This window comes from Dipteris shenzhenensis, chromosome 3 (assembly GCF_047967505.1).
Source record: "Dipteris shenzhenensis isolate YYH24624 ecotype China chromosome 3, Dip_SZ_1.0, whole genome shotgun sequence".
NCBI classification, from domain to species: Eukaryota; Viridiplantae; Streptophyta; class Polypodiopsida; order Gleicheniales; family Dipteridaceae; genus Dipteris; species Dipteris shenzhenensis.
Window position 1 is genome coordinate 16,404,523 of NC_141598.1, and position 144,179 is coordinate 16,548,701.

The following is a 144,179-nucleotide window of genomic DNA, read 5'->3' on the forward strand; positions in this document are numbered from 1 at the left end:
TATGTGTTCCTCCTGAAATGGATTTTATTGAGATATCCATGCAGAGTTGATCCTTTTCAGAATATGTAGCTACTTGTTCCTCCTGAAATGGATTTTATTGAGCTATCCATGCTTCTTTCTCTACTCTTAATACTTTTTCAATTCACTTTCATGAGTTTTCTTAACCTATTATAGCTCCCTTAAGTTCATATGATGCTCCTCATTTTTTTTTTGTAGCTCACAAATATATTTTTCCTAGGCTAACGGCTCACTTTGGAATTTCATCCTTTGAGACTCTGATTCTTTCCTTTTTCCTATGCAAGCCCATCCAATTCTTTAATCTAGTTCTGGGCTGTAGAGCTTAGAGATGGATGGTACTCAGATTCTACATTATGTCTGGAGTGAACATTTGCATGATAAGAAGATCACTCAAAATATGTAGCATCAAGGGCCCCTTCATCCCATTCATCATTGAAAATCCAAACAAGATTTTGTGGATGCCTAAACCTAAACCAGGAACTAGATCCCCATTGAATGGGGGCTCCTACTTTACTCTACATTTGACTCATAGTAGGCAAGTAACATATCCTTGGCTACCTTGGGTTGATATTTCCACTTTGTAGGATTTGAAAGAATTGGAGGAGCGATGTTGGGGGGTAGTCTTTGCTCAACAAGTATGGTAAGAATAGGCAAAAGGCATGGCATGACAAGAATCTCTAACATATTGAATTCTAAGTGCATGATTTCACATTAGGGGAGGAATGGGGTCTCAAACGGGCATCCAATTAGTGTTTCCTAATTTCAAGGGATTAGGGAGGGATTTGAGGTGTACCAATGAGAGTGCTCCAAGGTGTGGGACAATGGTACCTTGAGGTGGAGGTGGACAAGATTGCAAAGAGCCCCTATTGGTTGTTCCCCTTATAGTAGGGACCACCCAAACCATCCTCCCCCCCACCCCTTAACCCATGCCTAACCCTCCTTCCATGTGCACCTTCCCCAAATCAGCCCCAAATGATATTCAAGAGGGGGTGGGCCCTCTTAGGCAAGTTTTGATTCCCCCCCCCTCTCTAGGTGGTTTGCCCTCTTTGTCTGGTCCATTGTTTTGGTCCAATATATTTCTCCCTCCATTTTTCGAATATGAGGTTTCCCTCTCTTGTAGCTGCCCTCTGCCCCCTCTTGCTCTGGGCCCTCCTTTTTTGCTCATTTTCAATGGAGGCATGAAATCAGCAATAGAGTGCCGTCGGCCACTCACGGGCGGCCTTGTGACATCTCTTGGTCATAGCTCTGCGCCTAACAAGGGCTACAGTAACCCCTGTCGGTTGGGGCTCCGACTCTAAACAGGGATTGCACCACCACAACTTTAAGACATGCATTGTAGCATTATTTTCTCAAGGACATTGTAATGGTACAAGGACAAGATTGCAAAGCATGTGGGCATGGCCATGAAGTTCACATTTGGATCCAAATGGGCAAGGTTATCTTGGTTTTTAACTTCTTGTTTTTAGAATATACATATGCATAGAACAAAAACTATGTGGTCCTACAAGCGTGTAGATGAAAATGCTCTTGAAGATTTAATTGCGATGAATTGGGGAACCATGCCAGGTGAACAAAATGGTGATATGTTTCAATGCCATGCATGTAAGGACAATGCAGTTATTAGATACCATATATCACGCCAAATGCTGTATTCAACTTTTCAGTACCAGTATTGAAAGAAAACAAATAGTCGGTGGCTTCCCCTTGACTCTAATGATGAAGACAATATGGGGGTAAGTTTGTCTATTTATGTTTATCAGGTAGATTTCAAGAATGTGAATGTCACATCGCAATGGACTCTAAGGGATGTGTGAGAACACCTATTGGTCATGGAGATGGCATGTCAGAGTCCTTCAACTTTACCTTAAATGGTGAAAATATCGGCCGATGTGTAAAGAAGTGCATGCATAGTTCCAATTTCATTCCTCCCGCAACTTTGAAGATTGTCTAGTGCAATAATAATTTCTTTGCCAAATCCTAGTTCTTATTTCAAAAAATGGACATTCAAATTGAGGTGTTATTTCTTTTGATGTTATTTTCCTGTGCATTCATGTTAAATTTTTTCTTAAAAATTTGGGGATTTTATGATTTGTTTTAATTTTTAGGATTTTAATATATATAAAGGGGTAATAGCCATTTTTACATTAAATTCTCCTTTCACTTTTAGAGAGCCATAGAAACTCCCACCCTCAAAACTATCTCTTGCTCAATCGTAATCTGCCATGGATTAGAAAGAGCTATTTGTTGTGTTTGATAGGACCTTAGATGTCCTAGGCACATATCTATGAGCCAAGGATGACTTCATAGATCTCATCAACTACATGCAAGAGAATTTCACTAATTTTGCATATACACTTGACAAGTCTTTGAAGAGATGGGTTCCGATAGATTACATAAAATATCTATTCTTAGACAAACTCAAGTTTGTGAAGTGCTTGGCCCACTTTTGTGATAATCTTATAGAGGAAGTGAATGACCTCCTGGAAGCAGGGATCACGAGAAATACAAACACTAAATTCCTTTCATGGGAGATGACATTCATCTTTCTTCTCCAAGAAGGAAATTTAGTGGAAGAAGCCTCATCATCCAACCCCCCCTACCAGAACTGTTGATATCCTTGTCCTTAGACTAGACTCTGACCTATACATGAAAGAGAGTCTTGACCATGCAAGAGCAGAGATGGAAGTAGCTGAAGCATTGGGCCTACTCCAAGAGCCCCTAGCAAGTGTAGAGCAAGAATCTACATTAGAGACCGCTGATCCAGCATCAAACTTATGGTCCTTGTCCCCCCTCATCATTGATGGAGAAGAGTGTGTTCCTTCATGACATAGAGGTTCTTTTTGGACTACAAGAAGATGAGGCACTCGGAGTCCTATCTAGGCTCGATGTTGACACAAGTGTCAAAGATCCTAGGTTTTTACATTCCGAAGACCAGACAATGGAAGACTTTCTCACGATGCTGGTTTCATTGAGGGATGCAAACATGTCGATATATGATACATAGGCCTCTCATGTAGAAGCTTCCACCTCCAAGATAAAACATGAGAAAGCTTCCACCTCTCAGATGGAACATCACATAGCACTTGGATCCATCAACATTGCACGAGAGGAATGGATAGAAGCCGACGACGCTATAGTGGTAAGTTAGAACAATGTTTTGTCTTTTGATGGTCTTCAGCAGGTATAATTTGTTTTATTGTTCTTCTAATGTTTGTTGGATTGTTGCAGGAAGCATTTGAGGTCAATGAATTCTCATCTCGAGGGGGGAATGTTAGCAACATAATTGGGCGAGATCATTCTTCAGCTCATTACCTTGGTGAAGTGGCACAATACCTCATGGTCTTCCATAATAAATTTTCTGCTCGATGGCCTACAGAGCTGCTGAAATGGCATTGTCACACGCTATCGGGTACTCCAACATCACTCAAAATGCTGACAAGGCCATTTTGGTACACTGCCTAGCTATTGTCAATGCATTTGCATCAAATATTCATAGCAGGGCATTGATGGCAACAACTATGTCGCTGGTAGTAGGACAGGATGATGTTAATGCTATTACCACTAGGTTTACATCTATGAGTCCACTTAGGATTCAAAGACCCCTATTCTCAATGTAATAGAACTAGCTAAGAAGAAAGATAACCTATGAGGCCTCTTGTAATACATTCTCAAATATAAACTTATATTTCAATGGATACATGCCTTTAATGGGTACATGTCTTTTTTATTTGTTTTTAGTCATCGCTGCTCTCAATGAATTTACAATATTTGTTCCATTGTATTTTTTAAAAGTCATTGATGTTATGGTTTAACATATTTGTTCTATCATTTTAATTGTGTAAAATTGCTGCATTTCTAGCCAATTTAGTATGCTCTTCACCAATTCGGGGTATTCTGATGATCATTTTTGTCAAATCTAGGTGGAATTTCACCATGCCGTAGAAGGCAAAAGTGTTCGGGATGTCGCAAGGATCCCAGAATGCCCAAAACCCGCCATGGTGCAAATTTTGTGTCGTGGTGGGTTTTGGGCATTCTGGGATCCTTACAACATCCCAGACACTTTTGCCTTCTGCAGCACGGTGAAATTCCACCTTGATCTGATAGAAAATGACATTTTAACCATGAAAACACATATTCAACTTGTCAAGATGTAATTAAATGATGTATAATCCCAACATCTTTCATGTCAAAGACTATATATTAATTTTTATTTCATTTCTTTGTTTGTCACTTTTTAGTGTAAATTCAAGGCCAATTTAATGTTGTTGGACAGTTCTAAGCACTACTATAATCAGTTTTGTCAAATCCTAGAGGAATTTAACCGTGGCGTAGAAAACAAAAGTTTTTGGGACGCTGCAAGGTCCAAAAAGCCCAAAACCCGCCATGGCATAAATTTGGGCATTTAAATGGGCCTCCCGAAATGCCCAAATTCATGCCGTGGTGGGTTTTTGGCTTTCTGGGCTCCTTGCGGTGTCCCGAACACTTTTATCTTCTGCACCACAGTGGTGAAATTCCTCCAAGATTTGACAGAATGCATTATGAACATTGAAATCAATAGTAAAGTGCATCATAAACAAGGAGAGGTTACTCAATAATGCGATAATGTACAAAATCAAGATACATTTTATTAAAAAATATCACCCTTTGGGCCCCAGATACAACATTGTGCCTTCAAGGGTAGGGGGATAGTCCAAGTCCTAAGGGTGGGCTCCATGATATTCTATGGTTTCAAGCTTGGGTCCATCTGTAGTGGCTTTGCCAGAGCCATGTCCTTGTCCATGTCCATGATGCACTTTGCATGGATGGCTCACAAGTTGGCATCCTCGAACAATGTGGTGGTAACTTGCTTCATCATCGGCAAGCTCACACCATTGGTAAATGGTTAACAAATGGGTCATGGTAGAGATTGTATGGGCATGCAACACATGGTCCTGATGCTTAAGTGATAAGTGCCACAACGTGTTGGCTTGTGCAAGTAGCTATTAGATAATCTAAGCCCCCAGAGAAGCCACTTTTAGTCCACCTCATGTCCAAAATGAAGTTTATGTGAATGAATTGCAGTGTCTTGGCCCACTCTACCTTACATTCAAACTGTGTCCTGGTGCACTCCACCGCATATCCAAACTAGCATTTTTTGAGTGAATTGCAATGAATTTTAAATGAACTAAAGTTTCTACAAGTGAACTATAGTGTCCTTGCCCACTAACCTCACATCCCATCTGTCCTCACCCTCCTCGTCCTCGCCCTCCTCGTCCTCGCCCTCCTCCCCCAGCTATCCTCACCCTCCTTTCCCTCTCCTCACATCTCATCATCGAGTGGATTATAGTGTCCTCGCCCATTGACCTCACGCTGCAATGGAACTCTGCTTGCCTGCCAACCTCATGTCCCAAGTGAGCTACAATATTCAAGATTAGGGAGCATGGTAGAGGTACCTGGTGTGCAAAAATGTGCTTGAGGGTTTCAGGTGTGTTAAAGCAACCTTCTCCTAAGCTTGTGGCCCAATTTTGTTGCCCAATTCTATTGGATCTAGGTCTCATTTCAACTATCCTTGTTGAAGTAAATAAATTATAAATGCCACTATGCTTTAACACCTCTGTGGATTGCATTGGGGATGGCTAGTGCTTAAGCAATTGAAACTCCAATGTGGGAATCTTGACTTGTACCCAAACATCAACTTAGTGATCAAAGGACCATATCGCAAGAATCCCAACTATAATAAGGGCTGTGCAAGAATTATTGGGAAAATGGAGCAAGCAAATTGATCAACCTATTCGAATTAGGGACAGTGAATTGTCATCATTTCCAAAAGGTAGGCAAGAAAACTTCTTGTCTATGAAGATTGTAATATCCTCTTTCCTCTAATAATAGGGTGCTAGAGACAATAGTTGGTCATTCTCTATGCTCATGCATGTATGGCTATAGTGCGAAAAACTAGGTCAGTGTTAGAGAGCAATCTTACTTCTATGCTTATAGAATGATGCCTTTTGGTTTTCGTAATGCAACAATTACATTTCAATGCCTAGTCACAAACTTTTTGGGAGAATATTGGAAAGCCCTTGAGAACTTTTTAGATGAATTCTCTATTTCAACTACAAGAATCCCTCACACCTTAACCATTCAATGTAGACAAATCACTTATAGAAGTTGAGAGAAGTTTTTGATCATTCCAATGAGGCTCGCTTGTGTTTGACAAGTGCTTCTTTTTTGTGTTTAGAGTTCTCTTGGACATGAAGCATGCGGTGAGTTGAACGGTCTGCGCTACAAAAATTGTTACTAGGAGAAACTCTCATGTGCTGAGTTGTACGCCACCTGTCACTTTCTCTCTCTCAGTCCTCTTCCACGTGCCCCCTTCCTCCCTTCTACTTCCCCCCCTACGGTCCCAACATTTATAACATTTCTTTTCCTCACGATGGGTTACATTAGGCCCAGTTTCACACTATGTTGGCAGCGGACTGCCTCCAAGTTTTGCAGAAGAAGGCCACCTCCTTCGGTTTGGTGGCTGAGAAGATGGGTGTAGACCCCTCGGTGTAGGTTCAATACCCAATAAATTTCTTTCGCGATTCAAAAATCCATTGCTTGGGTGGCCTTCTTACACCGGACAACTTTTTCCCCTTTGAGCATCTGGGCTCGCAACTTTGATTGGTCAAAGTGACACAACGCCCCTTCAGCTTTCTTTTTTGAGGCCATCCACCGGACTATTAGTTAAAATCGTTAGTTGAGCTTGTCGGTCATTTTGCCCGTGTGGCTTCATGTAGAAGTCCTATGAGGAATGGAAATGGGAAATGCATGAGGGAGTCATTTCCATCACATCAAATGACATAAGTCCAAAATGATATACATCAGTAGATGCAACATAAAGTACCTCCTATAAAAAGAAAAAAAAGTTTAATGTTAGACTTAAGTCTCTCCCTCCATGGGAGAAGCTAGGCGCACTTTGTAGTTTCTTCCGGGTAAGTCATGCAAGTCAAGAGAGGATGCAAATACCGAATGAAGAACTGGGCTTCGGCATCATAGAGTGGGTTAACATCCAAGCATCGGACATATCTCTGATGAGCTCAGGTATATTGAGAAGCAATAGTGCATCTTCACAATTTTTGTGATTGTTTCCTTGTTCGATTAACAGTGCATTAATAATAAGTCACAATTGGCTTTGAGCTTGCTTATGAAAGATCTTGCTCGAAGCTGAGATTTCAACTTCTATACAAGTGTGAATACTTGGTGTTTTATATTTGACGATATAGATGTAGAGCTAAGACGAATAGAAGATGGCGATCATGAAGATCTGATGGGAATCAGTGCACAAGATAATCCGCAACATTTTGTAAGGGTAACATAGGAAAATGGTGGGCTTTCATTCAATACCTTGCCATCCTAAAAAATCAGTCCATAACAATGCACTCTAAGCCAACTGCCAAGCAAGAAAGATTGGTTAAAAGTTCCTTGGTCTACTGCTATTAGAGCATTTAGAACGACTTCTTGAATGTTCTTGCCTCCAATGCTACTGAGAACCACAACATTACACTGGTGCACTCACACCTAAGCCACCAACCCTTCGGTAGGAATCTCAAGCACTGGATGCGGCTTTTGTTTGGCTTTCTACTTGCTACGTAAACAAATAAGAGGGAAATATTTTGAAGCAAATTGATTAATTAATCTGAATGCTATTAATTAATATGAATCACATGTCCTAATATCAATTAACCTAAGCTATCTAAGCTTTAATATATTATCTCAGAGTGCTCGCCCTCCCTCCCGCCCTCCCTCCTCCTCATATACTCACTTAAGGAGGCATTGCGAGGCTTCTAGACATTCTTGATTTTGGACATTCTTATGTTAATTGGGTCTAACCCAAAATTTCTCCATCACGGCCTTAGTTTAATCGTTCGCTTCACTCACTTCTAATTAATTGAATTTCCTTTTTTCAATGTCGTGGGCACCCACTCAGAGCATTCTATTTCTCTTATAAGTTGAAGCTTCCCACAACACAGATCTTGTACAAATTTTTGCGAGAACAGTAGAGACCCGATTCTTCAGAGGTCATGAAAGTATCGCAAGAGCATCAAAAACAGATGATAGTGTAGAGGATAGCCAAAGCATTGCAGGCGCCCTGCAAAAGTAGCTCGCTCAGAATCGGAACTAAGCAAAGGCAGCATTGAAAGCCATTAGGGGATGGAATAGGTTTAGATCGGAATATGGGAGGAGGAGGACGGGGAGGCAAGAAGGACAGAGTTGCATAGATATTTAGGAGCAACCTAAACAATATTTTATCATGGCAGATCGTTGTGATGAAGTGAATGCAAAATTTCAATGGATCTGTGAACCTAGAGACTTTTCTTGTTGCTACAAATTCTCCCATGAATTCTTGGTCAATGAAAACGAGTTGCTCTCTAGCTTCATTTATGATGAGAAGCGTTTGTATGTATGCTTTTTGCTTTTTTGCATTTAAAAAGCATAGATATTTGAATAAAACCTTCATAATTGAAATTAATTAAAATTAATCTAAGGGCTTATATTTGTAACATGTGGCCCAAGGAGATGGAAGAAAACAAAAAGGTCTCTTTAGGCTGCCTACCATAAAGATTTGGCCTTTCACTAGGCTGTGCCTCTCCTCAGCTTCCACTGCCACTAAAGATCTCCCTGCTACTAGGGACCTGTAAACACAAGTAGCAGTGATTTTTCTTGGCACTTTACCTCCATTTGTCCATTGGTTGACCTCCAAATTAATAGAGCTAATGCAATTTGACGGCCATGATTTTGGGACTAATCTAAATACACGTCAGCCACTAAAAGGGCTTCATGAGCATTCAAGGAAAATTTCTCACGAATGAAATCAATAGTCTTTCATTTCCCTCTAAGACTTATAGCATCCAAGACTCGTTGTTCTTAGCACACCACCCCTTCTTTTGATAGCTTTTAGCCCTCACAAGATCAACCCTTTCCCATGAAATGCCATCCTTTGATACTTCCTGGCTTCATCAAATGTTTTTCCCTAGGCTGGCATCACCCCTTAGGCCCTCCCTTCTAAGAAAGTAGGGTCCAAACTCTTTACAAGCTGAATTTGGACTAAACACTTTATTCAACAAATTGGACTTTCTCGCTTTGTTTGGACTTTTTTTCTGAACTGGTCACCTCTGCTCAATATCACTTAGTAGACTCATAAATTGGGTTTTTTGGGAACACTAGATTTGTAAGTTCCACATAATAAACCTAAAAATTCCCCAAGGTCATAAGTGGTTACCTCTACTCGATACATCATGGGTAAATTTGCAAAAAAATGGATCAGCCCCTCACAAATATGGTGACCTCTACTCGATACATCATGGGTAAATTTGCAAAAACATGGATCAGCCCCTCACAAATATGGTCTAATAAAACTTAAAATGTTATGACCTCCACTCAATATGAAATATATGGAAAGAGTTAGTTGAATTAAATACATAGGGGGTGTATAGATACACCATTTGATTGTATTGAAAAATGCCAAATTAAATATATAGGGGGTGTATAGATACACCATTGGATCGAATACCATTTGTATAGATATACCATTTTTCAAGAATAAGACATACAATATATTATCCTATGCTTCTAAATCTCATTCAGAGTCATCAGATTCTGGTATTGCATTTTGACTTGATGGGTTAAGCCTAACCAAATGATGTTCAATATGTGCAAGGCTAGGATCAAGAATTGTGATACATTTTTCAACAGCCATGCTTCTTTTTATAACTTCGAGTCCTTGATTTCCAACAATGAATAATGCTACTCACTTCCAACTCTGTCATGCCCTCTTTATTTGGAATCCATTCACATTTCTTTTGAAATCAACCCTCATATAGTTGTTTCACTGCGTATTTTTTGGGGAGACTAATTAGGGGTTTGGTTCATACCATAAAGCTGTGAATGTAATAGGCATTCCCTTCAGATACCTTGCTTTATGAGCAGCCTTTTCCACCCAAATTGGGCCACCTTGTTCATCTAACTCTAAATCTACATCAGATGCCCAAACAGCAACAAACATACCCTCTTCAATCTCATCAGATGGTACAAACTCTGGTAAGGGTTTATCCCCCTTTCCAACGTGGATCTCGGTGCCATAGCTTCTTCTGGCCAAAAAGATTCAGAGTATTCAATGCTCATTAAATTTTCTTATTTTTGTAAAGATTTGACAAGTGCCTCATTGACTTGATTATCTCCCCATTCTTTATTGCCTGCTCAGGATATTTTTCAATCATACTTTGAAGATGTTTAATAAAGGCATCCAAGCCTTTCATTTCATCTACGTTAAGTGCTTTGTTCTTTGCAATAAAAAATCTTGTTTCCTCCAATGGAGTTATTCTCTTTAATAAAGCATATGGCTCATTCCATAAATGATCTCCATCCACTGAGTAGTGCTTCCATTGCGTCATTGGAATATCGTGATGCATGCTAAATCGGAAATAGTGTGGATTTGTGTGCCCTATTAATGCATCATCTTCCCCTTTTAAATGTGGCTCTTTGGAATGCCCTCTAATCTACCATTCTCTCCAAGATAGCCACTTCTGATTCCTCCTTTTGAGAGCCTCCAATTTTTTTCCCAATTCGAGACATCTTGTCCTCCAATGTTAGAACATCCCTTTACTGTAACTCGCCAAAGATAACACTAAATATTTGATTTATGTCTTCATGTGTATGACTGACAAGAAGAAAAACAACTTCCACTTCTTTAAATATTTTCAAACCAACCAACATAGAGCATAAACCAAATATATATCTATTCTTGTTTTCTCTCCAGTGGTTATCAGCCTGTATACATGTTAGAACATGAAGTCAAAGTGAGTGTTTCTAGTATGTTTTATTGAGTTCTAGAGTAGTACTAGACTACTTTATATCCTAGTGTGCCACATGTCACTATGGGACTTATCCCATATACATATGATACCTAGAGTTTGTTTGCCTATTTTATAAATGCATTGTACTTGTCTAGTCTTGTCATATCAGTCAACATCAAGCTTTATCTACATGTGAGTATTTTGGTTATTGTTGCCTTGCACTTGTACTTTCTTTCCATTTTCATTCTGCTCTCCATCTTTCCATTCCATTCCTAGTGTTAGAGTGATGCTCCCCTCTCCACATGTCTCTTCATGTTGTATCAGAGCCTCCATTTGTAGGCTTTCCCTTTCTCCATAGCTCATTCTTGAGGATGAGGAAGGCCTGCAAATGGAAGGCTACTCTCTCCTCCATGATTGAGCTCCCCTTCCCTCCACCTGAGCCTCTCCGAGTGAAGATGATGCATTAGAGAGGAAGATTTGAGCTCTCCACCAACATTTGGCTTCACTGACATTGAAGATGGAGACTTGAAGATGACTTCTTCACCACCATTGGAGCTGCTGTTGCTCACGCTTCTACCCTTGCTATCAGCCTCGGGATTCTAGCCAGCCAAATCTACTGATTCCACCTCAGTTCTAGCTGCTCCTATCCTTGGGATTGTTGCCTCTACCCACACTGCCCTGCCCGCTACCTCCTCTCCGCACACTGCTTCTCCTCTATGCATTGCTACTTCTCCTACCCGCTACCTCTTGCCCACGTTGCCTCATGCTCGTGTTGCATCTGCTGTCCATGTACCGGCCCTCGGGATTGATGCTTCTCCTGCCCTTGAAATCTGTGCCATTTGTACTGTGTGACTTGCTTTCTCGCACGACGTCCGCTGCCTTGCTCTTGCATCGAATCCAGCTACACCACTGCCTAGTAAGGGGATTCATTTTGGAATGCACCACTGATCTGCAAGAGCCCAAAATCTACAAAAACCCTACAATTTGCCTTGATTTTTTGCCCTATTTTTGGGAAAAATCTAGGGATTTTCTGATCTGAGGGTTCCTAACTGTTGAAGTAACACTTTGCTACCAAAAATTTTGAAAAGCCCCAAAATTTTCAAAACCCTAATTTTTTGCTAAACCCATTTTTTGCAAATTTAGGGCTTTTCTAATTTCTGTATCCCTTTAGCTCTATTGAAGCCCCCAGCATGTAAATCATTTGGGGATTTCCAAATTCATGTAAATTTATCACTATTTTGCCCATTCACTTGGGAATTTTGCCTCATTTGGGCATAAGTGCTCAAATTTGAGCCTCCACCCCGAGATTCCTTATTTGATCGGTTCTTGAGGTACTTCGCATTGATCGACTTTCTGATTGCTCATGGTACCGCCTATACATTGACTTTTGGGTGACTCTCACTTTGACATGTTGAGAGTCATGCGGTGATCGCTCCGCGAGTTGTTCCCATGAGCTTCATCGACATCTTTAGGGGGCATTCTTCCCATATATTAGGAAGAATGTGCACACTTGCGTGCAACAACTATGCGGAGGACATCTCTTAAACAAAGAGAATTTTTATTTATGCTATAGCTTGATGTATTTTGGGGTCCTCTGCCTTGGGTAGTCCCCCTAAAACGATATGTATTGAGTTTGGATTTCATTGAGTCTATAAAAGTACTCAGCCTTCGATAGTCCTCCTAAATTGATGTTATTTCACTTCTTGAGTTGTGTGTTACTTCTTACCCAATTTAACGTCATGAAGCCAGAGGGGATGTACTGTGGGAGCCATGTATTGGCTTTGATAGGATCTCATTTTGCTCCAGTTTTCTAGACCATTGATTTGTTCATGCATCCATGCTTGATGAGCCTTTGAGCCATGCTTGATGAGCCTATGAGTCATTTGTACCATGCTCACTAGTCTTTGAGCCATGCTCACTTGCCTCTGAGATTGTATACTAAACCATGTCTAGTTCTGACTAGGAGGTTAGTAGTCCGTCATTGTCATGTTCTATGCTTGGTTCCATTCCAGTAGTCTCTCACCTTGCCTTCATGGGGGGATTTCAGAACATGAAGTCAAAGTGAGTGTTTATAGTGTGTTTTATTGAGTTCTAGAGTAGTACTAGACTACTTTATATCCTAGTGTGACACATGTCACTATGGGACTTATCCCATATACATATGACACCTAGAGTGTGCGTGCCTATTCTATAAAGGCATTGTTCTTGTCTAGTCTTGTCATATCAGTCAACATCAAGCTTTATCTATATCTACATGTGAGTATTTTGGTTATTGTTGCCTTGCACTTGTACTTTCTTTCCAGTTTCATTATGCTTTCCATCTTTCCATTCCGTTCCTAGTGTTAGAGTGATGCTCCCCTCTCCACATGTCCCTTCAATATGCAAGGTGCAAGGTAAACATCCACGTGCATCTGTAACCTTCCGTATTGCTTTCATGATGGATGTTGCCACTTGGTTACTATCGTGTTCATGCAAGAAATCAATCCATACATCGCAAAAGAGTCAAAATCCATGTACTTATATTAACTCCACATGCAAGTTGTATGAAAATACCAGGAATGCTAAAATGCCATTTGCAGGCAATGTCACTCTCCGTCCAATGAAGTTTGTGAGGAGTTTGTGAGACTTCTAGAAGATGATCCTCAATTGAAGGAAGTCACATTTCAAAAGCGTGGAGATTTTCTCAAAGCCTTCAAAGAGTTTAAAGATAGTGACTTTGCTTGTGAAGCTGATCGCTACCAAAGTAGATATGGTAATGACATCAAGAAGAGATATATGCTCACAAAGAACAGGTTCCTTTGATAGATGCAGGTTTGAGTCCATTGATGGGAAACACTTTTGCAAAGCTTGTAGAATCGCTCTTGAAGAGGGCCAAAAAGGAAACTTGAATCACATTGAGTATCTACAAAAGTTTCAATGGGTCATCTGTTACATATGCTTATTTAATGATGACTCAAAATATATTCTCGAATCCGAAAGGTTGAATCTGGTTCCATTGACTATTAGGAAAAACTCAACTCTCTTCGAGATCCTAACAAAGGCAACGGAGTTATGGATCAACCACAAACAGTAAAGGGAAGGAGACCTACCGCTGAATACAATATGAAGCGGACTCATTTTTACAGATGCTTGAAGGGCCTAGTGAATGATACACAGTTAGGTGTGTAGGACTTTACTTGCATAGTGTTCCATGAGGAGTCAATATTTTAGATATCATTGTATGTTTGTAAAGCATATGAAGTAGGAAATATATCCTACGAGGCACCAGATCATGTGGTAGCTTTAAGAAAAACAACAATAAAGAAACTCTCTATTGTTTGGTGGAGACCATTATGGTACATGTCCCAGATGAAATAACGAAGGATGTATGTCAATAGTTGCTTGATGGTGACTGCTTCTTTGGGAAGAAGAGAAAGCATAGTCACTTGGATGAAGTAGTCACCAGAATGGTCAGAAGCGAAGTTGCTTTATCGGTTGTAATGTTTTTATTGAATTCAGATCAAGAGTTGGCTGGCAAAGGTGGCTGTAATTTTTTTATTGAATTTAGATCAAGAGTTGGCTTGCAAAGTTGGCTGTTATGTTTTTATTGAATTTAGATCAATAGTTGGCTAGCAAAGTTGCTAATGTGCATAAGCATAAAGTCCTTGGTCTTGGTCAAATGATTGACAAGTTGTGGACCAAAAAGTGGGTGTGTTCATTAGATGCGGATGGCACTCCAACAAAGGATGCAAGAAGAAAGATGCCAAAGATTCTAGAAAAAGAGTATGCAGAGATTAAGAAGAATACCTTGGTGCTAAGCTTGCAAAGTACTATAGCAGCAGCTGGTTCAACCTTCAGCTTCTCCTATAACATCCTCTTATCAAAGGAGGATACAAAATCTATACGCGTCAATGGCATTGATACAGAGCGCTTCATGGAAATGAGTGGTGATGCTTGGGATAAGCCATGCGTGTTTATCGTGGATGAGTTGCAAGACTTTGGAGTGGCGGGGATAGTTGACCTTGTAAAGTTTATCATACACAGCCCTTTGGAAGACAAGAAAAGATCAGTGCTGGGCATGTTCATGTCAAAAGCACAAAGGGATTCCATCTTTGCTAGTTTGACATCCTTTGGATATCCACTTATAAAAATCTTTCATGGTGCAGTGTTGCGCTATGACTTGATCATGCTAGAAGGCAGAGGTATTCAAGTCTTGAATCCATACTTGATTTGCTTCTTCAATAGGCATGGCAGTCCTTTAATTCAACTTTATGTAAACCCTATGGAGTTTTATTACAAAGAGGAAGAAAAGCATAACCTAGATGCATCAATGGTGGACTATTGAAAGCCAAAGCACCCTAAATTGATAGATAAGATGGTATCCCACCTATTGAATGATGGATGGATGGTAGCATTGTATCGAATGAGATAAAGTTCTAAGGTGACTTAGACACTGATGACTCTAGTGCAAGTAATGAGAAGGTGGATAGCTCTTCATCTAGTGGGGATCACATCCTTGAACTACGCACGAAGAGGAATCTTGACTGATTTTGTATTAGAGAGAGCAAAGGAGGTTCCACTTGTCATACGAGAGGGCCAGAGGCAAGAAGTAGTGCACTATGTTGAAGGCAAAGGGAAGGCTACAGAAGTGGAAAGTGTAGAGAAATTAAAACCCCGTAAGCGATCCAAAGTCTTAGATGAAGGCCAGGGAAGTGGAGCAACTGGGATATTAAGCAAAGAGACTAAAATTGAAAGCGGGAAGAGTGGCGAGGATCCCAACCCTCCAGGTCAAGAAAATGGAGCAAGTGGGATACTAAGCAAAGAGCCTAAGCCTGAAAGCTTAAAGAGTGGCGAGGATCCTAATCCTCCAGAGAAGACTGGTGAGGACCCTAATCCTCCAGAGCACCTAGAGCAGCCTATTAGTCAGGACCCTAGTAGTCAAGGGCTTGTGCTTGGTACTCAAGAGAAAGAGCTTTAAATATTCAATGTAAAAGAGATTTTGGAATAAAATAATGTATTTTGTATTAGTCAGGACTTTCTAGAAAGGGCCTATGCTTGGTACTAAGAGCAAGAGCTTTAAATATTCAATGTAAAAGAAATTTTGGAATTAAATAATGTATTTTGTATTAGTCACTTTGGTCGATGATGTGATTATTAGGAAATATTAAATGTGTGATGAGCAAAATATATTTGTAACCTTTCAATTCCAAGTATTGATTCCCAATGCTCCAATCACTAAAAGTAGAGCATTCACTTCCAAGTATCTATTGCCAATGCCTCCAAGTATCTATTCCCAATGCTTCACTCACTGAAAGTAGAGAATTCTTAATGCTCCATTCACTAAAAGTAGAGCATACACTTTCAAGTATCGATTCCCAATGCTCCATTGACTTTATTCTGAACCTTTCTCTTTACACTCACCCATCCTCATCTCCTCTAAGCGAATACACTTGGGTGCTCACTAACTCTCTCATTCTCTCTCTATTTATTCTCTCCACTTCACTGCCTCCAAATTGAGGTAGTGAAGTATTCCTCCATCCTAGTCCTTTGCAAACACTTTCTTCTTCCATCTCCCTGCCCATGGATGTATAACATATCATAGAAGATGTGGATTCAGGAATTAATAGTTTTAAAGAATGGATTGCTGATCAATCAGTAAAGAGAGAGGCCAAAATTCGCCAAGGCTCTCCATTGACACAGATGGAGAGAGGGGAATTTGATGCACAGAGGCGCGCAGAGAGGGAGGAGACTCTAAAGATAGCAGATAGCGAAAGACTTTTATGAAATATTATAAAATCACGACAAGATCTGTTAGACTTCTTAAGTAACCTTCGTTATCGCAGCTCTTGGTATGGGCAATTTAATGCAGATGCTGAAGAAACCTCACAAAGAAATTATCAAGAAACAATCTGTGACTGCTTGAATTTCTTTCTTCATTGTAATTATATCGAGGATACAAACGTGGAGTCAGTGGAAGAGTTGATTGCTGAGTAGATAAAGGAGACTAATGATGAAATCTTCTAGTCTTCATAAGATATCGACGTCCTCGTGACATGCTACTGTATAGAAGGCGCGCCATCTCTTGATAGTTCTTCTTGTATCAGTTGCGTGTGTCGCAGCTTCACCTTAGAAACTCATAGTTCATCTATGTGATGAGTTTATTATTTTACACAATCCGTCATGACCTGTGTGGTCTCAGCCTGTGTGGCACCATATCTCAACCTGTGTGGTCTCGACCTGTGTGGCAATATATCTCGACCTTTGTGGTCTCGACCTATGTGGCATAATATCTCACCTGTGTGGTCTCGGCTTGTGTGGCATTATATCTCGACCTTTGTGGTCTTGGCTTGTGTGGTCTATAATAGTATAGTTGATTATATTTTTTTGTATTCTCTGCAACAAGCCTAGTGGGGCTGAGCAGATCATATTAGAATTTTTATATCTCAACCTTTGTGGTCTCGGCCTGTGTGGTTTGTAATAGTATAGTTCATAATATTATTTTGTATTGTTTTCATTTAGCCTAGTGGGGCTGAGCAAATCATATTAGAATTTCAAGTATATTTTGTTTTGAGTGGCAAATTCTTATCATGTGTGGCTCTTATGGTAGGGTGTATTTCTACACCAAGACGGTATATATGTAGTTGGTATTTTCATTAAAAACTGCATTAGGAGTGTATTTGGGATTTTGGTCTTTTCTTTACTCCAGTTTTGAAATTGGACTTTGAACAAGTCCTTTTTTTTTAAATATAGTGTTACTAGCAATAGCCTCTAAGTCATATACTTTCAGCGGGAACCATGAAGAAAGCTTGTCATACCATGATAAATCCCTCAAATGTCTACCTACACACCTATCAAAGGGGCCTTGTACTCCAATAGAAGATTTTCAAATCCTCCCATGAAATATAATGAAATCTTAATTTATCCTCTTCCTCTAACTAGAGAAATATACAAAATCGTTTTGCCTAGTAGGCTCTTCTTGAGGTTCCATACTGAGGCAATATAAGTTGTGGCTTATGATAATACACATACAATAACCAAGGTCGTGCCATCCCCATAACTTTTCCTTCAAACTTTTTATAAACCAATAGAAATGCCACCTTAGTGTAATGCCTAGGCCTAATGGGGAACGCAAGTATCTAACCATAAAACCTTTGGCAATCCACCTAATCAGAAGATTAGCCACCTAGCTTTGTGGCAACTTCTCTAGGCTATATAGCAAACACAAAGCCTTATAAAACTTGGCTAAAATGCCAAAAAAAATCCACCTTGTAATCTTATATTCTCCCAACATCACCATCGTGTCATCAGCAGCAACAGAAAGCTATGATATAAACCGATTGCTTGAGGGCAAGGCCACACCCTTGATTGTACCATCAACATGACCCTTTTTCAACAACCCATGCATAGGAGTAGTACATGTTGAAAACAATGGTGGAGCAAGTGGAGTCCCTTGTCTTATCAATCTATTGAGCTTGAATTGTCCTACTATCAGTCCATTAAGGCATATATGTTTTGACTATGCGAGTAAACCAAATCCCAAGTAGTGAGCACATCGCATATAAAATCCCACCTAATGTGGTCATAATCAGGGAGTCCAGAACATCGCATATAAAATCCCACCTAATGTGGTCATAATCAGGTAGTCCAGCACATCGCATATAAATTCCCACCGAATGTGGTCATAATCACTGTAAAAAACAAAGCCCATTTTAAAGGATAGCCTTCTTCCCCATGGAGCAAGCAAGCACACTGCAAGGCAGATATTACACTTAGTATATTTTCTATCAGAAGAGAAGTTGTAAGGAAGCCATGCGATCAGAAAAGTTTCTTGCTCGCATGCAGGCAACTTCCAACTTCTCTTCTCATCAATCTCCTTAATCGTTAATTGTTAGCTCTACGCTTAACATCAACCTCAAGAATCTCCTCTCCCAAAGCTACAAGAAACCCCGTCTCCTTCGACCTAGAGCTCAGTCGCTAGAGGTTCTCGGTTGTAATTAGGCATGAATACTTGAATCCGAGTTGTATCCGAATCAAGAAACTAGACCAACTTCATATTATATCAACTTTTACATTAGTAGTAGCACATCCATTGTATACCACACACGGGCACCATGGACGTCGTCTCAGCCTCAAGAAGTATCGGTACATGGATCCTTCTTCTCTGTGCTACCACTTTGGCTCTCTCTCTGGCCTACGTATCTTGGAAACTCTTGCCGTACCGGCGTGCCTTCAGCAGAAACGCCCCCGAGATCGCTGCTTTGACAAAGCAAGCTGCCAGCGCTCCTATGACCTGGCTCTCCCACGACATCGCTCCACGGATCCTACCACATTTCTTCTTATGGTCACAGAGATTTGGTGATGCTTTCTTCCTAGGACTCCAATCTGATTTTGTTGTTAGTATCGCACTCTAACAGTATTTGACTGCATTTCTGCATTTCTTCTTATGGTCACAGAGATTTGGTGATGCTTTCTTCCTAGGACTCCAATCTGATTTTGTTGTTAGTATCGCACTCTAACAGTATTTGACTGCATTTCTGTAGGCAACCCATTTTTCTTTTGGTTCGGCCCGGAAGCCAGCGTATTTGTGACGGAGCCTGAGGAAGCACGGGAAGTCCTATCGAACAAATTTGGGCACTACTCGAAGCCCAAACCTAGCCCTGAAATAATCGAGTTGATCGGCGAGGGTCTAGTGTCTCTTGCAGCAGAGAAATGGGCTGCACATCGTCGAATTATCAGCCCCGCCTTCTTTTCGGCGAAGCTCAAGGTGCATTTCTAGAAATGAATTGCCGTAACACTAACGCTTTCTCACGATTTGGCGTTCGTACTGTGAGACCAAATCGTATTGGATTCTCGGATGATTTCGTGATACAGTTCTTTTACACAGGCTATGACGCCCACAATTGCAGCATGCGCGGTCTCTATTATGGAAAAATGGGGATCTGAGATCGACAAAGAGGCGTCAAAATGTAAGGAAATTGAAGTTTTGGGAGAGTTTACAAATTTGACCGCCGAAATTATTGCACACACGGCCTTCGGGAGCAGTTTAGCAGATCAGGGTAAGCGATTGTTCGAGATACAACATGAACAGCAGGTTCTTCTTGGCAAGGGCACTCATAATTATTATCTCCAGATCCCAGGATCAAGGTAAGCCACGACTCCGTCCCCACAGCTTCCAGCAGCCGATCAATCGTTGTTTCTCTTCCTGTAAAACAAATCTCCAAAGGCAGCTGTTAAAGAGTGGGTTGGCATATTACATGCCAATTGTAAGCAAATGCGCGCGGCCGCCCGATTTCGAGAGGAACTCCATGGGGAGTTCATTTGCATACTCCGCGGATTTCTGCGTAAGGAGCCTTGCTAAACTTCCTCTTTTGTGGGCATGGTGTGAAGATTGCTGCCGACGTCTACGAATCTCCGCCGTTGGATGCTCGCTAGCCAAATAAACAAGTTGTTGCGTAAAATGATCTACAGCCGCCTGGAAGCTGAGAGCGCAAGCTCGTATGGGGACGATCTACTAGGGGTGATGGTGGCTGCGAACGCAAAGATATTGCAAGGGAGACAAAAGAGCCTGACGCTGGAGATAGGAGAGATTATGGCAAGACGTTCATGTTCGCGCGTCGACGCTGTTAACATGGACGGTGATGCTTTTGGGGAGTGACATGGGGTGGCGCGAGAGGAGGTGCTGGCGGTGTGTGGGAAAAATGTACCAGTCAACAGCCTCAAGATCGTAAGTACCTGAATCTTATTGAATAGCAGCATCAGGAGTGTGGACTCAATTGGCCGTTTGCTCTTTCCTCTTCATAGCCCAATGCAGAAAACTAAGCTAACACAGAAAATTAAACAAGTCTTGACGCCGAAAACCGAGCTAACACACAGAAAAACAAACTTCCCAAATGTCCAGACACTTTCTTACACGAAGTTCGCACACTGCTTACTGGCAACATTTTTCCCGGGGGACGGGGAGGCGGGGTTGGACGACCAAATTACTTTTCCTGCATGGCTTCCAGAGTTCTGCTTGATACGAGGAGAAGTAGAGATTGCAGAATAGGAGGGACCATGCAAGAAGTGAGATGATTATGAGGAGGAAGACCAGCCATCTTGGGAAGCGGACATGTTGTTTTTCCAAAGCTAAAGGTGGACGAGCTACTGCAGTGCAAGATGTCCCATAGCTTCGCAATCAAAATGTGACTAAAGCGGTACCTTTTGGATAAGCACCTGCCTATCACACAACTTTCAATCTGGATCATTCACCCATTCATTATGCTGTGAATTGATCCGTCATACAGAACACTAGAGAACATCGAATAACAGAACAGCTTTTTTCAGCTTCCTCTGCTTCAACCCCTATAGCGTGTTGTCCATCTCGCTGTTCTTCCCTTGTTAGTCGTCCTTTACGAAGGAAGGGAACAATTTCAAGTATACATCCTCCAGTCCAATGCATGACTTCCTCCAGGTGAAGCTCCTAGGAAACAAGCTGGCTGCACGTATGTTCCAACCCTCTTGGATCTAGAATTTTGACAATTATTCATAAACTGATGTATTGATTTCATTCAATTGGCTTCTTTATCATTCTGTTACGATGGAGCCTCGCTGGCCTTAATGCGATGCTTTGTTTGATCCAGCAAACATCAAAGGATCACTGCATCCAGGGAATGCAATTCAGTAAATAGCGAACAAAGTTTAGATGTTTTCTTTGCATGTAGCAAACATATGAGAGTGCCCCAAGTAACATGTTCAATGGATGTGTTCTTCATAACCATTGCATGCACGTTTTTTGCGTTTGGGCTCTCTTGCTTTGTGCATGTTCTGGATTTTTTGGAATTTGCAGTTAGTTGTTGGATTGCATTCGTGACTATGCTCAAGTCATTGCAAGTTTAAACGGTGAGGTGTAGGTAGTTTCATAGTAGCCCAACGAGTATGGTTTAAGAAGTTCCAAAACCAAGGAGTTTTGCCTCGAGAGTAGCAAGAGCTACTTAAGGCAGATGCAAGATCACAAAGCGTGCATTTTACAAAGGCTTCAATTTGTTCACCCGTTAGTTCACTCAATGACTTTATTACAAGTTGAAAGACTAGTGAGAGTTGGGTAGTGAATCAGATGATCCATGGAAAACTTTAATGTAATGTTCAAAGAAAAACTAGCAAACTATATACAATGTATCTTAGAATTTGCAAATTTATCTTGAAACAATATTTTTGTAGGTAGGTTTTTTTTTTTTTCAAAAAAGAGACTTCTATTAAGTAAGAAAGAAACCCGCTAGAGCAAGCTTTGTGCGGAAATACACCATGCTAAGCATGTAATAAAAACACCTCAGAGGAATGAGGTAGAAAGAAACCAAGGCTGAGGCTTTTTGTCTGAAGGCAACTCAACCATGTTGAAGTCGCCACCAATGATCCAAGAATCTGCAATGGGGGCCCAAGAGAGTAACTCCTTCCAAAAGGAGATCCGCTCCCCTCTGTTGTTGGGAGCATAAAGATTGAGAAGACCAATCTTACGCCCTCCAATCAAAATAATGATCCATTGAGCTCTAGAAGGGGAGATAATACCATGACCAGCAACCAAGGGGAGAATAGAAAGAGAGGCCAAAATGCAAGTACCTCCCCTTGTGCCCATAGCAGGCGACCAGAAGGTATGTCCTGAAAGCAGTTTGCCAGACTTAGAGCAATCACTGGCATCTAGCTTGTGTTCCTGGATAAAAAGGATATCAATAGCACCTCCAGTGATGCCTGGATGAAGCTGGTTCCGGATCAGCTGCCTACAGTGATGGTGTGGAACTCTGCCTAGGCCTTGTATGTTCCAGCTGACTATCCTCATCGACAGGAGGATGCTGGATGGAAAGGCTTACCTGACCTAGTAGAGGAGACTAGCTTCCCCTTGGCTGAAACACTCCTCCTGAGGGCAGGAAACTCAACAGGTGAAAGGATCCCCACACTTGCTGAAAGGGAGGCCCTGTCAGAAGGAATCCCAATGACTGGGACCCCTAAGGTGGAGGGCACAAACTCATCATCATCCATGAAAGTCCCCGAATCTGCCAATGCTGAAAAAGAATTCCTGATAAAGCAAGTCTGGCCGAGGAGTGCAAAGAAGACCTGCACTCGTGGAAGATGGAGGAGAAGGACCTGCCAGGCCTCTATCAGCAGAACTGGAGCTAGGGGTTGAGGAGGCCTGTGGCTAGGGTGAAGAGGAATCAGGAGCCCTCATCTGTGCCTGCACTTTCTCGGTTGTCCTGACTGTGGCAGGAATAGTCTGCGGGGAAGAAGTACTTGTAGTCCCCTCGTGGTCAGAAACTAAGGGGTCAGAGACCAAAGTGACTAGGACAGGTGGATCGAAAGGCCCCTCCTGATGTGGAACTCTAGTGTCTCGAGCTGCAGCAACATCCACCTCTGGAGTCTGGAAGGCGTCTGTCTGAACAGGATCAAAAGACTCCTCCTGAGGTAAGGGAGCCGCTCTGATAGCTCTCCATCGTGGTACTGGGTGTGCTGCGAGCATTGGGTGCCCTGCTACCCCTAGTGGTCTTGGGGTGCACGAAGTAGGGCGCCCTATTGCTCTTGGTGGTCTTGGAGTGCGTGGTATAGGGTGCTGGGGAGGTGCAGTCGTGGTAGTACGTGAAGGAGCCACAGCAGAAGACCTCTTGGGTCTTTTTCTCTTCCTTGGGCAGTCTCTAGCAAAGTGCCCAAGGGTCCTGCAAATCCTGCACTGGTCCTGTCTACATGAAATCTCGACTCTTTGTCGAAAGAGAGAGCCATCTGGACGCTGAAGCATAATATGGTCATCTGAGATGTTAGGGTTAGAGACAATGGCCCTAACACGAGGCACCCCGTCTGCACTGACTGCCTCTGCCAAGGAAGAAGGCATGCCAGGAAGGGAGGGGATCTCCGTGATCACTCCGAATGTGGCTCCGATAATGGCAAGCAGTCGATGGTAGACCTGAGGAAGACCAGGAAACCTAATGAACAGTGATGTGACCTACCTGTCCTCCTCGACTGGATCAAAGCCCAAGGTGTAGGGCAAAAGAAAGATCCTCCTCGAACCCAAAGCCAGGGGATTAGCTTTGAGAACAAGGGCTGTGGACTCGTGGGAGTCGAAAACCACTTGGAAGAATCCACGTCCCAAAAGTCGAATATCCCTGAGGTGAGGGGCGAGGTCTCCTGGTAACACCGCCAGCATTCAGTCTCTAGCCTATGATCTAGAAGGGTGTGACCCAAAGATGCGGGCGAAAAGTGATGTGGAGCCCTCTAATTCCACATCTTTCTTGAGCTGCTGCAGCTCGTCTTCTGAAAAAATGACGGTTCTCGTGGCCGATGGAGGTGGATGGAGATTGGCTGAATGGGGATCCATTCACCAATCGATGTGAAAAGGTCGATTCCAACACTGAAAAAGCTCCGTCCGTGAAACTACTGCCTAGGACGCCTTGAATGCGGGCACAGGAAGAAGGAGAAAGAGAGGGTAGGAGAGAGGGGAAGGGAAGGGAAAGAGAGGGGCAGGAAGAAGGAGAAAGAGAGGGGAGGAGAGAGGGGAGACGGAGGTAGGCTGAGGGGGAGGCGTGGGGAGCTGAGTTAGGAAGGAAGGGGGCAGGGAGGGAAAGGGAGGAGGTTTTTTTTTTTTTTTTCAGGGGGGTCACCTTGGGGGGGAGAGCAGCAGGGGAGGGGGAGAGCATGGGGGAGGGAGGGGCGGGGGGAGGAGAAGGGGGCAGGGGGGCTGGCGGGGGAGAGGGAGGGCAGAGTAGAAGGGGGCAGCGGGGAGGGGGAGAGCAGCGGGGGGGAGAGGGAGGGCGAGGGAGGGGGGCGGGGTGGCTGGCGGGGGAGAGGGAGGGCGGAGGAGAAGGGGGCAACGGGGGGGGGCAGCGGGGGGGGGGTAGAGGAGAAAGGGGCAACATGGAGGGGGGCAGTGGGGGGGGGCTAGCGAGGGAGAGGGATGACGGGGGAGGGGACAGGGGAGGAGAAGGGGGGCGGGGGGGCTAACGGGTGGCAGAGAGGTTGGGCGGGGAGGGAGAGGTAGGGGGTAGCAGGGGGGGAGAGGGAGAGCGGGGAGGAGGAAGGGGAGAGGGAGGGTGAGGGAGGAGGGAGAGGGGGCTGGCGAGAGGGGAGGGAGAGGAGGAGGAGCGAGGGGGGGCAGCGAGGGAGAGGGAGAGGGAGAGGGAGAGGGGGCTAGCTGAGAGAGGGAGAGGGGGGGGCAGTAGCTCACGGGGAGGAGCAGCAGCTCATACGCATCTTCTTTTACTGTTGTGACATACGTGCTCCTACATTTTTGACTAAGGAAAGCCTTTGTAGGTTTTGCAATCAAGTGACTAGCTAACCCCATTGATTGTCCATGATATTGTGGGTGTAGGTGGGGATGGTGCTGAACGAGGTGCTAAGACTATATCCACCAACTCCATTGGTGGCTAGGCAAGCTTCCAAGGACATGAAGCTAGGAGAGAAGCTAATGTTAGCAAAGGACACAAAGATATATGTGCCTATCATTGCCTTCCACCATGATCCCATCTTTTGGGGTCCCGATCTCAACCAATTCGACCTTTCACGCTTTGCTGATGGCAGAGCTAAGGCCTCCGCCAATCCTTGTGCCTTCATGCCTTTTAGCTTGGGGCCTTGTGGTTGCTTTGGCCAGATATTTGCCATGCTAGAGGCCAAGGTCACCCTCTCCATCCTTCTCCAACACTTCTCCTTTTGCCTCTCCCCCTCCTACACCCACTCCCCTGCCGAGCCCCTGCCACCCTTGTAAATTTGCAACCCCAACATGGCATGCCTATCATCTTCCATAAGCTCCAAACCTAAATAGCTATGTTGTCCCAACCAAGTAGACCTCTTGGTCATTGTAAATTGAAACATTATAGCATATAGTATGGAGAAATCGTTCTATAACATTATATGTTACAAAGTAGTCATTTAAAGGTATCAAGAGAGGTAAACATTGCAATCCTTCATGGGTTTATTCATGAATTCGAAGTAATTAGTACCAAGCATGCTTGACTATCTTACATCTAAGGCTAACTTTAGAAATGATATTTGCAATTAAAGTCAAGGGCATTAGTTTTCTTAAAGAATTCAATATGTAACTTCTATGGAGTTGTATTCTCTTTAAATTTGAACATCCCTAAAGTAGATTGAATTCACAAACAAGGTTTGCAATTAAAATCAAGTGCATTCGCTTTCCCTAAAAGAATCCAATGCGTGACGTACGGCGAGTCGCATTCTAGTCTTTAAATTTGAATATCCTTGAATTAGTAGATCAAATTTTATATATACATAATAACAATAGATTCAAAAATAAATGAAGACCACCATAGTTTGAGGACTAGAGCTTGATGGAGGTTAAGTGGCCACCTTAGCCACATTCTCATACTAGTCATTCTTGTTCCTCTTCCCTTCCTCGGGTTTGTCCCTTCTCCCAATGGCCCTTGCCGTTGCTCACCGCTCATCGACACCATGCCAGTCCATGAGCCACAAGGGGAGCTAGTGCCAGATCAATAGTATGACTACTGTACCCAAGTGACTAAAATACCATTGGAACAACCCCCAACAAGTACTACATAATCATTAAGATGGCTACATGGGCACCAATTGTATCAGCAGTATCATCAGTCCTCATCACCATCTGTCATTCTCCATCATCATGCTAGCCAAATGATTCAAATGTCCAAACTATTCACTAGCTTGTCCAAGGAGGAACATGCACGAGAATTGGACAGACAGACAGTAGTGGCAATTGAAGACCAATTCCAAGTAATCGCCAGACAGGTCAAGGCACTTTGGGGGCAAATAGATGAGAAGGAGATTGAAGACGTGCCCATGAACCAAGCTCTCCACACTCAAGAGAAGGTAGTGAGGGATGTGACCTCCAACCTCCACCAAAGCCAAATACAGCTGACGGAATCTACGGCAATTCTACAGACCTACTATAACTCCTTAACCTCCGTACATGCTCAGCAAATGGAGGCACTAGCACAAGCTCGACTCACTCTAATCCACAAAGAAGAAGAGCTTCAAGATTGCCAAGACAAGCTTGAAGACATGCAAAAGTCTTTGGCAATACTCACGTTCAGCATTGAAGAACTTACAAGGGACTGCAGAATCTAATAGGACCAACCTGCTACCGCTAAAGAGGCCAGCACTTCACAAGCACAAGTCTTGGACCAATGGTCAAATACCACTGAATTCATTCCTCAACAAGCGCAGGTCACCTTGCAAATGAGAAAGCTTAAGGAGGCATATACATCCATCTACCATAAATATAAAGAAAAAATGGATGAGATGCAATCCCAAAAGATAATCATCTCCAAGCTTGAACTCCAATTACTAGTGCACAACAATGAGGCAATGGAAGACAACACCAATGAACTCCCACTCCAATGCACAACAGTGGTATACCAAGAGCTTGTGGCTGCTCTACAAGCATAAGATCACCTCAACGCATGAGTGCTTATCCCATGGAAGCAACTCCAAATCTGGATCATATCCGCTCATCCAACAATCAAATGGGAACGTTCCATAGGGACCAAAACTCTGCACATAATTTGCTAAGACTTGTCTGAAGATGAGAAAAATATATTCTGCTTGTCTACGCATGCCGAGTTTATAGCACTCAGGATGGATGCTTTCATCGCATATGTATGCCTCAAGGGTAGTCCTCCCCTTAGGGTTGCTGGTTTGTTGCCATTGCTACAAAGGCCATCACTATTATTTGCAAGGCATGACATAACCGACATCCCACCCTTGCAACTCATTGCACCAACAAAAAGAAGTGTTGGAAGATGACAGGGCCTATCTCACATCCAACTTCCCATATCTAACCACTCTCTCTGCCAACCTCATAACCTCACTTACCCTTGTTGCTACCACCCTCTTAACCTTCCCTGAGCTCCATCCTAACATCTATTCCCTTCATCGTCTCTTTGTTCATGCCTCACCATTTTCAACTAACCCAACAGTCACAAACTTACGAGCCCCTCACACCTAGCTTCTTCCCTTCCCTTGCTAATCCTACCCTCGAGGATTACCAAGCTGCTCAAACCATTTGCCCATTTCTTTCCCCCCTCCCCTCTGCTCCCCCTTCCACAACTAATACTCTTCCATATTTCTCCCCCATGTCCCCAGATTCTCTTCTTGCCCCATCATCACCTCCGACATTGTGCTGCCATCAGCAAAAAATGACACAGTATTTGATTTTGAATATCAAGATTAGATAATCCAATTTGTATTCCCGTGCCAAATTCCAATGATGGGTATGATTTTGATAAGACACCACTTCCCAATAACCCCATCAAGGAATTTTGGAGCAAATATCCTGATATGAAAACTCGAGGTGGATGGACCCTGGACAACTTCCCTACCAACCTTCGTCAACATCAAATTAGTGAAGATTGGATAATAAGCAAGTTGGATCCCCAACCTGATTGGCGCCGTCCCAAGCTCTTTAATGTAATCTTCTTAAAAGAGTACCTGCATGCACCTCCATGTCTCAGAACCCATCCCAAGTTCTATGTAGTTCCACGACGTCACAGATGGGAAGCCAACATACACATTTTGGGTGAAGATCACACCATTAATTGCTTCCACCCATGCTCTTACATATTCTTCCTCTCCCACTCCTATGCTTCTCCTAAACCCTTAGTTCCTCAACCCTTAACCTCCATGATCTATGAGGGAGACGAGTTCTCCACCATGTACTATATCCTGAACCTTGGATCCTCCTTCTAACCCTTGCACCTCTTTTAAACTCTGGAACCTCTCTCTGAACTTTGGAACCTCCTTCTAAACCCTGAACCTCCCTCTAACCCTTAAACTCCTCCTAAACCCTTCAACCCCCAATGAAGATGAAAGCCTTCATTATCCCAACCATGATGATGCACGTTCCTTTCACACGTGTTTGCACTATGTTTGCTTACCACACTTAAGCCTACATCTCTCATTAGAATATGACTCGAGGTCCTAAGCTACACTTATACTACAAACGATGACACTGATATATCTGTAGGTGACAAAAAGCCTCAGAACCTTGCTCTATGAGAATACCCTACTCTTCCTGTGGAAGCCATGGGAAAGAGCCAACAATTGTCTTTGTATTTATCCATCCTTAGATACGCTGGTGGTTTCCTTTTGAAACGTAGAAGAGTAAAACTTGGTTGTATACTACCCGGGTATATACCTTTAGGGCCTGACTATACATTTGTCTTTCCTATATAACTTCAATTTTAAAGTCTATATAACTTCAATTTTAAAGTCATAATTTGCCATTTATTTGTCCTTGGATACCTCTTTTATGATTGCTTCACTCAGCTGGGCTTTATAATTTGAAAATGTTGCATTTAGTTGGATTCAAAGGTTCAAATGCATCTAGTTGCATTTAGTTGGATTCACTGAAGGTTCTATTTCCTTATGACTTCTTCACTCAGTTCGACTTTAGAAGTTGAAAATGTTGAATCCCTAAGTTGGACTTTATAATTTGATGGACATTTTCCAATAATACAGCACGATTATATAGCTTGCAATTCATTTAGGATTTGTGGTCACCAGCATAGTGGCTAAAAGTTGATAATAGATAAAGAGAACCAGCCTAAAGGGGACTATTTTAGTATAGCACTTTACAACAATACGATTCATTTTAGGATAGCAAGACGGTAGTGCAGGATAAGTGGTCACCAGCATGGTGGTTGGTTGCACACTAGGATATTAATTGCCACCAGCGTGGTGGTTTGTTTATATTATTACAAGATGAATTGGTTGCACACTAGGATATTAACTTCCACCACCGTGGTGGTTTGCTTCTATTATTACAAGATGAATTGGTTGGCTTTACACTAGCATATTAACTGCCACCAGTGCGATGGTTTGCTTCTATTATTACAAGATGAATGGCATGCAATTCATTCGCTTAGGATTTGTGGTCACCCGTGGATTTGTGGTCACATCCTGGTGGTTGAAATTTGACAATAGTTAAAGAGAACCAGCCTAAAGGGGATGCCATAAACAAATACATTTTCTAATATTTCACTAGCCTGGTGGTTGAAATCTGACAATAGTTAAAGAGAACTAGCTTGTTTGTGGGAGCTATTTTCCTTGTCTGCAACCAAGGAAAATGCAATTGGATCCCATGACGTGCAATTATATGACTAAAAACAAGCATGGTGGTTGTTTCGAATATACTTAAAACAAGTATGGGGTTAATCTATCGTTTGGGATTTACAAAAATAAGCACAGTGGTTGTTTGGGACACATGACGAGGATCCACATGGCCTTTCTTGCAACACATGATGAGGATCTAGGTGGCCTCCAGACTGCACATTCATTGGGGAGACATGGGAATCGACCCCCATGGAGCAATGCTCCAATACGACCAGATCTCAAGTCCTTCACAGCTTGCCTGCATAGGTCAAAGCCTATGTGTGCTTGGCAAATTGGCAACAATAAACATTCCCATCTTCGAGTTTTCTGAAGTACCAGGGCTTCCAATGCTCGAAGCTCCTCTACCCAATTGAAATGTCAAGATTTTGATCCATAAAATTGAGATACAATCCATCTACTGACCCAGCATGCAAGCCCCCTTTTTACACTGCTACGAGGAAAACAAAACAAAATACAGTATGTACAAAAATGAGGTCTAATTAAACTAATCAACCTACAGGAAAAAAAAACAATTTCAAACCCTAGGTTGGTTTAATACAGTCATAGATAATAAGGTACTAGCAAAGCAAAACAATTTCAACCATCGCATTGGTTTAGGACAGTCACAATTTCAACCACTGTGTTGGTTTAGGACATAGTCACAATTTCAACCACTACATTGGTTTAGGACAGTCACTATTTCAACTACTGGGCTAGTTTACCTTGACGATCACAATTAGACAATAACAAGTATATTGCTTTTCATTTTTGAATTTCACAATTAGAAAATAACAATATATTACTTTTCATTTCTTTATTTCTGTTTGACCACAATTTCAATCAGATATGCTGTTTGACTTAAAACAACATCAGGTTGGCTTAGGACAATCACATAAAGTCAAAGCCATCTCGGTCTAGAAATTAAGTGGTATTGTTATGGATAAAATTGTCTAAGGAAAAAGGCATTAATATGTATGTGTGTTTGTATATGTGGCAATAGTATAATCAAATATGGTGTGCATAGGGCCCAAGGTTGAGGTGGCAAGGCATGACCATGTGCCACCCTTCCATGTAAGAGGACCCATAAGGTGTGTTGTACATAATCCATAATAGTAATATTATAAAATGCAAGGTGGCATGGCTCCTCCATGTGCCACCCCTCCACCTAGGATGCAATAATTGAGATATGGCTCAAAGTCCATGGGAGAAGCAATATAAAATGGGTGGAGATGGCTATTATATTGAGTTATTCCCTCCATATGGGATAGGCCCATGTGGGGGAGGTATAGAAGGACAAAGAGAGCTAGTTAAATAATGGGGAAAGTAGGATGAGGTGGCAAGATTCCTTGTGCCAACCCTCCACTTGTCCTCCTAGAGGTTTGAACCTATTATAAAATTGGAAAGAGACCAAGGGAGTATCATAGACTTGAGATATGGGGCTTGATTTATGTGGAAAATTGAGGCAAAGGGTTGTCGCATACAATTGAGAGTGCATACCCACCTAGCCCACATGGGAGACTTTTCCACACACACCATGCATGTGGGAGGATACATTAATGTGGAGAGACCCCCTCTTTTGGCTATAAAAGGAAGGGGCAATTCCTTGATGGGACACGCTCATTCTTGTAAAGCCACCTAGCTAGTATTTTGATATTTCCCTCTCATCCCTCCTTTCCAATAAAGTATGGTTCACTTCCCTTGATGTCTACATCTCAACATTCCTCTTTCTATCATGTACTGGCTTCTCTTCCCACTCTCCCTTTCCCCTTGTGTCATAGTCTCCCTTTTCCTTCCCTCCACTTCTAATTCCTTATTCACCCCTATGACATCCCTTCGCCCTCGTAATCTCCTTTTCTCTATGGCCTTTGAGCGTCGCCATACTTAGTCTCTAGCCTTTGGTCTCGGTTTCTTTTCCGGCTAAAAGTATATGACTCGAATAGTAGGAAATTAAATTTAACTAATTTAAGTACTAAGAAACACTGTAATTTCAATTATCGAGCTAGTTAACAACTAATGTCTGTTCAATTGCACTAGTGTTTGAGCTAAACCAGCCACAATTGCATGATGTTCCAATCACTGGGCTGGTTTAGTAAAATAATAATATATTATTGTTCAGTTACAAAATATATTGGTGTTAATTTCTGTTCAACCACACTAGTTCAGGACAATCACATAACTAGTGTTTTCACTAGACCAACTATGGTTGCATGATGTTTCAACCACCGAGATGGTTTAGGACAATCACATTAAGTCTAAGCCAGCCTAGTTCTGGTGTTTGAGCTGAACCAACCACCACAGTTGCATGATATTCCAACCACCGGCTTGGTTTAAGACAATCACATTAAGTCCAAGCCACCCTAGTAAACTATCCTAAAGCTCAATCACAAACAATCACCATGCTAGTTTAGGAAACCATTGGCCTGCATTGTATCAAGCATGTGCATGATGTGCTCATCAAACATCTTACAAGTGTCCCATCCGCTTTCTACATATGTCCTTGTTATTTGGAGAAACTCTACGTGCATCTCCCAAGGTGTTGGTAGGGTTATCACTCTATGAATTTTAGGGTGCAGGCTAAAGCTTGTGAAGACTCAAGACTGGTATTAACTTGAATGGCATGATGTTGCTTCCTCGAATGCTACCACCAATCGTGACATCACAACTCGTGTTCTTTGCTCTTATGGTAATGATTGAATGCATGCATCTGCATCTACTTCCTATTGCTTCTTTGCAAGGAGTCTTCTTTCTTCTCATTGTTTATCCCTTTGCAAATGTTACAAAAGTCTCTTTCGTTTCTATTTTGATACTGTGCCGTTTCTTTCCTCGATCCACAATCTGTTCCTTGTGACTTGACCAAGCTTTTCAACATTCTTGTTCCGCAGCCTCTATCTACTTCTCTTGCAAGCCATGGCAAGCTACATGTTGGACATCATGGCGATGATCAGTGAAAGATGACAATGCAAAACCAAAACAGAGATAAGCTAGCTTGTGAGGCAAGCAAAGAAGAGAAGACAATTTACCCGAAAGATTCAATGCCAAACAAAGATGGCACAAAGTCACGTTGAGGTGCGTGCAGGTTGGAGGGCAAGGGTAGGTTGCAGGTACTTAATCTTCCCAAGATTTGACGAGCGAGAGGTGTGAAAATTCAAAATTCGAGGGAGTAGCAAAATTTTCAGCCATTTTTTTCCCCCTCCGACGATACATGTCAGCAGAATTGGATATCCCAAACAAGTGCAATGTGGCCTCAAATGCTTCAAAACACAAATAAGCCAAAGGGAATGCTATCGGGTTTAATGCAATGTATTATGAAATGCAATGAGCTTTGGCATGCTTATGAGCCATATAGCAAGCAAGTGCATGGAAAAAGAAACAATTCAAATTGTAAATAGTGTTGGATTTATTAAAAGATGTTTACACATGCGCGAATTGCACATTTTCAACTTCTTCCATTTTAGGGTAAATCTAGATACCAATACCAATAACTATCAATGTTTTAAGACCACCATGTAGTAGTCCCACTATTTTGGATTCCAAATTTTCAATCCTTTTTCGTTTTTAACAATTAAAAAAAAAAGTTATAGAGCGTGCCCTCAAATGGGTGTGCATCGGTTTAGCACAACATTGGAGGCCCATTAATCCATGTTGAATGTTCTCATTTAGGTGTGTTCTTGGGTTGAGAAGAAGCTCACATAGTGTACTTTTGAATGATTACTTGATTGCATGTATGTACAAAACAAAATTTTGATGTTTTTGAATAAATTGCTACATCCTATAGTCTTCAAGATGCATGCTTCACATGCAACATAGCATTTGCAATGCTTTAACAGTCTCATTCCCAATCCTTATTCCATAATTTTTTGGTCTCATGTTCAAGTTTGGAATGTGTACTACAACTTGAAGACATAGTTTGCCGAATTCCATTGAGCAATGCATAAGTTATGGGTTATGCAAGATACCTATATACGAAAAAAAAATTTAAGCTTACAAAAAATGGCTACACCCAAGCAAACAATGACCCTCAAGGGGTTCACCTACAAAAAATTTAGTATACCACATGCATTCAAAAGGAGGGGTATTTCAATTCCACTTTGGAAAAAATTTAAGAGGTTTACAATAATAGGAGGGGGTTTTTAATTCAACTTTTGAAAAAAATCCGTTAGTTCATAAGTAAAGAGGGTTTGTTTTATTGGGAAAAAAACTTTAGTTGAGGGGTTTTATAAATACCGCTTGAATGCACATGATACCTAGGATTTCTTGGTGGTGCACCCCTTGAGCAATAACACAGATTGAGTTCTATATAGCATAGATAATGTACATAGGACACAGTATGAGCTATATAGATAATGTACATAGCACATAGTATGAGCTATATAGCTCTTACATTATGTTTGAAAGAATAGATATTGTGCTATATAGCATGGGATAGTGTATATAGCACATAGCATGATCTATATAGCTCATTCAACATGCTTGAAGTATTAGATTAAGTACTATATAGCAGAGATAATGTACACTACGTGAGTATATAGCTCATTCAATAGGCTTGAAATAATAGATCGAGTGCTATATAGCATAGATAATGTAATAGCACACAATATGAGATATAGAGCTCTTACATTATCTTTGGAAAAATAGCTTTTATGCTATATAACATGGGATAATGTACATAGCACATAGCATGAGCTATTTAGCTAATTCAATATGTTTGGAAGAATAGACTTCTTGCCATATAGAAGAGATAATGGACATAGCACATAGTATGAGCTATACAACTCATACAGTATGCTTAGAAGAATAGATTGAGTGCTATAGAATAGGGATAATGTACATAGCATGTGGCATGACCTATGTAGCTCATTCAGTAGGCTGAAAGAATAGATTGCATCCTATATACTAGAGATAAAGTACATAGCACAAAGTATGAGCTATATAGATCATTTAGTATGCTTGAAATATTAAATAAAGCAATATATAATAGAAATAATGTATAGCACATAGTATGAGCTATATAATATAGCTCATTAAAAATGCACAAAAGAATAGATTACATGCTATATATCATACGTATTTTACATAGCAAACTGTATGAGATATATAGCTCATGTAGAATGCCTGAGAGATTAGGTTAAGTGCTATATATCACAAATAAAAAATAAGCTAAAATCATTTGGGAGACTCACCTTGGCATGATAAACTCTTTTCTATATATAGTTCATGTACATTATATTTGGTATGCAATCTTTGGAACATTTGTAGCAACTGTTCTCGATCTTCAACATCCTCTTTAAGACTGAACAATCCAACTTCCATCTTGTTTTGGGCATTGCTTTAGTGCCCTTGTAGATGCTCAAAGGGTACTAAGTACTATGGAGTCTCTCAACTCACGGGAATCTATATCATAACTCTCAGAGGAGCATTTCCTCTCATTGGAAACCTTCAAAAACTCTCTCACAATTGGACTCCTATATCTCTCTCTCTCAAATGAAGCTCTCTCTCTCAGAATGAAAACAGATCCATATCTCCCTCTCAAAAGATATGAGAGCAAAATCTCTCAATCTCTCATGAACACTTAAAAACTATCTCTCATACGTAGTAATGAACAGAATTCTCACACATGGAATTCTCAGTGGAAGAGCTCTCTCGGAGAAGAAAATCTCTCTCAAAGAATGGACGAACATTCCCTATCCCTCAACAAAACTAAGAGAAAACTCAGTCGCACTCAATCTCTCGATCTCTGAATCCATGAAAAAATATGAAGAGGAGAGGAGAAAGTGAAAATGAGGAGAGAGGACACAGCACACCATAAATGACTAAGTGTACACTAGATTTAGTTGTAAATGTAGAATATATATACAAACCCATTTAGGATTAGGATTAGGATTAGGACATCTAACCCTTTTCTTTATAGCACTCTATTGGGTTAATGCTATGCACATATGATAACATGATGTTGAGCGTGATCTCTCAATACCTTCCCTCAAAATCAACATCATGAAGCAGGCCTTTCCTCAAGCTAATGATTCTAGGGAATCGAACAAGGACTGAACACTACATTCCATCAAATCCAAGAGCTTGTGGGTAGTTCATGAATCCATAAAAGTGAAGAGTCCAAGGATGGTAATCCAAGAGGTAGTGGTAGTGGAAGGCTCCAAGGTGGTTAATAGGTAAAAGAGATTACTATGCTTTGTATTTGTCCATTATTTCGCATATTATAGTTGTATAAATAACTAATCATTCATCTACTTTTAGCGTAAAAATATTGAAAATTCTACAAGGCCATCGTGTTAGAATTGGGGTTTAGGTATTCTGTTTCCTTGAGGGAGCCCCTGGACACTGTTTTAATTATCCAAATGGCCCGAGTCTCTCTTTTAGACAGCTAAATTTCAATTATCATAATACCAAGACCATGAATATCGCAAAGCTTAAGTAGCATTCACCAGTATCTGTAATGCGGCACTTCGAGAGATCACGAACACATCTAGCTCATACCTTCAAACGAAATAATCCAAGTTCAGAAGAGAACTAGTTACAGAAGAGTAAACGGATTGTGAGAACCAATTGCAACTTCCATTCCAAGGAATGACATTCCGGTGAGCCAGAACGAACAAAAATACAATCGCCCATTTCACGTTACTGTGGTGGATAGGTGCAACCGCCATAACCTGCAAGTAGAGAGCATCAGAATCTTCAATTGCAAAAGTTCACACTCAGGTGTTTCCGGGAGAAGCTCAAACTAATGTAGAAGACTTACTGGGATCTGTGAAGACGACAAGGCCGCTGTTTTGGAAGTAACAATTCCACCAGTTCCGCCCATGGGCCTGGTAGTACAAATTCATGGCGTATGAGGCATGTGAAATTATCGTGTTCGGGTTGTAACAAGCCCCTCCAGATTGAAGCTGCGAGCAATCGGCACCGCTTTGTCCGCAGGCAAAGTTAAGGTTGGCCGTCAGGATTTCCTCTGGTGCAGAGGGCTTCGCTACGCACCACAGTTTCTGTCCCGTTTGTTGCTGCAATGAGGAAGGCGAGCGTCAAGAAAACACGGCCACCTCTGGATAAATTAGAACAACGATGGGGAAAATGAGAAAATATTGAACCTACATCTGCCGAAGGGCTTGGGATTTTGTTCGTAGCGCTGCGGACTGCAAAGCAAGAGAAGTTAGTTTCGGAAGCAATCCAAGCTTACGTTACAGCATAACACCAGAGAACAAAGAGGTCACAACCGAAACAAAAACATGAGCAAAAAGGAGGATAAAAGAACGACCTCTGGTTGAGGAGACAAGAAGCGAGAAGCAGCAGAGGGCAAGGAGGAGAGTGAAAAGGAAGGGGCAGGCGGCAGCCATAGGGATAGAAGATGGAACTGTTTTGGAGGGCAACGATGGGGTTTTGCAGACTTACACTTGAGTCTGGGGGAAGATGGACGAGGAGGCTTGCAGATAGAGGAAAAGGAGATGTGAGGGGATTGCAATTTGCAACTGCAAAGGCAATAGAGTCGTTTAGGATTGTCTGGATGCTGGGGGTTTGGGCAATGCAAGTGAAGAGATTGAGTATTTATTAAATGAAAGAGGTGCTGAAGTGCAGTTGCCTCAGAGCTCTGTGTGGAAGGGAAGAAGATAAAATGCAGCTCTCTCAGGCTAGAAATTGACAATCCTTTCTTTGCAAAAAATAAATAAATTGTCAATCTTTGCAATCTTTGATGAGTGCACAGGAGGCAGTTGCACGAGCTCTCTGGCGAAGTTGGGGAAGTGAAGATAAGGATAAGATAATACAGTTGTGTGAGCTCTCTCAGGCTATCAAATTGACAATCTTTGATCTGTGCAGTTGCATGAACTGTCTGGTGAAGTGAAGCTAATGCAGGAGCTTGAGCTCTCTCAGGCTATCAAATTGACAATCGTTAATGAGGCAGTTTTATGAGCTGAAGAGAAGCTAATGCAGTTGCATGAGCTCTTACAGGCTACCAAATTGCCCACCTTTGATGGGTGCAAGGGAGGCAATTGCATGAGATCTCTGGAAGTGAAGATAAGATGAAGACTGAGTGCGAAAAAAGTACAGGTGTTTCTAACGTGTGCCTCTCTAGATTGTGGGCAGATTTGTACTACTTTTTAAAGAGGCTACGCTCTGGCATATCGCCCGGTTCAAAAGATGGTACCACCAGCCTGCTCTCAGAAATCCAGATAATCTCGGCACAGGAATCAAATCCAACGGACGAGAGCTAGCCATCCTTGTCATCCCCATCGATCTGGCCTTTTGTCCTTGCTTCATAACTCCAAAAGTCTGTCCCAGACTCTGCTTTTGTATATGGCTTCCTCAGTTCCGTCTGCCCCGTTTGCTTCAACGGTCGACTGCATCCTTATCACCCCACTCTCATTTACTATATGTGACATCGTCACCATCTTCCCAGCTAACGGCCGCCGCAACCTGTTGTTTGAAGCTCCCAGGGCTAATAAACGGCAGGAATTCGCCCCCTCCTCTCGAGCAAGGGCGCAAATTGCAATGGCATCTTATCTTACTATATGTTACTTCTTATATTCTTGTCTTCTCTCCTTACTATAACTTATCGTCTTCTTATCTTCTTATTCTTATCTTATCTTACTATATATTAAGGAGAGAAATGCCATACCTTGGGGAGGATATGGAGGTTAGGAAAGTGGCTCGGTAGAGGTTGAAGGAGAAAGTCTCGAGGTTTAGACTCCGGAGAGAAGAGGGCTTTCGCGAGAGTGCCACATGGCATAGGGCAGAGACTAGCACCAAGGGCACGATTGCCACCTAGTGGGGCGTGGGAGGACAAGGGTAGATGCATAAGTGCCAACTGGCGCCCTCGCGCAGGTGGCCAGAGGGGTTGAGTTAACAGAGTTCCACGTGGCATGGTGGTGAGGGTGGGGAGACGATGTGGCGCACTGCGCTGGCAAACCATGTCGCAGTGGTGCTAAGGGGCACACCACGTGGCACAGTGCAAACAGTCACAGATTGAGCAAGACTAAGTGTGATACAGGTAGATCCAGGAGATATGTGGCGATACGGGAGATCACGAGACTGCGTGGCAGAGCGTCTAACAGCTTCTATGTGTTAGCAGCAAGTGGGTCCCGCACAGACAGCTGCACTTCTAAAGCGTCAACAGTCGAGAGTCCATGTGGCAATCAAGCAACGGGTGGCAGCGTTGAGCAACGGGTGGAGCATTGAGCAACAAAAACTTCCCGACAACGGCACGTGGCGAAGCGAGGCACAGGCCAGAGGACCTAACAAACACGTAGCGAGGCACGGGTTAGAGGGCCAGACGGGGGAAGTGGTGCCAGAGGCTCAAATGTGACATGCGACACTATACACAACGACATGACCGACTGCATGGACGCACGTGGAGGTTAAGCAAGAGATATAAATATAAATAAAATATATATTTATAAATAAATACATAAATATATATATATATATATACATATATATCAATATATAAGTATATAAATATATATAAATTACAAAAATCAAATGCAACGAGTATGATATAATCTAATATATTATATATATTAGATATTATACTATATTTCTAAAAATATATAATATGCTATATATATAATTATATATACTATAATAGGTTATATATACACACACACACACACACACACACATACACGCACATACATACATACTTTTATATATATATATATATATATATATAGATAGAGATATATATATATATATAGAGAGAGAGAGAGAGAGAGAGAGAGGCTCGCAAGAAACATGCGATTGGGGGGGGGAGAGAGAGAGAGAGAGAGAGAGAGAGAGAGAGGGTTATGTACATAAAGATTATTATTTTTATACATATATATATATATATATATATATATAGAGAGAGAGAGAGAGAGAGAGAGAAAGAGGGAGGGAGGGAGAGAGAGAGAGAGAGAGAGAGAGAGAGAGAGAGGGGATGGAGAGAGAAAGAGAAATAAGAGAGAGAGAGAGAGGGAGGGAGGCAGGGGGAGAGAGAGAGAGAGAGAGAGAGAGAGAGAGAGAGAGAGAGAGGGTTATACACATAAAGATTATTATTTATAGAGAGAGGAGAGAGAGATGGTTATGTATATAAAGATTAGACAAGCCACCACAATACCAGGTTTTGGATTCTGAGTTCCACTTCCAGCCCTACCTCTCTTCTTCTTACTTCAGATAGCACATGATATGCCATGACATGATATGATATGATATGACATGCTTTGTATTCGATTTTTGGTTGAGCTATTGAGCTCTTCTCTGAACCTGTTGAGCTATGTTCAAAGTGACCCCTTGTCTCGGTCCCTCTCTAAAGCTGACCCATAAATCTTGACCAAAGTAGAAGGGCTACTAGCCCAAGGCTAGCACATGAATTCTGAGAAGAAAATAGGCCTAACATGTAACAAATGTCGAGAGAAGCATTTACCTCAAAAATTGATTTCGATCATACATTTGATGAGTTAAAGAGGCCTATTTCCTTAGGTGGTATTTACTTAAAATTATGTTTTATTTAGATCAATATAATTCTAGATTGCAATCTATTCCATATATCAATGGACGCTGGACACAAACAACCTTTGTAATCATTTTTATCTTGCAAAACATGTATCCATTTCCTAGGCCTATGTAGGAGATTACATGAGCACAATACCCTAAGGGTAGGCCTAAGAGAGAATTTTGGGTATGAAGTGCCATTAGGGCAAAAATGAGATCAATGTTCTCTATGGAGTTCTCTTGTTCATGTGAGCTTGTAATTATGTTCTTCTGTGATCCATGTATGTTCTTTTCTGAGCAACTTCGTATGCCTTGCATCCCTTGCAACACGAATTGCAACCAATACTTTCCTTGATATTCTAGGCTTCTCAGTGACTAAACTCTTCCCCCATGTCTCCCATCTCATTTTTCATACTTCTTTCACCCAATTTATTACCTTTGAACCCAGTTCTAAGCCTTGCAACCCTTAGTATTACAAACCTTTTTATTTTCTTGCAATCCTTAAACACTTTCTTGTGACCCTCTTAATGCAACTCAGCATCACATTTGCACATGAATTTGGCCATAGCCCATTATATGTTTTTATCAAACACGTGACATTGGTCACGATCTAATCCTTAAATCCCCACTTGGACCCTTCTCCTTTAGCCTTAAATCCTTGCAATTAAAATTTATATGTCCTTTTAACCTTTTAATTCTTGAATCCCCTCTTGTATGCTTCTCCTTTACACTTAAATCCTTGCACTTAATATGGAAATAGTCCAACCAAAACTCAATTCATGCCTCTAAACCCTCTTAGCTCTATGTAACTCTTAGTATTAGAAACCTTTTCATTTTCTTGCAATCCTTCAACACTTTCTTGTGCCCCTTTCTCACTTTCTTGCACTCATGGATTTTGCATTTCAACTCTACATCGCATTTGCATATGAAGTTGGCCATAGACCATTATATGTTGTTATGAAACACATGAAGTCGGGCGTCGACCATAAATTTCTATCCTTTTCACATTTCTAATTTGTAAATCCCCAATTGTACCCATCTCCTTTACCCTTAGATCCTTGCACTTAAAAGGACATTTCTATGTCCTTTTAGCTTTTTCATATATAAATCTATTCTTGTACCCTTCTCCTTTACCCTTAAACTTAATATGGAAATACTCCACCCAACTTAATGAAAATAGTCCACCCAAAGCTCATTTTGTGCCTATAAACTCTCTTTGCTCTTGCGCAATCACAAACTCCCTACTTGAGGACAATGTTGCATCTTGAACAAGTGCCTTACTAACTGGAGCTTTTACTCCTTGCAAATGGATTTTTGGATTTGGGGAGAGCAAGAGAGAAGGGTTAGAAAAGAAGGTTTTATTGAGAGGAAAAACCCAAAAAATGGACAAACATCATCACAAAACATCAACTAAATGTTAGGGTGAGTGAAATTATGTCTAAGAAACTACAGTCACGGGTCACTTGATCTGCACTTTAGATAGATTAGATTCAGAGAAGATTGCAAACGACTATAAGTACTCGTAACTAATGTTTCTACTAGTCCCATTTGCATCTTCTCTAGCTTCACATTTCCTTTGAGAGCCGTAGCAAAGCAATCTTGAAATTTGGCGGAGTTCCTTAGTGACATTTCACAAGGGGGTCTTGAGCTTGTTGAGCTTGCCTCGAATGGAGCCAAGGATTCTTCCGGAGCTCTGTTCTACTCCAGGTAGAGAGCTTTGTGGTGGAGAGAGTCTCGGTCCAAGCCTCCCACCTAGAGCAGCTCCTTGCGCAGCTGCTAGTGCTGGTTGCATGACATTCCACTGCTGAAGTTGGGGAGCTAGCGCTTTCCCATAGTGTCCCCGCGTGTTGCTGCTGACTTGCTATCCACCGGTTCCAACCTGTTGCACTGACCCCAAACCTGCTAGGCAAGAGAGAATCGATAAAAGATGCAGAGCTGGAAGAAATCAGTGGGTTCTTTGGGATTTGACATTTGCAGGCTACCGGCTAAAACCCTTCCAGCAGCCCAGGCTGGGTAGGTAAAGCCCATTTCGCCTGTGCTAGTTTGGCGATGGAATGCCATCATTAACTCTCCTCCAACATTGCAAAGCAGCATGGGAGTCTGGGACATTTCCCGTTTGCTGCTAGTAGCATTGTGCTACTGCTCATTTGGCTATGTGGCCATCTTTGACCTCCACGTAGAGCATTCGCTAAGATGGTGAACTCCAAAAATGCGTGGGCGGGTTGGGAATCCTCTCATTCCATTATGATGGATGCTTCTCCAAGTATTAGTACTAGTCTAAGGCTAGGTGTGATGGGAAATCGGGATGTGGTCTCTTTGAGAAGTAACACAACTGATGCGGACACAATAAATGACAAAACCCGGCCACCCCCTCCATGGACTTCCAATGCTCATTGTCTCCACACCAATGTCTCTCTAAGGCAGGTGAACTTGTTTTCAATAGGCCTACAAACCTCATCTTTCCCTCCAGTGGTTGGTGGTTCTTGCTCCATGCTTCTGTTAGAGAGCTAGCTAAGGAATTGACTCCACCATTTACACCGTCACTTGGCTGTCCTGATGGCGAATCCTTGTGACCGTCCAGGTTTCCTATGAGCCCAAACAAAGGACCTTGTGTGCTCAGCCCTGAAGGGTGCGCCTTCTTTCATTTCATCTTCTTGGTCCATTACTGAGCCCCCCCTTCATGCCACCCCATCGGTTTGATTTGTAAGGTCCTGCTATTCACCCTGCTTTGTTCATTGCAAGCCACTCCTCAACCAAGTGGACCGTTAGTGAGCTGCTCCATGACTGCCAGTCTCATTGTTCAGCCACTTCTCCCTGCCTCTGCTTCACTAACACGCTTGTCCCAGTCATACTCTGCATTGTGTTATAACTCAAAATACCTTTTCTTTCCCACAAGGAAAAAGAAGGAAAATGTCACAAAGCAGGACACATATGGTTCTGGATCTTTGGAATCGAATTAACACCTAGTTACACTTACAAAGCATTATATAACATCATAAATTGTATGCAATCTAACACACACAAAAAGTTTAACCTCTTAACAATGAGATGTAAAGTTTTTTGAGCAATGCTTATTGCTGAACGGTGTTCATATTTTGGCCATTAGCTTTCACCAATGAAGAACCTTTATTTTCAGTTTTAAAAGTTTTCTCTGAGATGGCATCACCCTGTTGCTGGGTCAGATGCGGAATTCCCATGTTGCCATGCCAGGGCTTTGCAGCAAGTTTCAAAATTATTTGTTGCATGCTTGGATCTAAATCTGATGCATTTATCATTGTGTGGGCACCTGTTTGAGGATTATAATAGAATATCAATCCCATTTCTGACAGAGCATCCAATCTGGTAAACTGACTGGTGAAATCATATGTCGGAGCTCGCATCGTTTGTCCCTGTGCATGCTGTTTCTCTGCCCAATTTTTTGTCCTCCAGAATTGCAACTGTTTTTGAAGTTTTCTCTGCAAACAGAAGCAAATTTTAATTATCTGAATATAAAAAAGCTCAAGTTCAAGCATCTTAAACTTTAACAAATATGGAACTAGAATCACTGACAATGCTTCCAAACTCTAGCATCAATGGTGCACATATATTGTAAAAAATTGGAGATGGAGAGGAGAGAAGGAGTGACAAAAGCAGGCACACACATCGAATGACCTATAGAAGTACCAGTCCCTGTGTCCTCAGTATGACTAACTCTCAATGAAGGTCTCGAGTTCTATGAGTTATCCTGGAAATGCCTTGGTGCTTCAGTCTGCTTGGTGATCCTCAGAGAAACAATGAACAGGTTGAACTTCTTCCTTTTTGGTTTGATGTCAAATGGAATGATAGGAAATATCAAATAGCTTTGCCTTCCCATGATATTTTGGATTCTTTGCTAAAGCTATTGCACTCATGTTATCATAATAACTTTCTTGTGGACTAAACCGAGCTCCCCTAGAAGCATTCAGAAACATATTGCTTCACAAGCACACTTGGATAAAACGATATACTCTACTTATATTGTTATGTATTGCGTCTTGCTTGACCATCCTAGCAATGCTGATTGAGCATGAATGTAAACAAAATTGTTGATTTTGCCTCTTTATCTCAACCCCAATCTGCATCACAAAATCCTATGAGGTGGGGTTTTTGACTTGTATCCTTCAAATATCACAATTGATGGTCCATTGTACCTTTGATGACTTAAAAGATGCTCTTCAACAGCTTCCAGTGATCTAGGACAACCTCATCCATGGGTAAGGCTGCATCAATCTACTCAATTCTCCTTCCTCTTCCTTTGAGGTGACTAACCATCCAAAATCTGTGTTCTTTCGGAAGGCTTTTAAAGCCTTCCAAAGAGCTCACAGAGGAAGCAGCAGGCGACTATACTATGTGCATCTTCCATGCCACAACAATCCCCTCAATCCAATTGCAAACAATGGTTGAGTGTTGGAATATGAAGCCAAAGTGAGTCAAAAATGTGTCTTCTAGGTGGTGTTTTATAGTCTAGTGAGTCCTAGACATGCCACGTGTCATATTGGGAGATATCCCATAGACATTGTGACTTTCTAGAGTCTAGTGTCACACTATATAGTATTGTACTTGTCTAGTGTCTATTACAACAGTCAACATCAAGCTATCGATACATTGTGAGTATTTTGGTTATTGCCTTGCACTTGTACTTTCTTTTCTTTCCATTCTGCCTTTCATTATGCTTTCCATATTTCCATTCCGTTCCTAGCTAGCTTCCATATCTCTTTATATGATATCAGAGCCTTCCTTCCTAGCCCTTTCCTTCCTCCTTGCTTCTCCATGAGGTAGAGGGTGGCCGGAAAGAGAAGCTGCCCTCTCTTCTCTTGGAGGAGCTCCCTTCCCTACTCCTCTCCATTGAAGGCTTCATCAATATTGGGATTCTCCTCCAACGTTGTCTTCTCCAACTTGATCTTCTGCCACCTCTCTTCCCTTTCCTTCGTGAGCTCTTCTCCTTCCTTCAGCTACAAAGACGTCTTGGAGTGGTGCTGTTTCTGTTGCTCTCTCTGTTACCTGCGGAGGATGTGACGCTTCTATCTGGATCTGGAATCAGAATCACCACTTTGTGTCTTCATGAAAGTTGTAGAGGACCTTGATTACTACAATTTTTATTATTACATCATTGCAATCTGAGTTTTCTATGAAAAGATATAGCTCTTGCAAAAAGTGACGAAAATTATTCCTACGTGCGGATTTTGTTCTTGAGTTCACGGGATGATAGTTTCTAGCCTACTGTCACTATCTTCATCTCCACCTCCATCTTTTGCTGCTCCAGTTGGTGCCCATGAAGCTAAGCTATAGCTGCCCACGTAGCTTCTCTTGCTGTCCACGTAGCTATCCTCTCTGCCTGCCATCTAGCTGCGCACACTGCTTCTAGCTGCCCATGCTGCTACTCCTGTTGCTCACGCTTCTCTTGTTGCCCACGAAGCTCTATCTTCTCACCATTTGAACTGCCACATTGCACACCTCATCCGCCTTCTATAACGGTATGTAGACTCCACACTAATTTGCAGCAAGAAGATAAAGAAAAATGATCTTGATGTGAGGTACGGTTACTTCTCGGCTTCTCCGATTACTTCTCTGATTGCCCGTGGTGCTAGGCTTGCATATTGAGTGGCTCTACTAGTCCTTATGGCACCTCTAGCCTCTACATCGACTTTTTGGCTACTTTCCATCTTCTATTTTGAGAGTCATGCCATGACCGCTCCATGTAGCTACCCCATGGACTTCACCGATAGGGCATCCATGCCTAGTGCTTCATCGACATCGTCATCGGCTCCCAGGGATGTGCACACATGTGCAGTGGCTACTTCGAGGACATCTCTTATTCCTACAAGCTCTATTTTTATTATTCCTGCAGCTTGATGTATTTTGGGGTCCTCTGCCCTGGGTAGTCCCCCTAAATTGAGTGTTTGGTTGTCATTGAGTCTAAAGGTCCTCTGCCTTGGATAGTCCTCCTAAAAAGATGTATTGGTTTTCCTATTTTGGTGTGTGGCTTCCTAACATGTCCTGTTATGAAGCCAAGGGGTGATGTACTGTGGGAGCCATGTATTGGCATTGATAGGTCTATTTGTTTATCAGGCCTGGCTTGAGAGTTCCAAGATGTTGGTGCATTGATCTCCTAGACCTCTGAGTTGATCATGCATCCATGCATGATGAGCCTCAGAGCCATGCTAGATGAGCTTTCTATGTTATGCTCACTAGCCTTTGAGCCATGCTCACTTGCCTATGAGATTGTGTGGGAGCCATGTCTAGTTCTAGATCAGCATGCACAGTTTTGATAACCGTCATTGTCATGTTCTGTTATTAGTTCCATTTCAGTAGTCTCTCACCTTGCCTTCATGGGGGGGTGTTGGAATATGAAGCCAAAGTGAGTCAAAAATGTGTGTTCTAGGTGGTCTAGGTGGTGTTTTATAGTCTAGTGAGTCCTACGTGTCATATTGGGAGATATCCCATAGACATTGTGAGCATTTTTGTTATTGCCTTGCACTTGTACTTTCTTTCCTTTCCATTCTGCCTTTCATTATGCTTTCCATATTTCCATTCCGTTCCTAGCTAGCTTCCATGTCTCTTCATTGAGACCATCACTCAATCACGCTTCTAGCTCCTAATTGGGTACAAGGTATATCTTAGAAGCCTAGAACTAAGGCTCTTATACAAAAAACTCAAATACAATCATTTTGGGGGGGACTACCTAGGGCAAAGAACCCTTACTGACACATACACGTAAAAGCATCAAAATGCCCAAATCATGTCTACTTCGTTTAGAGAAATATATTTCATTACTATGGCTGTATGCTCTTTGGATTTGGGCACTATCCCTTGATTATTTCGATCTGTGAAGATAATTACTGCGGTATTATCTTTGATAATGCAGAGCACTTCGAACATTATGAGCTTGAAATCTTTCTACTCAGTAACTCCAGCTTTCTTTGGAAGATCATCCTTGACAAAGCATCCAATTAGCACTTGCAATAAAGCTTCAATAGGTGAGAATCCACCTTTGATGATAAGAAGGCTCTACAATTCTGGATTTCCAAGCATTTCTTGAGCAGGTACTTCATGTTCAAACATCACGTTGTAAGTAGGTGCTATTATCAGAAAACCTTGCTTGGTCGAAAGCTTGATTAACAAGTTGTGAGTAATTTTAGGCACAACGTCTGGCTCCCCTAACAAAATGAACTAAATCTCTAGGCTTCCTCAGTGTTGCAGAATTGGGAACGGCAGGCATTCCGCCACCGTCGCATAAGCTCTATTTACTCGAGGCATCCCTAAATTAGTATATGCCATTCCATTCTCACAATTTTCTTGCACGTGAGTAGATATTGAACCCTACTCTCCCACATTGATTGCAGAGATATGCGTGTTGAAGAAGAGAAAATAGTGAAAAGTGAGGGCCTTAGTTTGACAGATGAGAACGAGGTGCCAGACGAATGTTGGTGATGATGATATGGGTGATGCTGGTGCCATGGCCATTCCTGTGGACGAGGAAGTTGCATTACGCTTGTTGCTCACTAGATTCACTTTGAGCTCGTTGCACAGTCAAAAGGCTTTAGTGCAGCAGCTACACGATTAATGTTAAAGAAAGAGAAAGGCTTTAGTGCAGCGGCTACATGATTAAAATTTAAAAAATAGAACGCTCCATTACTATTGAAGCCACGAAAAAAATCTTCCTCTTGGAAGTAATTATGACCTACATCTACAAGTTGCAGTTTGAGACTGGCATTGCCAGCAGCATCTAGGAAGCTGACAGCTAAGGAATCACTGAAGTTGCTGGCACACCATCTTTCGAACCCGCTTCAGTACTTTCAAGAGAACTCGATCATGCAGATATGGTGAGAGAGAGAGAGAGATGGAAGCAAGGAGGTGGAGAGATTCAGAGGCAAAGCTGAGGAAAAGTATACTTATTGATGTTGATGGAAGAGAGAGCAAAGTACAAGCCTCATCTTATAGGCTGGGGAAAGCCTTATCTTCCCACACACACATCACAGGTGATGTCAAGCGAGAGAATCTCACTGACATCATAAGTGAGTCCCCACACAAATCAGATCATGTCATATCCAATCCAAAACGTCAAGTGACCCTTCAAACTCAAACAAAGTAGAACCTAGTTCACACAACTTGGCTCTGAAATACCCAAAAGTTTAAATGTAGCTTCTTAATAATGATTTTTAAATATTTTTCTTAAAAGTACATCCAAGAAAAAACATGTTATAAAAATCTACAACATTCTGTATATTTTTTACTGCTGTATACTGTCTATGAATCTAAGCAAACATAAAATCATAAAATGGAAACCTGAGAGGATCCACTTACCACATCTTCGACAAGCTTCTTGACATCTAGCGACTCGGAAACAGAAGTTAAAAATGGATCTCGATTGCAATCCTGTTGATAGAACACAATTTTAAGAGACCTCATATATGCTCATGGGTATCCTCCACTTATTATGATTTCTTCTTTAGCATGAAAGAAAATAAAAAATTATTTAGCAAACATTTCACTTGATAGAGCAGTGAGATAATGCCATGGACTTATATATGACAGGTATTCGTGATACTTTTCATGGCTGATGATTATCAAGGGGAATGATGGAAAAAGGTACTTTCTATAGGATCATTGACTATCTTATTGGACCTTTGATTAAAGAGGATGGATCCTCATAGGAGTAGCTAACAAGGATACCAATCGGGAGAAATGAGACCTCGCTGACCTAGGACATAGTGTGCACACGTGCGATGGAGTCAATGCTGGTCTCATGATAAAAGACATCAAAACTATGTGGATCACTTATAAGTTTTGTAAGATTTTGTAGAGAAAGCCAGGGGGGGCACTTCTATTTCAGTTTCGTAGTCGGTTCTCCCCTTAGTTGTTGGACACGGAGTCATTATTCCCTCTAGAGCTTAGTGGATTATTCTTTTGATTGGAGGGCGTAAGGTTGGTTTCCTTAACCTGTATGCCTCCAACATTAGAGGGGAACGTGTCCTTATGTGGAAGACTTTGCTCTCCTGGGCCCCCATTATGGATTCATGGGTGATTGGAGGTGACTTTAACATGGTCGAGTTACTATCAGACAAAAAAGGGGGTAGAGAAGGCGGACTTCACTCTTTGGAGAGAGCAGCTTGGGATGCCTTCCTTTTTCACTTCTGTGGCAAAGATACTTGGTGTGATGATGCCTTTCTTATTCAACCATAGTCCCTCCTGTTCTCTTGGTCGAACAGGAGGCAGCAGATGCCTATTCATGCACGCATTGACAGATTCTATGTAGATGACTGGGCACTAGACAGAGGTGGATCGGTATGCATTGCTGCTGGGGTTTCCACTTCAGACCACTTTCCTGTTGTGCTGGCTATCTCAGAGCCTCACTTGAGAGGCCGGTCTGCCAGCATCAGGATTCCAGATGCCTTTTACACAGAGGAGGACCTTACAGAGGCAGCCCTGCAGATATGGGTTTCTCATGTCCAGGGTGGGCAGCCATATCCATCACATGTAGCCGCTGCCCTTTCTGGTATTAGCGACTTCTACCGCTCAGTTGCTTGTACCAAGAGACGAGATATTCTTAGACGTGAGATTGGTGTTCGCCGGCAGTTGGCAGCTTTGCAGAGGGAAGAGCAGAAACGGCCTTCAGATGCTTGGATTTAGGAGCGCCTTGCTGCAGCAAGGGCTCATCAGCAGTTATTGCTTGATCAGAGAGTAGAGTATGCCTTTCATGCACAGGATTAGGAAGTCCTTCTGGATTCAGATGGGTGGTAGAGTCAATAAACACTTTTTTTCTACTCTTGGCCCTAGACATAGTAGAGAGAGTGTATCCCAGCTTATTGACTCACATGGGGTTTTACAGACAGAGCCTGATGATGTCTTACGCATAGCTTCAGATTTCTATGCCACCCTTCTTATTGCTGATCCTGAGACACATGATAGAGAGGATGCTAGACAGGCTATTTGGCAGAGCATCCCTGTGTTGGTGAATCCGGGTATGCATGTTCTACTCGATGCACCTTTCACCAACACAGAGTTCAAGAATGCACTTTCAGCCCTTCACAAGGGCAAGTGCCCAGGTTCGGATGGCCTCACCTTGTCTTTTTCCATTGCATTTTGGGATATGATTGGAGACTATATTACTTCAGCCCTGCAGGCCATTTGGGACTCTGGCGAGATGCCTGGGTCGCTTACAGAGGGTCTCATCCACCTTATCCCAAAATGAGGTTGCAGAAATTTAGTGTCCCAGTGGAGGCCTATCACACTTCTGGGGACTTGTTACAAGATTCTGGCCAAGGCTATCAGCCTCCAATTGCAGCCACTTCTCCCTGATCTTATTCATGACACTCAGACGGGATTTGTGCATGGCAGAAGCATTTTTTATAACATTTTTTCTTTCTAGGAAGCTTCAGAGTGGGCCATGCAGACTGGCCAGAATCTTGCCATTCTACTTTTGGATTTTGAGAAAGCTTATGACAGAGTAGATTGGGGTTTTTTGGAGGGCACCCTTCTATGCTTTGGCTTTACTGATGCTTGGATCAGAGGTGTTTCCTCCTTGTACAGATCAGCCCACAGCCAGGTACTTATTGGTGGGGTAAGGGGTGAGAGATTTCAGATTTCGAGATCAGTCCGTTAGGGATGCCCCCTTGCTCCTTTCCTTCTTTTGTTCATGGCCGAAGCTATGAGTATCTATGTTAGATCTCAAGCTGACATCTTTGGGCTGAGACTTCCCATCAGAAGGGAAGAGGAGCTACTTGACAGTGAGTTGGCAGATGACACAGCAGTTTACTTGGATGCCACTCCACAGACGCTCACTTCTTTCAGGACAGCATTGGATTTATTTTTCTTGGCGGCAGGGGCACAGATAAATTGGCATAAATCCAATGGCTTTTGGATCAGTGATGAGGACACTCCAGTTTGGGGGCTTGACATAGGATTCACTTGGGTTTAGAGGGGTGAGCCTATCAGGTATTTGGGCTGCTAGGTTGGCTTGGATATTTCTACCACGCAGCAGTTTGCTCCCGTTTTGGAGAGCATCAAAAGAAAGCTTCTTTTTTGGAGCTCAGCCAAGTTGGATCTTGCCTCTAGAGTTGTGGTGGTCAACCAGGTCCTCTTGGCCACGGCCTGGTTTGTTTGTTCATGCTGGTGCCGTTCTAGGGACTGCATCATTCAGCTCAGAAGACCGATCAGAAACTTTCTCTAGAGTGGGCTTGATGGCACAGCAGATGCCTTAGCCAGGGTGGCTTGGGAGACCCTCATCCTCCCTACACAGGAAGGGGGTCTCAATATTATTGATCCAGATTTACAGTGCAGAGCTTTACTTTGCAAGATGGTGGTGCGGGGACTTATGCCAGGGCAGGAACCGTGGAAGGACTTTCTTATCAGCAGCATACAGAGGTGCACACCTTCTTCAGGAGGAGACTGGATGAATAGTGTTAGGTGGATCTTCACCATAGCACACCTCAGATCATCTTCGTCCCCTCTCATGGTTGCCATTCTGAAAGCTTGGGCCAGTTTCAGAAGCACTCTTTGGAGGATTTCTCCTTCCTCTCGGGAAGAGATTGATAGGCAACCCATCATGTGAAATAACAGTATTTTAGATTATCATGGCAGACCACTGGGTGCCTCACTCTACATGCAGTGGTCCAGGTGGGAGAGGGGACCTGCATCTTCTATGGGGTCTTGGAAAGCTTTCCACAAGCTTCCAAAGGAGACCAAATCAAGGTTGACAGGACATCTCAGAGGGAGTGCAGGGAGGATCTTGCAGATTGAGGCAGCCCTTCCAGAGGTTTGGGTAGACACAAATGATATGCCACTCACTTCCTCCACTTGGGTAGGTACTTTTTTGAGAGGCGGTGTTCCGCTTCAGGTTTTGGCCTTTCGAGATGCACAGGAGGATGCTTTGGTTTTTAGTGTCCAGGATGGTGGCAGATTGCTCAGGTCCACAGAGGACATCTTGCTTGAGTCTGCTTTTCAACCTATCAGGGTTGTAGGTCTTTTGGTACAGGGATCAGATTCAAAGTGGTTCCTAGACCCAGACCCCCGGCTACTCTCCACCGGGTCTTGGAGGCTCTGGCTCTATGGGGGAGTTCCCATCAGGTATTTGCAGTGGGACCTCGGAGAGTGGGAGTGGATTGACGCAGGGCATCGAGAGAAGAGCATCCCCTTCTTTCGTTACACGGTCAGTAATGCCAAGAGATATCAGCTCAGTAGTAGAGGTTGGAGACCTTCCAGAGTTCCTCATTGGGAGACTTTTGATATCACTGCAGATCTGCAAAGGTTCTTCTGGAGGAGACTCCGGAAATCCCACAGGAATAGAAAGATCACTATCTTCTTTCGGCTTTCTATCCATGGTGGGATTGCAGTGAACCTTTGGAGGTCCAGGTTCGGAGCCGACCCTACTTGCCCTCCATGCCTTTCTGCTTCGGAGAATATTCAGCATTGCTTATGGGATTGTAGACAGGCGAGGATGATTTTCATGAAAAAGACTTCTATTAAGTAAGAACAAAAACCCGCGAGAGCAAGCTCAAAGCGGAATACATCATGAAATCATGAGGATAATAAAAAACCCCCTCAGAGTGAGGTGGAAAGAAACCAAGGCTGAGGCTGAAAGTGCCATCTCAACCCTGTAGTAGATTCAGAGAAGAAAGGAGAATCCTTCCATTCCCTGAAGAAAGAAGCCCTCCTAGCTGAGGCTGCACGGGAGTCCCCCTGCATGCCCGTCCATACGGCCATCAGAGTGTGTATGATGTCTGTCCAGATACTAGCCAATGTGTGCGAGGGATGAACCTGAGTACCCTCCATAGCCTCTGTGCATCTGGATCTCCAGATATGCCAGGCTGCTATGCTCGCTATAATCTCCCAAGAAGTATCCACAGAGGCATGTACAGCTGTAAAAGGACGGTGTGTAACCACATCCAACGAGCAGAGCTCAACCCGATGATGTCGAACTGAAATGGCCCGGGAGGAGTCAAGTCCCTCATAGAAAACCTGAGGTCCTGTAAGAGAAAGCCAAGCCACCGAGCCCCAAGTCATAAAGAGTGGGGAATGGGCAAAGTGACTGAAGATCCTGGCTATCCCCATCCAAATCAATCTCGCCTGTCTGCAATCCCATAAGCAATGCTGAATAGACTCCGAAGCAGAAAGGCAACGAGGGCAAGTAGGGTCGGCTCCGAATCTGGACCTCCAAAGGTTCACTGCAATCCCTCCATGAATAGAAAGCCAAAAGAAGATAGTGATCTTTCTATTCCTGTGGGATTTCCAGAGCCTCCTCCAGAAGTACCTCTGCTGATCCGCAGTAATACCAAAAGTCTCCCAATGAGGAACTCTGGAGGGTCTCCAACCTCTACTACTGAGCTGAAATCTCCTGGCATTACTGACCGTGTAACGAAAGAAGGGGATGGTCTTCTCTCGATGCCCCACGTCAATCCACTCCCACTCTCCGGGGTCCCACTGTAAATACCTAATGGGAACTCCTCCATAGAGCCAAAGTCTCCAAGACCCGGTGGAGAGTAACTGGGGGTCAGGGTCTAAGAACCACTCTGAATCTGATCCCTGCATCAAAAGGCCTACGACCCTGATAGGCTGAAAAGCAGACTCAAGCAATATATCATCTGTAGATCTGAGCAATCTGCCACCATCCTGGACACTGAAAACCAAAGCATCCTCCTGTGCACCTCGGAAGGCTAAGACCTGAAGTGGAACCCCGCCTCTCGAGAAAGTACCTGCCCAAGTGGAGGTAGTGAGAGGCATATCATCTGTGTCTATCCAAGCCTCTGGAAGGGCTGACTCAATCTGCAAGATCCTCCCTGCACTCCCTCTGAGATGTCCTATCAACCCTGACTTGGTTTCCTCTGGAAGCCTACGGAAGGCTTTCCAAGATCCCAAAGAAGAAGCAGGTCCCCTCTCCCACCTGGCCCACTGCATGTAGAGTGAGGCACCCAGTGGTCTGCCACGATCATCTAAAATACTGTCGTTCCACATGATGGGCTGCCTATCAATCTCTTCCCGGGAGGAAGGAGGAATCCTCCGAAGAGAGCTTCTGAAACTAGCCCAAGCTTTCAGAATGGCAACCATGAGAGGGGATGAAGGTGATCTGAGGTGTGCTGAGGTGAAAATCCATCTAACACTGCTCATCCAGTCTCCTCCTGAGGAAGGTGTGCACCTCTGTATGCTGCTGATAAGAAAGTCCTTCCATGGTTCCTGTCCTGGCATAAGTCCTCGCACCACTATCTTGCAAAGTAAGGCTCTGCACTGTAAATCTGGATCAATAATATTGAGACCCCCATCCTGTGTAGGGAGGATGAGGGTCTCCCAAGCCACCCTGGCTAAGGCATCTGCTGTGCCATCAAGCCCACTCCAGAGAAAGTTCCTGATCGGTCTTCTGAGCTGAATGATGCAGTCCCTAGAACGGCACCAACATGAACAAATAAACCAGGCCGTGGCCAAAAGGACCTGGTTGACCACCACAACTCTAGAGGCAAGATCCAGCTTGGCTGAGCTCCAAAAGAGAAGCTTCCTTCTGATGCTCTCCAACACGGGAGCAAACTGCTGCGTGGTAGAAATACCCAAGCCGACCTGGCAGCCCAAATACCTGATAGGCACACCCCTCTGAACCCAAGTGAACCCTATGTCAAGTCCCCAAACTGGAGTGTCCTCATCACTGATCCAAAAGCCATTGGATTTATGCCAATTTATCTGCGCCCCTGCCGCCAAGCAAAATAAATCCAATGCTGTCCTGAAAGAAGTCAATGTCTGTGGAGAGGCATCCAAATAAATCGCTGTGTCATCAGCCAACTCACTGTCAAGCAGCTCCTCTTCTCTTCTGATAGGAAGTCTCAGCCCAAAGATGTCAGCTTGAGATCTAACATAGATGCTCATAGCTTCGGCCACGAATAAAAAAAGGAAAGGAGCAAGGGGGCATCCCTGACGGACTGATCTCGAAATCTGAAATCTCTCACCCCTTACCCCACCAATAAGTACCTGGCTATGGGCTGACCTGTACAAAGAGGAAACACCTCTGATCCAAACATCAGTGAATCCAAAGCGTAGTAGGGTGCCCTCCAAAAAACTCCAATCTACTCTGTCATAAGCTTTTTCAAAATCCAACAGTAGAATGGCAAGATTCTGGCCACTCTGCACGGCCCACTCTGAAGCTTCCCAGAAAGAAAAAATGTTATCAAAAATACTTCTGCCATGCACGAATCCCGTCTGAGTGTCGTGGATAAGATCAGGGAGAAGTGGCTGCAATCGGAGGCTGATCGCCTTGGCCAGAATCTTGTAACAAGTCCCCAGAAGTGTGATAGGCCTCCACTGGGACAATAAATTTCTGCTACCTCCTTTTGGGATAAGGTGGATGAGGCCCTCTGTAAGCGATTCAGGCATCTCGCCAGAGTCCCAAATGGCCTGCATGGCTGAAGTGATATAGTCTCCAATCATATCCCAAAATGCAATGAAAAAAGACGGAGTGAGGCCATCTAAACCTGGGCACTTGCCCTTGTGAAGGGCTGAAAGTGCAGTCCTGAACTCTGTGTTGGTGAAAGGTGCGTCAAGTAGAACATGCAAATCCGGATTCACCAACACTGGGATACTCTGCCAAATAGCCTGTCTAGCATCCTCTATATCGTGTGTCTCAAGATCAGCAGTAAGGAGGGTGGCATAGAAATCTGAAGCTATGCGTAAGACGTCATCTGGCTCTGTCTGTAAAACCCCATGTGAGTCAATAAGCTGAGATACACTCTCTCTACTATGTCTAGGGCCAAGAGTAGAGAAGAAGTGTTTATTGACTCTACCACCCATCTGAATCCAGAAGGACTCCCGTGCATGAAAGGCATACTCTGCTCTCTGATCAAGCAATAACTGCAAGTGAGCCCTCGCTGCAGCAAGGCGCTCCTGAATCCAAGCATCTGAAGGCCGTTTCTGCTCTTCCCTCTGCAAAGCTGCTAACTGCTGGCGAACACCAATCTCACGTCTGAGAATATCTCGTCTCCTGGTAGAAGCAACTGAGCAGTAAAAGTCACTAATACCAGAGAGGGCAGCGGCTAAATGTGAAGGATGTGGCTGCCCTCCCTGGACATGAGCAAACCATACCCGTAGGGCTGCCTCTGTAAGGTCCTCCTCTGTGTAAAAGGCATCTGGGATCCTGATGCTGGCTGATCGGCCTCTCAAGTGAGGCTCTGAGATAGCCAAAACAACAGGGAAATGGTCTGAGGTGGAAACCCCTGCAGCAATGCATACCGATCCCCCTCTGTCAAGTGCCCAGTCATCTACATAAAATCTGTCAATGCGTGCATGAATAGGCATCTGTTGCCTCCTGTTCGACCAAGAGAACAGGAGGGACTGTGGCTGAATAAGAAAGGCATCATCACACCAAGTATCTCTGCCACAGAAATGGAAAAGGAAGGCATCCCAAGCTGCTCTCTCCAAAGAGTGAAGTCCGCCTTCTCTACCCCCTTTTTTGTCTGAAGGTAACTCGACCATGTTAAAGTCACCTCCAATCACCCAAGAATCCACAATGGGGGCCCAGGAGAGCAAAGTCTTCCACATAAGGACACGTTCCCCTCTAATGTTGGAGGCATATAGGTTGAGGAAGCCAACCTTACGCCCTCCAATCAAGAGAATAATCCACTGAGCTCTAGAGGGGATAATGACTCCGTGCCCAACAACTAAGGGGAGAACCGACTGCGAAACTGAAATAGAAGTGCCTCCCCTAGTGCCCAATGCAGGCGACCAAAAAGTATGTCCTGAGAGCAACTTGCCTGACTTGGCACAATCTCTATAATCCAGCTTGTGCTCTTGAATAAATAATATATCAATGGGACCACCAGTAACACCTGGATGAAGCTGATCCCGGATCAGCTGTCTGCGGCGGCGATGTGGGACGCCACCTAGGCCCTGTATGTTCCAACTGATAATCCTCATCGACGGGAGGATGTAGAGTGGAACACCTTACCCGACCTAGTGGCGGAAACAAACCCCTCAACAGGGGAAGACCTCCTGGATGGAGGGAAGGAACCCAGTGGAGGAAAGTCAATAGGGGAAAGAATCCTGGCACCTGAAGAAGAAGCCCTGTCAATAGGAAATCCAACCACTGGCTCCCCAAAAGTAGCGGGAACAAACTCCTCCTCTGGGAAATCTGAACTCTCTGCCAAGGCTGAAAATGAGTTCCTGTGGAGCAATCCAGACACCGGAGTACGAAGGATCCCTTGTGAGGGAAGAGGATCAACAGTGTAAGCTATCCCCTTCCCCCTGTCTAAGGGAGGGAGTGAGGAAGGCTCTCTACCCGGTGTCTGCCCAGCCGCGGAAATCTCTCCGTCCTCAAGAGGAACATCTGGCAGTGCTGGATCTAAGGAAGAAGCTGCAACTGGGGAGGAGGTCGAAGCTTCAGCGTCTCGGACTGTGCAAGGTGAGACAGGAAGGACAGCTCGAGGTGAAGCAGAATCTACTAAGGTACCCTCGTGAACTGAAGGAGGGACCTGCACACGTACTGGAACCCACTGTAAAGCGTCACGTGTGCCTGAGGGAGGTGGGGGTCGAGGAGCAGGACCTGTACCACCCCCCTGGTGAGGCCGAGGAATAGGTACTGAACCTGTACCACCACCTGACTGAGCAGGACCGCCACGTGAAGAATGAGGAGCAGGAGCTGGACCTGTACCACCCCTCTGTCGAGGTCGAGGGGCAAGTGCCGGGTCTAATCTCCCCCCCTGTCCCCCCTGTCGATGTCCTGAGGCGGTAGCTGTACCAGAGGTCTTCTTAGGCCTTTTCTTCTTTCTGGGACAATCCCTGGCAAAGTGTCCCGAGGTCCTGCAAATCCTGCACTGGTCCTGCCTGCCTGAAATCTCCACTCTCTGGCGAAAAAAGGAACCATCCGGGCGCTGTATCATGACGTGGTCCATCTCGAGGTTAGGATCCTTGCAAAGGACCCTAACTCTAGGAACCCCATCAGCCTTGGTTGCCTCTGCTGCAGTCAATGGCAACCCAGGGAGGGGTGGGATCTCAGCAACTACGCCAAAATGCTCCCCAATAACAGAAAGAAGTCGATAGTAGACCTGGGGAAGCCCGGGGAACCTGATGAAGAGCGAAAAGAATTTCTTATCTGCCTCAACTGGGTCGAAACCAAGGTGAAAGGCTTCAAAGAAGATCTTCCTGTGTCCCAGGTGTAAAAGCTCGGCCTTGAGCACAGTGCTCGCAGCCTCTGGAGTGTCAAAAACAACCTGGAAGAAACCTCGTCCCAGAAGGCGAACATCTACCAATCGAGGAGCGAGGTCTGGGGGGAGAGCCGCAAGCATCCAGTCTCTGGCTTGGGATCTGGAAGGGTGAGACCCGAAGATGCGTGCTAACAAAGTGGTAGAGCACTCAATCTCTACATCCTTCCTGAGCTGCTGCAACTCGTCTTTAGAGAATGTGATAGTTTTCGCGGCCGGTGGAGATGGAGTAGGATTGGCTGACGGGGAATCCATCGCCAATCAAGGTGAGGAGGCCGACTCGAACAGGAAAAAAGGCTCCTTCCGTTCCAAAAAAACTGCAAGGGGCAAGGGAGGGGAAAGGAGGCTAGGAGGAAGCAGGGGGGAAGGGGAGGGAAGGAGGAGAGGGGCTAAGGCTGAGAGGGGAGAGGGGCAAGGAGGGAGGGGAAGGGAGAGGAGAAGAAAGGGAGGAGTGAGAGGAGGAGAGGGGGCGGGAGAGCAAGCAGGGAGGGGGCGGGACAGCAAGGGAGGGGGCGAGACAGCAGGGAGAGGGAGCGGAGCAGCAGGGGAGGGGGCGGGACAGCAGGAGAGGGGGCGGGACAGCAGGGAGAGGGAGCGGAGCAGCAGGGGAGGGGGCGGGACAGCAGGAGAGGGGGCGGGACAGCAGGGAGAGGGAGCGGAGCAGCAGGGGGGAAGGGGCGGAGGCAGGGGGAGAGGGGGAGCAGCAGGGAGAGGGGGCGGAGCAAGGGGGGAGGGTACGGAGCAGCAGGGAGAGGGGGCGGGACAGCAGGGGGCAGAGGGGAGCAGCAGGGGGGAGGGGCGGAGGCAGGGAGAGGGAGCGGAGCAGCAGGGGGGAGGGGACGGAGGCAGGGAGAGGGGAGGGGGAGCAGCAGGGGAACGGGGAGGAGCAGCAGCTCTCGAAGTCAGTTCCAAATTTCGGCGAGGATGATTTGGATGGGGGTAGCCAGGATTTTCAGTCACTTTGCCCACTCCCCATTTTTTATGACATAGGGCTCAGTGGCTTGGCTTTCTCTTACAGGACCTCATGTTTTCTATGAGAGAGTTGACTCCTCTCGGGCCATTTTGGTTCGACGTCATCGGATTGAGTCCTGTTCGTTGGATGTGGTACCACACCTTCCTTTTACAGCTGTACATGCCTCTGTGGATACTTCTTGGGAGATTCTAGCGAGCATAGCATCCTGGCATATCTGGAGAGCCAGATGCATAGAGGCTTTGGATGGTACTCAGGTTCATCCCTCGCACAATTGGCTAGTATCTGGACAGACTATCTGGACAGACACCGTACATACTTTGATGGCCGTATGGATAAGCTACTTTATGATATGCATCAGTCTACAGATGGGCCGGTTGTCATTTATGCAGGGAGACTCCCGTGCAGCCTCAGCTAGGAGGGCTTCTTTCTTCAGGGAATGGAAGGATTCTCCTTTCTTCTCTGAGACTACTACAGGGTTGAGGTGGCACTTTCAACCTCAGCCTTGGTTGTTTTCCACCTCACTCTGAGGGGTTTTTTAATTTATCCTTATGATTTCATGATGTATTCCGCTTTGAGCTTGCTCTCACGGGTTTTTTCTTTTACTTAATAGAAGTATTTTTCTTGGGAAAAAAAAAAAAGAACCTTATTGACTCAATACACATCATTTACTCCATTCATTTTTTAGCATTCACATTATATGCAATGGTCTAGATGGGAGAGGGGACCTTCTTCCACTGTAGGTGCTTGGAAGGCTTTTAAACATCTTCCAGAGAATCAAAGACTCTTATCAGTTGGCCACCTCAGAGGAAGTGCAGTCAAGATGCGACAGATAGAGGTAGCCATACCAGCAGAGTAGATACATACAGATGACATGCCGACCACAGAGTCCACTTGGTTGGGAGCTTTCATGGGGATGGGTGTTCCCTTACAAGTTATTGCCTTGCGTGATGCACATAAGGAGACCCTTGTCTTTGATGTTCAGTCGGGAGGAAGACTTCTCAGATCTTTAGATGATATTCTTTTGGAGGTTGCCTTCCAACGTGTTAGGATTGCAGGTTACATGGAGTGGGGCACGGACTCACAGTGGTATCTTGATCCTGACCCTATTCTCATGGCAGTTGGGTCTTGGAGACTGTGGTTATATGGTGGTTCTCCCATCAGGGTCTTGCAGTGGGACCGAGGGGAGTGGGAATGGATTGATGAAGGGCACCGAGAGAAGAGCATCCCCTTCTTTCATTACACAGTCAGAAATGCCAGGAGATTTCAGCTTAGCAGTAGAGGTTGGAGGCCCTCCAGAGCTCCTCATTGGGATAGTTTTCATATGTGAAAATCCTAGTACAGACGAGCTGTGAGGGTGAAGCTACTAAACGAGCATCCACCCCAATGCAGAGTGCAAATATGTAAAATGATAGTACTAAGTACAACATAGTCATGTTAGTGGTGCACTACATATCAATCTCCTCCTTCTCATCATCACCAACATCAGGACATCATGGTGGGTGCGGGCAATGGAGGCATAAAATCGGGAATAGAGTACTGTTGGCTGCTCATGGTGTGACGTCTCTTGGTCATAGCTCTGCGTCTAACAAGGGCTACATTAATCCTTGTCGGCCGGGCTCTGACTCTGAACAGAGAGGAGATATCCCCAAGGGTAATATGTGCATCAACCCTCTGTCTGAGCCATCGAGTCACTGGCTCTAGGTCACGATTCATGTTCGGACCTCGTATCATGGGGGTCCATGTGATCTGGCAGGAAGAACTCCGTGATAGAGCTCTGAGATGGATCTACCAAGGAAGAAGTCTGCTCCTGCCTCCGTGATCGAAGTAGCCTCTCGTGGTGCCTGACTGCCTCATGAATGAAGGCCACCAAGCATCTCGGGTCTGGATTAGGAGAGAAATCAAGACAAAACCCTAGAGCTATCTCTGAAGAGGCAGTAGAAATGCCCTTAGATCTCATAGTAAACATGACACCTGAAGATGAAGTGCTCCACCGTCTCAACCTCCTGTGTGTCACATAATGTGCATATGCGCCTCTCCCTGGGTAGGCCCTCTGCTCTACCGCTCTTGATACAAAGTCTATAAGAAGAGACTCGAAACTGCCCAATAGAGATCCTCAGTGAGTGGGGTAAGTGGATCTACGTGTATCCTAATGGGTCAATGAAACCCTCCTCTATGATATGCAAGCAGTGATCTTTGTAGAAGCTGAGCTTCACTAGAAGCTTGCTCCGGTCCCGACCAGGTCCAGAATGTGTGTAGCTGTAAGAGATCCTCATGGATTATCTGGTTGACCTCGTGTGATAGGAGGGGAGAAAGCGGAGCATCCATACTGTACTAGAAGGGAGGGAATCTATCCATGTGGAGCCCCAGTCGCTCAAACCATCTCTGTGTGTGTGCATACCAGCATCTCTGGTCACCTCCTACTGAGAGTACCATATATATATATATATATATATAGAGAGAGAGAGAGAGAGAGAGCAAGTATGAGGAAGTAGGGAGAGAAAGAAAGAAAGAAAGAAAGTGTATTATTGTCCGCTAAAGGCCAACATGGGCCCATGGGACATCAAGAACTCTTCATACAAGATAGCACAAAATCAACGTGCCACAAAGAAGAGAGAGAGAGAGAGAGAGAGAGACTAAAAGAGCAAGCAGAGGCTAATCAAGACGAGGTGAGGGTGGGAGTTACACATTTTTTGAATTCCCCCACAGTGTCTTGTTGTGCTGACATGTTGAGTTTTTGAGCTTGTGGCTAAAATCTGTAGGTTGCTCTAGATCAAGTCACACTATCTTGTTATCTGCCTCTAAGGACTTCCAATAGTAGGTGCATGCACATACAACCATTTCAACACAAAATACATTTCCCAAGTCAGAAGTAGCAATAAGCCACCATAGTAGTTTCAGAAGCATCCGACCTGCCGTCCCCAAACTATAAGAAATATAAGTTTAGTTAAGTGATGGATTAATGAATAAACTTACTTCCTTGCTTCATCTTGAATGAAATAGAAAACTTGTGTCCCTTCCCTCCCATAAAACAATATTTTAGTAGAAGGCCAATATTCCTGAAATCTTACCAATGAGAGGATTGCAACGTCATCTGTTTGCAGTGTTTGGTCTCTTGTACCCTGAGTTGATGACCTCCGAGACTTCCTCTTAGTCTTGCCTACATTAACAGGGTGCTGAATTTCTTGCAAGGATACACAATCATAGGGCTTTGTAATGGTCTGATTACACGTGCTTAAAGTGTCCCTGAGGGAATCCTTTTTTTCTATGCCAAGATGCCCATCTTCTTCTTTACCAGTTTGCAGGTCTTGTGGGGTTATTTGTAGATGTTCTGAAGAGGCAATCCTTTCTTCTTCCTTTACTTTTCCACTAACAGCTTCAAGCGCATGCTCAGAGCCAACATTTTCCACAAGGAGATCTGTTGCATTTGAACCATTGCATTTGTTTGGATCCGGAGTTGCTGAAGAAGATTCGGTATTTCTTTGACTCTGTGTGATTTCTTGCTGCAGTGGTTTTGGTAGAGTCTCTAACGACGATTCATTGTTTTGTATGGAGTAAACAGGGTTACTGTTTTCCATAGAGGTTGCATTCAATCTTTTGCTGCCAGTGCCTACATCACTTGTGTCATCTCCATGTTTTCGTTCATTTCCTGTCTCCAAAACTCGATATGCAACGTCTTGTTCCAATTTCGGATCCTCCTTTGGTATCTTCTCTTGTATAGCCTTGTGAGTACGTGATTGATTCTTTTTTTTCATTTTTGAATCACCCCTACTCTGTTTCTCACTGTTTGAAGCTGCTTGCATAGTTTTTGATGCATTTTTTGTAGTGGATGACTCCTCTTTTCCAATTGTCTCACTAGTCTCTCCATTGTTTCCCTCAGGTTGTGACACAGAAGTAACCCTTGAAGTGCTCATCGCTGATGATGATTCAGACTGCGAAGACTCTGTATTTACAGTATCATTTTCGGCAAGACCTGCCTTTCTTTTCTGTTTATGGGAAGATTTCTTAATTTTCCTTCTGTTATTTATGACCAGAAGTGGGCATCCTGAAAGCATCAACAATACAGTCCCACAGATGAGATGTCTATACAAACATACTATTACTACCGGGAATCAGTGTATAAAAGGAGCAACTTATCTATCAATGCTTTTCGAAAGTTTCTTCTGCTCAAGCATAAAATGCACAAAAGTTATCACATACTGCAACTATTATAACAAAGGGACCCTGATGATTTTTTGGATATTGGTAGTGCCTCAAATTTATCATATCCTCTAAATGTGGCCCTTGATGTATTCATTTATGCACAGTTATTGAGTTTACATAAATTCTCCTAGCTGGCCAAAATTTTTTTAGCATCAGATATGGCCTCATCTTTCCCATAGATAATTTATTCCTACCACGTGCTTCTAGGTCATGTTGTAGCCCTTGGAACTCCTCTTCCTGCATTCACTTACAAACTTGTAAACATCTGATATCGAACAACAACAAAATACCGTGTTCTTATTTGTCAACATAAATGATGTACTGGCTAATAAAGGGTTAAAAAATACAGGATACCATTTCTTCTGCCTCTTTCAGGCTATTAGAGATTGTGGTCCCAAGAATTTCATACGCATCCTCCTGATATGTGATAGGTGGGAAAAATATTTTATGGGAGTCCTTTCTCGAAATAGAAATAATATATTAGATTACACAATAGCAACTTTTCTCGAGAAAGAAACTACATTTAATGCTTCAAAAGAATCGCCCCTTTAACATTCGGCACTGATTTTTGCTTACCCCCGTCCCACCACATAAATGATTCATTATTTTCATAATCTCTTAAGGCCAGCTTTGAAGAACTGTAGTTAAGTCTAAGAATCAAACTCACAGAATTGAAGTGTCACATGAAATAATCAAACTTGGTTACACATGACTTAGGAATTTTCTAAGAGTTTCAATGATCTTGTTTGTAGGGGTCTAATAAGAATAGGAAGTCGGTTCATGCATAGTTTTGTGCAGTAGGTTGAAATGCTGCTAATCCCCAGTGCCTTGCCTTGCTGGATCTCCTGACTTGTTCTCCTCCTCTCTTGCTAACATTGATCAAGATTGTAGCAATGGGAGAATCCCGGACAATCATAGCACTCAGGCTAAGAGAAATTCTCTATCCACTGAGAAAGGAGTGGAAGAAGATCCAAGGGATGAGTAGACAAATCATCAAAGACAAGAGTAGACTGAAGATGCAAGACTAGGACATGGAATGGAATGGAAAATAAAAGCAAGACTAGGAAAGCATAATGGAAATGAAATAATGCGAGAAAGAAATATACAACTAAGCAAAGTACTTACATGATCAAGAAAGGCATGAGGCTTGATGAAAATGACAATGAAAGTACAATGCCTTTATAGGATAGGCACACAAACTCTAAGTGTCAAATGTATATGGGATAAGTCCCATAGTGACACGTGGCACTCTAGGATATAAAGTAGTATAGTACTACTCTAGAAGAACACACTAAAAGTCACTCAAATTGACTCCATTTCCTAACAACCCCCCATGGAGGAAAGGTGAGGGACTATTGGAATGGAACCAAGAATAGTACATGACAATGATGGTCATCAAAACTGTGCATGCCGGTCTAGAACTAGACATGGCTCCCACACAATCTCAGAGGCAAGTGAGCATGGCTCAGAGGCTAGTGAGCATAACATAGAAATCTCATCTAGCATGGCTCAGAGGCTCATCATGCATGGATGCATGATCAACTCAGAGGTCTAGGAGACCAATGCACCAACAAATAGACCTATCAACGCCAAAAACACATGGCTCCCACAGTACATCCCCACCTGGCTTCAAAGACTTATGAGGAACATGGAGCCACACACCAAAAAATATAAAAGAAATACATCATTTTAGGAGGACTATCCAAGGCAAAGGACCTTTATTGACTCACAAATGGCGGAAATTTTCACGCAGGTACAGCAGCAAACTGTCGGGCAAAAGAAAGAGCAGCTCAAGGTGGAAAAGAGAAGAGCTCAAGGGAGAGGTCAAGTGGAGGAGAGGACCTTCCAAGGAGGAGGGAAGGTAGCTTCATGGCTATTCTCTTACCTCAACCTCTTGGACGTGGCTCTGATACCATATGAAGAGACATGGCAGTAGGAGAATGCCAAGCTAACTAGGAACGGAATGGAAATATGGAAAGCATAATGGCAAAATGGAAAGCAAATGAAAGAACAAGTGCTAGGCAACGATAACCAAAATACTCACATGATATAAAGCTTGATGTTGACTGATGTGTATGACTCAAGACAAGTACAACACTATATAGTGTGACACTAGACTCTAGAAAGCCATAGTGTATATGGAATAACTCCCAATATGACACGTGGCATGCCTAGGACTCACTAGACTATAAAACACCCCCTAGACACCTACTATACTCATTTTTGACATATTCCAACAGGGACAATGCATGAACTGGCTTAAAAGCCCTGTGGCGTAGGCAATTTCAGACCATGTGGAGAATAGATATATCAAACTATCAACCAACTGCCTGTACAAAGTGCCATCAAACTTTTCAGCAGTATCATGCTTACTCAGCTTGAGTCCCTTTTCCAATGGAGTAGCAACAGGCTGCAAATGCAAAGTACGACTGGCTGCTCTGAAATGCCACGGACTCCGCAATGCAATCACTAAAAAAATGGCATCAACAATCACTGCACTCTGCTGCAATCTGAAGTGTGCAATCCCAAACTGAAACTGCACAACCCAAATCTGAAATAGCGCACCCACGAGTGCTCAAATGCATCCAACGGAGCTCAAAGGCATCCACAATTGTAAAGTAACTGCAAATGCACCCAACAATGTAGAGTATCCACAAATGCACCTAAGAGTGTAAGAGTATGGGCTGCAAAAACAGTCCCGAAGTGAAATACACAGCTCAAAACACTTACTGAAAGCGCACCTTGGCCAGAACCACCTACAAAACAGTCCACTGACTATGTGGGCAAGTCCCCTTGGAGGAATGCCTTCTCCAATTCCATCTTGAGCTCAATCTTCTCTTCCACCCTGAGCCTCACCATTGGAGAGATTCACCAACAAGAGATCGCCAGCTCGGGATCTCATCGCCATTCAACTCGCCATTCAGCTCGGGATCTCCTTGCCATTCAGCTTGTGATTCAGCCCGCAGCAAGCAGCAAACAGCCCGCTATTATGCTCACTATTCTGCCCGCTTCTGCTCGCCTGTCTGCCCGCAAACAGCCCGCCATCTTGCTGCTCTCCTGCTTGCCGTTCTGCCCGCAAACAGCCCGCCATCCTGCTGCTCTTCTACTCGCCTCTTTGCCCACGTAATGCTGCTGCCCACGCTGCTCCAAACATAGTGCTGCTACCCACATAGCGCTGCTGCCCACACTCACCTGCTTCTGCCCGCCATCTTCTCTTCAACTATTCCATTCCATCCATCACTCTCATTATCCCGCTATCTCTCCTAGTTGTTAGCTTCATGGGTTTGATTTCCACCAACTCTCTCCTTGTGGACAAATTCAAGGGGGATGGATTCCCAACATGGCAAACAAAACTTCAACTTCTTCTCATGAAGGAAAATGTTTGGGATGCCTAAAGAGACATGGAGGTAGGAGAATGTCAAGCTAACTAGAAATGGAATGGAAATATGGAAAGCATAATGGAAAGGAAAAATGAAAAGCAAATGAAAGAACAAGTGCTAGGCAATGATAACCAAAATACTCACATGATATAAGACTTAATGTTGACTGATGTGAAAAGACTCAAGACAAGTTCTAAGGATGCTTGGGACAAGTTGTCCTATATGCATAATGTTGAGAATATGGCCAGGGTGATTGCATTCAACAATCAGCTTAAGGATCTGAACCATCACAGAGCATTTAGCAAAAATTACAGATTTACGAGATCAGCTTGCAAATGTTGATGAGGAGATTGAAGAGAAGAGATTGGTCTCTATCACTCTTAATAGTCTTGCTCCTTCATATAGTACATTTGCTACATCATTGAGCATCACTCTCAGGGTTGCATCTATTTCTTTTGAAGAATTGGTTGGTTTGTTATTGCAGGAAGAAGAAAGAGCTCATAATTTTTCTCGTGGCTCTCATGGCAGTGAGCAAGCTCTAGCCACTGGGGAGAGGGGAAATTTTCAGAAATATAAGCCTAAAAACAACCAGCCACAAGGGCAAATAATAGTACCAATAATGCCGGATCAAGCAAAGATGCTAAGGTGAAAAAGGGCAGATGCAATTACTGCAAGAAGCCAGGCCATTACATTGTAGAATGTCAGAAACGCATTGCAAATGAGAAGAAGAGGCAAGGCAACTCAAATAGTAATTTTGTGGCTCATACTGAGATCAATGCATCTGGCTCACATGCACACTTTGCTCAGGATGATCAGGATTTTGTATTTGCAGCCACACTCTCTGAGATATCTTCCAGGGGGGATTGTGATTGTGATCATGCTATTGCTCATAGAAATAATGATGATGCCTATTCATTTAGTGTGAATGAGAATTGGTATTTGGATAGCGGTGCTTCACAGCATATGACTCCTCATAAGGAGTGGTTTGAGAGCACCAAACCTGTGTTGTGCCAATGATGCTTCTCAAGACATCACAGGAGTGGGACATATTCCCATTAAGCTTGATAATGGCAAAGTCAAGTATATTCGTGATGTATAGTATGTTCCAGAGTTGCGGAAGAACCTTATTTCAGTTCCATCCATAGCTCATGATCCATAGCTCATGATCAGCACATGCTTGTGGAGTTTCAAGATGATCAATGCCGAATTAAAGATCCTAGAAAGGGATATGCAGTGGTTGCCACTGGCACTTATGATAAGGGTCTTTATAAGTTGGATGCTAAGCCCCATGTGCAGCATGCCTTGGCTGCATCTAATGCATCTTCATGTGATTTATGGCATGCTAGATTTGGTCATGTACATCATAGAGCATTGGCATACTTGCAGAATAATCAAATGGTTGAAGGGATGCCAAAATTGCAGCAACCATCTAGTTCTTTTTGTGAAGGGTGTATTATGGGAAAGTTGCACCATTTGCCTTTCAAAAAGGATGGATCAGTCAGAGCCACACATATACTACAGCTTGTGAATAGTGATGTATGTGAGGTGAATGTGTGGTCACATCGTGGTGCCAAGTATTATGTGTCTTTTATTGATGATTACTCCAGATTTACATGGATCTTTCTCATGAAAGAGAAATCTGAGGTGTTTCATTGGTTTTAGGAGTTCAAAGCACTTGTTGAGAACCAGACTAATGCCCAGATCAAAACACTCAGGACAGATAGAGGAGGGGAGTACATGTCTCATGCCTATCAGAATTATTTGGCTCATCATGGGATTCATCATCAGAAGACATGCCCTTACACACCAGCTCACAATAATGTTGCTGAAAGAAAGAATAGGACTCTCATGGAGATGACCAGGCATGTTGAGCTACAAAAAGATGCCTAAAGTATTTTGGGGTGAGGCTGTAGTTACAGCCACATACATGCAAAATAGATGTCCAACTAAAGCATTGGTGAATCGGACTCCGTTTGAGGCATTCTATGGATATAAGCCAAAGGTTAGCCACTTCAGAATTTTTTGATTAGTGGCATATGCATTAGTACCAGATCAACACAGATTCAAGCTTGATGATAAGGGAATCAAATGCATATTTGTGGGTTATAGTACTGAAAACAAGGGCTATAGGCTTTACAATCTTGAAACACGAAAAATTATCATAAGCAAAGATGTTGCTTTCAATGAAAATGATTGCTTTATGCCTAATGATTTACATATGCCCATTGAGGACACTACACCTTTGGATATTGTTCATTTTGAGTCAGAAGATATGCCATCACATGTGTCTAACACACCAAGTTCTTCCTCCACTACATTTGGAGAAATTCCCCATACTGATGAAGGTAGCACTTCTGAAATTTCAGTTCAGAAATCAGTCAATGAAAATCAGCCTATTGTCTATGAAAGGAGGGGGGTAAAATTTGCTGATCAGTCTCAGCCTGCTGAAGCTAATCAGCCCCTTCCTAGATGGGCTCGGGCTACCATTCAAGATGCACAAAATCAGCCTGTGTTGGGGAGAACAAGGTCTAGTACAAGGCAAGCACAAAATCAGGTCAATTATGCCTTGATGAGCACAGTTATGGAAGCTGAAATTGAACCTCAGTGTTTTGAGGATGCTCAGGGACACCCATTATGGGAAGATGCTATGAAATCTGAAATTCAGTCCATTGAAAAGAATGCCACTTGGGAATTGGTTGATCTCCCTGTTGGGAAGAATCTAGTTGGCACCAAGTGGATTTATAAGTTGAAATATCATTCTGATGGCACAGTTGAGAAACATAAAGCCCGTTTAGTTGCCAAGGGGTATAGTCAGGAGGAAGGAATTGACTATGAGGAGACTTTTGCTCCTATAGCCAAGATGACAACCATTCGGACTGTCATTTCTCTTGCTGCAAGTTACGGTTGGCCTGTTTATCAGATGGATGTGAAGACGGCCTTCTTGAATGGAGACCTAAAGGAAGAGGTCTATGTACAGCAGCCCCAAGGTTTTGTGGTTAAGGGACAGGAACAAAAGGTATGCAAGCTTCGCAAAGCTTTATATGGGCTGAAACAAGCACCTCGGGCTTGGTACCATAAAATCCATCGGTTCTTGTTATCACAGGGCTTTGTTAGCACTCATACTGAGCCAAATCTCTATGTGCTTCAAGAAAAATCAGAAATCATCATTCTTATTCTTTATGTGGATGATATCATGCTTATTGGCAGTGATGAGGGAAATATTGCATCAGTAAAATTAGCTTTGTCTCGGTCATTTGATATGACAGACTTGGGTTTACTGCACTATTGTTTGGGCATTAGTTTTGGCAAACTCAAGACGGTATTTTCATGTCCCAAACTAAATATGCCAGGAGTATATTACAGAGATTTTGCATGGAGAATAGTAAGCCTGCAGCTACACCTCTTGATAAGGGTCTCAAACTATCTAAGTATGATAAGGCTAAAAAGTTTGATGGCACTTTGTACAGATAGTTGGTGGGGAGTCTTATCTATTTGTGTTCCACAAGGCCTGATATTGCTTATGCTGCAGGAGTATTGAGTCAGTTTATGCATTGTGCAACTATCACTCATTGGAATGCCGCCAAGCGTGTTCTCAGATATGTGCATGGCACTATTACTCTTGGGATGCATTATACGAATGCTTGTGATCTTAATCTATGTGGCTTCACAGATTCTGATTAGTCAGGGGACATTGATGATAGAAAATCCATTTCTAGCTACTGTTTCTCTTTGGGTTCTGCATGCATATCTTGGTCAAGTAAGAAGCAGGCTAGGGTTTCTCTTTCTTCTAGTGAAGCGGAGTATAAAGCAGCAAATGCAGCTACTACAAAATGCATATGGCTAAGGAAGCTACTTTATGACTTGCATCATTCACAAGATGATCAGGCCACCTCTATCTTGTGTGACAGTCAGAGTTGCATAAAGGTTGGTAACAATCCTGTTTTTCATGCTCGCATGAAACATGTGGAAAATCACTATCACTTTATACGGGATTGTATAGAAGATGGCATCATTAGCCTCATCTATTGTTTATCTGCTGAGGACAATGTAGCAGATATCTTCACTAAGAGCCTGTCAGCAGAAGTGTTTGTACGTCATCAAACAGGCTTGGGAATCAGAGACATTACAACAATGTCAAGGGGGGTTGTAAAATGACATTGTTTTTCTTGTAATACTCCCATAGGTTGCTATATCCTGTTGCATGAATTTGTGCAACCATGGTACTAGGTACTTCTGAGGAGTTCCCAGAGTACTTCAGCCATACCATTAAGGGGGGCTTTGATAGAACATACAATGGTATGGTATTGTAGGCTAGACTTGGTCTAAGTTATTCTAGTCTAGGATTTTCACTTTATACTTGGGTTTCATATATATCCCAAGTCTTGTACTTCTATTGTTGAACTATTCAGTGGAGCTTTGTGTGTGGACTACACTCTCGTGTTCTTTATCCACTTCGTGTCTCCCCACAATTCCAACACGGCATAGTAGCATGTCTACCACACAACCGCCAAAGTGAGTAAAAAATGTGTTTTCTAGATGGTCTAGGTGGTGTTTTATAGTCTAGTGAGTCCTAGACGTGCCACGTGTCATATTGGGAGATATCCCATAGACATTGTGACTTTCTAGAGTCTAGTGTCACACTATATAGTGTTGTACTTGTCTATTTCTATTACAACAGTCAACATCAAGCTATCAATACATTGTGAGTATTTTGATTATTGCCTTGCACTTGTAATTTCTTTCCTTTCCATTCTACCTTTCATTATGCTTTCCATATTTCCATTCCGTTCCTAGCTAGCCTCCATGTCTCTTCATATGGTATCAGAGCCTTCCTTCCTAGCCCTTCCCTTCCTTCTTGCTTCTCCATGAGGTAGAGGGTGGCCGGAAAGAGAAGCTGCCCTCTCTTCTCTTGGAGGAGCTCCCCTTCCCTACTCCTCTCCATTAAAGGCTTCATCAACATTGGGATATCTCCATTGAAGGCTTCATCAACATTGGAATTCTCCTCCAACGTTTTCTTCTCCAACTTGAGCTTCTATCACCTCTCTTCCCTTTCCTTGGTGAGCTCTTCTCCTTCCTTCAGCTACAAAGACGTCCTCGAGTGGTGTTGTTTCTGTTGCTCTCTTTGTGACCTCCAGACGATGTGACGCTTCTATCTGGATCTGGAAGTAGAATCACGACTTTGTGTCTTCAAGAAAGTTTTAGAGGACCTTGAGTACTACAATTTTTGTTATTACATCATTGCAATCCGAGTTTTCTATGAAAAGATATAGCTCCTGCAAAAAGTGACAAAAATTATTCCTGCCCGTGGATTTTGTTCGAGTTCACGGGATGATAGTTTGCAACCTGCTGTCACTATCTTCATCTCCACCTCCATCTTTTGTTGCTCCAATTGGTGCCGACGAAGCTAAGCTATAGCTGCCCATGCAGTTTCTCTTGCTACCCACGTAGCTATCTTCTCTACCAGCCATCTAGCTGCGCACGCTGCTTCTAGCTGCCCACGCTTCTCTTGTTGCCCACGAAGCTCTATCTTCTCGCCATTCGAGCTGCCACATTGCACACCTCATTTGCCTTCTATAATGATGTGTAGACTCCACACTAATTTGCAGCAAGAAGATAAAGACAAATGATCTTGATGTGAGGTACGGTCACTTCCCGGCTTCTCTGATTACTTCTCTGATTGCCCGTGGTGCTAGGCTTGCATATTGAGTGACTCTACTAGTCCTTGTGGCACCTCCAGCCTCTACATCAACTTTTTGGTGACTCTCCATCTTCTATTTTGAGAGTCATGCCATGACCGCTCCATGTAGCTACCCCATGGACTTCACCGACACATATTTTGGGGCATCCAGATGTAAACCACTCTACATCAACAAGTGAATTCTTCAACATTGATTATTTGATCGGTGCCTGAGGTACTTCGCATTGATTGACTTTCCGATTGGTCGTGGTACTTGAGGCTTCTACTTCGACATTGGTGACTCTCCTTCCTGCATTTTGAGAGTCATCATGTAATTGCTCCATGTAGCTACCCATGGACTTCACCAACACATATTTTAGGACATCCCTTTCACAAAGAGATATTTTTATTTAGTACTACACACTTGATGTATTTTGGGGTTCTCTGCCCTGGGTAGTCCCCCTAAAATGATATGTATTGAGTGTTTGGTTTTCATTGAGTCTAAGGGTCCTCTGCCTTGGATAGTCCTCCTAAAAAGATGTATTGGTTTTCCTATTTTTTTGGTATGTGGCTTCCTAACATGTCTTGTTATGAAGCCAAGGGGGAATGTACTGTGGGAGCCATATTGGCTTTGATAGGTCTATTTGTTTATCAGGCCTGGCTTGAGAGTTCTAGGATATTGGTGCATTGGTCTCCTAGACCTCTGAGTTGGTCATGCATCCACACATGATGAGCCTCTGAGCCATGCTAGATGAGATTTCTATGTTATGCTCACTAGCCTCTGAGCCATGTTCACTTGCCTCTGAGATTGTGTGAGAACCATGTCTAGTTCTAGACCGGCATGCACAAATCTGATGACCGTCATTGTCATGTTCTGTTCTTGGTTCCATTCCAGTAGTCTCTCACCTTGCCTTCATGGGGGGGTGTTGGAATATGAAGCCAAAGTGAGTCAAAAATGAGTGTACTAGGTGTCTAGGGGGTGTTTTATAGTCTAGTGAGCATGCCACGTGTCATATTGGGAGTTATCCCATATACACTATGGCTTTCTAGAGTCTAGTGTCACACTATATAGTGTTGTACTTGTCTTGAGTCTTTTTTTTTTCCATGAAAAAGACTTCTATTAAGTAAGAACAAAAACCCGCGAGAGCAAGCTCAAAGCGGAATACATCATGAAATCATGAGGATAATAAAAAACCCCCTCAGAGTGAGGTGGAAAGAAACCAAGGCTGAGGCTGAAAGTGCCATCTCAACCCTGTAGTAGATTCAGAGAAGAAAGGAGAATCCTTCCATTCCCTGAAGAAAGAAGCCCTCCTAGCTGAGGCTGCACGGGAGTCCCCCTGCATACCCGTCCATACGGCCATCAGAGTGTGTACGATGTCTGTCCAGATACTAGCCAATGTGTGCGAGGGATGAACCTGAGTACCCTCCATAGCCTCTGTGCATCTGGATCTCCAGATATGCCAGGCTGCTATGCTCGCTATAATCTCCCAAGAAGTATCCACAGAGGCATGTACAGCTGTAAAAGGACGGTGTGTAACCACATCCAACGAGCAGAGCTCAACCCGATGATGTCGAACTGAAATGGCCCGGGAGGAGTCAAGTCCCTCATAGAAAACCTGAGGTCCTGTAAGAGAAAGCCAAGCCACCGAGCCCCAAGTCATAAAGAGTGGGGAATGGGCAAAGTGACTGAAGATCCTGGCTATCCCCATCCAAATCAATCTCGCCTGTCTGCAATCCCATAAGCAATGCTGAATAGACTCCGAAGCAGAAAGGCAACGAGGGCAAGTAGGGTCGGCTCCGAATCTGGACCTCCAAAGGTTCACTGCAATCCCTCCATGAATAGAAAGCCAAAAGAAGATAGTGATCTTTCTATTCCTGTGGGATTTCCAGAGCCTCCTCCAGAAGTACCTCTGCTGATCCGCAGTAATACCAAAAGTCTCCCAATGAGGAACTCTGGAGGGTCTCCAACCTCTACTACTGAGCTGAAATCTCCTGGCATTACTGACCGTGTAACGAAAGAAGGGGATGGTCTTCTCTCGATGCCCCGCGTCAATCCACTCCCACTCTCCGGGGTCCCACTGTAAATACCTGATGGGAACTCCTCCATAGAGCCAAAGTCTCCAAGACCCGGTGGAGAGTAACTGGGGGTCAGGGTCTAAGAACCACTCTGAATCTGATCCCTGCATCAAAAGGCCTACGACCCTGATAGGCTGAAAAGCAGACTCAAGCAATATATCATCTGTAGATCTGAGCAATCTGCCACCATCCTGGACACTGAAAACCAAAGCATCCTCCTGTGCACCTCGGAAGGCTAAGACCTGAAGTGGAACCCCGCCTCTCGAGAAAGTACCTGCCCAAGTGGAGGTAGTGAGAGGCATATCATCTGTGTCTATCCAAGCCTCTGGAAGGGCTGACTCAATCTGCAAGATCCTCCCTGCACTCCCTCTGAGATGTCCTATCAACCCTGACTTGGTTTCCTCTGGAAGCCTACGGAAGGCTTTCCAAGATCCCAAAGAAGAAGCAGGTCCCCTCTCCCACCTGGCCCACTGCATGTAGAGTGAGGCACCCAGTGGTCTGCCACGATCATCTAAAATACTGTCGTTTCACATGATGGGCTGCCTATCAATCTCTTCCCGGGAGGAAGGAGGAATCCTCCGAAGAGAGCTTCTGAAACTAGCCCAAGCTTTCAGAATGGCAACCATGAGAGGGGATGAAGGTGATCTGAGGTGTGCTGAGGTGAAAATCCATCTAACACTGCTCATCCAGTCTCCTCCTGAGGAAGGTGTGCACCTCTGTATGCTGCTGATAAGAAAGTCCTTCCACGGTTCCTGTCCTGGCATAAGTCCTCGCACCACTATCTTGCAAAGTAAGGCTCTGCACTGTAAATCTGGATCAATAATATTGAGACCCCCATCCTGTGTAGGGAGGATGAGGGTCTCCCAAGCCACCCTGGCTAAGGCATCTGCTGTGCCATCAAGCCCACTCTAGAGAAAGTTCCTGATCGGTCTTCTGAGCTGAATGATGCAGTCCCTAGAACGGCACCAACATGAACAAATAAACCAGGCCGTGGCCAAAAGGACCTGGTTGACCACCACAACTCTAGAGGCAAGATCCAGCTTGGCTGAGCTCCAAAAGAGAAGCTTCCTTCTGATGCTCTCCAACACGGGAGCAAACTGCTGCGTGGTAGAAATACCCAAGCCGACCTGGCAGCCCAAATACCTGATAGGCACACCCCTCTGAACCCAAGTGAACCCTATGTCAAGTCCCCAAACTGGAGTGTCCTCATCACTGATCCAAAAGCCATTGGATTTATGCCAATTTATCTGCGCCCCTGCCGCCAAGCAAAATAAATCCAATGCTGTCCTGAAAGAAGTCAATGTCTGTGGAGAGGCATCCAAATAAATCGCTGTGTCATCAGCCAACTCACTGTCAAGCAGCTCCTCTTCTCTTCTGATAGGAAGTCTCAGCCCAAAGATGTCAGCTTGAGATCTAACATAGATGCTCATAGCTTCGGCCACGAATAAAAAAAAGGAAAGGAGCAAGGGGGCATCCCTGACGGACTGATCTCGAAATCTGAAATCTCTCACCCCTTACCCCACCAATAAGTACCTGGCTATGGGCTGATCTGTACAAAGAGGAAACACCTCTGATCCAAACATCAGTGAATCCAAAGCGTAGTAGGGTGCCCTCCAAAAAACTCCAATCTACTCTGTCATAAGCTTTTTCAAAATCCAACAGTAGAATGGCAAGATTCTGGCCACTCTGCACGGCCCACTCTGAAGCTTCCCAGAAAGAAAAAATGTTATCAAAAATACTTCTGCCATGCACAAATCCCGTCTGAGTGTCGTGGATAAGATCAGGGAGAAGTGGCTGCAATCGGAGGCTGATAGCCTTGGCCAGAATCTTGTAACAAGTCCCCAGAAGTGTGATAGGCCTCCACTGGGACAATAAATTTCTGCTACCTCCTTTTGGGATAAGGTGGATGAGGCCCTCTGTAAGCGATTCAGGCATCTCGCCAGAGTCCCAAATGGCCTGCATGGCTGAAGTAATATAGTCTCCAATCATATCCCAAAATGCAATGAAAAAAGACGGAGTGAGGCCATCTAAACCTGGGCACTTGCCCTTGTGAAGGGCTGAAAGTGCAGTCCTGAACTCTGTGTTGGTGAAAGGTGCGTCAAGTAGAACATGCAAATCCGGATTCACCAACACTGGGATACTCTGCCAAATAGCCTGTCTAGCATCCTCTATATCGTGTGTCTCAGGATCAGCAGTAAGGAGGGTGGCATAGAAATCTGAAGCTATGCGTAAGACGTCATATCTGGCTCTGTCTGTAAAACCCCATGTGAGTCAATAAGCTGAGATACACTCTCTCTACTATGTCTAGGGCCAAGAGTAGAGAAGAAGTGTTTATTGACTCTACCACCCATCTGAATCCAGAAGGACTCCCGTGCATGAAAGGCATACTCTGCTCTCTGATCAAGCAATAACTGCAAGTGAGCCCTCGCTGCAGCAAGGCGCTCCTGAATCCAAGCATCTGAAGGCCGTTTCTGCTCTTCCCTCTGCAAAGCTGCTAACTGCTGGCGAACACCAATCTCACGTCTGAGAATATCTCGTCTCCTGGTAGAAGCAACTGAGCAGTAAAAGTCACTAATACCAGAGAGGGCAGCGGCTAAATGTGAAGGATGTGGCTGCCCTCCCTGGACATGAGCAAACCATACCCGTAGGGCTGCCTCTGTAAGGTCCTCCTCTGTGTAAAAGGCATCTGGGATCCTGATGCTGGCTGATCGGCCTCTCAAGTGAGGCTCTGAGATAGCCAAAACAACAGGGAAATGGTCTGAGGTGGAAACCCCTGCAGCAATGCATACCGATCCCCCTCTGTCAAGTGCCCAGTCATCTACATAAAATCTGTCAATGCGTGCATGAATAGGCATCTGTTGCCTCCTGTTCGACCAAGAGAACAGGAGGGACTGTGGCTGAATAAGAAAGGCATCATCACACCAAGTATCTCTGCCACAGAAATGGAAAAGGAAGGCATCCCAAGCTGCTCTCTCCAAAGAGTGAAGTCCGCCTTCTCTACCCCCTTTTTTGTCTGAAGGTAACTCGACCATGTTAAAGTCACCTCCAATCACCCAAGAATCCACAATGGGGGCCCAGGAGAGCAAAGTCTTCCACATAAGGACACGTTCCCCTCTAATGTTGGAGGCATATAGGTTGAGGAAGCCAACCTTACGCCCTCCAATCAAGAGAATAATCCACTGAGCTCTAGAGGGGATAATGACTCCGTGCCCAACAACTAAGGGGAGAACCGACTGCGAAACTGAAATAGAAGTGCCTCCCCTAGTGCCCAATGCAGGCGACCAAAAAGTATGTCCTGAGAGCAACTTGCCTGACTTGGCACAATCTCTATAATCCAGCTTGTGCTCTTGAATAAATAATATATCAATGGGACCACCAGTAACACCTGGATGAAGCTGATCCCGGATCAGCTGTCTGCGGCGGCGATGTGGGACGCCACCTAGGCCCTGTATGTTCCAACTGATAATCCTCATCGACGGGAGGATGTAGAGTGGAACACCTTACCCGACCTAGTGGCGGAAACAAACCCCTCAACAGGGGAAGACCTCCTGGATGGAGGGAAGGAACCCAGTGGAGGAAAGTCAATAGGGGAAAGAATCCTGGCACCTGAAGAAGAAGCCCTGTCAATAGGAAATCCAACCACTGGCTCCCCAAAAGTAGCGGGAACAAACTCCTCCTCTGGGAAATCTGAACTCTCTGCCAAGGCTGAAAATGAGTTCCTGTGGAGCAATCCAGACACCGGAGTACGAAGGATCCCTTGTGAGGGAAGAGGATCAACAGTGTAAGCTATCCCCTTCCCCCTGTCCAAGGGAGGGAGTGAGGAAGGCTCTCTACCCGGTGTCTGCCCAGCCGCGGAAATCTCTCCGTCCTCAAGAGGAACATCTGGCAGTGCTGGATCTAAGGAAGAAGCTGCAACTGGGGAGGAGGTCGAAGCTTCAGCGTCTCGGACTGTGCAAGGTGAGACAGGAAGGACAGCTCGAGGTGAAGCAGAATCTACTAAGGTACCCTCGTGAACTGAAGGAGGGACCTGCACACGTACTGGAACCCACTGTAAAGCGTCACGTGTGCCTGAGGGAGGTGGGGGTCGAGGAGCAGGACCTGTACCACCCCCCTGGTGAGGCCGAGGAATAGGTACTGGACCTGTACCACCACCTGACTGAGCAGGACCGCCACGTGAAGAATGAGGAGCAGGAGCTGGACCTGTACCACCCCTCTGTCGAGGTCGAGGGGCAAGTGCCGGGTCTAATCTCCCCCCCTGTCCCCCCTGTCGATGCCCTGAGGCGGTAGCTGTACCAGAGGTCTTCTTAGGCCTTTTCTTCTTTCTGGGACAATCCCTGGCAAAGTGTCCCGAGGTCCTGCAAATCCTGCACTGGTCCTGCCTGCCTGAAATCTCCACTCTCTGGCGAAAAAAGGAACCATCCGGGCGCTGTATCATGACGTGGTCCATCTCGAGGTTAGGATCCTTGCAAAGGACCCTAACTCTAGGAACCCCATCAGCCTTGGTTGCCTCTGCTGCAGTCAATGGCAACCCAGGGAGGGGTGGGATCTCAGCAACTACGCCAAAATGCTCCCCAATAACAGAAAGAAGTCGATAGTAGACCTGGGGAAGCCCGGGGAACCTGATGAAGAGCGAAAAGAATTTCTTATCTGCCTCAACTGGGTCGAAACCAAGGTGAAAGGCTTCAAAGAAGATCTTCCTGTGTCCCAGGTGTAAAAGCTCGGCCTTGAGCACAGTGCTCGCAGCCTCTGGAGTGTCAAAAACAACCTGGAAGAAACCTCGTCCCAGAAGGCGAACATCTACCAATCGAGGAGCGAGGTCTGGGGGGAGAGCCGCAAGCATCCAGTCTCTGGCTTGGGATCTGGAAGGGTGAGACCCGAAGATGCGTGCTAACAAAGTGGTAGAGCACTCAATCTCTACATCCTTCCTGAGCTGCTGCAACTCGTCTTTAGAGAATGTGATAGTTTTCGCGGCCGGTGGAGATGGAGTAGGATTGGCTGACGGGGAATCCATCGCCAATCAAGGTGAGGAGGCCGACTCGAACAGGAAAAAAGGCTCCTTCCGTTCCAAAAAACTGCGAGGGGCAAGGGAGGGGAAAGGAGGCTAGGAGAAAGCAGGGGGGAAGGGGAGGGAAGGAGGAGAGGGGCTAAGGCTGAGAGGGGAGAGGGGCAAGGAGGGAGGGGAAGGGAGAGGAGAAGAAAGGGAGGAGTGAGAGGAGGAGAGGGGGCGGGAGAGCAAGCAGGGAGGGGGCGGGACAGCAGGGGAGGGGGCGGGACAGCAGGAGAGGGGGCGGGACAGCAGGGAGAGGGAGCGGAGCAGCAGGGGGGAAGGGGCGGAGGCAGGGGGAGAGGGGGAGCAGCAGGGAGAGGGGGCGGAGCAAGGGGGGAGGGGACGGAGCAGCAGGGAGAGGGGGCGGGACAGCAGGGGGCAGAGGGGAGCAGCAGGGGGGAGGGGCGGAGGCAGGGAGAGGGAGCGGAGCAGCAGGGGGGAGGGGACGGAGGCAGGGAGAGGGGGCGGGACAGCAAGGGGGAGGGGGCGGAAGCAGGGAACAGAGGGAGGGAGTGAGGGACAGGCAGGGGGAGGGGGCGGAGCAGCAGGGGGGGAGGGGGGGAAGCAGCAGGGAGGGGCTAGGGACAGGCTGAGGGGGGAGAGAGACTGGCTGTCTTGAGTCTTTTGATATCAGTCAATATCAAGCTATCTACATGTGAGTATTTTGGTTATCATTGCCTAGCACTTGTTCTTTCATTTTGCTTTCCATTTTGCTTTTCATGATGCTTTCCACATTTCCATTCCGTTCCTAGCTAGCTACTAGATCTCTTCAACTCTTTCAGGAGAATATTGGCAAGTTTCTTGAGGTATTTCTAGATGACTTCTTTGTTTTTAATGGTAAATCGGCCTCCCATCTCGATCCGGCCATACAAAATGATCATCTACATAAGTTGAGATGGGTCTTTGATAAGTGCATAGAAGTGCGCTTGTGTTTGAACCCTGACAAATGTTTCTTTCTCGCACTCCGAGGTGTTCTCCTTGGTCATATTGTTTCTGCTGAGGGCATGACTACTGACCCCGCAAAGGTAGAGGTGATCATCTCATTGCCTATCCCTCGTACACCCAAAGAGGTGGAGTCCTTCTTAGGGCATGTAGGATATTACCGAAGGTTCATACGTTTCTATGCCAACATTGTTGTTGCACTGATAGAACTCCTACATCAAGATTGATCTTTTGTTTGGGCCACCCCGCAATAACTGGCCTTTGATGATCTGAAGCATAGCCTCGTGAAGGCCCCCATCCTCAAGCAGCCCAATTGGGATGTAATTTTTCATGTCCATGTGGATGCTAGTGGGTGGGTCGTAGGTGCTATACTGGCTCAACCTAACCAGGATACCGAGATTGATTTGCCCATCTACTTCGCCAACCGACAACTCAATGGAGCAGAACGCAATTACAGTACCACAAAAAGGGAGGGTCTCAACATGGTTTATGCCATGACCAAGTATCGTCACTACCTCTTGGGCAACAAGTTTGTGATCATCACTGATCATAAAGCTCATAAGTATTTATTGAATAAGCCTACTCTTGGTGGCCAGTTAAGCAGAGGAATTCTTCTTTTTCAAGAATTTGAATTCAACATTGTGGTGAGGGCTGGCAGACTGCATCAACTTGCAAACCACTTGTCCAAGTTACATTCTGGGAACCAGCAAGTGGTATCACCAATGAATTACCCGATGCGGGCCTTTTCAGGGTGATGGCACTACCTGATGAATGCCTATTTGTGGTGGACTGCTTCCCACCATGGTATGCCAACATAGTACACCTCTTGTCTATAGGTGGCTTTCCTCCTGGTCTCTAACTCCAACAGAGAAACGCAAGCGGATCCTTCAAGCTGCTCCTTTTAAGTTGATTGCAGGTCAATTGTACAAGCTCGAGAAGGACCAAATCTTGAGACGGTGTGTGCTCCCCCACGAGACACAATCCATTCTTGAAGAGGCACACGCTGGCATAGGTGGAGGGCATATGGCCTCAGATGCTACTGCTCAGAAGATCATGCATGCGGGGTTTTGGTGGCCCAAGCTCTTCCGCGACTGCCATGCTCATGTGACCCAATGTGATTCATGCCAACGAGCAGGCCCCAAGCCTACAAGGCGTGAGTACCTTCCTCTCAAACCATTCACTCCGGTGACCCCCTTCTATCGTTGGGGATTGGATTTCATTGGGCCCATCTCTCCTGCCACACGCCGAGGGAACAAGTATGCTCTGCTTGCCACCGACTATGGAACCAAATGGGTCGAAGCCAAGGCAGTCAAAAACTATACAGCCCAGGTAGTAGCCACGTTTCTATATGAACAGATCATCTCTCGGTTTGGCTGTCCTGTTGGGTTGATGAGTGATAGAGGATCTCACTTCCTAAATGACACCATTGCTGCACTGGTTCACATGCTACAAATAGTTCACAAATTTCCATCTCCCTATTACCCACGTGCCAATGGTCTAACTGAGAGCTCAAATCGCACAATGTGCGGGATCATGCATCGTCTTTGCCTAAGTTCTTTAGCAGATTGAGATGATATACTTCCAACTGCTTTATTCGCCTACCGAACTGCTTACAAGGCGAGTACTGGGTATTCACCCTTCGAGCTAGCCTATGGACTGAAGGCCATCATACCTTATGAATTCCATCTTGACACCCACAAGGTTCTTTCAGACAAAATTGACAACTTTGAAGCCTGCACAATGGAACGCTTGTGGGATTTGAAGGCACTAGCAGAGCATCGACGTGAAGATGTCTTCGCTCAAGAAGTGTGGCAGAAATGACAGAAAGCTTGGCATGATCAGAACCTCAGAAAGAGGGATTTCAAAGTTGGTGATTTAGTACTCTTGTACTCCAGTAAGTTTCTCAAACACAAACCTAAGTTTGTAAGTGGTTGGACAGGCCCATTTTTCATTGCCAAGCTTATCCCAACTGGCGGAGTCTACTTGGCCACTTTGAAAGGCAGACTCCTACCAATACCAATGAATGGGTCACGCATCAAGAGGTACCATGATCAATGAGTAAACACCCTCCTAGTCCTTGTATATACACTCTTGCCTTCTCCTTCCCTGGTGAAATCTTCTCCTTCTAAGTGTCACTTTCTCTCTCTACAAGGATCCTCCTCTCTCCACCTAGTGCCACTTTCTCTCTCTACATGGGTCCACCCCCTACCTCTCTCTTACAAACTCTTCTCTTTCCATCCTCTATCCACCTCTACCTCTCTTACAAAACCCTTCTCTTTCCACCTTATGTCCAACCTCCCACCTCTCTCTTACAAACTCCTCCTCTTTCCACCCTATGTCCAACCTCCCACCTCTCTCTTATGAACCCCTTCTCTTTCCACCCTCTGTCCACTCCCTATGTCTCTCTTACAAACTCCTTCCCTTTCCACTCTCTGTCCACCTCTACCTCTCTCTTACGAAATCCTTCCCTTTTCACCCTATGTCCAACCCCCCACCTCTCTCTTACAAAAACCTTCCCTTTCCACCCTCTGTCCAACCCCCTACCTCTCTCCTACAAACACCTTCTCTCTCCATCCTATGTCAACCCCCCACCTCTCTCTTACAAAACCCTTCCCTTTCCACCCTATGTCCAACCCTCCACCTCTCTCTTACAAAATCCTTCCCTTTCCATCCTATGTCCACTCCCACCTCTCTCTTACCAAAATCCTTCTCTTTCCAAACTATGGCCAACCCCCCCCACATCTCTCTTACAAAACCCTTCTCTTTCCACCCTCTGTCCACCCCCCACCTCTCTCTTATAAAACTTCTCTTTCCACCCTCTGTCCACCTCCACCTCTCTTACAAAACTCGTCCCTTTTCACCCCATGTCACCTTGCTATATTTAGCCCTACCCCTAGCGCTCCAGCCAAGTTTGGCATATCTTTCCCTAAGTTTAGCACCTTCTTGCTATATTTAGCCTCTCTTTGCTAAAATTAGCACTGAATTTAGCAGCTCCTCTCCTTGCTTCCTACTATTCCTACCTTTAGCTGTGGCAAATTCCCTTTGTGGATCTCTCTCCACTTATTGCAGCTACCCCTCCTTCTGTACTATCTCCTACCTCCGTCATCTACTCCCCCTCCTCTTTTTTTCACCTTCTCTACTATCTCCTACCTCCGTCATCTACTCCCCCTCCTCTTTTTTTCACCTTTCCGCCACCTTCGCTACCTTGGCGCCACCCCTGCACTACCTTGTCCTCCTCCCTTGCCACCTTTCCCTTGGTGACACCTTCCTCGCCACCTTTCTCCCCTTCTTGTCACCTCCTCCTCCTCACCACCTTCATCTTGTTGCTCCTACTGCTGGCGCCCCTCCTTGGCTCGTACAAGCACCACTCCTCCTGTGCCCTTCCTTCCAGTAGCCTCCCCCTTGGCTGCGCCCTTTCATCACTCCCTCTTGCGCCCTTCCTTCCAGCAGCCTCCCCTTGGCTGTGCCCTTTCTTCACTCCCTCCTGCGCCTTCCTTCCAACAGCCACCCCCTTGGCTGGGCCCTTTCCTCACCAGCCCCTCTCCCTCACAAGCTACTTCCGTAACAAGGTCCGCAAGCATCGGGGAACATATACCTATACCTGTGGGTGGCACCTAAGCTTCTTACTTCACCAGTGAAAGGCCAATCCTCCTTCCATTGTCACAGGTCGCCTCCCTTCGTCGTCCCTCTCCCCTCGTATCACCGCCTCTGCCATCACTTCCACTGTCACTTCCCCAGTCCTACCTCCTCTCCTCTTTCGACAAGGAGGGCGCCTTGGCAAGCGCAACCTGATGCAGTCTGCTGTCCCGGAGCTTCTTCAGTACATTTTGTTACAGGTTCCCCATCAGTGACATGTCTCGTATCTCCATCAGTCACTTCACCAGTTCCTGTGCCCGGACTTGCATCTCCATCAATCACACTTGTCCAAGCTTCTCTAGGGACCTCTAGAGTTTCAGTGGGTCTAGTTGCACTAGGTACACCCCCTGTTGTACTAGTGACAACGGGTGTTGTACCAGTGACTTCCTCAAAAAGTGTAATTTTGCGAAGGACTGCAAGTGTTCCATCTTCCCTCGCCACCACTTTCACTAATGCAGTCATCACCACAATTCAAGCGACCTCTAACCATGTGTTGGACCTGAATCTTACTCTGGGCCTTGACTCCCACAGGCTTTCTCAGGGGCTGTTCTCAGGGCATACTTCACATTTCGGCCTCCCCACCACGACCACCATAGGGCAGAGACCGGAGTGGGAGACCCTCCCTAGGAGATCCTCCATCAGCCACTTCAGCATCAGAGGAGGTATTTGAGGGAGGGAGTTTGCCCAAATCTGTGGATTGCCCACCCCTTCATCAGAATGATATGTTCACAGCTTACATAGCTGCTTCATCAAGCCCACCGCTTTCAAATGTTTCCCTTGTGAAAAAATAGAACGAAGATTACAGCAAAATATTATTTGTTCTTCACAAGAAACACTCACCAGTATGTGGGGAAGAGGAGGATCTGAATCAAATCTTCACCATTCCTTTGTAGGAATGCCTCGCACAGAACAGGAAGACCTCGAGGGCCCCGACATGTTTTGTGCACTTAGATCAATTGGCACCTACAGGCAACCTGTCTACGGAGGAAGAGGGAGCTCTCCCTGACATGTTCGAGGAATTGAGCGACATGATAGGATGAATTATAGCGATAGGTACGCCTGGATGAAGAGGTCCTTACATCTTGCTCAGCGTATCATGGATGACACTTTCACGCAGCTGGGGATAGCAGTCTTCAATTCCACAGGTTATGCTCATAAGCTCCTCTCCCAGCAGCAACATTTGAAGTTAGAATTTGAGAGAGCTCAAGCAGCCCAGTAGCGCGCCACAGAGGTGACACTTCGGCAATAGGAGGAAAGGTGGCAGAAAGAGAAGGACTCAGCTATTCACGAGCGTGACATCGCTTGGAACATTCAGTGGGCTGCCCTTGAGGATCGCCTCCACAATCACAAGCAAGAATGGAAAGCAGAAATGACAACAGTACATAGCCAGCATGCAGCAGCTCTCACAACTTTGCAAAGCCAGCATGTCACAGAGGTGACCAGATTTCAGCAGGAGATCACACACTTAAAGGAGTTTTTGTCTTCCTCAGAGATTACCCAGGAAAAATTAGAATCTAGAGTGGCTGAATTGGAAAAGAAGCGTTCATCCATGGAGGAAGAATTCACAGACCTCGGACACAGTTGGCTACCCTTCAGATTGCCCAGTCCACCTTGCAAGAGCAAAAGGATCATTACTACCGGCGATACTACCGGTATAAAACCAAGTATGAAAATCTGAGAAACGTGATGGACATGATTGTGGCTGAGGAGGAAACAAACCATCCAGAGCTACATATGACTGGGGCAGAGCAAATGGGTGAGCAAAAAGCCACAGAGCTACATACGAAGGCGGAAGGGGAGAAGGCAGAGGAGAAGGCTACTGATGACCTCCCTCAGTAATTTGATACATGGGTTTTTGGTTTTTTTTTGCACTGTTAGATTTTTGCCAGGCTGATTGGCTCTCAATGTAAATATCAGGGTATTCTATCTCAGGATGTACTCAGTTTTTTTTGCAATTTTCCATGCTGTTCATTATCAAGTAGCAGTTTATTTTCACAGTTTCATTTTAATACAAATTTTGGAATTACTCGCACGGCCAGCCACATGGTTTGTAACATTTTCTTTTCCTACTCCATCACCATATCAATGGTTTGTAAGTTCTTTTTTTTTTTAACGGGTTCCCTCCTCCATTTCTATTTACCGGGATGGTGAATGATAGTGGCGGGGAAACTGTTACAATAGAAACACCCCTGACCACATGTCCACAGGTGTTGACCACATGTTGACCATGTGTCAACACAGGTCAACCACACGACACGAGGAGTTGACCACACGGGTTCATCCAAGAGTACTACCCGAGGCAACCATGCATTGATACATGTCAACCACAGGTCAACCAAGAGTATCATGCCCAAGGCAATCTTAGCGAGAGCTGCGCACATGGAGAGTGAGCTTAGCACATGGAGCACTCAGGAGTATTTACAGTTACACAGTGGTTCAGTGGTTCAATGGTGCGGTGATCCAGCTCACCTGCACATGGAGAATTTACACCATCTAAATTCATCTAGATGGATATGCAACCTATGGGAGTACATGAAAACAATGTCATTGTGAATCACTTCACAACCCCCCTTGACATTGTGAGAATGTCTCTAATCCCCAAGCCATGTCGATGTCGTAAGAAAAGATCTGTTGACAGGGCTTTGGTGAAGATATCCGCCGCATTGCCCTCAGATGGACAATAGATGAGATCAATGAAGCCATCATAAATACAACCCCGTACATAATGATAATGATTTTCAATGTGTTTCATGCGAGCATGAAAGCAGGATTGTTGGCTATGGCAATGCATCTCTGGCTGTCACAGAGGATAGAGTTTGCTTCGCCATCCTATGCATGATGCAAGTCATGCAAAAGCTTCCTTTTTCACATTAACTCCGTAGTGGCTGAATTTGCAGCTTTGTACTCTGCTTAATTGGAGGAAAGAGAGACTCGCTCTTGCTTCTTACTAAGCCATGAGATACAAGCTGAACCCAATGAGAAGCAATAGCCAATAGTGGACCGTTTGTCGTCAATGTCCCTTGACAAATCTAAGTCGGTAATTGTGAGGAGCTGCTCCTCTCCCCATGAGCTCTGCTGCCCCCCCCCCTCCCCTCTCTCCTCTCTCAGCCAGCCCCGTCTCCCTCTCCCTCACCCTCTCTCTTGTCTCCTTCTGGATAGAGACCCACAAGTGGCTATCTGCGCTCCCTCTGCTCCCTGAACTGCTGCTCCAAGTGATGATGATCTCAGCACCTTGCTGCCCTAGAAGACAGCCAAGGTCCAGCCCTTCCTGGCTAAGTCTGCAGCCCTTCAAGCACCCTCTCACCTCCTAGATATAGGCCCAGAGTGTGGATTCCTGCTGCTCCTTTCTGCCTCCTGGATTGCTGGCTGCTGGATAATGAAATGAGGCCTGTGGCCTCTGCTTTTATAGGCCCCAAGGGCCCCTTGAAGTAACCGACCAGCCAGCCCTAAATGGGCTGACTGGCTGGTCTGTTTGGGCCGACCAGTCTGCCCCAAAATCCCCCTCTGCTAGCCCCCTCTCCCTCCCCGCCAACCCCCTCTCCCTCCTCCCTCACCCTCCCGCTCCCCTTCCTCCTCCCCGCCCTCCCTCTCCTCCACCCACCAGCCCCCCCGCCCCCCTCCTCTACCCCCGCCCCCTCCCTCCTTCTCCCCCACCCACCCTCTCCCCCTACTCCCACCCGCCCCCTCCCCCGTGCCCCGCCCCCTCATTTCCTCTCCCCCGCCCACCCTCTCCCCCGCCCCACCAGCCCCCTCCCCCCCCCCTCCCTTCCTAACCCGCAGCTCCCCTCCGCCTCCCCCGCCCCCCTCCTCCCCCCTCGCTGCTGCCTCCCCGCCTCCTCTCCTCCTCTTCCCCTCTCTCCTACCCTCTCCTGTTCTCCTTCCTCCAACGCCCGTGTTCCAGGGTGTCTTGGGCAGCAGTTTCACAGATGGAACTTTTTCAGTGTTTGAATTGGCCTTTTCACATCGATGGGCGAATGGATCCCCACTCAGCCAATCTTCGTCCACTTCCACCAGTTGCGAGAACCGCCATTTTTTCAGAAGATGAGTTGCAACAGCTCAAGAAAGATGTGGAACTAGAGGGCTCCACATCACTTTTCGCCCGCATCTTTGGGCCACACCCTTCCAGATCACAAGCTAGAGACTGGATGCTGGTGGCATTACCAAGAGATCTCGCCCACACCTCAGAGATGTTCGACTTTTGGGACGTGGATTCTTCCAAGTGGTTTTCGACTCCCACGAGTCCACGGCCCTTGTTCTCAAAGCTAATCCTCTGGCTTTGGGTTCGAGGAGGATTTTTCTTTTGCCCTACACCTTTGGCTTCGATCCGATTGAGGAGGACAGTTAGGTCACTGTTCATTAGATTTCCTGGTCTACCATCGACTTCTTGCTACTATCGGAGCCACATTCGAAGTGGTCACTGAGATTCCCCCCATTCTCGGCATGCCTTCTTCCTTGGCAGAGGCAGTCAGAGCGGATGGGGTGCCTCAAGTTAGGGTCGTTGTCTCTGACCTTAACATCTCAGATGACCACATCATGCTCCAGCGCCCAAATGGCTCTCTCTTTCGATAGAGAGTCGAGATTACAGGTAGATAGGACCAGTGCAGGATTTGCAGGACCCTTGGACACTTTGCTAGAGATTGCCCAAGGAAGAGAAAAAGGCCCAAGAGGTCTTCTGGTGCAGCTCCTTTACATACTACCCTGACTACACCTCCCCAACGCCCTATACAGTGCACTCCAGGACCACCAGGAGCAACAGGGCGCCCTGCTTCGCGCACCCTAGGACCACCAGGGGCAGCAGGGCACCCAAAGCCCACAACACACCCAATACCACGATGGAGAGCGATCAGAGCGGCTCCCTTATCTTAGGAGGAGACGTTTGATCCAGTTCAGACAGACGCCATCCAGACTCTAGAGGTAGATGTTGCTGCAGCCCCAGACACTACAGTTCCACATCAGGAGGGGCCTTTAGATGCACCAGTACCAGCCCCAGTCACTTTGGTTTATGATCATGAGGGGGCTACCGATACTTCTTCCCCACAAACTGTTCCTGCCACAGTTAGGACGACTGAGAGAATGCATGCACAGATGAGGACTCCAGATTCCTCTTCAGCCCAGCCACAGGCCTCCTCAGCCCCCTGAGAAAGTGTTAGCGTTTTACTGATTTGATATTGTGCATTGAGTGGCCCAGCTATTTCAAGCTGCAACAAGATATTAATACAGTGTATCCTCCTTTGTCCCATAGCTCCAATTTTGCTGATAGAGGCCTGGTAGGTCCTTCTCCATCTTCCACGAGTGCAGGTCTTCTTCGCACTCCTTGGCCAAACCTGCTTCTCAGGAACTCTTTTTTGGCACTGGCAGACTCGGCGACTATCATGGATGAGGAGGAGTTTGTGCCCTCCACCTTAGGGGTCCCGATCATTGGGATTCCTTTTGATAGGGCCTCCCCCTCAGCAAGTGTGGGGATCCTTTCACCTGTTGAGTTTCCTGCCCTCAGCAGGAGTGTTTCGGCCCAGGGGAAGCTGGTCTCCTCTACTAGGTCAAGTAAGCCTTTCCACCCAGCATCCTCCTGTCGATGAAGATAGTCAGCTGGAACATACAGGGCCTAGGCGGAATTCCACACCGTCTCCGTAGGCAACTGATCCGGAATCAACTTCATCCAGGTGTCACTGGGGGTGCTATTGATATCCTTTTTATCCAGGAACACAAGTTGGATGCCAGTAATTGCTCTAGTTCTAGCAAACTTCTTTCAAGACATACCTTCCGGTTGCCTGCTATGGGCACAAGGGGAGGTACTTGCATTTTGGTCTCTCCTTCTATTCTATCCTTGGTTGCTAGTCATGGTATTATCTCCCCCTCTAGAGCTCAATGGATAATTATTTTGATTGGAGGGTGTAAGATTGGTCTTCTCAATCTGTATGCCCCCAACAACAGAGGGAAGTGAGTCTCCTTTTGGAAGGAGTTACTACCTTGGGCCCCCATTGCAGATTCTTGGATCATTGGTGGCGATTTCAACATGGTTGAGTTACCATCAGACAAAAAGGGAGGTAGACATGATGCCTTTCATGTTATGCCACAGTCACTCCTGTACTCTTGGTTAAACAGGAGAGTACACATGCCCATCCATGCACATATTGACAAATTTTATGTAGACAATTGGGCACTTGATAGAGGCAGATCTGTATGCACTTCTACTGGGGTTACCACCTCAGATCGTTTTCCAGTGGTATTGTAGATTCTTGAGCCTCATCGGAGAGGATGATTTGCTAGTGTCAGGATTCCGGATGCTTTTTATGCAGAGGAGACCCTCACGGAGAATATTTTTCAGATTTGGGTTTCTCACATACAAGGTGGAGTTGTCCGCCCGTCTCAGGTAGCTGCAGTCTTATCCAGAATTAGTGACTATTATAATACAATCGCTGATTCCAGGAGACATGAGATTGGTATATGCCAGCAGTTAGCGTCCCTTCAGAGGAAAGAGCAGAAGAGGCCCACAGATGCTTGGATTCAGGAGCGCCTTGCTGCAGCAAGGGCTCGTATATAGATATTGTTGGATCAAAGAGATCAAAGAGCAGAGTATGTCTTTCATGCACGGGAATCCTTTTGGATTCAGATGGGTGGTAGGGTCAACAAACACTTTTTCTCTACTCATGGGCCCAGACATAGTAGAGATAGTGTCTCGCAGCTTGTTGACTCGGACGGGGTGTTACAGTCAGATCCTGATGCCGTCATGCATGTAGCTTCAGATTTTTTTGTATCCCTTTTTTGCACACAGGCCATAGATGATGCCAGAGAGGTTATTTGGCAGTGTATCCCTGTATTGGTGAAGGATGAGATGTATGTTTCTCTTGATGCACCTTTCACCAATGCAGAATTCAAGACTGCATGACTTGCCCTTCACAAGGACAAGTGCCCAGGTTCGGATGGACTTACCCCTTCACAAGGGCAAGTGCCCAGGTTTGGATGGACTTACCCCTTCTTTTTTTATTACTTTTTGGGAGCAAATTGGTGATCACATTACATCAGCCCTGCAGGGCGTGTGGGAATCTGGTGAGATGCCTGACTCACTTACAGATGGTCATTCATCTCATCCCAAAGGGGGGTAATAGGAATCTAGTGTCACAATGGAGACCCATCACTCTATTGAGCACTTTTTACAAGATTCTGGCGAAAGCCATCAGTCAGCAGCTACAGGTTTTTCTTCCAGATTTGATTCATGACACACAGACAGGGTTTGTGCATGGCAGAAGCATTTTTGATAATATTTTCTCATTTTGGGAGGTCTCAGAATGGGCCATGCAAAGCTGCGAGAGGTTGGCCATTCTACTCTTGGACTTTGAGAAAGCTTACAACAGAGTAGACTGGGATTTTTTAGAGGGTACTTTATCGCACTTTGGTTTTTCAGATGCATGGATTAGAGGATTATCCTCTCTCTACAGATCAGCCCATAGCCAGGTGCTTATTGGGGGGGTAAGAGGGGACAAATTTCAGATCGGTAGATCAGTCCGCCAGGGATGTCCTCTTGCCCCTTTTCTTTTTCTGTTTGTGGCGGAAGCTATGAGTATCTACCTTAGATCTCAAGTTGATATTCATGGGCTGAGGCTTCCTCTCCGCTGGGAAGAAGAGCTCATGGATAGTGAGTTAGTAGATGACACGGCTGTTTTTTTGGATGCCTCCCCCAGGACACTCACCTCCTTCCGGACAGCCTTGGATTTATTTTGCACGGCTGCAGGTGCACACATTAATTGGCATAAATCCAATGGTTTTTGAATTTTCGATGATGACACCCCAGATTGGGGTAATGATATTGGTTTCACCTGGGTACAGAGGGGTGTCTCCATCAGATATTCGAGCTGCCAGGTTAGGTGGGCATCTCTCCTTCACAACAGTTTGCTCCGGTGTTGGAGAGCATAAGAAGAAAGCTCCTTTTCTGGAGCTTAGCCAAACTTGACTTGGCATCCAAAGTGGTGGTGGTTAACCAGGTTCTTCTAGCCACAGCATGGTTTGTATGCTCTTGTTGGTGCCACTCTAGGGATTGTATCACTCAACTCAAGAGGCCCGTACGAAACTTTTTATGGAGTGGTCCAGATGGCACAACTGATGTTACTTCCAGGCTGGCTTGGGAGACCTTGATTCTTCCTACAAGAGAAGGGGGTTTAAATATCATCGACCTAGATCTACAGTGCAAAGCCTTACTCTGCAAGGTCGTTGTGAGAGGACTTATGCCAGGGCAAAAGCCTTGGAAGGACTTTTTTATCGAGAAGGGGGTTTAAATATCATCGACCTAGATCTACAGTGCAAAGCCTTACTCTGCAAGGTCGTTGTGAGAGGACTTATGCCAGGGCAAAAGCCTTGGAAGGACTTTTTTATCAGATGCATACAGTCTCGCACGCCCACTCTAGGAGATGATTGGATACACAGTACCAGATGGGTTTTCACCATAGCCCACCTAAGATCTCCTTCTTCCCCTCTTATGGTTCCTATCCTGAAAGCATGGGCCAGCTTCAGGAGTACTCTTCGCATGATTCTCCCGTCCACCCGTGAAGAGATTGAAAGGCAGCCTATCATGTGGAACGACAGTATTTCGGATGAGCATGGCAGACCACTTGGAGCTTCCCTTTACATGCAGTGGCCCAGATGGAGAGGGGCCCTACATCTACTGTGGGAGCATGGAAAGCCTTCACGAGGCTTCCTGCAGACCAACAGGCCCAGGTGGTTCATAATCTCAGAGGGAGTGCAGGGAGAGTTCAACAGATTGATGCAGCCTTGCCCTTGGATTGGGTGGACATAGATGACATGCCTATTACTTGTTCCACCTGGATGGGGGCATTTTCCAGATTGGGCATTCCTTTGCAGGTGATTGCTTTACGTAACACACATGAGGATGCCCTAGTCTTTGATGTTTCTTTAGGGGGCAGGCTGTCCAAGTCCACATATGATATATTGTTGGAGGTACTGTTTCAGCCAGTCACGATAGTGGGCTTCATGGAGCATGGCTCTCTTTCACAATGGTACATGGCTCTCTTTCACAATGGTACTTGGATCTTGACCCGCTACTCATTGCCTTGGGCTCATGGAGGCTGTGGCTTTATGGAGGTGTCCCAATTAAGTTTTTGCAGTGGGACCCTGGGGAATGGGAGTGGATAGATGAAGGGCACCGAGAGAAGGGCATCCCCTTCTTTCATTACATGGTCAGTAATGCCAGGAAATTCCAGCTCAGCTGTAGGGCTGGGAGGCCCACCAGAGCTTCTCATTGGGAGAATTTTCAGATTTCTACAGACTCGCAGAAATTTTTTTGGCAGAGGCTCTGGAAATCCTGCCGGAATAGAAAAATCACTCTCTTCTTTTGGCTTTCAATTCATGGTGGGATAGCAGTGAACCATTGGAGATCGAGGTTCGGGGCTGACCCTACTTGCCCTCGTTGCCTTTCTGCTTCGGAGACAGTACAGCACTGCCTTGTTTTTTTTTCAAAAAAGAGACTTCTATTAAGTAAGAAAGAAACCGCTAGAGCAAGCTCTGTGCAGAAATACACCATGCTAAGCATGTAATAAAAAACACCTCAGAGGAATGAGGTAGAAAGAAACCAAGGCTGAGGCTGAAAATGCCATCTCAACCTTGTAGAAGTCTCAGCAAAGAAGGGAGAGTCTCTCCAATCTCTGAGAAAAGTAACTCTCCTGGAGGAGGTTGCTTGAGATGATCCCTGCATGGTCGCCCAAATGGCCATCAGAGTGTGTATCGTATCTATCCAAGTACTCTGTCCAAGTACTAGCCAAGATCTGAGAAGGGTGAACCTGAGAACCCTCCAAAGCCTCAGTGCATCTGGCTCTCCAAATGTGCCATGCTGCAATGCTAGCTAGGGTCTCCCATGGAGAGTCGACCGAGGAGTGAGCAGCCTTGATAAGAGTGGCCGGAACATCCTCTAGAGAGCACGACTCCACAAGGTGTCATCGGATGTGAAGAGCCCAAGAGGAATCAAGTCTCTCAAAAAATACCTGGGGCCCTGAAAGAGTAAGCCAAGCCACTGATCCCCAGGTCATATAGAAAGGTAGGCAAACAAAAGTGCTGAAAAGTCTTGCAATCCCCTTCCATATGATTCTCGCCTGTCTGCAATCCCAAAGGCAGTGCTATATTGTCTCCAAAGCAAAAAGGCAGCGAGGGCAAGAAGGGTCACCTCCGAACTTGGACCTCCAATGGTTTACTGCTATCGCACCATGAATAGAAAGCCAAAAGAAGAGAGTGATTTTTTTATTCCGGTGGGATTTCTAGAGTCTCTACCAAAAAAATTTATGCAAGTCAGCAGGAATCTGAAAGTTCTCCCAATGATGAGCTCTGGTGGGCCTCCAACCCCTATAGCTGAGCTGGAATTTCCTGGCATTACTGACCATGTAATGAAAGAAGGGGATGCCCTTCTCTCGGTGCCCTTCATCTATCCATTCCCATTCCCCAGGATCCCACTGCAAAAACTTAATTGGGACCCCTCCATAGAGCCACAGCCTCCATGAGCCAAGGGCGAGGAGAAGCAGGTCAGGATCCAAGTACCACTATGAAAGAGAGCCATGCTCCATGAAGCCCACTATCCTGACTGGCTGAAACGGTATCTCCAACAAGATATCGTCTGTGGATCTGGACAGCCTGCCCCCCGAAGAAACATCAAATACTAAGGCATCCTCATGTGGATCAAGAAAAGCAATCACCTGTAAAGGAACTCCCAATCTGGAAAATGCCCCCATCCAGGTGGAGCAAGTAATAGGCATGTCATCTGTGTCCACCCAATCCAAGGGCAAGGCTGCATCAATCTGTTGGACTCTCCCTACACTCCCTCTGAGATTAAGAACCATCTGGGCCTGTTGGTCTGCAGGAAGCTTCTTGAAGGCTTTCCATGCTCCCACTGTAGATGCAGGGCCCCTCTCCCATCTTGGCCACTGCATGTAAGGAGAAGCTCCAAGTGGTCTGCCAAGCTCATCCCAAATCCTGTCATTCCACATGATAGGCTGCCTTTCAAACTCTTCACGGGTGGATGGGGGAATCCTGCGAAGAGTACTCCTGAAGCTGGCCCATACTTTCAGGATAGCATCCATAAGAGGGGAAGAGGGAGACCTGAGGTGGGCTGTGGTGAAAACCCATCTAGTACTGTGTGTCCAATCCTCTCCTGAAGTGGGCGTGCGAGACTGTATGCATCTGATAAAAAAATCCGTCCAAGGCTCTTGCCCTGGCATAAGCCCTCTCACAACAAACTTGCAGAGTAAAGCTCTGCACTGTAGATCTGGGTCGATGATATTCAAACCCCCTTCTCTTGTAGGAAGAATCAACGTCTCCCAAGCCGCCCTGGCTGTAACATCAGTTGTGCCATCTAGACCACTCCATAAAAAGTTTCGTACAGGCCTCTTAAGCTGAGTGATACAATCCCTATAGTGGCACCAACAAGAGCATACAAACCATGTTGTGGCTAGAAGGACCTGGTTAACGAGCACCACCCTGGAGGCCAAGTCAAGTTTGGCTGAGCTCCAGAAAAGGAGCTTTCTTCTGATGCTTTCCAACACCGGAGCAAACTGTTGTGAAGGAGAGATGCCCACCCCAACCTGGCAGAAGCAGCAATCCCCTTCCATATGATTCTCGCCTGTCTGTAATCCCAGCACTGCCTTTGGGATTACAGACAGGCGAGAATCATATGGAAGAGGATTGCAAGAATTTTCAACACTTTTGTTTGCCTCCCCTTCTATATGACCTGGGGATCAGTGGCCTGGTTCACTCTTTCAGGGCCCCAGGTTTTCTTTGAGAGACATGACTCGTCTTGGGCTCTTCACATCCGACGACACCTTGTGGAGTCGTGCTCTTTAGAGGATGTTCCGGCCACTCTCTTCAGGGCTGCTCATTCCTCGGTTGACTCTCCATGGGAATTTTTAGCTAGCATTGCAGCATGGCACATTTGGAGAGCCAGATGCACTGAGGCTATGGAGGGTTCTCAAGTTCACCCTTCTCAGACCTTGGCCAATACTTGGACAGATACGGTACACACTCTGATGGCCACATGGGCGACCATGCAGGGATCCTCTCGAGCAACCTCCTCTAGGAGAGTTATTTTTCTCAGGGATTGGAGAGACTCTCCCTTCCTGGCTGAGGCTTCTATAGGGTTGAGTTGGCATTTTCAGCCTCAGCCTTGGTTTCTTTCTACCTCATTCTTCTGAGGTTTTTTTAAATTACATGCTTAGCATGTTGTATTTCTGCACAGAGCTTGCTCTAGCGAGTTTCTTTCTTACTTAATAGAAGTCTCTTTTTTGCCCCAAAAAAAAAAAATCTGAGTCAGTGAAGCCACTCAGCTTTAGATCACAATCTGAAGCATAATGCAAGCCAAGAGAGAGAGTGCCATGGACATATCTGAGAATCCTCTTTGCTGCATTCCAATGTGTGATCGTGGGACAATGCATGAACTGGCTCAAAAGCCCTGTGGCATAGGCAATATCAGGCCGTGTGGAGCATAGATATATCAAACTGCCAACCAACTGCCTATACAAAGTGCTATCAAACTTTTCAGTAGTGTCATGCTTACTTAGCTTGAGTCCCTTTTCCAATGGAGTAGCCACAGGCTTACAGTTCTCCATTTTAAATTTCTGCAACAACCCCTTCGAATACTTTGTTTGTGACATAGAAATCCCATCATGGGTCTGCCAAAACTCAATGCCAAGACAATAATGCAATAGGCCTAAATCTGTCATGTCAAAGTTGTGTTCTCCATTTTAAATTTCTGCAACAACCCCTTCGAATACTTTGTTTGTGACATAGAAATCCCATCATGGGTCTGCCAAAACTCAATGCCAAGACAATAATGCAATAGGCCCAAATCTATCATGTCAAAGTTGTGACATAAAGCGGGCTGCACTGCTGTAATTTGCTGCAAATCACTGCCAGTGAGTATGATGTAATCCACATATAGTACCAACATGACCAATTCTGATTTTTGCTGCAGAACATACAGATTTGGCTCTGTATGAGTGTTTATGAAGCCCTGGGACAGCAAAAACTGATGTATCTTCTGATACCACGCACGAGATGCTTGCTTCAGCCCATATAGAGCCTTCCTGAGCTTGCATACCTTATGCTCTTGTCCCTTCACCTCAAAACCTTGGGGCTGATGTACATAGACCTCCTCTTTAAGATCTCCATTGAGGAAGGCGGTCTTGACATCCTCTGGTACACTGACCAACCATAAAACGCAGCAAGAGAGATGACATAACGAATGGTGGTCATCTCGGCCACTGGAGCAAAAGTCTCCTCATAATCTATCCCCTCCTCTTGTGCATACCCCTTGGCAACCAAACGGGCTTTGTATTTCTCAACTGTGCCATATGAATGGTATTTCACCTTATAAATCCATTTCGTGCCAACCACATTTTTCCCAATGGGCGCATCAACCAAGTCCCATGTGGCATTCTTCTCAATGGATTTAATCTCAGCTTCCATAGCTTTCTGCCATGCTAGATTATGCTGAGCATCCTTGAAGCTCTGAAGCTCATTTTCAGCTTCCATCACTGAGGTCATCAAAGAAAAATTGACCTTTTTCTTAGTGCTGGCCCTAGTTTTCCCCAAAGTAGGCTGATCCTTAGCATCTTGAATGGTCAACCTTACCCAATGTGGAATAGATTTCTCTGCTGTACCACTTGGAGCTGCATCAACATCTTTAGTGGCCTCACGACGTTGATAATGCCTCCAAACATGAGGCTGTCTATTCTCATTAATTGGCTACAAATCTGAAAAATTTGAGGGAGAGCCATCCTTAGCATGTGGCAAGCCATCTGAACTATGAGAGGTAGAAGGGGAAGCATCAGGAAACTCCGTCTCATCATCCTCAAACTGGATGATGTCCAAAGAGGTGTCATTGTATGATGGCAAGTCTGCACTAGCGGGCTGCACGCACTCATTCTCAGCAAAAAGAACATCTCTGCTGATTATTACCTTCCTGGTAGCGGGATTATAAAGCCTAAATCCCCTGCTTTCAGTGCTATACCCCACGAAAATGCATTTGACACTCTTGTCATTAAGCTTTGTCCAATGTGCATCTGGAACTGAAGCATATGCCACTGAGCCAAAAATTCTGAAACTAACCTTTGGCTTAAAGCCATACAAAGCCTCAAATGGAGTCACATTAACCAAAGCTTTGGTAGGGCATCTGCTCTGAATATAAGTGGCTGTCACAACTGCTTCTCCCCAAAAAGAGTTTGAGACTCTCTTGAATTTCAGCATGCATCTCGTCATTTCCATGACAGTACAATTCTTCCTCTCAGGGAGTGGATTCTGCTGTGGTGTGTAAGGGCATGTCAAGTGATGTTTAATCCCATGCTGCTTCAAAAATCCCTAGAATGCATGTGACATGTACTCTCCCCCTCTATCTGAGTTGAGTGTTCTAGAATTGGTTTGGGGGTTCTCAGCCATAGCTTTGAACTCTTGAAACCAATAGAACACCTCAGATTTTTCCTTCATGATAAAAAGCCATGTGAACCTGGAGAAGTCATCTATAAAGGTCACAAAGTACCTTGCTCCTCTATGCATGGGAATAGTCATGGGGCCACATACATCACTGTGCACTATCTGCAACACTCTGGTTGCCTTGACCCAATTCTTGCCTTGTTTATTGAATGGCAAGCGATGCAATTTGCCAAGTGCACACCCCTCACACACTTCATTTGCTGGTTGCTGTAATTTTGGCATTCCCTGAGTCATATTATTGTTGTACAAGTAGGACAATGCCCTGTGATGAACATGTCCAAACCTGGCATGCCATAAATCAGCCTGGGAAGTGTTTTCTACAGCCAATACCTTCTGATCATAAGGCTGAGCATCAAGCTTGTATAAGCCTCTGTCATATGTGCTTGTTGCTACAACCTCATACCCTTTCTTTGGATCCTTGATCCTGCATTGGTTATCCTGAAATTCGACCAACATATGTTGATCATGGGCAATGCTTGAAACTGAAATCGGATTTTGCCTCAAATCTGGAACATACCAAACATCTCGGATATACTTAACTTTCCCATTATCAAGCTGAATGGGAATGTGCCCAACTCCGATGATGTCTTGAGAAGCATCATTGGCACATGTAACCTATCTGCCATGAACAGGTGTGATGCTCTCAAGCCACTCTTGGCGAGGAGTCATGTGCTTAGTAGCACCACTGTCGATATACCATGTATCACTTGTAACAAGGGAAGCATCCCCTGATTGATTTTCAGCATTTAAATCCCCCATGGCATCCATCTTCTCATTAAATGCAGCAAGCACAAAATCTCTATCACCTTGGGCAAGATGAGCTTCACCATGTGCATCTGAAGCACGAGTTTCAGTGGGGGCAATAAAATTACTGCTAGAGCTGTCCCTTTGCCTCTTCTTTTCATTGGCAATCCTTTTCTGACACTCTGCGATGTAATGCCCTGGCTTCTTGCAATAATTGCATTTGCCCTTTTTTTGATTTTTGCTTGAACTGCTTGCATTCCCCTCCTTGGGCTGAGTTGTATGGCTGTGTTTTGGCTCAAACTTTTTTTGAAATTTGCCCTTTCCACTCATGGCAAGCGCTTGCTTACCCTGGCGAAAGGCTTTGGCAAAATTTGAGCATCTCTCCTCTTCCTGCAACAAAAGCCCAACTAACTCATCGAACGAGAGTAGGGCTGCCCTGAGAACAATGGGAAGTGACGAATGTGCCATATGAGGACCCTAAGCTATTGACAGTAATAGAGACGAGCTTCTTGTCTTCTATTTCCTCATCAATACTTGCGAGCTGATCACGTAGATCAATGATCCTGGCAAATATGATCAGTGATGGCTTGGCCTTCCTACATCTCGAGATCCTTAAGCTGATTTGTCAAAGCAATGGCCCTTGCCTCATTCTTAACATGATACATGTTTGCCAATCTTTCCCATGCTGCCTTTGCATCCTTGCACGACTTGATAGTCGTCATAATGTGCCTCTTCACATTTGTGGCAATCAAAAACATCACTTGGGCACTACGGCGGTCAAACTTCTTCTGCTCCTCCGTTGATGCTATGGGACTAGCAGGAGGGGCTGTAGCAGTCTTATGTCTGAGTCTGACCCAAAGAAGTTGTGCTGGATGTAGATGAGCCTGTTGGCCTCACTCATCCCCACTAACAATATCCCACAAGCCCTTACCAACCAAGATGTTCTTAAGCATGAATGACCACAAGGCATAGTTTGGTCCATCCAGCTTGTCACCCTCGGACAAATTGCCAAAACTATATGAAAGAGTCGACATGATGCAAAATGGGATACCCACAAGCTGCAAATGTACCTGCAAAAAGAACTGCAAGTCCCAAAAGTGCAACTGGCTACAAATGTGCCTGCAAATCCCAAACTAATATTGGCTGTAAATGCAAAGTACGACTGGCTGCTCTGAAATCCCACTGATTGCACAATGCAATCACTGCAAAAATGGCATCAACCAATCACTACACTCTGCTGCAATTTGAAGTGCAATCCCAAACTGAAAATGCACAAACCAAATCTGAAAGAGCACACCCATGAGTGCCCAAATGCATCCAACGGAGCTCAAAAGCATCCATAATAGTAAAGTAACTGCAAATGTGCCCAAAAATGCAGAGTATCTACAAATGCACTTGAGAGTGCAAGAGTATGGGCTGCAAAAACAGTCCTGAAGTGAAATACACAGCTCAAAACACTTATTGAAAGTGCACCTTGGCCCAAAACACCTGCAAAACAATCCACTGACTGTGTGGGCAAGCTGGAGATGACAAAGGAGCTGAAGTGAGCTGTTTGGAGCTGAATGAAGTTGTCGGGAGTACTTTTGAACACAATACACGTGTAGAGAAGATCCTGGAGAAGTATGGAGATGCCTAGAGCTGCTGGAGCATACCCGGGAGAGACTGGAGCTGAAAAAGGTCCAGATCTAAGCAAAAACGCCCAAAAACAGTCGAAAATTGCTCGAATAGCCTTCTAACAAGTCGTGTGGGCTTGAAATTAGGTTCTGACAAGTTGTACGGAGTTGCGGCACTATTACAGATCCGTACGGATGAAAAAAAACCAAAAAAATTTTCCCCCTACCTGAAATGATGCAGGACGGTCTTTCGTTACACGGTCAGTAATGCCAGGAAATTCCAGCTCAGCTCTAGGGGTTGGAAGCCTACCACAGGTCCTCATTGGGAGAACTTAGATTTTTGCTGACTTGCAGAGAATTTTTTGGCAGAGGCTCTGGAAATCCCACCGGAATAGAAAAATCACTCTCTTCTTTTGGCTTTTTATTCATGGTGGGATAGCAGTGAACCATTGGAGATCCAAGTTCGGAGCTGACCCTTCTTGCCCTCGCTGCCTTTCTGCTTTGGAGACAATACAACACTGCCTATGGGATTGCAGATGGGATTGCAAGACTTTTCAGCACTTTTGTTCGCCTACCTTTCTATATGACCTGGGGATCAGTGGCTTGGCTTACTCTTTCAGGGCCCCAGGTATTTTTTGAGAGACTTGACTCCTCTTGGGCTCTTCACATCCGGCGACACCTTGTGGAGTCGTGCTCTCTAGAGGATGTTCCGGCCACTCTTTTCAGGGCTGCTCACTCCTCGGTCGACTCTCCATGGGAGATCCTAGCTAGCATTGCAGCATGGCACATTTGGAGAGCCAGGTGCACTGAGGCTTTGGAGGGTTCTCAGGGTCACCCTTCTCAGATCTTGGCCAGTACTTGGACAGATACGATACACACTCTGATGGCCATTTGGGCGACCATGCAAGGATCATCTTGAGCAGCCTCCTCCAGGAGAGTTACTTTTCTCAGAGATTGAAGAGGCTCTCCCTTCTTTGCTGAGACTTCTACAGGGTTGAGATGGCATTTTCAGCCTCAGCCTTGGTTTCTTTCTACCTCATTCCTTTGAGGTGTTTTTATTATATGCTTAGCATGGTGTATTTCCGCACAGAGCTTGCTCTAGCGGGTTTCTTTCTTACTTAATAGAAGTCTCTTTTTTGGGGAAAAAAAAAATGATGCAGGACAGATTTGTTTATGTGTGGGTAGCTCCGAAATTTCGAAAAACGTCGAAATCGGACCTCAAAAGGTCAAAAAATAGCCGTTGGACTGTTGGAGCTACCTCAAACAAAAGCTAGAGAGCTGAATGTGAGAACCAGGAACGCGCACTAGAGCACCAAGCTCGCGGGAGTCTGGAAGCAAGCGCGGGAATGGGCTCTAGAGACGGAAGTGCTCTGATACCAAATGTAGGAACAAAGTGGAGACAGGTTGTGAACACAAGTAAGCAAGAGTGCACACACAAGAAAGCTCCAATAGAAATGTAAAAATGAAACAATACAAGTACTTGGTATATATAGTACCCAAGTACTACTGGTCAACCATAGGATTGACTTTATGCCTACAACACCATATCTTTGTAATCTCTTACACAATGCATATGGGATAATCTCCCATATGACACGTGGCACTGTCTAGGACTCACTAAACTATAAAATAAGTCCTAGGGACCTAGAACACACAAATACACTCACTTTATTCTAACAACACTCCCCGTGGAGGAAAGGTAAGTGACTATTGGAATGAAACTAAGAATAGAACATGACAATGACAGTCATCAAACTGTGCAATGATGGTCTAGAACTAGACATGGCTCCCATGCTAAGTCAGATGCAAGTGAGCATGGCTCAGAGACTAGTGAGCATGGTATAGACTCAACGGCTCACCTAGCTTGGCTCAGAAGCTCATCGTGCATGGATGCATGACCAACTCAGAGGTCTAGGAGACCAATGCACCAACATCATGAAACTCACATGCCAGGCTTGATAAATAGACCTATTAAAGCCAATACATGGCTCCCACAGTACATCCCTCTCCTGGCTCCAGGGAGCCACACATGACAAATATAAAATCAATACATCATTTTAGGAGGACTATCCAAGGCTGAGAACCTTTATTGACACCTCAAACATTCATTTTAGAGCAACTACTCAAGGTAGAGAACCTTTATTGACCCCAATCATAGAAAATAAAATTTTATTTCATTCATTTTATGCATAGAAAGGACAGAGAACCCGTAAATGACCCCAAGTAGCTGCTGCACATAAGAGTGTACATCCTGATCCGAAGAAGTATGTCGGTGAAGAACATGGTGAGAATGCCCCGAATGAATGTTGATGTCGGCCATTGGAGCATCTACAAGGAGAAATCATATGATGACTCTCAAAACGTAGCAATGTGAGTCACCAAGAATCAGAGCAGAGCCTCAAATTTGAGCAATTATGCCTAAAGGAGGCAAAATGCCTAAATTAATGTACCAAACAGTAATGACATTACATCAATTTTGAAAAATTCTTAAAAAATTTACATGTCATAGGATTCAGTCATGCAAAAGGACTGCAAAATTCAGAAAAGACCTGAATTTTAAAAATTAGGGTTTCTGCCAAAAATTAGGGTTTTCAAAAATTTTTGTAGTAAAGTGTCCTAGAAACACTCATGAGCCCTATAATCATGAAATTCCCAAAAAATACTGAGTATCCAACCTGAAATTTCAAAACTCGACTTTTAGGACAAAAAATACAGTTTTGACTGTTTTTCTCAGATTTCAGCAATGGATTTTCTGTTCAGAGTATCTTCCAGCAGCAATAGAGGTGTACTACTGTAAAGATAAATGCGAAAGCTGAAAAACGACCTCAACCAAACCCTAAATCGTCCAAAACAGTGGGGCGGCTAGTAGAGAGGCCACGAACTTGCTAAAAAAGGGGTCTAGAGTGAAGTTTTTGCAATCAAGAGCTCCAAGACCAACAACTTTACCAATGGAAGTAGCTCCATGCTTGAATTTGTTGAAGAAGAGCAGATCATAGAGAGGCTAAGTGTGAGAAGAGAACAAGATGGGAAGAATAGAGTGGAAGGGAGCTCAATCATGGAGGAGAGGGAGAGAGAGAGAGGGTAGGCTAAGGAGAGAGATAATGATACTCAAAGAGAGACATAATGAAATGGAAATGAAATAGCAAGAGTAATGAACAAAATGAAAGTACTCACATGTAGACCAAAGAGCTTGTAGGCTTGATACATGATTGATGTGACAAGTGACAAGTACAGCTCTTATATAGAGCACACACACAGAGATGAGTACCAATGCATATGGGATAACTCCCAATGTGACACGTGGCATCCATAGGACACACTAGACTAAAACTCACACTAGGATTCAGTAGAACAAAGCAAAACTGTCTCAACTTGACTGCATTTCCTAACAAAGAGCACAAGGTATGCAAGCTCAAGAAAGCCTTCTATGGGCTGAAGCAAGCGCCTCATGCATGGTATCATAAGATACATCAGTTATTGCTGTCCCAAGAGTTTGTCAACACTCATACAGAGCCAAATTTATATGTTCTGCAGCAAAAATCAGATTTAGTCATGCTTGTGCTTTATGTTGATGACATCATACTCACTAGCAGTAATTTGCAGCAAATTGCAGCAGAGCAATCTGTCTTGTGTCAGACCTTTGACATGATAGATTTGGGCCTCTTACACTACTGTCTTGGCATTGAATTTTGGAAAACCCAAGGGGGAATTTCTATGTCATAGACAAAATATTCGAAGGGGTTGTTGCAGAAATTTAAGATGGAGAACTGTAAGCCTGTGGCCACTCCATTGGAAAAGGGAATCAAGCTGAGTAAGCATGATACAACTGAAAAGTTTGATGGCACACTGTATAGGCAGTTGGTGGGCAGTTTGATCTACTTATGCTCCACACCGCCAGACATTGCCTATGCCACAGGGCCTCTTAGCTAGTTCATGCATTGTCCCATAGTCACACATTGGAATGCAGCGAAGAGGGTTCTCAGATATGTACAGGGTACACTTTCCTACGGGCTGCATTATGCTTCAGATGGTGACATTTCTCTGAGTGGCTTCATCGACTCGGACTAGTCAGGGGATATCGATGATCGCAAGTCCACTTTCACCTATTGCTTCTCATTGGGGCTCAGCAGGCATCTCATGGCTTAGTAAGAAGCAAGACCGCATGTTTCTCTCCTCCAGTGAATTAGAATACAAAGCTGCAAATTCAGCCACCATGGAATGTATGTGGTTAAGGAAGCTTCTGCATGACTTGCATCATGCTCAAGATGGTAACGTTAACTCCGATCTTCTCTGATAGCCAGAGTTGCATTGCTGTTGGAAACAATCATGTATTTCATGCTCGCATGAAAAACATAGAGAATCACTATCATTATGTGCGGGATTGTATCACAGATGGCTTCATTGATTGTTCCACTGAGAACAATGTGGCAGATATCTTCACTAAAATCCTGTCAGTGCCTCTCTTCACACAACATCGGCATGGCTTGGGAATACGAGACATTCAAAACAATGTCAAGGGAGGTTGTAAAATGACATTGTTTTCTTTTGTACTCCCATAGGTTGCTATATCCACATGTGGATGAATTTGTGCAACCATGGTACTTTAGGTACTACAGGTGCTTCTGAGATCATTCCAAAGCATTTCAGCCATATCATTGAGGGGAGATTTGTAGAGATATATACAATGATATGGTGGTGTAGGATAGACTAGGTGTTGGTCTATGTTAGAGTATTTATCTACTTGGACTATATATACCAAGTACTTGTACTTCATTTGGTTGAACATTTCAGTTGCAGTTCACTTGTGTTCACTTCTTATTCTCGTGTTCACAACTTTGCTCCATTACAGACAGCTGGAATCCCTTTGAGCTCACTTGTCCCTCTTGCAAGCAAAGTACTACCACTATAACGAGAAGTACGAGGAGCTGTGCATTGTTATGGATACAATCAAGGAGGAATAAGATCCACGGCCCAATACCACCAAAGCTCCATCACAATAGTGTACAACGGATGACATATGACCTATGGTACATAAGTTTTGGATATAGCTCCAAGGTCTCTCCCTACGTTTTCTCTCCCATTATACCCAGCTTTCTTAGGTGTGCTTGGAGTTTATTTTATGCCTATGTTCTTTCTTCTTCTACAAGACTGCGACTTTATTTTGCTAGCTCTTGAGATTAGAAAACTGACCATTTCTTGCAATCTTGCCATGGCATTGGATAGATCCTTTTCCTGTTCAAGTAAAACACCAATTAAAAACCCAAATGCGAAAAGGAAAGGATATTTGTGGAATATCAAATTTGAAAACCATGCATATGTTTCTCACAATAAAAAACATGCATATTTCTGTAAAGTCTCAGTTAAGAAACTCAAAAATCAATCCATTACTTGCCAAGAAGTTATGTATAAATTTTAAAATCTGTCAAGAATGGGTAATTTTTCATTGAAAAAGTGTGATATAAATCTGTCAAGAAGGGGTAATTTTTCATTGAAAAAGTGTGATATGATGTATTGAATCATGCTTAGAATTCAAATATATACTCATTTAAAGGCAAATATGACATGGTGCTTGGTAGAGAATCTGAGGGATCCTAGTCTTTAGCCGTGGCTTATTTCCTAATCCTTTTGGGTGGAAAAGGTGATCTCTGTCCCGTCACATTCCCTCCCTCCTCCGAAGGTACGCCCATTTTTATTTCCCTTTGCTGCACACATGTACACAAGGATAGTAAAAAAGTTGCAACTCTCAGAGCAGAGCAGTTTGTAGCGGCTTCTCTAAAATCTGTTCATATTCTCTGCAAGGGTTTCTTTCCAAACTATTGAAGCTTATCTGACAGATTTTGCCTTTGATATTGGAGATTTGGTTACTTCCCTAGCCCTTGATCCTGCATTGCAATGTTGGATAATGGTGTGAGCTTCTAGCACCTAGTGACGATGATAATTTGGAGCTGCCTTTCATCTACCTTGCGTTGGGACTTGTGGCATCAATGATTTGGAGCTACTTGCCTCTTTTGGACTCTGCTTGTGTTGCTTGCAAGCCTTTACAATCTATTTGCACACGCATACATAAGTTGTTTGATCAAATTTTTTATAGTGGTCAAAACTCTACTGGAAACCCTCATGTCCATATTGCCCTAACTTGTCACGGCATTCTTCTAGAGTGATGCCAGGCTGGGTCTGCATTATTTTGGCAGCTTGACATGTGGAATTCATTTCCAGATGGCTTCAGCTGGCTATCTATCCAAGGCAAGGGTAGGGTTAGCCTTTTGCATTGGTGCCTTCTACGCCTCTATGCACAATCATTTATAGGTGACAAGGTGATGGATCTTAAATTCTCCAGTCCCTAATCGGATGTGGTCAAGGGTTTGATTTTGGATTGGTGCCTTGTACACCTCTACGCACAATCATTTATAGGTGACAAGGTGATGGATCTTAAATTCTCTAGTCCCTAATTGGATGTGGTCAAGGGTTTGATTTTGCCTACTCAAGTTGTACACTGCCTTAAGAGCATAGATTCTCATTTTGCGGCATAGTTCCGTGTTGAGTTTGTTGGTGAAGTGCGTAAGTTCTTATTTTTGGGTCCTCATCATAGGGGATGATGCATTCCTTTTACATTGATATAAATCTAATCACTATGGTTCTACTATTTGATGTATTTCATTTGTTTGCCTACCATGAGACTGCTTGTCTTCTCAAAAGATGGCAAAAGAGAGAGACACTCCAAAGCTCCTCAATAGTTGATGTCTGGCACACTAGGCCACCTGATAAGACCTTAGCAATCTTTGCAAATTGGTCATCTCAATTACGACCGGCACATGAGTGATCACTTGAGAGTGGACAGATCGTTAAATCATGGGCAGGAAATGTCACACCTATTAACTTTGGCTTCTGTCTAGAAGTCAAATTCCTTCTAGATTTTCTGGGTTGGAGTCCTGCCTTGAGACTAGGAAAAAGAAATTGTCTCAGATTACTGTATGAGTTGACGAACTCCTTGCACAGAGGATCATAGCACTAAGGTTCAAGGCATTGATCTGTGCAGAGGATATTACCATGGAAAGCTGTAAATTGTGATCATGTGGGGACGTGGATGTGATCAGAGGTGTAGTATGAGAAGAGGATGGGGCCAATGACGTCAAGTAAAGGGAGTGGGACTCACCTTCAATATTCTTCAAGTTTGGAGAGAGATAATAATCAGATCCTTCGTTTTGAGTGGATTCCATGGCACCATGAGAAGAGGATTTATCGAAGTCCAGAACCTCAATGTCTTGTTTGACTTGATCAACAAGGAACAACCTGTTGGATCATCCTTGATATCGGTACCACTTGAGGCACCACTTGCTGAGGCGATTGGAACATCTGACGCTATAGGAACAATCAGATCACCTTTTTGATGCTCGGTGGTTCTGCTTTTTGACCCATAGTAGCCATGTAAGGTGTCTTTCACCACCTTTGGCGGCAAAGTACTTCTGTTTCAGCACCGTGATGTGTGAGGTAGTGTGTTGTAGTAGGGAGAGGGGGGAAATCTTATAGTAGGGAGGGTGGAATCTGGGACAAAAAGGGTGGGTCGTGGGCTAATGAAATTGGAGGAAGAAGAATCGGGAGCCAGAAAGGGGGGCTTGTGGGATGACAAAATATGAGGGTGGGAGAGGGGCTTGTCAGCCAGGAAAGGGGGGTTGTGGACTGGCAAGATCAACAACCAGAAAGGCGGGGCCGGGGGGGGGAGTTTCTGGGCTGGCCAAAGCAGGGAGAAATTGCCAGGGAGAAAGTATGGAAAGGGGGGATTTGTCAACAGAAAAAGAAGCGGGGGCGAGAAGGAAAGTGGGGGAAGGGAAGGGATAATTAACAGAAAAAGGGGGGTTCATTACCAGAGAAGGGAGCTGGATTCGGACAGGACAAAATTGGAGAAAGGGGAACAAATTCATGATTCAAATGTATTTAGAGTTTGTGTTTTGATTTCTAGAAGAAACTGCAGTTATGCTGACTGGAAACAGATTTTCAAGCTTTGCACCTTTTCTACCTCCTTAGGTTGCTATGAAATTTGTCCAACCAAGGAATCCTGTTATGCGCCTTCAGTTAGTGCTAAGAATTATGCAACCAATGTTTGTTTTGCTCTTCTTTCTGTTTTCATAACCTAATAGGAGGACCTCAAACCAAAGAGGAAAACAAAGCTTTTTCATGGCAATAAAACTTTTAAAAATGTCACTTTCTCCACAGCTTACGAAATCATCTCTAAATAGGGATGAGTCAATACTTTTGAATCATCAGATTGCATTTCCAGCTTTTCGTTTGCCAGGATTTCTGCTCGATGACTCAATATGAAGTTCTGAAAGGGAGAAAGAGTTGCAAGTGAAGATATATGTAGATGTGTGCTTTATGGAATGTGCACAAGCACCATCAATTTAAGTACAAGAAACTAGATGAATGAGATTTTGTTGCTTCAAGTACGACACACTAGATTATCTATGTACAAAGGAACACCAGTTCCAAAACGATATTTCAGCATGATTATACAAGATTGGAAAGAAATTTTCTAGGATTCTATCATTGTCAAATGATTTAAATTGAAATTTCTTGAAAGTGGTTTATTTCATGCCAAGAATTATCATTTTAACTCTTAATCTGATATAATTTTACCTTCCCTTGATATAGGTTCACCAACCGATCTTGTACATCATGCTGGACTCGTTGTAAGGCCTCAAAGAAAAGTGATGATGATCTTGACTCCTGAGGGTCCCCATGAACAGGATCTTTAAATGATTTGATATTTTTTAAAGTGTCGATTTGACTTTGAAATGGATTCACTTTCAATACTGCATCTCCATCTTCTCCTAAAGCTTTCCCTGCTACATACTATTAAGGTGTTAATTTAATTTTGAAAGAATATATATAAGAGTACAACTTTAAGATTTTGACAAACGTATTAGGTTCCTTCAATCTAGGAGCCATATTTTCAATAAACATGTTTAACAAACAGTATGACATATGCTTAGCCAACTCCCTCACAGGATCGAGATCACAAGACTTTCAACGAAGACACAATTCAACACCATGTGCTTACTTCACAGTAAAGAGAACAATGCAGATCTGAAGATATACAGTCACAACAGAATATATATTATGGTAGAAACCAAATACAAAAACTGCCAGGTGTACCAATATCTTCAGCAAACAAATACTGAGGTTAGGTACCAGATCTCGCTCCAATTGCTGCACCCTCTGAAGTGGATAAATATTCTGCCATGTGCCTCTGTGTAGGCTTCACTAACTGCTGCAAAGTTATGCTCCCGAGTTCTCTGTGGATAGAGCTCCCCTTCTTATGTTCTCCTACAAGCTGTAGGTATACCTAGTCCTTGTCCATGTATATGCAGCCCATGTCAAGTGGCAGACACTTCTTCTCTATCGAGGGTGGCCTTGGAGGCTGCCCATTGCAGCCCTAATCCCCTCTCCCATCCTATGCTATATGTCGTCCTCCCCCATGTCCTCCACATATGGAGGCTCACAAGTGGGGATGTGACCCTAATATTCCACCCTCCCTCTCACTGACTTATAGTGAGCCAAACCAACATGTCGGTGCAGATGCTCCATCATCTCTCTTGGAAAAAATCTTTGGAACAATTTAAAGGCATCCTGAATTTGGTCCATGACTCCGTAGCTCCCACTCCATCAGGTCCGGTTCGAAACATGCGAGCCATCCTAAAAAAATAGGTCCCATCCATGCAGCACCAACCACCTCTCATACTGCCAATATCGATCAAGAACATGTCAACTTCTTCACTCAATCTAGGTACCAAGAACACGTCCATTGTCCCCCTTATGAGGGAGAACACTCTGCATCCTGAGAAGCACCAAGGCTTCCAGGTCTGTTTCAACTCGTATGGGAACTGACACACTCGTCCAAAAAACACCACCCGATCTCCTCTGGCTATATACATGCTTTTTGGTCCTTCGAATCCCCAATCTCCACTTGAAAGGTTTCAACAGTTCAACACTCGGTTCTTCCAACATAATACATTTTGGTAAACATGGTGAATCCTCTAGATCACATATATCACTCAGCATCCCCAACTCCTCTGCATCAACAACCTCAAGGAAATCTTGTAGTAGGCACTGAAAGCCTCCACAATGAGAACTCCCTCTCTGTTCATAGCAAGGATTTCACCCTCCATTCTTCTAGTGACTGAGAATTCCTATATAGATAGTCACCCCAAAGCAAACTGTTCAAGTCTCCAATAAATAAATCGACATCACATACTGTGGAAACTCAATTTGTTGCTTGCCGTTGAAGCAAGCTCGGAGTACCATGCATTTGTGTGGTTTTGAAATGAACTTAGTGACCTTGAAATCCTCGTCTTCATCTTTACCAGTGATACTGGCCTTGTCCTCGGGTCCATTGACCAAGCAATATTTGCCATCCTCCACCACAAAGTCCAAGTTCGTGGACCCCTAGTAAGTGTCTTGCATGAATATTGTCACACCTAGGAGCAATTACTAACAGAATTTGTTGAGCTATCATATTTTTTCATTGAACCACCTGATTTTGTTCACTTTTTGACTGACTCGCTTAATCAGCGATGCAAAATTCCCTGGCTTGTCACAGTACATAACTTCTCTTACCTTCTATTTCTACCCTTCACCTTCTGTGAAGTCCTATCATCCTTGGAATCCTCTTTATTTTGTTGTTTCTTTCCTTTGCCAGACTTTCTTTCAGCCTTGAAAGCTTGCTTGCACTGCCCACTTCATTGTATAGCTTCATTTGCCTCCTCTTGAAGTAACTGGGTAGTAAGTGGCCTCGTTCATTCTGCAACTATGAGGGTCATGACCTACCCTCGATAACTCTTTGGGAGCTTACTGATCCAACATCACGAATTGGTTCTAGTCCACCTTTCAACCAACTAATACCAATTGATCTTTGAGAATCTTCACTTTAACAAGGAAGTTTGTGACGACTCTTCTTCCCCCAACGTTATGGTGAACAATCGCTTTTGGAGCATGATGATCCGTCCTATATCCCTTCAAGATCTCCCATTCTTTTAACGTCCCTGCTAATTGGATGTGGAATTACTGCATCTATAGATATCCCTCTGATCATGGAGGTGTCCTTCATCTGAAGCTTCTACCGCCACCCGTACCTCCCTCACAATTAGATGGCTCCGAACCTTCACTTTCTAGATTGGATACTTCATTCCATCAAATGTTTCAGCGTCACCAAAGTTTGGTATGATTGAGCTGGTTGCCATGGAAAGGGTGTAGATCGTCTGAAGTAGATTGCCCTTGATATCTTAACTTAATACCTTTCTTAATCCATTCCTTATGAGGCCCTTTTGAGACCCCGATTCTCCCCTAATACACATGTCTGGTTAAGGATGGGAATAGAATGGGTTTGTGATTCCCACTTTAAAACCATTCCAAACCAGCTGGTTGAGAATGAGAACAGAATGGGATTAGCCACACTTTTTCCCATCGTGAACCTGGCCCCCAAGATCCCAAGGTATAGTGTGGTTCTCCTCTTCACATCATACGTTAGCACATGTCCTCTGGCTTTGGTGGCCAAAGTTATTCCAGGAATGTTACTCCCATGCCAGGACGAGAGATGCATGCCAGAATGGGTTTAGGACAGGAAATGAATTTCTATCACTAAATACAGCAGGGATTCATTACCTTCCTATGTCCCCTCATGCTAAGGCTCTCAGTCTGGTTAAATTGGCTAGCTTTAGACAGGTATTTCTCATTAGCGAATGACTATTACACCACCCAAGTGAGCTCATTCTAGTGCAGCAGAATCTGTGAGGAGCAAGAAGACCGCTGGGTCTCTATGTATTCTGAGCAACAGTCCCATATGATGCTACTAAAAGAAGGTAAATGGTTTATGGCAACCAAACAATGATTAATCTCATCTTGAAGGGATATTTGATGTTGTCACACCAGCACCATGAAATTGGGATATCTTGCTCTACAGTCCCCCACACGATGCCTTAGAGGAGAGTTTACGGCAACCAAACAATGATCACTAATCTGATCTTGACTATAGCAGATACTTGACTTTTGTGTCCCATACGATGTCCTAAAGGAGATAAATGGTTTACTGAAACCAAACAATGAATAATCTGATCTTGACTAGAGGGGATATTTGATGTTGTGCAGCATCATCATATGGGTATACAAATGTATAGCTCCTGCTTCAGAAAGAGTTAAAATGCTCAATGCACTTTAAAGAGGCAGGTTCCTTGACTTTAATAAACTATAAACAATTTGTCATAAATTTAATAAACTATTCTCCTTTTCCCATTTACTCATAAATTTGTATAAAGTTGCTTTACAAACTCCTTTTCCTTTGTTCTCTCTCTTGTTTGTATAAAAATTGTTTGGATATATTCTAGTATTATGAACACACACACACACACAAACACACATCTATATCTATCTATATGTATATGTTGTGTTTGTGTATTATACACACACACATATATATATTAGAAAAGTTTCAAAGTTTGAGTCTCCTGTTTCACCACAACCAGGGGCAATATCTTTGTAAACTTGTATTGCAATCAACCATTGTTGAAGTGAGAGAGCCTATGAAGTCTTATTCAAATGCATTTAGAAGCAGCTGCGTGTATTCTACATTTTACCTATGTTTTGCAGCCATTGGTACAAATCCTGAAGACCAAGCGCCTGCTCCTCCATATGCATGAGTCCAGCCTGAGGAAAGAACAAGATGTCGTTCCTTGTCAATGCATAAGTGTTATTGTAATATGTTCACGCAATGAAGTAAATTGGAGGAGCCTTTAGTATTCACTTTTGATGTTTAAGGCAAAAAATAAGGGGTTGCATGCATGTCACCTCGGCTCAGGTAAGTAGGTACTTTTTCCTTTTTTTACAGTTAAACCTGCGGAACAGCAGTACACTTAGAAATTCGTACCAATCTTCGTGCGTGCTTGACGACGAGACTTGTGCCACTCATGAAGGACGTATCGCTTTCTTGTTTGTTTTGATTGTCTGGAGATCTTTTCTTTTCTGCCAGGGTCATGAGGGGGTTCTGGATGTCGTTAGTCATGGCATCACCCAGAGAAAGTTCCTGCAGCATCTGTGTACGCATTCTTATAAAACCCATTGCTTCCTTTAGCCGAATCCTATACTCTTCTCGACTACGCCGAGCGTTTAGCTGGCCATGATCGTCAACTGCAGGAGCAACCTTTTCTTGCGAAGGAACCATGCCGCTGGTTTGAGGTTCCGATTCTGAGGGATCATCACAGCTTTCGTTGTCCAAATCCGGATAGCTCTCTTGTTGTCGAGACTTTTTTTCTGGTAAAACCATGCATGTCCAAAAACTCAAGTCCCCTGTGTCGACTGCCTTTTCAAACTTCGGAAGACATTCGTATTGTAGTGCTTCCTTGGAGCAACCTGTTAGTATTGCTGACTCTTGCCCTTTTTGGTTTGCAATTGGGGATGAGCCGCTTTGCGTTCTGTTTAAAGAGAATCCTTCAGAGCGTAGCGTTCTCCCCGGTTTTCTGGTTTCGTGGACGCCTGTTAGATCGCACATCAGCAGACAGCTTTCATCCCCTAGCTGAAACGGAGCCTCTGACATGTCTGGCCTTACAGTAGACTGAGCGTTGAACTTCCCTCCATAGGGTAGATCCTGAGGAGAGAACGGTTAATTTTCACTCAAAGAATACCAACAGTCGCTGAAATCCGGGGACCTCTATAGACCCGAAACAATAGTCAAATGCCGGCCTTGCAGTACGGGCCAAGCGACATTGTACGTTGTCGAACAAGCTAAAGGCAAGCACTAGAGTAGCTTGTAACAGTGCTCTGATGAAATTAGAGAACAGCGATGGAAAAAAACTTCGGGCAAAGGCTTTACGATGAAAAGAGGAGTCGGGACGTCCGGTGCGGTACGATGAGAAAAGCGATGGAAAGGTGTTACTGTGCTGACCTTCTTGTGGATGATGCCGAGGAAGGAGGGTAAAGAAGCCATAGCTGATAGATAGATAGCTCCGTTGTTGCGAACTTAGGCGAAAGGGAAGATCTTATAGATGTCTTTTCAAGCGTTTGCACGTCCCTTCCCATGCATGCATGCATGCAATGATAATAACCTTCCTACGTAATTACGTTCTTTCTTTTTGACACGTGGCACCTTGGAGAACTAGCTCGAACTATTGGAATTTTGGACACCAACCCACAACTTCAGCAACTTCAGCTGAAAAACAGGATTCCAGCCTGCAGTCCACTCCTCGACTGGGAATTCCGGTCAGATGTCATCAATAGCTCTTTTCAATGTCTTGCTTTTCATCTGTGCTTCTGTGCTGTCCATCGCTGCATTGTGTTTTGTTTGTTGTGGTGGAGACCTGCAAAGCAGATTCCACCTCATACAACCAGGTGTCTATATCCACCAGCAATGCCTCACTTGCTCAATTAGCGGCCTCCCCTGCCTTAGCCTCGACACGGGGGAGGCCCCAATTTTCTTGATGATCAACAAATGAAGGGAGAAATCTTTTCCATATTCGTAATAGCCGTCGCAGCTGCCGAAGCTGCTATTGGGTTATCCATTGCTTCGGTTATCCAGCGGAATAGAAGATCGACTCGTATCCCTCTTAGGGTGTTCACATGCAAGAGCCTGCTTTCATTTTTGACATGTGGCAACTTGGAGATGAGCTCTTGGACTCATGAAGTACTTTGACCCTTGGACTCTTAGGGTGTTTACCTTGTAGGCACCGCCCAGGCTTGGGAAGCGGTATCCAAATACATGTGGCATGCACGAGGGACGCCAGGCACGCATGCACATGCACATGCACATAGCACACATACAAGTATAATACACATGTAAGCACGAGATGCGCACACATACACACGCACATACAAGCATCGACATACACATGCACATGTGTACACAATACGCACATAGGGAGGGGATGCACATGCATACGGTACATACACGCACATAAGCACTTAGCACACACTCACTTGTACACATACACACACATGCAAGCGTGTGCGCAAACACACACACTATCACACATGCAGATAGATATGCGCGCACACACACATAGAGGTGCATATGCGCTCACGTACATGTGCTTACACACACGAGCACACTGAGAGTGCTCTCAACGGAAGCAAGAACGGAAGAGGGAGAGAGAGCGAGAGAGAGAGACAGAGAGCCACACAAGTTTTGGTGGGTGCAGAACCACCCTAATCTTCTTTTTCATTCATTTATATATGTGTTTGAGTATTGTACATAACTGGGGTTAAGGCACAGTGACCTTTAACCCCCACAACCTCCCACTTAAAGGACAATGTGCCTTTAAGAGAGAACAACTAGTGAGCATACTATCCAATGCCCATCAATACACGACAATACTCAAACCGCTGACTAGGTAGACTCTTCGTCAGCATATCTGCAGGGTTATCATCTGTATGAACCTTGACAAGCTCTATGCGCTTGTCCTCAAGTACCTCCCTGATGAAATGGTACCTGACCTCAATGTGTTTGGTCTTTGCATGAAAGACTGGATTCCGTGCAAGCTGAATAGCACTCATGGAATCACTATGCAATGTTGGTACACCTGTATGAATCCCCAAATCTCCCACTAGCCGATTAAGCCATATAGCCTCCTTGCAACCCTCTGTGGCTGCAACATACTCAGCCTCTGTGGTAGACAAAGCAACGCACTTCTGTGCGCGAGACATCCACGACACTGCACCACCTGCAAAGGTGAACACATAACCAGAAGTGGATCTCCTACTATCCACATGCCCTGCATAGTCTGAATCTGTGTACCCAAGTACACGCATGTCTCCTTTACCAAAGCAAATGCACATCTCCTTGGTACCCTTCATGTACCTCATGATGCACTTAACTGCCTCCCAATGCCTCTTTCCTGGATTAGCCATATACCGGCTAACAACTCCCACTGCAAATGCAATGTCTGGTCTAGTAGCTATCATAGCATACATAAGACTCCCAACTGCTGATGCATAAGGAACCTTGGCCATCATGGCCCTCTCCTCATCTAATTTGGGACTATCTGTATGACTCAGTTTCACATATGGAGGCAATGGAGTACTCACTGCCTTCCCCCCCTCCATATTGAAACGCTGTAATACTTTTGTAACATACTGTTTTTGTGAAAGCCAAAGGAGTTTCCTACTCCGATCACGCGTGATGCGCATACCAAGAATATGACCTGCAAATCCCAAATCCTTCATATCAAAGGCCTCATGCAACTTGGCCTTTAATGCATCTAGCTCATAAGTATTCTTGCTAGCCAATAGCATATCATCCACATATAGTGCCAGGATTATCAGGCTACTATCCTTAGCCCTTTTAGTGTAGAGGCAGTGATCAATTTCACTCCTTCTAAAACCCTGGGACCGAATGAAAGCATCAAACTTCTGATACCATTCTCTAGGTGCTTGCTTAAGACCATAGAGACTCTTTTTCAGCTTGCAAACTAAATGCTCTTTGCCCTTTTCTTCAAAGCCTTCCGGCTGCACCATGTAGATGTCCTCATGCAAATCCCCATGCAAGAAAGCTGTCTTGACATCCATTTGCATAAGCTCCATATCCTCTACTGCCACTAGTCCAAGCATGCATCTAAGTGTGGTCATCTTCACAACCGGAGAGAATATCATCAAAGTTCACACCCTTCTCTTGCTTGAACCCTTTAGCAACCAAACGGGCCTTGTACCTAGGCACATCATCACCTGTGACCTTCATTTTGTAGACCCATTTACATGGCAATGCTTTCTTTCCATGTGGCAAAGAAACCAAGTCCCAAGTCTTATTCTTCATAAGTGAACTCATCTCTGATTGCATAGCATACTCCCACTTGCATTGATCCTCACGCATCATAGCCTCTTTGTAGCAAGAAGGCTCCCCGCAATCAGTAAGCATCACATAGTCTACCCATGGAACAAACCTATCAGGCGGTCTAGATACTCTAGATGATCTTCTCAAGGGCATTTCAGCTTGCTGTCCCACCTGCATATCAGCCACATTTGGCTCATCATTTCCACCAATAGATGATCCATCATCTACCCTTGATTGTATACCTGTGGGAGTACTTGGTGGCACCATTTCTTGCACATTTGGTGCATGGACAGCTTGCTGTCTATCAACATATGCAGGTGGATTCACATCCTGGAAAGTGATTCTCCTCATTTCCACATCCCTCATGGGTGCCTTATGCATCTTCTTCTCATTGAAGACCACATCATGGCTGCGTATGATCTTCTTTGCTTCTGGATCCCAGAGACGATAGCCCATCTCTCCACTTTCACCATAACCTAGAAAGATGCATTTCCTAGACTTAGGATCTAGCTTTTTTCGAAGCTCTTTTGGCACATGTGCATATGCCTCACACCCAAATATACGCAAATGAGAGTAAGAGGGCTTCTTGCCACTCCATGCCTCTTCAGGAATACCACCATCCAAACTCTTACTAGGTGATCTATTGATCACATGCACTGCAGTCTTCATTGCCTCAGCCCAAAAACCACAAGAAAGACTTGCATTGGAAAGCATGCATTGCAACCTTTCTTGAATGGTACGGTTCATCTTTTCTGCAACTGGATTTTGCTCTGGAGTACGAGGGGATGTAAGCTCCCTCTTAATCCCACGAGTATCACAGAAATGCTGAAAGTCATGAGAGAGATACTCTCCACCATTGTCAGTCCGTAGGCATTTAAGCGTTCTACCTGACTGATTCTCAACCAAGGCCAGCCATTTCTGAAATACCTGGAACACATCACTCTTCCGAGCTATAGCATAAGCCCACACTTTCCTAGTTGCATCATCAATGAATGTCACATAGTATTCAGCCCCGCCTAATGACCGTGTAGGCATGGGACCACATACGTCTGAATGCACCAAATCAAGCATTTCAAACTCTTTCTTTCCCCTTCTTTTATGGGCTGATTTAGTCTGCTTCCCATAGAGACAATGCTCACAAAATTCAAAATCAAAGAAACTCAAATGCGGTACATAACCCAAACGGCATAAGAGTTTCATTCCATTCTGGCTCATGTGCCCCAACCTGCAATGCCACAAAGAAGTGCTTGGCTGCTCGGTTATTGCAACAACATGATCAAATACCCCTGATACATGTAAGGGATACAAAGTCCCACACTTGGCACCCCTAGCCAAAAGCATAGAGCCCTTCTGAATTTTCCAACTTTGAAAGCCAAAAGTGGTGTGAAAACCAGCATCATCTAGCTGACCCACTGAAATAAGACTCTTGGTCAGCTTAGGCACATGTCTCACATGTTTCAAAACAAATGCAGACCCATTTGCAAAAGAAAACTTTATGTCACCTGCTCCCACTATGTCACATGCATAGTCATTTCCAAGATGCACACAACCTGTCTTTCCACTATCATAAGTGGAGAACCATTCCCTATGGGGAGTAACATGGAATGAAGCACTAGAATCCAAAATCCAATCCTGGGAATATGCATCATCTGAAGTGGTAAGCAACTCTGCAGATAAAGTAGACATGAAGAGAACATCATTGTCACTATCATGTGTGACTGCATTGATCTCCTCGATCTTCACTTTTCCTTTGTCCTCCCTTGGACTCTCTTCCTTTTGATTTGCACCCCAATTTGCATTCTTTTTCTTATCCTTTTGCTCTCTTTTCAGCTTGTAGCAATCCTTTTTCATATGGCCCTTCTTGCCACAATGGTAACACTCAATGTTCCGTGCCCTGGATTTGCTACGAGACTTCCCTCTTTCTTGGGACTTCCCTCTGAACTGTGATCTGCCCCTTTGCACATTTAAGGCTGCATCCTGCTTGTTGCCATCCATAGACTTCCGTCTAATCTCCTCGGCCAACAAGCTACCCACAACATCATCAAATACTAGTACTCCACCAGGTGCAGAGTTACTGACAGCTGTACGGAAGGTATCCCATGAGGATGGCAATGAACATAAGAGAAAGATTGCCTTAGTCTCCGCATCAAAATTCATTTTCTGAGCCTGAAGCTGGCTGAAAATAATATTGAATTCATTCAAGTGAGAAGCAATGGAGACCCCTTCCTTCATTTGCAGCTCAAACAACCTCTTCATGAGGTAAACTTTATTAGAGGCAGTTTCCTTTTCATAAGTGGCACATAGTTTCTTCCACAAATCTTTTGTAGTCTGCTCATTTACTACTGTGAAATAAACTGACTCTGCAAGATGAAGTCTAATAGTAGACTTTGCTAATGCATCCAACTCATTCCAATCATCCTCAGACATATTTGCAGGCTTAGCTTCAATCCCTGCCAAGGGTTTAATCTGCTTCTTTTGAATAAGCACATCCCTTATCTGTTCTTTCCACAAAGAAAAGTTTGTCCCATCAAACTTTTTAATGCTGAAAAACTCCTTTTCAGACATGGAAGAGGATGCCATGATGCAAATAAAGCAAAATCCCAAATGCTAGTGCCTGCAAGAGAGAATCACACCAAATACTAGGTGCACCCAAATGTGTATGCCACAATAGAGTGAAATATCACCAAAACTCAAAACTCAAAGCATCTGACTCATGTGCATATACTATGCATCCATATGAGCAAATCTGGCCCAAAAGAAAATGCCAATACGTGCCAAATGACTCAAGCATAAACACTGTCCACTGGCATATAAATCAATAATGTCTCATCCAAGAGAGCATAGCACTATCAGTGCATCACCTGCAATGTTTCAAAGCTATCCCTCAGCATAAAATAGCATCCATGTGCAAAGCGTCCATAAAAATAGCATCCCACAAGGCAATTTGGGCCTATCAGCGCATCCAACAAGGACCGCAATGCATCCAAATGGCCTATAAATCATCCACTGCAACCCAATGCATACCACAAATGAGCGCACACTGCTCAAACTGCAACCAGAGTGATCTGCATAAGGTATGCTCAAGAAATCATAGTCCCACGGTAATGAGCGCTACTGAAAATAGAACCTGAGATGCTTCAAAACATGGGCGCCATTGCATAATCGGACTCAGCAAGAAAATCTGCAAATATCTCTCTTCTGCCAGAACTCCAAAATCCCAACCGATGAGTGAGAAATGGGAGTCAACACTTATCCACTGCCATGTGGCATAAATCTAAGGTTTCAAAACCTTAGTATGAAAAATGCATAACAGAGAGACGAAATCGAATACACAGAGATTTATAACTCTGAAAATCCTCCACCGAATCACGCAAGATAGGTAGGGGTTTTTGGGCATTCGGAACGCAATGGGACAGACGGTTTTGGAAACCGTGGCCTCAATCACTGGGTCCAACACACGGACTGAAAACGTTTTTGGAAACAGAGCTATCTGTAAACTCCACCGGAGTGTGAATGATGAGCAACATAGAAGTTTTAGGACCTCTTGAGTCCACCAGAACTGACAGATCTGCAAATGGTTGCTCCAAACTTGAGTTCCAACACCCGGGCAAAAAAACGCAGGAATTGACACAGTGAGTCAGAAATCCAATGAAATGATCCCAGATTCAAGAATAAAGGTGTTTCCAAGCTCCTGAAGTAATGTGGATACTAAAAGCAAGCAATAGTTGCCTCTACAAGTCAATATGGAGTCTCTGTCATCGCACGGAACAAAGAAAAGCTCAAAAAACGACTTTTTCTTTGAAAGCTCTTAACAGGCTCTCAAAACCACTTCGCAAAGCCAAAGTGACTTTTCCAAAGGTTCCTCCAAGGTCTCTGCACACTCGGATGCAAGTAAAGTCACCCACAAAGCTTCCCACAAAGCTTCTCCTGCCTCCCACAGAGCTGCTGAGCTTCAAGCATTCACGCACGCTCAGCTAGATCACCCGGGCTCTGATACCAGTTGAGAGTGCTCTCAACGGAAGCAAGAACGGAAGAGGGAGAGAGAGCGAGAGAGAGAGACAGAGAGCCACACAAGTTTTGGTGGGTGCAGAACCACCCTAATCTTCTTTTTCATTCATTTATATATGTGTTTGAGTATTGTACATAACTGGGGTTAAGGCACAGTGACCTTTAACCCCCACACGCACTCACATATCTGACATGCCACACACATATATAAATAGTTCTTTGCTTATGTTATTTGATCAAACAATCCTGCAACTCGATATAATTCTGCAGCATTGTGACACTTCCCTACTAGTTTATTTTATACAACCTAGAGTGAGTTTAGGACTTTTGAACGTAGAAGGAGCCATGTGTCATGACTTTAATGAAAAGATAGGAAAAAAATCTAAAAGACGGCTTATGGAGATGTTCCTCCAATGTTATCAGTGAAAAATTATTCGTCACGTGAAAGGTTTCCACCCAAAGCTTGTAGGGAAAGAGCTTGGGAGTTCACCGTTGCACAAGTGCCTACTATTGCACCTCACGCTATAGATCACAAGAACCTTTTCAAGGAAACATCTCTCAAGTGAATTTTCAAGTGAATTTTCTTCAATTGCTAAAGCCATGTTTTTTACATCAGCTCGAAAAGCTCATATTTGAGCTATTCTTTTTGTTCTTGAACTAGATCAAGTGGGTGGCACAGAACTAATTTAAGATGTCATGGAGCGAAGGAGAGAAGATGGATGGATGGATACCAAGGTTGATGATGGTGATAATGATGATCTTAACCTTTGTTGGGCTTTCAGAGCTGCAAATGTTTGAAAATGGGTAGTGATCCTACTGCATTGCTACTATAAAGCCTAGTGTCCCAACAATAACAATGGCGAATCTTATCAAACCAGCCTGCCATCTGCATCTTTGGTGAGTCCATAGTCTAGAGAGGCAACAAGAACAAACTTGTAACCATTGCTCACACAAATTTCTACCCTTTTAGCAAAGATTTTGACATGGTGTCAAATCAATCCTTTGCCGATATTGCTAACTGTCAATCTCCTTGCAATCCTACTATGATATAAAATGGAATTTTGCATTCTTTGTAGCCTAGGAGAACATCCATGACTTTCCTTGCATTCCGTTTAGATAGATGCAATATCAGCAACAATGTAACTATTTTTTCTCCCATTGTTGTCCCCAACTTCGTTCCTACTGGCACCTCTGTTCTTCCTCGATATCATCGATGTCTTTAATCGGGGAGTTAATTTTTGGAATCCTTAAGTGTAAGTCAAACAATAGCTACTGATGTATTTATCTTTAGTGTTAGCACACACCTTCGTCACCATTCTTGCATAACTTATGTAAATGTGATGTCCAAGGAGAGAATACCTCAATGGAACAATATGCATGTAAAACATCACCTAATTTCTACATTTGGGTTCTCAAAGACTAATGATTTGATTGCACCCTCTATATACTACATCTCATTAATTAAAAAAACAATTCAACCACCCACTCACACACCCTTTTTTGCATTATTGAGGGGCACTCACCTAGGCCTATGTTGCAAGAAGCATGAGTCAAATGTGGTGCACTGCTCTAGAAGGTAGGTACTAGGCTACTAAGGCATCCGCGTATATACTACATCTTAGTATGATCACTTGAAGAGCTAGCTATTGGCAAACTCTAACTATGCAACTCATTGTCAAAGGGACACCACAATGATTTTGCACGTACCTAAGCTGTAGGGTTTCCGTACATGAGATACATGTTGGGAATGAGCATATTACGATCCAGTTTAAAAAACCAAACAAATAGTGTATGTGCTCTATATTCCTGCTACCAAAGCTATCTTCAAATGTTGATGCCCACTTGCTCTTCATGAGGTTGACATTCTATTTATGACTTCCAATTAACCAATGATGGACATCTTTGCAAGGACACAATTGGCATCATTAAGCAAAATCTTCCCTCTAATAATTGCATTGATGAAGCTGGACCCTCTATGAGAGTTACTCGAGAACAATCAGAAGTAGCACTAGGATTGCAAGAGGATGAGGACAATGTGATTGTATATTGTTCCTAGGAGGATCAATCATCAAATTTATCTCCTAGTGATGATGATGCTCATCATGAGGAACTTAGGGTTGTGGATATAGATTTCAGGATACAATACACGATGCTTTCTTAGTGTTCATGGAGACTTTTGGCATGATTGGAGACATTGACCCCCTCATCTATATTTCCAAATACCTAGACCATATTATAGGGTTGGATTCACTTTCCTCCTAAAGGGTCATTTTCTCAAATTTTGAAACAATGCACACAGAAAAACTAACAGCAAATGTTAGCGCATGCACATTTTGGAAGTTTAGGAGGATCCAAAAACCAAATGCGAAAGCAAATGGCATTCCTTGATTGTGAAAAAGAAATGTGAAACCCTTAAAGAGTGAAGAGATTAGGCTATCCCCCCATAAATGCCCATTCACAACTAGCTCATTACTACTTCTCCTTCTTGAGCCCTTGCTCTGATAGTGTAGTAGGAATTGGTTCAAATTCCCCTTCTTCTAGCTATTGAAGGAGAGTAACTATGTTTTCCAAAGGCACAAAACCTGTAGCCCTCTCTCTAGAGGATTTGTTGTTGCTCCTAGGATCCTTCTCATTAGTGTCCCCTGCTTGGTCAAAGACTACCTCTTTGGGAAGGGGGGGCGAGTTGTCTGTGTTTTGGGCTTTCCTCGTCCTAAGCATGAGGAAGATGTTGCTTCAAATCGGCTATAGAAGTAAGATGGGCTTGCCTTTCAGAGCATTTTCAAATAGGGAAATCTTTCACTGTATCTCCTGAGATGCCACACAAAATGCAAGAATGTGAAAGATTCTTATATGCAAGCTCTACACAAGGGGCTAGTCTCTTGTGCATAGAGCTAATTTATCATATATCAGTAGCTTAACTGGGAGACCATTTGCAAGGTTCATAAGTGTACAAACCTAGGGATGTGCTCTGAGGTTAATAAAGTGCTCTTTCTCTATATGTAGAACTTTATCGATGCTTGAGCAAATATTTTCAACCTCGATGCCACAGAAGGCTAGAGCTGATTGGGATGCTTTGCCCAAACGGGAAGCTTTGTGGATCCATGAGCCTCTCTATCAAATGATGGAGACAATGCTCTAAGTACAACTTTGGGTTCCTCATAGAACAAAAGGAGTGGCATTGTACAACCAAAACAATCTTTGTCTTCTCAAAAAGGAATGCAATATAACTTTTCCTTAAATGTCTCATAGTACTCAATACTAATAAGCCCTTTTACAAATTCATTCTAACATGATAATATAAGAATTGAATCTAGGGGAATGGGACCGTGAAGATACACAATCAAAGCATGAGTTTTGAGCCATTTTCTCTAAGTGCAGCATCTGGTTCCTGATAGAACAAAAGGAGTGGCATTGTACAACCAAATCCATCTTTGTCTTCTCAAAGAGAAATGCAATAGAAGTTTTCCTCAAATATCTCATACTCAATACTAAGAAGCCCTTCTTTACATAATTCATTCTGACCCAAGTATATAAGAAGTAACTCTAGGGGGATGGGACCGTGCAGGTAGAATGTTGCAAACTCTAGAGGGGGTCTTGTGCTTGAGGCGGTGGACTCTTTCTGTGCATCCTCTTTAGTGGTGGCATTGTTTTTGAACCTGCATCCATGTTCATATGGTGTACCATTGGTCATTAGATTAGTTGGCATGTAGGTATGACATTTGTGTGTGTTTGTGAGAGATCTTATTTTTACACATGCTTTGAGAGTGTGGAATGAAAGTGTGTGGCACAATTATTCATGCAATCGACTATGTATCTAAGTGAAAGCGTGTGAGTGCACGTGACCTACTAACTAGGTAGGGACTATCTATATGCTTTTTTTTTGTTGTTTCTGGGATTTCATAGGGTAGCTAGGCAGGCATCACTTCCGAGCCCTAGGTTGAAATCGGTTGATGCTACCTATATGTCCGAAGGCGTACATATGCAAGTGAGTGCTCGTGATACAATCTAATCCTAACTAAGGAAGATTTGGGTTTCCCAAATCTTCATTGTTATCGGGGATGGCTTGCATGTTGAAGTAGTAGCACTTCAGTCAACTCCCGTTTATGGTTGTGTTGAATTGGACTCCATCCAATGTTTCTAGTAGTGCAGCTCCGATGGGATTCATCTTTTTGACTCGGTAGGGTCCTTGACCTAGATACTTGAGTTTTCCCTTGTGTACTTTGGCATTGTATAACAAGACTAAGTCACCTTCTTTGATGCCTTTAGCATTAATATTCCTGTCAAACCATGCCTTTCTTTTGCACTTTTCTATTGTCATGGCATGGTAGGCGACTAATCTTGTCTCTGTATGTTTCTCCAATTGATATAGTCTTTCTTTCAAGGATGCATGATCTCCCATGTGTTCCTGTACTGCTATGTGTAGGCTTGGTATTACAAATTCTAGTGGGACCATAGCTTCAAGGCTGTACACCAATTGAAAAGGTGTATTCCTTGTACTGACCTTGAGTGTGGTTCAATATGCTCATAAGGCTGCATTTAGTTTCTTTGCCCAATCAGAACACTGTGGTTCTACTACCTTGGTGAGGATAATGCATAATATTTTGTTGGTGGATTTGTCCTATCCATTCTCTTGGGGGTAGTAGGGTGTGCTTTTTCTATGGATTACCATAAAGCCAGACAAGAGTTCTTGGATTACCTCATTGACAAAATGTGTGCCTCTATCCAACACAATTTCAATGGGGCATTCGAATTGGGTGATCACATTCTCATATAAGAATCTTTCTGTGCTTCTGGCATCTGCCTTTTCGACTCCTTTAGCTTCAACCCATTTGGTAAAGTAATTAGTGGCCACAATGATGTAGCGTGCCTATGCTCCCTTTGCTGCTGGATGGATGGGACCCACATAGTCAATCCCCCATTTTTCAAATGGTTTTTGTACAACAAATGTTGTTAGGGGATTGAACTCTTTGTGTTGGGGTTTAGTGGTCCATTGGCATACATCACAACCTTTGACATATTCATAGGCATCTACCCAAAGTGTTGGCCACCAGTAGCCTACGGGAAGGACTTTTCTTCCTATGGCTTCCCCTTGGAAGTGTCCTCCTACAATGCCTTCATGGACTTCACTCAGGATTGGCATGATCTCATGAGGCATTACACATCTTCCTAAAACTTGGTCCTTGCCCATCTTGTATAGTTGTCTTGTAATGAGTTGATAGGGTGCAGCTTTTAAAATTAGTTTTCTGGCATCCACTGCTTTCATTTTAGGGGGTGGTCTTCCTACCATTAAGTATCCAATGATATCTCCACACCAATCTAGAATAGCATCTATTTGAAATAGTGTGGCACCTATCAAGTCATCTTCTACTCTAGTGGCTTCTTCTTCCGACTTTACACAAGACATGTGATCGGCAATGTAGTGTTGAACACCTTTGCGGACGACTATTTTGAAGTTGAATTCTTGAAGCAAGAGGAGCGATCTGGTTATTCTTCCTGTTGTACACAGACAGTTCACAAGATAAAGCAATGCTTGATGGTCGGTGTAGAAGACAAAATCATTTGCCAATAGATAGTGCCGAAATTTCTTAACACTATACACCATTGCTCTAGTGGTATAGTTGATCTCCGCATCATTGAGTTGTCGACTACCGAAGTAGAATGGGTGGTCTTTCTTATGTTCACCAGGTTGACAAAGCAAGGCTCTCTCTCTCACACAACAAACAACTAGATCTCTCTGTGAACAACAAAATCTCACTCTTTGTCGTGAAATAAACTGAAACTATCTCTCTTTCTCTCTCAAGAATCTCTTAGGGAAAAGGAAAGAATGAAGAGAATGAACATAAAGAAACGAACATAAACTCTCAAATGGACGAAAATTTTCTCACAAAAATGAACGAAAACCTTTCATTAATGGAATGAAGGATGAACACTCAATCTCTCGTCACTCTCTCACACTCTCACAAGAAAGATGGCCCCTCAGCGACAGTAGAAGGCAGAACCATGATCTGATACCATGTCAAAGTGAGGGATCAAGGAGGATCAAAGCACCACAAGAGAGACATTATTGCAATGTGTGTGAACAATACAAAGATAGGCTTCTTACATAGAGAGAGCCTTTAGAATAGTCAACCTTTGTGGGATCCTCTGATCCAAATCTCTTCTTATAGATATCCTTGATCCACATCTCCACATCATGTAGTCCACATCCTAGGGTGGCTACTTTAATTCTTTCCTATACCATACCTTAGCCTCTAATATGTGCTCATGGCACCATATCTCAATAGGGGCTTCTTTAGCTTTCCCCCGAGAATGCATCCTTTTGCTGGCTCTTCCCATACATATGGGTCCTTTGCCTCAGGATACGTATATCAAGCTACTTCCTTTGGCTCTGCATAGTTCAGAAGAGGAGGCTTCAGTTAGAGAGAAATGAGAGAACTCATTGATCCAAGAACTAGCGATGTGACAATCAGTGTAGATACTAGCTCATGCGAATGAGGAGCTAGGAGAGACGAAGCCACAACTGATGATGATAGAAACCTCCAAAGTGCAAGAAATGGGCATAGCAAAATGATGGTGAAATAGGAGCCGATGGAGGAGGTAGTGGTCAAGATAGAACCACAGCAGGAGGGACCACAACAAGTAGTGGATGCACAGGAGGAAGATCAACAGTCAAAGATAATGCAAATGTTGAATAGACTTATAACTTGCAAGGCATACCCTCCCCCAATGAGAAGAAAGCAAACGTTTTGTCATCCACGAATGGTTAAGGACAGGAGTTGATCCGTCATCAGCTCTACTAGAGGAACATGCCAAACTTTTGATGAGGGTGAAAAATCTGATCCTGGTAAGTCCATCATGGTTTTCCTTGATGATAAGCTTCTCATTGATTCTATGAGATGGCTGAGCACCCACGCATTAGTAGGCTACTTACCAAGAACCCCCATGGCCATCATTAGGTAGGGTATGAATGTGTTGAATGTTAGATTTCTAAAGAAAGGTTTTTTGTATTCTTGTTTGAGAGGCCTAAAATGGTAGCTAGAGCCCTCTAATATTAGGAACCATCCCCTTTATTTGGAATGGTGGACAAAGGATTTCTCTTCTGATGCCCCAAGATCAACTAATATTCCTATATGGGTAGAGCTCCCTGATCTCCCATTGTATTTGTGTAACCAATTGCCCTTTTTGTGCTATGCATTAGAAGAAATTCTTGGGGTAGAGCAAGAGAACTTCATTAATCCTAGAGGAAATCCACAACTTTGCCTTAAGATAGATATTGCATAGAAGCTTCCCAAGACTTTAGTCATTTTGAACAAAAATGGCAATACTTTTAGAGAGCAGCCAGATTACTATACAAAAACTTGTCCAACTTCGGTTTCCTTTGTGATCTTTCTACCCATGTGGTAAAAAAATGTCCTCTGAAAAGAGGATATCCCAAAGAGGCTTTCCCACACACCCAAAAGTAGGCTGGTGCTATAGAAAAATAAGTCCCTAAGGCTCCTGAAGTGTTTAACCATTAGCGTAGAAATGGGGTCTCAAAAGGGCCTCATAAGCGATGGATTAGGAGAGGGATTAAAAACTTAATCCAATCCTATGTGGAGGGATCATAATGGAGGCTTAGGTGGTTTTGGTAGGCTAGGGATGGTTTTGTAGGCACTTATGAGGGGGGAACAGAAAAAGCTATGAGTAACATCTACATATAACCAAGCTGTTACTCAATGTGTTACAAGGTTGGCTTATTGGCCTAGTGGTGGTAATGGTCCAAGGATGGGGGCCGTGAGGTTGTGGGTTCCATTCCTAGTGCACCTGCATAGCGCATTTACTTTTTGGATGGCGCAAGTGGGAGCTCTTGGACATGTGACATGCTTGCGCATCCTGTGGCCTGCTCTGTACCTCTTTCCATGCTCAATCCGCTGCTATTTCTAGCCCACTTGCAGCCCCGCTTCTCCCAACCTTTTGAATCTTGGGACACATGGTAGCACATGGTGCTCCCTCCCCACTTCGAGTGGTTTTCTTCCCAAAATCCATGGTTTTCTCTCCCCCTTTTTCAAATAAAAACCACCTTTTTTGAATTGAAACCACCTATGACCTAGGCAAAGTAAATGCAAGACACCAACTCAACATACCATTGCCCCACACAAAGGAGCACTCTCATTGGGACACCTCAAATCCCGTGAAATTAGGAAACACTAAATGGAGGCCCTTTTGAGACCCCATTTCTCCCCTAATGCACTACCATATAGGATGTTTAGGCCTCCAAGGGAAATGTGGATAAAGGTAAGGAAAATTTACCCGCTCCTTCCTCTTCCAAAAACCCATTTGAATCTCTCAGGGATAAGGAGGTTTATAACAAAGGCGATGAAGCAAGTAGTTTGCAGTGGCAATTGCTTCTGCCCAATACTAATTCAAAGATGCTTCTCACTAGCATTGTTCTAGCATTGTCTACTAAAGTACCGTTCTTCGTTTCATCTCTTGAATTCCGCTGAGGAGTATCTGCATATGTGAATTGTCTTCGAATGCCAATCTGGAAAAACTTCATATTTATATTTCAAAAAATAGACCCAACAATATGTGTTGTAGTCATCGATGAAAGTCAAGTAGTAAAGTGAACCATTGATGCTATAGGTCTATGCATAACCCCATACATTTGTATGTATCAAATCAAGAATACCTCGTGCTCAAGAGGTGCTTTTGCCAAAGTTGGTTCACTTTTGTTTACCGAAGAAACATGCTTCGCAAACTTTTCCAAGGAACTGTAGCTTAGGAATTTCAATTGCCATATTCTTATTTCTAAGTTTTATCAAGCTTTTGAAATTGACATGTCCATATCTCTTGTGCCATACTATGGAAAGTGACATTGGTTGTTGATGAGATGACCTGGCATGCAAATTTGGTGTTGAAGCTAGCATTTTGAACAACCAATGATCCATCACCATGTGCAACACCAATGGTGGGTACTGGTTTGGGCTCCTCCCCATACTTCCGCAAGTGCCCTTCTTCATGGGTGGTGCAAAACCACTGCCTCTTGTCATCAATTTGGTTGAATTGCCAACATAGCTTATTCCCAGAAGCTTTGACCTCTTGAAGTGCTTAAAAATCAGGTCGCACGCATGACATTTTTAACCACCTTTTAAGGATGGCGGGCTTGAGGTCATTTGTTAAGCCCTGGATGTTGATGATAAGAAAGAAAAATTTGTCTTGCATCATTGCGGAGTGTTTTTGTTTCTCTTCTTCTAAAAGCTTACTAGACTGTTATGGGGAGAAAGAGCGAAGCCTCTTGACATCCTCCTTTTCTCCCTTCAATTGAGCTAAGTTCCTTTCCCCTATTGTTTACCTCATCCACTTGTGCCTTTTCCTTCCCTAACCTTGTTGCTTTTCTACCTTTGACAACTATGAAGGGAGGACCCTCTTTGTCAACTGACTTGTGTTTGCCTACTCCAATTGTGCTCAAAGTCTTGGGTGGTGACCACAAATTCTTCCTCACCAGAACTGTCTTCCATATGATCTTCCCTTTCAGTGATAACCTCTTTACCTTTCCCTTTCGTCTCTCCCCTTGGGTTCTCAACAGTTAATTTGCTATGAGCCTCCTTCTATTCCATGGGAGGAGAAGGGACTGGATGTTTATTAGGAGTTTGTGTCCTTAGTTTCCTAAGGGTCCTGTTGGGCCATGTTTGGTTTTCCTTTTTTTCAGTTATTTTTGGATGGACAATCCTTGATAAAGTAACCTTCCATACTGTAGAGGAAGCAAGAGTTAGGAATGTTATTGAGAAAAACTTTTTGGATCAACTCAGCTCCGTCCTCGTCAAGGATATGAATGGCACTAGGAGGGTCAGAAGCGAGGTCCATTAGGACATAGGCTTGAGTGAGGGTTACCTCGAGGGCTTATAAACTTTTCTGTTTCCACACCGAGGAACTAGCCAAGCAATGCACGGAGAGTCTCAATATGGGGAAAGAGAGATAATGGTAAATCAGGGAATTCAACCCATATAGGGGCCTTAGACGGAGGCGGGGAATCCGGGCTAAAGGAGGGCTCCCAGAGCTAGACAGACAAAGGCTGATTTCTAATAGTGAGCTAGACTGACAGAGGCTAATTTCTAATAGTCTATGTCCCTTTTTGCAATACTTCTATTGCCATCTTTGGGTTTTCAAACATGAAGATGATATATCCATTCCTAAAGAAACGAATGGTTGTGACAACCAAACCTTTACACGACCAAAAGTTACGGACCCATCCTTCCAAGAAAAGCGTAGGTGGCCTTGGGCTGTGAATATATCCTACAATAGTGCATGAACAGAGCCATTTTGTCATTTTGTTAAGAAGTCCATTGTGTACTTTGAGTGTTGGAATCTTACCTTTGAGAGGCTCTACAGCCTTTATAGCATTTCGACTAGTGCAACAGAAGGGAACTTTGTGGGTTCTACAGAGGAGGAGGGTGGGGTGCCACTGAAGATTCTCTTGGCTTGTAGTGAGAGTTGCTCCCAGGCTGCTGATTGTCTCGGCATTGGTAGAGCCTTGAAAAGGCTTCTACCTCCTCCACTGCTTGTAGTGAGAGTTTCTCCTAGGCTGACTGTCTCAGCATCGATAGAGCCTTAAAAAGGCTTCTACCTCCTCCACTGACAACACTAGCATAGGTGCTCTTCGGTAGCTCCTGCACGTGGTTTCCTTTCGGGACCTAGTACACTATGGGCTCCAGGGTTCCATTAGGTTGTGGATCCTTTTTTGCAGTGAAGGAGATGAAGAGAGGTTTATCTTTGCTCTCGCTGTTACTGAGAAGATTAATGATTTGAGAGGTTTTAAACTCAGAGAGAAACTTACGCAAAGTGTCCGCCTCTCTGCCACCTTGTTTGAACCCAAGATTTATTTGACGACACCAAAATTATGTAAGAAATGATCCTAATCTCACAGTTTATGTTCTAAATGATGCATTGAGGAATCTTACACCTCTTCTAAAAGTGTTGTATGTCTAACTTGATAACACATCGAGAGAGAACAAGAATCGAGTTGTGTTGGCAAAACTTTTGCATGCTTGTGGAGAAAGGCATATTTCTGAAAGTGAAATTAGGATTCCTTATGGTGGGCCACACACATGACCATATTGATCAGATGTTTAGTCGGTTCTCAGTAAAGCTGAGAAGGAAAGAAGCATGGGATGGGGATGCAATGATCCGCATTTTATAGGATGCATATGTGCCGAAATCGATAATTGCAAACATGGAAAAAACAACATATTTCACACGCTTTATGTTTGGTGACAATGAGCGAATTGATTGATGTATTGAGAAGCTCAACGAGTTAAGCTTTCAACACCAATTTTGAATGAAGAAAGATCAAGAAGGCACGATGTTGTTGTGGGGGAAGTTCTATTCTACATCATCGACTTGGGTTCTAGTCAAAGGATTGAAGTTCTTGAAGTGTGTTCCTCATCGTGAGATGTATGTGACACCCTTACAGCCTTTACAATTAGTGAGGGAGGTGCAACGAGCCATGAAAGAGGGGAGAGATGTAAACCCTATAAGTTTAGTCAATGAGATTAGAGAAACAATCCAGCATGCTGCAACGTATTTTGAAGATGTGGTATGGACATTGTGGAATCCATTCTTTACATCCCAAATACTTATCAACAATCACCAACTAAATGACCCCCAAGATGTGTCAGATTTTAGTTGGCCACAATGCATTGAACAAGATTTTGTAAATGCGTGTATGAATGCTTCTTCAAGTGCACATTTACATCCACCTTCAATGAAGAACTATCTTGGGGAGGAGAGAGAAATGTACCTTGGAGCAAGAAAGTCCAAAAAATCCAAGGAAAGGGTTCAAGAAATGTGGAGTGGTAGCATCGAGGACTTGGCAGTGAGTATGATGGTTGTTGTGTTAGCAATAGATGATCCTAGTGGATTTCCTTTTTGGATTACTAAAGTTGTGAAAGTAGAAAAGGAAGGTTCAAAGACCAAGTCAATAGAGGTGCATTGGTTTTTCACCAAGTCCATGGATGCTTTCACAAGTTGATATAACCCAGAGATGGTGGTAACAAGGAAGTGTGGCCAAAAAGAGAAGAGGGTGACAAAGAATTGCAAGAATTGATACTCTACAATTGGATGAGGTAGATATTTTGGTATGTGCATTTCAATTAACACAAGCCGGGCATTTACCAAAGGAGACACAATACATAATATCCCAAAAAATTCCAAAGACATTAATCGAATGCAGTGAACAAATGGAAGCCAAGACACGCCATGCAAAAAAGAGGGTGGCAACTAAACTTGCCCAGGTTGACTTAGAGAATGTTCTAGTGGATAGCCTAGAGGAGGAAGGATCTACAACTTCTACCCCACAAAGCTTAGGCTCTAGTGCAACTGAAGGTGTAGATGAGTACTATTCTTTGTAGGATCAGTCGCATGTATATTTGTGCAAGAATGTGATTTGTACCTTTTTAGGACTTTGAAATGTGTTATACCATGGTCCTTTTATATGCATTGGATGCATAGGCCCTTATTATATTGGTTTTAAAAAATTAATGTATTTTTTGCAATTTTGGTATTCCAAGTATAGGTGTTTGTGCCTGTTTTCCAAAAAATATTTGTCATCAAAATTTTTAAAAAGCATGGTTTTAATGTATTTTTTCAAAAACCATCACGCAAAAGGCCATCTTTTTCAAATAAATGTAAAAAGGGGAATCTTTGAAAGATTCCCCTAGAGTTCTCTTTTTGAGGTTATAGTTCTCGAATTAGATGTTACACTGTTAATGGGAGTAGACTCCAAGGCGAGATGAAAGAAGAGTTCGAGAGTAACACTGTGGGCGAGATGGAAGGAGGAGTAAGCTTGAGGAGAGGAGGAATGTAATGAGAGCAAAGTGGAAGAAGAGTTTGAGAGTAAAGCTATGGCAACAAGTGCAAGACTGTAATGTGAGACTATAGATTTTGAATAAAGTGAGATCTAAGAAATAATTATTATATTCTTATCATGAGACATTATTTAATGTATATAAGAGATTGGACTGAAAGATGCTTTTTTTTTCATCATCACGCATTTAATATGGATCCATGATAAATGTCCCTTATGTATCCATGAGTAAATGCCCCTTATGTATTCACATATTTAATAAAATCAACCAAAATAACATTATGAGCCAATGAAAACAAGTCACACATTTAATATGTATCCATGATAAATTTCCATTATGTATCTATGAGTAAATGCCCCTTATGTGTTCACACATTTAATAAAATCAACCAAAATAACATTATGAACAACAAATACAAAGTTTTGTGACTTTGCACTTATACATGCATCACTTGCCAATAAAGTTTTTCCTACTTCAAAATAAACTCATCTACATGCTTCACAATGAAGTGGACTCTGATGCTTGCTGTGGACACCGTTGCGATGCTTTAGGAGTAAACTCTTTCTCTTGAGGCTTTGATGATTTTGGTGTATATAGAAGTTCCTCTTTCAGGCATAGAATTTTTCTACTTCTGAGTGTGGACTCGGTTGTGATGTTTTAGGCATAGACTCCATTGGAGGTTGATTCTCCAGGCATATATTGAATCTCTGCTTTTAAGTGTGGGCTCGATTGTGATGCCTTGGGCATAGACTCCTCGAGAGGATGTGATGCTTGCAGCATAGAATGAATCTCTACTTCCACTCATAGACTCTATTGGGATGCTTCAGGCATAGACTCCCCTAAAACTTGTGGTGCTTTGGCTGTAGATCGAGTCTCTATTTCCGCGAGTGGACTTTGTTCTATGCTTTGGGTTTAGACTCCTCAGGCATATGTTGAATCTCTACTTTTGCTCTTGTGATGCTTTGGGAGTAGACTCCTTTAAAGGAGGCTATGATGCATTGATAGTATTTTGAGTCTCTACTTCCTCGAGGGCCTTTGATGCAGATTTGGGTGTCTCATTTACTTCAATTGGAGATTGAGAAATTAGATATCGAATGGCATGAGCCACAAATGTATATAGTCTTGTATTAGAATATGTAGACATTGAGGATTGTGAGCCCTTCACATCAAATATTTCATTGAGGAGAAACTTGCAGTTGTAGCACACTCTCCACCCATAGCTGTGTGCATCATTTTGCTCTACAACCTCGCATCTTTGTAAGTCCATTGCTTCTTGCAAGTCACCATCATACTTTGTGGCTTGTCCAATTGCACTTATTAACCTTGATGTAGACCTATCCATCATAACATACAAGGGAATGAATAATTACATTGCAAAAGATACATACCATGAAAGTTACACTGCATTAAGATTAAACTTACTCTAACACATTGCCGTTGAATTGGCAAAATAACATTTCTTGGCCTAAAGGTCCAAAGCCACCAAATTGGCAAAAATAACATTTCTTGGCCTGAAGGTCCAAAGCCACCAAACTCCAATGTCAACTACATGGCCAATTAAGAATCTTTATTATTTGACTACATCTTACTTCTAGCAAAAGTAAATATGAGGTTGCAGTGTCACTTACTCCTCATAATATGGCAAAATAATAGCTCATATGATGTTCATATTGAGAGATTGCAGCCATGTGCAAATATCTCCTATTGACTTTTTATTATTATTGAGCCATGTAGAAAGCAGGGAATCAATGACATATACACACTTTCCAAAAACTGTAGGAAACCAAGATATAATTATACTGCATCAAAAAATGAACGAACATTAGCTCATTAGCTCATTAGATTTAATCAAAATATAAATACTAGGAAAAAATTTTATACTTGTGTAGTCTGCATACCTATCTCTCGCTACAAGCTTGTGAGAGATTCTTCCTGTTCTTGATGTCCCCTTGGTACAACTGCACGTAAACATGTATAAAAATTGACCAATGTGTTTGCTGGAGACACCTCGCTATCATTAGGATTTATGATGTCGAGGTTATCTTATGCTTTGCAAAAATATCATGATTCCGTCTTTCAGACTCAATCAAATATTTTGTCGGGTGCTTAAAAATGCATATAGTGGCCATATTAAAATTGAAGGGAAGAACTTTTGAAATTTGCTCTGGAGTGAATCTTCTGGAGTCCCTGGCTTGTCTAGAGAATTCATTACAAGCATAAGCATAATGCTAACCATCAATCGGCTCAAATTTACAATGCAGCAAGAATTTTCTCTTTGCCTCTTTCAAAATTTTCTCAAAATTTGCGTCTTTAGCCTATTCATGCAGAATTTGTCGAAGGTATCGTGTGAAGAATTTGGTGAATGTCTCCTCCAAATGCGTAGGTCCTGCAAACATTATTCCATTGTCATGGCTACCTATATTTGGGCAGATCATGATTGGACGAAGACTACTTTAGAGATCACACATTTCTTGCCATCCACCAAAGCCTTGAATATCTGCATCACATAAGATATATCAAGATTCCTATTGTTGGTAAAAATAATTGCCGACTCCACATCTCAATGTCATGGAAGTTCATTACACTTCAATGACATACCATTGCCCTGAGCTCTATGCTTCAAGGGTATTTTTGTGTGAAGTGAGATAATGTAATGTCATAATCAGTGGCATCTAGTGGTCCAACAGGAGCTTCCTCAGGCTTCTCGACATCTAGTGCCCTCCCTCTTGAGCCTGCCAACTCCTCATCTCCATCCACTTGTAACAATTCCTTCTCCTTCATTATTTTAGTCACTACCCTTCTAGCCTCCCCTTTGGCTTTAGGGTATTGCAATGCTTGCTTTCTTCTTTTTTATTTTTCCAAGCCTACAAGTCCATTTGGAGATCATATGCAACTGATATCACATAATGATTAGTCAAATAGGCTTCATTTGAAATGGTTTCAAAAAAAGGTGATTCAATGGATATCATATTATGAGGAACAATTGACATTAGTAAACTATTCGAGAAGCCTGTTTAAAATATTGTATGAAAATAATTTCTCTTTGATTTTATCGTCTAATTATTATGAAAACAATTGCGCTTAGTAGGATATTTATTAATTAAAAGGCAAGAGAAGGGTGAAAGGAAAGGAAAAGGGAAAAGAATCATGAAGGGAAAGAAAAAGGGAAAAGAAGGAAAGGAATACAAATGACATCTGAATCCAACCCAAATTTGTGAGAATATGTTTCATGGTTATTACAAGACCTGTGCAGAGTATCATTGCCATTGAGCTACATCTTATGATGTTGAGGAAAGACATGGAACAAAATGAGGAGCCATGGAATGCAAGGTTATTTAAGAAATATATAACTTCTAACATGGTTGTGGGAATCAAGATGGAACCAAAGACCATACTTAGATATTTTTGTGAAGTACTCACAACCTCATATTGGGGGCTATCATTTTATCTTATCAAGAAATCTAAATAAGTTTGCAATGCCACCTCCTCCACCATCAAGCTTTACAAAATTACAAACTCCATTAGAGGCTCTTATGGATGAATGGAATACATTTCCAAGTACAGAGGCAAGTAGCTTGTGTCAAAAGGTTATGGTTGAGTACTTTAAGACATCTTCACTCAAGATAGACCATCAGTCAATAGCAGAGAGGGAACAAGTAGGATGAGAGGGGTGCTAGTTTGGTTCAGAGGGATGCTAGTTTGGTGGCTTAGAAGTAGCCTAGACAAGGAGCCCCATGTCAAGGTTCTGCATGCAAACTCTTTGAGATAGAAACAAAAGAAGATGTTGCATAATTCGAACAGAAAAATGAAAAAGCAACACAACCATTGTGTACTAAAGAAGTACAAAAGATAGAAGAAGAGGAAGGATGATCCACGGACATGTTGGTGCAACCTATCAAAGGAAAACAAAAACACAAAATAGAAAAAATTAAGATTGCAAGGGCCATAGTTCCAAAGGCTACTTTCAAAAAAAGACAGCGTTCCTCCGCTCAGAAACTACAGGTAAAAGAGAAATCCTAGACATAGTTCCGAAGGCTACTTTTAAAAAAAGGCAACATTCCTCTGCTCAAAAACTATAGGTAAAAGAGGAAGAGGAGGACATCGAAATAAAGATGAAGAAGAGTAAGATCAGGAGGTTGAGGAAGATAAAGATGCTGTGAATGCTCGAGATGTGGAGTAAGCAACTATTTTTACCAACAATAGGAATCTTGATATATCTTATGCGATGTACATATTCAAGGCTTTGGTGGATGGCAAGATCTTACGTCCAATCATGATTTGTCCAAATATAGGTAGCCATGATAGTGGAATTATGTTTGTAGGACCTATGCATTTTGAGGAGATGTTCACCAGATTCTTCGACAAATTCTACATGAATAGGCTACAGATGCAAATTCTGAGAGAATTTTGAAAGAGGCAAAGAGAAAATTATTGTTGCATTGTAAATTTGAGCGGATTGATGGTCATCATTATGCTTATGCTTGTAATAAACTCTCTAGACAAGCAAGGGACTCTAGAAGATTCACTCCAGAGCAAATTGGGACAAGCCCCAAGTATTCTTTATTGATGAAGTTTCTTCCAATGATATTCGCCAATTCATTGATAGAATACTATATACCACCATTAGTAGAGTTGGAATTTGCAATATATTGTCATTTTTATCAATAAAGAAAACAAGGAAGAGATGCATAGCACTTTGGAGAAAGTTTATGCCTATGATTTAAAGATCTACAATGGTGTGTATGTTGGAGTAGCAAGAAGGATTCAACATGTTAAGCAAAAGGGAGAGTTTATTCATGAGAGATAGGCCCAATATATAGGCACGAGTTACATCCAGTAGTAGTGACATCATATGTGAGTTCAGTAGAGCATCTAGATCCACAAATCTCTCAATCAGTTCCATGATTCTCTCAATCACACACCACACACCTAGATTCACTCAATCGCACCTACTATGACAACCAACCAGGCACACCATGTATTCATAACCTTAGACCTTAAAACCCTAGGTATAATCCCATTACATCAATTTGTTCTTCATTCCCCCCCACAAATTGATGACCTCAACCCTAGCAGTAGTCCATGGGAAACTTCATGGCTTGCCCACCTCTAGTGGCAACACACATGATCCACAACCTGGTACTCACTCTAGTTGCATCAGCAGAAAGCAGTAGACTCATTTGAGCATCCTCATCCCAACATGATCTCACTCTGACTTTGGTCTTTCGGTTTACTGTTGGGAGATAGACAATGACTATGCATGGGAATACCCTTAGATCTAGCAAGGTAAAACATATGACTATCATTTGAGGGGGACATCCTAAGGCAGAGAACCCTTATTGACCACACACACAAAAATTCTAAGTTGAAGATGTGGGGAAGTACCCCCCTTTGATGGCATGCCTTGTCCTTTCCTCCTTCTCTTCCAAGCTACCATAGTGTGAGGTACATTGTCATTGGAGAGGTTCTTGGTGTAGCTCTTTTTGTAACTCCTTTGCTCTTTGTCCTTCTCCACACTCTTTAATGTATCTTGTCCATATTCTGCAATACAAGATCCTTGTAGTCCTTCACCTTCTGTGAGTGTCCAAGCCTTAAAAACATTTTGTGAATTCTCTAAATTGAAGAGGGTCTTACAACTTGTCATGCAAGGGCAATGTCTACTCTTGTACAAGAGATGGTCATGATTGTATGGCAAAGTATAGTCAATAAAAGACAAGTTCATCTCATACATCATGAAAGATATTGAAACCATAACTATGGCATCTTGGTGTGCATCTTGTCCTTGGTCCATCGTTGCACTTGATACGTGGTTCTTCCCACAGGCAAGTCAACAGGAGATATTTGCACCTGGCTGCAATCTCTCAATATGGACAATGTACAAGTTATCATTTTGCCATATTATGAGGAGTAAGTAACACCGCAACCTCATATTTACTTTTGCTAGAAGGAAGATGTAGTCAAATATTAAAGATTCTTAATTGGCCATGCAGTTCACATTGGAGTTTGGTGACTTTGGACCTTCAGGCCAAGAAATGTTATCTTGCCAATTCAATAGCAATGTGTTAGCATAAGTTTAATCTTAATGCATTGTAACTTATATGGTATGTATCTTTTGCGATGTACTTATTCATTCCCTTGTATGTTATGATGGACAGGTCTACATCAAGGTTAATAAGTGCAATCAGATAAGCCAAAAAGTATGATGGTGACTTGCAAGAAGCAATGGACTTACAAAGATGAGAGATTGTAGAGCAAAATGATGCACATAGTTGTGGGTGGAGAGTGTGCTACAACTGCAAGTTTTTCCTCGATGAAATATTTGATGTGAAGGGCTCACAATCCTCAATGTCTACATATTTTGATGCAAAAATATATACATTTGTGGCTCATACCATTCGATACGTAATTGCTCAATCTCCAATTGAAGTAAATGAGACACCCCAATGTGCATCAAAGGCCCTCGAGGAAGTAGAGACTTAATATATTACCAATGCATCACAGCCTTGGATGCATCCCAACAAGCTAATGAGTAAAAAATGGATATAGGATAAATACAATGATTGAGATCCAGCCTCCTATCTACAAGATTTTCTTGAAATCGTCTCTGCTTGTTTATCTTCTTATAAAAGCTCTCCATGGACTAGTCCCACCTTTGTTTTATGGAAATTTTGAACCCCATGGTTATTCCAAGCAATCTTGGGTTGCCGAGGGACCCCTGCAAAATGGCTTCATCAAGCTCAAGACAAGCGGCATAAAATATGTCATTACTGATGTGGCTTTTCATCTTTGTTCCTTCACTCGAGACCTATCGAGGTATTTAAACTTAGTTTTCTCTCCTACTATCCAAGCTATAATTGTTCACATATTATTAATTAGTCAAATCAAGCCATCTTGACATGCTCAATGGTGTAATCTAGAGAGATCTTTGCCATCTTTGAAGACCTATGTACCGATAGATTCCCCACACATTACATTGATGAAAAATGACAAGTTAGCTGTATGATAATTAAGGCTAGAGGAGGTAGGCACTGGCTAGAGGAAGTAGGCACTGGTAAGAAAATACATTTTCCTTGGTTTAGGATTAACTACAATCCCCACAAAATATAACTTTTAGTAATTTCCAAACAACCACCGTGCAGTAAACCCAAAGTAATCCCAAACAAGCAAAAATGTAAATCCCAAAAGTATACTAATTCCAAACAACCACCACACTTGTTTTAGTGACAATGACTATGCATGAGGCATTAGGAAAAAAGGGAGCTCATTTCGGGGCCCTAAGAGAAATCCACAATTTCTTCTTTTTGCGTGAGTCCAAAATATGGGAAAGTAATAAAATACTCCTTAAAATATTCATAAGTATTGTAAACATGTCAGAGGATGAAAGAATAAAGATATTCTTCTATATTCACTCCCATATCTCATGAACATTATTATTCAATGCTAGTACAAGCCACGTCTTTCTCTCAATCATTTTCTAGCCATCTCCATGATTCTTAAGCTTCTCTATCAGAACACCATAACTAATCTCACCATATGCTCATTTTTCAAAGTTTACCACCTTCAAGATTCTTTACCTTATGAAATCGCGAAGCAATGGAAAAACACTGCACTCAAATTGGCAACACCGAATTCCAACTCTACAGAACAAGCCAACAAGAGATGGCAACACCATCTTTATATTGATTTAGTTGAAGAATATGTGCCTCTTCCAAAATGACAACATGTCGACACCATGCAAAGAGAAAACATGAGGAGAGAAGGTTTATAACATATTGACTTATGGTGTGATGGGAAGATTTATCCAAATTTTCTTGTCTAAAGTTCAACACCACCATTCTCAAATCTGACAACATTGCTGAAATTTGTGGGTGACAGAACAAAAGGTATGCATCGATACATCACGGATCATTATCAAGTTGCACACATGTATAAGTCTTTATATGAGCAAGAGGCAAACACAAAAATACAGCAGATAGCCAAAAGCTCTAGATTGAAAGAGCAGTTACATAATGAAATTCAAGAACATACAAAGACGAGGGAGAAGTTACGTAAAGCAAGATCGAAAGCGACCCCTTTGGGAGATAGGCTTACAAGAAGAAAACTTCGCAACCTTGTAGAATTGAAAGCAGGAAGTGGAGGGTGCAAGCATCAAGTATAAGTAGCAAGGTGAGATTGTTTAAAGCGTTTACTATTTGCAATGTGGATATGTAAATCTTCCTTTGTTAACTCTTATTTACGCATCCAATTTATAGGAAATTTTCAGAGTCCCAAAAGAAAATGTTGATCTGAACGCTCTTCCCATAAAACAAATGAAAGGTCTATTTTCAACAACTATTGCAAAAGGGATGATTGAGCAGCATTCGGGGCAGGTAAACTATGAATATCCATCTTGTCAAAATTGTGATCATATTTGTGCCTTGGAAGATCATCTTCTACATCAGTTCATGAATATATCAATGGTAAGATCGATTTGTACTAAAGAATTTTTCTAAAAATGGCTCTTAATAAACTTGCACTCGACAAAGGAGTTGTCAAGCTACACACTGAATCGAGACACATGAGCTCATGAAACTATGAAGGATATGATTCAGACCACTTTTGTTTTCTAGTAGGTTAATGATGACATAGAAGAAGGAAGAACACTTTGCACCTATTACAAGTTGACAAATATGCCAACAACTATGGTATTTGTCCTTTGACTAGACAAAGGATGCAAGCCACTCTTTGCACTTGGCTTCTTGGTCAGTTTTTGGTTGTTAAGTGACTCTTGGCACTTGGCTTCTTGGCCTTCCAGCTAGTTTGAGCTCAAAAGCCTCTATACATGAGGCATAACTTATCCCATCGAGAGTTGTATTCCATACTTGAGTCAATTTTGTCAAGAATATCCAATTCCAGATTTGTGTTAAGGAAGGTATTATTGGCTCTCAAGTACAGGTATATTAGTTTGATACTGATTTGGAATTGTAAATTAAAGCTTTGATCTATCGTGAATGCTAGGCTTCTAAAAGGGCGCTCGATTTACCTTCTAATGCAGCTTGAATCTGATCGTCTCACTACTGGTTTTGCCTTTTGTGATTTGCACCTTTTTGCAGCTTAACAAAGTGTGATTTGTATTGATTATCATTGTGGTTGTAGATGTGCATCATTATTACTATGAATTTAGTGGTGCTTCTGAACCAAAGACCTAATCAAGGCCAT

General features: G+C 43.7%; 2 protein-coding genes and 1 pseudogene across 3 annotated transcripts; 1 reads left to right on the top strand and 2 right to left on the bottom strand.

Moving 5' to 3' along the window:
• Positions 1-18,919: 18,919 nt before the first annotated feature.
• Positions 18,920-25,577, top strand: LOC147903437 (cytochrome P450 CYP72A616-like; annotated as a pseudogene). Its single transcript, XR_015540653.1, has 5 exons — positions 18,920-19,163; positions 19,349-19,572; positions 19,693-19,952; positions 20,196-20,532; positions 25,132-25,577. The product of XR_015540653.1 is annotated as a cytochrome P450 CYP72A616-like (transcript).
• A 10,616-nt stretch (positions 25,578-36,193) lies between these two features.
• Positions 36,194-38,398, bottom strand: LOC147903438 (major pollen allergen Ole e 10-like). Its single transcript, XM_087372651.1, has 4 exons — positions 37,165-38,398; positions 37,002-37,042; positions 36,655-36,910; positions 36,194-36,565 (listed from the first exon to the last, which is right to left on the bottom strand). Exons 1-4 carry the CDS (start codon positions 37,241-37,243, stop codon positions 36,534-36,536), a joined length of 408 nt encoding a protein of 135 aa, XP_087228777.1. The 5' UTR covers positions 37,244-38,398; the 3' UTR covers positions 36,194-36,533.
• Positions 38,399-43,444: 5,046 nt separating this feature from the next.
• Positions 43,445-114,906, bottom strand: LOC147903439 (uncharacterized). Its single transcript, XM_087371675.1, has 12 exons — positions 114,241-114,906; positions 113,951-114,020; positions 109,959-110,164; positions 109,576-109,647; positions 106,518-106,559; positions 64,089-64,151; positions 63,929-63,971; positions 62,603-63,576; positions 58,012-58,018; positions 57,839-57,873; positions 48,696-48,728; positions 43,445-43,828 (listed from the first exon to the last, which is right to left on the bottom strand). The coding sequence occupies exons 1-12, from the start codon at positions 114,904-114,906 to the stop codon at positions 43,445-43,447; spliced, it is 2,595 nt and encodes an 864-aa protein (XP_087227801.1).
• Positions 114,907-144,179: the final 29,273 nt, after the last annotated feature.

What these genes read in the sequence shown, in the direction of transcription:
- LOC147903438 (XM_087372651.1), bottom strand. Translation starts at nt 37,243, where the DNA reads ATGGCTGCCGCCTGCCCCTTCCTTTTCACTCTCCTCCTTGCCCTCTGC. An exon ending in TCTTGTCTCCTCAACCAGAG is followed by an intron (nt 37,043 to 37,164) that starts GTCGTTCTTTTA and finishes CTTGCTTTGCAG; the next exon opens with TCCGCAGCGCTACGAACAAA. An exon ending in TGTCGTCTTCACAGATCCCA is followed by an intron (nt 36,566 to 36,654) that starts GTAAGTCTTCTA and finishes CTCTACTTGCAG; the next exon opens with GTTATGGCGGTTGCACCTAT.
- LOC147903439 (XM_087371675.1), bottom strand. Translation starts at nt 114,906, where the DNA reads ATGTCAGAGGCTCCGTTTCAGCTAGGGGATGAAAGCTGTCTGCTGATG. An exon ending in TCAAGCACGCACGAAGATTG is followed by an intron (nt 114,021 to 114,240) that starts GTACGAATTTCT and finishes TTCTTTCCTCAG; the next exon opens with GCTGGACTCATGCATATGGA. An exon ending in ACATGACCTAGAAGCACGTG is followed by an intron (nt 63,577 to 63,928) that starts GTAGGAATAAAT and finishes TGATGCTTTCAG; the next exon opens with GATGCCCACTTCTGGTCATA.